Consider the following 121,896-nt stretch of genomic DNA (forward strand, 5'->3'; position numbering starts at 1 on the left):
CTCTCCTGCAAGGGGCAGGGATTTACAATGTCTGGCCAGCAGGGTGTGGATGGCCCAGCTCCTTCAGTGTTGAACACAGCTGTAAGACTCTGGGAGGATAAATCTCCTCTCTGTCCAATCAGTGTGAGCAGACACTGGCCGTATTTCACTGCCAGCGTTTCTCCTGCGTGGAGGGAGAAATTGAGAGAGAGCTGTAACTCACTGGCAGGTGCAGGGGCCCCAGACACCAAACATATTTAGACATGGAGGCAAACATACTGCACTGGACACATGTGCCGCCAAAGCACACTCCCTGTGTAGACTTACACTTGGTCTTAATGACTCCTGCCTTCCTTCTGATTGGCTGATTAAGGAATCGGTTGCTCCTCCCACTGCATGCATTCAAAGCAAGAGACATTAGTGTCAGCTGTCTATGTGCCATTCCAGCTACTCCCAGAGGTATACTAAGAGGAGTACTCCTGCTCCCCTGTAACCCATGGCCTTTTGTAGAAACCTTTCCTAGCAGGTTGAGACTCTTACTCTAGTGTATGCGTTTGTTTGTTTGTGTTTTTATTCTAGCGTGTCGGTGTGTTTTCAGCGTCCTGCCAGTCTCATCTATCCCCCTCTGTCATGAGAAGCTTGAACAGTTAAACAAAAATAATTCAGCCAAAGGAGAAAGCGAGTTGGGGGGTGGGGGGAACCAGGCACGCAGACAAAGGAAAACAGAGAGTTTGTTCTGATTGAATCTCTTCAGGCGTGTCATTAAGATAAATCATGAAATGTTAAAAAAAACACCAGTCTGTTTTTTTATTTATTTATTTTTTAATATTTTTCCCCTTCTGCTTTTGTTATTGCTGTGTTTACAGCAGCGAATGTGCTCTTTTTTTTCCGCAATGTGAAAGCTACACATTCCCCTCCCTCTCTCCGGTCTCCACATCCATCTCTGTCAGCAGGTGTGTGAGTGTGGGATCCAGGGAAGGAGAGCACTGCAGGGGCCCTGAGCTCATTGTCAAATACAACCGGAATATTCCTCCAAATTCCTCCAACACATTGACGTTGTCTATAAATACAAACTTTATCAATTTTCACAGTGAATTGATTTAATGTTATACATTCAAATGTTTTTTTTATTTTATTTTATGAACAAGAGGCCATCAATTGTATTAAGAGATGGCTTGGGAGATGTATAGATACAGATGTGGAGTGGCTGTATAATGAGAGTGAATCATACTTAAAGAGTATAATAAAATATGCAGTGAGTAAGAAGAGGAATTCCCATGGAAGCCCTGTGTAATGGAAGCCCTGTTTCTTAGGGGAATCCCTGTGGTGTGTGGGGTGAGAGTTCCTCTGTGTGTGTGTGTGTTGTGCAGCAGGGCTGGGGCAGGACAGGCACAGTGTATGTGTGTGGAGCCCTGACTAAAAAAAAAACACAAGTTTTCATGTTTCATGCCAGCCTCCCCAGGCACCCTCTGTCACACAGATCTCTCTAATCTGCTTTTTTATTTATTTATTTCCGGCACAATTATACTTTCTAATTAGCACAGATTCAACTTTGTAATGGAATAACGTGCCGTCTCCTGGTGTCTCCCCCGGGGGGCTGGAGAAGGTCACATGGTGGTCACGTAGCACCGCAGACCGGCATTGACACTGCTGGGAGCTGAACACGCGTGTTGGGGTTTGGGGGGCGGGGGCGGGGGCGGGGGCGGGGGTGGGGGGCGAGCCAGGTAGCAGGAGGGAGGAGATGTGACTGCTGTGAGGTTGTCACCGAGGCTGCTCTAGGGAGGAAGGAGAACAAACACAACAGGAAGAAGCAAGGGCCGAACGTACTAGGAAGATGCACTACAGACTGCTGGAGGTTCAGTGACTCATCCACATTGCAAACTGCAATACTTGCAATATTCTGGTTTGGTTTTATTATTATTATTATTAGGAGAGGAGTATTTCTTTATGCTTTGTATATCATGGATTCTGCCAATCAAAGGAATCCAAGTTTATTATTATTTGTTTTTTCCCTAGAAGGCTAAAACCAAAAAATCACCAATTCATGTTGAGCGCAGAGCCTATAACATCCAAAATTCAGAGAGAGAGCTATAGCTTTTGATTCAAATATTCACTGTGTTCCTAATTGAAAAATGGGAGCCCCTGTAGGAAATCGGGTGCAATGGCCTTGCTTTAGTTTACTTTAGCATATCCACCGGCACTGGAGTCTGTGGGCGGGAAGAAACACTGCTGGTCTCGCGGGGCCACAGATTGCAGGGTGAGGTTGGAATATATATGTATCTGTTAATGAAAGAAGCCTCGCTGTCGTCGCCTGGTTAGATAGGTGGGGGACTGCGCATGGAATGACCAATGCGGCGTTCGGTGGTGGAGTTCAGTAGCTCAGCCCTCTCCCCACAGCAGCACCCACAGGACATGTTCAATTACCGACTCTGCAAATGTTTACTGCTCAGATACCTGTGGGAGTTTTCCCTGCCTGGGGCTGCGTAGTTGAGTTTTTCTCTGTTGTTGTTTTTTTGTGTTTGTTCTTGTCCCACTGGCATGAAAGGGTCGTTAACTTTTACTGAAGTCTGGGTGTCATTCCAGAAAAAGGTAGTCTGGTCAACACTTGGTCGGGCTGCTCTCTCTCTCTTTTTGACTTCCTGACACTTCCCTTTTGTACTAATGCAGCAATGCGGATCTTAAATCACAAAGACTCACCTCTGTCCCCGTTGGACTCCAGAAAGTGACATTTGTAGATTGAAGATTTGATTTAGCCTTTTGAACCATTTGAAGAAATAAATAGCTGCTTAATTTAAACACCTCTGACAGTTAAACCCCATGACTCGGCCCCCGCCAGACTGATAACACAATTAACCGGAGTCAGAGACCGTTTAAAGGAAACAGTGAACTTTTAATAGGTCTTTTAAATGCTTTCAAAGTATTTTGTTACTGTCATTTTTACCACTTAAAAAAAACTGTGAAAAGAGGAGGGAGCATGTTTACATGGTCCTCTGCCCCCCCCCTCCCCCTCCACTCACTTAGGTGAATTGTCAGTGTGCAGGATCTGTGTGTATTTTATTATGATGCTATTAGCTGCCAGCTTCACCCCGTTGACAGATTTATGCCCACATCAAACAGGAAGCCCATCGCACTGCACCTTAATTTCAGAGGCTTTAATCTAAATAAATAAATAAAAGAGAGAGAGAGAGAGAGAGAGAGAGAGAGAGAGAGAGAGAGAGAGGCAGGAGTGCGGAGACACAAATAAAAGTTTTTTTGCTGCTATAGAGAGAGAGAGTCAGGGGGTGGAGGATGTGTGGATGGTGGAGGTTAAGTGTGGATTTGGTTTATGTGACTCTAACTCATTTTTTGATGAATGATGCCATATGTTTAACATCAGCCCACCCTCCCTTTCTCCCTCTCCCTCTCTCTCTCTCTCTCACTCCCTGTACATCTCTGTGAAATATAATGTGTGGGAAGAGGAAAGATGACTTTAAAGTCTGCAAAAACAGCCTGTAAATGTATTAACAGACCCAATTAATAGCAGAGCATATATCTTAAATAAAAGCACTACCAAGCTGTATTACATTCCAGTAGGAGCAGTCATCCTTTATTTTTATGTTTTCAGTGCTATGACCTGTACCTTGGTATTCTAAGATTCCTTGCTGTACAAGATTGTATAATAATAAGTATTATTTGTAGTAGTAGCTGTAGTACGTTTTTCCCTAATCCAAGATGACTTTCAAGTGTTACAGTAAAGTACAATACTGGGGGGGGCGGGGGGGAGTTAAGTAATAAGTTATGTAATAAGCAGGAAATCCGTTAACCGAGGGCACTGTGTTCGCGGTCACGGACTGCTGGAGAAGTTTTTTTTGCCCTCCAAACTTTTCAGTCATTAGGACTGAACTTGCTGACGTTCTCAATGCGGGGACTGCGCTCCACAGACTCCTGATTGGATTCCTCTCTCTCCAGCCTCGCCGTGGCTTGGGGCCGGCCCGGTGTGGCGCCCAGTCTGTGTTGCTCCCCAGAGGAAACGCACTGGGGGAGACAGGAGTGGGAGGCAGTGAGGCCCTTCTCTCTCTGATGTTCTTTGACATCTACATCTGTCTGACAAGTCCCATCACCAGCCGCTTGTATTCACATTGGGCCTTTTTGTCTCTCCCCTTCAGTCCCTCGCTTCTTCCTTTCTTTCCTTACTGATAAAGATCTGTGCTTCGGTCTGCTTTCAGGAAGGCCAGACGGATTTATTTTGGGACCCCAGTTCAGATCTTCCTTTTCACTCCCTCCACATAAGGTAGGTACATTGACCGTGGCAATAATTGTAGAGGAACGCAGTCCTAAAGTGTGGAATGTTTACCCATTCCATTGGTCAAAGAGTTAGTCAAATTTATCCAGATTAACAGTGTTAAATATTGTATGTCTTTTTCACCTCTATACCACTGCGGCGGTGAGAGTAAGTAATGTAAATCACCTATATTATTAATAATTATTATACTGTAATTATCATCTTATTACACACTGCAACATTGTTATAACATTTACCGATTGTACATAAAATACTTCATTACAATATCATACTAAAATGAATGCTGTATTGAAATGTTATAACAGCACACTTTACATGTTAAACAACAGTGTTCTGAGGGTCACAAGTCACAGGGCTGGTAATGTAAGGTTTCTTGGCCATATCTATCATCGATCAACAGTAGTTATACAGGTGTGACTCTCTCCCTCAGCAATAATGATCAGCGCCATGGTGACAGTACCCAGACTGGGGTGCCAATATGAAGTCCCACTCGACCCCCTCCCTTCCTACACACACAGACACGCACACGCACACGCACACGCACACGCACACACACACACACACACACACACAGAGACACTGACCTCCTGGGCTGGTTTCCAAAGCACTTGGACCTCCCTTCCTCAGTCCCATCCCCGTCCCTGCCTATGCTCTGATTTGTATTCAGGCTTCTTCAACCTGACAAGCACCTGCTAATTACCAGTGAAATACGGCACCGCTCTCATCCGTTTCCTAAAAAGCCCCGCCAAGTTTGTCCTCATTATGGCAACGTCCTTGAGGGACGTGGAGGGGGAGAAAAAAAAAGTCCAGTGCACCACGTTAATGGCTTCTCTTTGCGAGTGTGTGTGTGTGTGTGTGTGTGTGTTTTATTTTATTAACACAATTTATTGCGGTTGGTTGCCAAACTGAGCATTAATAGATTTACAGTACATCAGAGACAGGGTTAGAAGACTCGTTTTCTAATATGTGGTTGAGGAAGCTGCAGGAGGCAAGAGGCTAGCTTCTGGGTGAATGTGGCCTAGTGGAGTGAGCAAGAGGGCACCCCCATGAAGTGCCCCCTTTTGCACACAAATACGTTTCCTCAATCTGTATGAATGAAACGCATCCAGAAACAAATACATAAAAGGTCTTGCATTACGCTATGGACAGAAAAGTTTGGAAAATAGGACTACCGTATCCCATATTGTTGCTCTCATGTTTATAAATCATCCCAAAACTGGCCTTCAGATTGTGAAATAGAGAAAAAACATAAGAAAGTTTACAAACGAGAGGGGGCCATTCTCCCCATCATGCTCGTTTGGTGTCCATTAATAACTAACTGATCCAAGGATCTTATCCAGTCCGATTTTAAATGTTCCCAAATTGTCAGCTTCAACCACATCACTGGGGAGTTTGTTCCAGATTGTAACAACTCTCTGTGTGAAGAAGTGTCTCCTGTTTCTGTCTGGAATGGCTGACATCTTAGTGGTCAAATTTCCTGGAAAATAAGGATGCAAACTGACTTCTCTAGTGATGTTTCAGGTGGCACAGAGGAAAAGCAATCTTTTGTTTACACAGCTTTTGTTTTTGTTAAATATCTACGTCCATCTCTCCCTCCTGCCCAGTCGCCTTCCCCAAATCTTGGACGTTTTCTTCTTCCAGACCTAAGAGTTTGCTGCTGATGTGATGTTCACATCAGAGCCTGGCTGACAACCTGCTGTGTTTCATTAAAATCAATTATAACAGGGAATATGATCCCCCCTCAGTGCAGGGTCAGGAGAGGTGCGTCTATGTTTGAGACTGAGTCACAGTGCAGACAGGTTAGGATTTGAGAAGTGTGGAAAGACGAATTCTCTCTCCCCAGGTTATGGGGAAACAACCCCCTGACCCACCAACCCAGACATACGAAGCTCAGACACCCCAATCTCTCTGGGGCGACACCAGGAACTTCAAATATTTTCACAGCTGGGCTTTTTCCTTTCCCTCTGAAACAAAGCAGCGCAGAATCATGAAGGTAGACCATGTGTTTACGAGCACCAGTAGCCGGAAAAGTGGTAGTAAGTTAAAACCAGGAGGGGAGAGAGAGGAAGGAAAAAAAGGTTATTACCTTAAATTAGAAGGATATATTACATGGGTTTTTCTATACCGGGAGCAGCTTGGGGACAATGGATTGTAATTTATCTTGGAAATATCACTGGCCTGGCTTTAATTGAACCCCCGTGCAACTCCAGTCACGTCCCACACAAGAGGATAACTTCATTTTCTGTAGGGAGAAGGTATCATAGTTTCTGTCTGGTTTGAACTAGGCTGTCAATGTCAGCGGATGACATTAATAAGCACCTTCTCTCCAGCTGGGCAGCAAGAGCAAGCCAGAGCCCGGGAGTAATAAGACCCTAACACAGCAGTGAACTCTTGGATGTAATTCCTATTGGGGTAGAGGCTCAGGATTGCACACATGTCAGATTTATGAGTAGGAGGGTTATTGTATTCTACTACCTGGCCAGGAGCTGCCCAGCCTGCCTCTCGCACAGCATGCACTAGCCACTGCAATTACACAAAACTCACACGTAGCAGCCATGCAATGTGTCATACTTACATGTGTGTTTGACTAGCTGTGTGCGTGCCTATTGCTGCTGTTTGCCCACACCTCGTCTGGCAATGTGTTGTTGCTGCCCTATACACAATTGCATTATGCTTATGCTGCACCCTTCATTATTTTCAGACTGTTAGGTTTGGCATAACCTATTCATAATAACCCATGAGACTGAAATGCTTAATCACTGAATGTATAATGTAATTGTATTGAGAGCTCTACATCACCTTGAGTAAAACTTGTCAGCCCACAAAATATATAATTTTAATGATTATGATGAGAATATTATTATTTTTGTGTGTGTTTCTTGCAGTGTCCGCACAGTCCAGCAGTCTGTCATCTACAGTCCTGAACATGAAGTGGAGCTCTGAGCTTGAGGAGGTAACGCACAGTGACGGGCGTCTGAGTGCCAGTGCGGCAGCGAGAAATTAGACAATTAGTGGCGGTGCAGTGACCAAGGGGCGGGGGGGTGGGGAGTGTGATAATTACGGGGATCCCCCGAGGCAAGGCTGGACTGGTGTCAGAGATTAGAGGGGGAGAGGGGAAGATTGAATGAGGGAGAGAAAGAAAGAGAGGAGAAGGGGGGAGCTACTGTGACATTCAGGCCTCAGTGAGAACAGCTCCGGGGTCAATTATAATTCAGCTTTCAGTTACAATCGCGGCAGCTCTGTGGGCATAAATTGATTTGATATTTTGTCCAATTGCAATTACAGTTACCCTGCACTGATTAGAGTCATACTAAAGCTTATATACATCTTGCTATGAACAGGTATAACTGTAATTGAAGCTGCCATTCAGCAGAACACATACACACACTATCTCTGTGCCCATAGCCCTCGGCGTTGGCACTTTCCCTAATCAGTGGAGTCATCCCAGGACCAGGCTCCTCACTCCGATCGGTTCAAATGCCCAGCAGAAGAGCTCTGTTCATGGGGGCCATCAGCAGGGCATGTGATGTCTGTGCCCGAGTCTGATTACACGGAGACACGCAGAGACAGAGCAGCCAGACCACAAGTCCATATGCAATCAGGCACACTGAAAGTTTCAGAGAAGTACACAGAGAATATATCCATGCCGTTCTGAAAGACTAAGAATAAACTGAGGCAAGGGTGTTGGAGTGCAGCTGAGAGCCCCAAAAGAAAATAAGCTTTTTAAACAGTTGATCATCTACCTGACAGGCTCAGTCAGCTGTGAGAGGAAGGCCAATAGTATAGTAAACTATAGTCAGAGTGTGTGTTTGCACCTGTGTGTGCGTGTCCTATCAGTGGAACCGAATCTATAAACAGTGCCTCAGCCCCTGGATGCATATAGACACTGAAAGACAGACTGAGCGAGAGAGAGAGAGGTAATAGAAGAGACGGAGATTGTTGTTCGCAAACTGCTCTAGGAGCACTTATTAGAAGCGGCTGGAGTCAGAGGTAATTGTGTAAACTGCTGCTCTGCGAGACGCCTCTCCTGTCCGTGTAAGGAGAAGGTATGGTGTGGAAGGGGCTGCTTTTTCCCATACGGTGTCTTTCTGATGAAGGCAGTTGAATTGCATCTCAGCAGCAGTGTGTAACTGCAGCCTAACATCCGGGACAATCCCTGCTGCCACTGTTTCAGAGGGAGGGCCAACTGTCAATGCTCGCCATCTGGACTGGGCGGCACCAGGTTGCTTCCTCATGGGTTGTTCCAGGGTAGGGGGCAGAGCTTTCACCACAGCACACTGGGACAGTTTTCTTTAAACAGAGTACACTAAGAGCTCAGAGTGACCATGCAGAGAACTTGAAGACTCTCCTCTCCCGCTCCTCTCTCCTTTTTGTGGTTATCCCTCTCTCCTCTCATCTTCTTTATTCCGGGCTCTCCGGGTAGCTCCTCACCTCAATTATGCATCTCAAGAGTGTCTGTCAGTGCCCACTGTGGCACTCGATGGGACATGAGTTTTCGCCTGCATGCGGTTAGTGTTCACGGCCTCACATTGTTCACAAAGTCCTGACGTTGCCCTAAGCAGTAGCATGACTGCAATTTCTCCGATTTCCAGCCTGCGCAATTTGCAGCATTAACTGTGGTTGTTCACAGCAGCAGAGTTTATAGACCCATTTGCAAAGTCCAAATTTAAAACCTTATAAAAAATCACACTACAGGAGCAGGAAGCACATTTTTTAAGCTGGAAATGGTGTTATACACTCACCTAAAGGATTATTAGGAACACCTGTTCAATTTCTCATTAATGCAATTATCTAACCAACCAATCACATGGCAGTTGCTTCAATGCATTTAGGGGTGTGGTCCTGGTCAAGACAATCTCCTGAACTCCAAACTGAATGTCTGAATGGGAAAGAAAGGTGATTTAAGCAATTTTGAGCGTGGCATGGTTGTTGGTGCCAGACGGGCCGGTCTGAGTATTTCACAATCTGCTCAGTTACTGGGATTTTCACGCACAACCATTTCTAGGGTTTACAAAGAATGTTGTGAAAAGGGAAAAACATCCAGTATGCGGCAGTCCTGTGGGCGAAAATGCCTTGTTGATGCTAGAGGTCAGAGGAGAATGGGCCGACTGATTCAAGCTGATAGAAGAGCAACTTTGACTGAAATAACCACTCGTTACAACCGAGGTATGCAGCAAAGCATTTGTGAAGCCACAACACGTACAACCTTGAGGCGGATGGGCTACAACAGCAGAAGACCCCACCGGGTACCACTCATCTCCACTACAAATAGGAAAAAGAGGCTACAATTTGCACAAGCTCACCAAAATTGGACAGTTGAAGACTGGAAAAATGTTGCCTGGTCTGATGAGTCTCGATTTCTGTTGAGACATTCAGATGGTAGAGTCAGAATTTGGAGTAAACAGAATGAGAACATGGATCCATCATGCCTTGTTACCACTGTGCAGGCTGGTGGTGGTGGTGTAATGGTGTGGGGTATGTTTTCTTGGCACACTTTAGGCCCCTTAGTGCCAATTGGGCATCGTTTAAATGCCACGGCCTACCTGAGCATTGTTTCTGACCATGTCCATCCCTTTATGACCACCATGTACCCATCCTCTGATGGCTACTTCCAGCAGGATAATGCACCATGTCACAAAGGTCGAATCATTTCAAATTGGTTTCTTGAACATGACAATGAGTTCACTGTACTAAACTGGCCCCCACAGTCACCAGATCTCAACCCAATAGAGCATCTTTGGGATGTGGTGGAACGGGAGCTTCGTGCCCTGGATGTGCATCCCACAAATCTCCATCAACTGCAAGATGCTATCCTATCAATATGGGCCAACATTTCTAAAGAATGCTTTCAGCACCTTGTTGAATCAATGCCACGTAGAATTAAGGCAGTTCTGAAGGCGAAAGGGGGTCAAACACAGTATTAGTATGGTGTTCCTAATAATCCTTTAGGTGAGTGTATGGCCTTGCAGTCAGGTGGGTGTCCACAATGTATTCTCCTCATGAGATGTCATAGGAACTTTAACCCTTATGGTGTATGTAGGCCTGGGCTTAGGTTTATGTTTATATTTTGTACTAGATTCAAGGCATAATTTGGCTAAAGTGTCACTATAATTAATTTTAGGTGTCAATCCAGGTTGACATTGTGCTTTGGTCTAGAGATAAGGTTAGATACTTCAGTAAACTTACTTTTGTTGGTTAGGATTGCGTTTCTATTAAGAATTAACAAAGTCTGAGGTGCTGCTGTGTGATAGTTGTGCAGCCAGAGTTGTTCTCCTGCTCTGGGATCTCTGTGGACTCTCCCTCAGGCTGCAGTGTGGGCTGAAGGCTCTGTGGCGCCTGGGTTATCGCTCTCGTTACAAGGGCTATTAAATTGCGCTTATTTGCCAATAGCACCATTAAGTCACTAATTGTATTCATTTAATAATGATAAGAAGCAGTTAAGACAAATCACTAGCTGCCTGCTAAATGCCGCCATGGGCCTGGGGCACCAGAGGGACTGTAACTGTGGGGGAGTGAGGCTGCGAGGCGGTGACTTTAATGGATGGCTATGGCAGGGAGCAGCTGGTACAGCTGACAGCCAATCAGAAGTCTTCAGCATCTATACTGAGGTACATGGCAGAGACCAATTTTGTGTAAATTTTCTGAACTTTGTATTAATGCTACTTTAATGGTGAGTTCCTGCGAGGGGTTGATTAACTCCACTTGCTTCCCTGTATATCCTGTTGACCTTACAAAGGGTGGAGTTGTCACCTAATAAGCTTTGAGACTGCGGCCATAAACGGCACAGCAACAAAATTATCTGGTCAACCAACTCAATGCAATCTGATATGCCAGTATTCAGACATGACTGGCTCATAGCTGGAGCAGTGCCAGTGTGCATTGATACCTTCACCATCTTAGCAATCACTGCAGCCTTCATATTCAGTAAAGTCACAGGCACACACATTAGGATCCTTACACACACGTGCACATATACCTACTCAAGCACTCTTAGACACCAACAACACACACACACGCGCGCGCACACACACATACACACATGCACACACACACACACGGTAGTATTCCATTACCTGAGTCATAATCTCTTTCCCAGAACAGGCTGACCTTGGCAATCTGCATGATAACATCATACCTCTGTTCAGAGGATGATGTCACAGATCGCAAGTTCAGCCCAGTGTCCACTGAATCATGCAAGGATGAGTCTCAGGGGAGGGGTGAGGTGAGGGCCATTGCTGATTTGATGCTCCTCACTGCACCTTTTATAGTTGTTCATGTTAATCCTATATATAAAGATGGTTAGATTGCCTATTGGTTAAAGAGATGGGCTTTGATACCAATAGGTGCCCACTTCAAGACCTGACTCTTGTCACAGGTGCCTGGTGTATCAGGAGCAAATAATCATTGTGCTTTGTCCATTAGATGAGATCTATAATTGATGTTGTAAATGACTCTGCAGCAACAGTTTGTATGTCATTCGCACCCAGTCTCAGTATTTTGGATAAAAGCTGCTGACCTAACAATCGGGGGCAAACAGAAAATGCAAGAATGGTTTGAAATGTATGTACGTCAATGCCAGGAGTACAAGCAACAAGATGTTAGACCTAGAAGCCACAGTGCTGGCGTGTGACTATGATGTTGTAGGAGTGACATGGCTTACAGAAAATGATGGGGACGAATACAAGTTGAAAGGATACACACAGTTTAGGAGAGATAATATGGAGGTGGTGGGGTAGCATTATATATCAGAAATGACATTAAAGCAGAAGAACTCAAATTAGATCCTGCTCATGAAACAGAATAATTGTGGGTTAAACTTTTGAATAAAAGATCTGCAGGATTAGTGGTAGGAGTGTGTTACAGACCACCCAACTCAGATATTCAGAAAGATGTTGCATTGTACAGTGTAATCATGACTGCATGTAGCAAGGATGTGGCTGTTATAATGGGGGATTTCAATTTCCCAAACATAGACTGGGAAAGCCCAGTTGGGACTACAGAAGCAGAAATAGAAATGGTTGAGATGGTAAATGATTGCTTTCTAACTCAATTTGTCAGGGAACCAACCAGAGAGCATATATGCATTAATTTGATCTTTTCAAATGACCAAGATAGAGTCAGAGGGACACTAGTTAGAGAACCAATGGCAAACTGTGATCACAATATGGTTAGCTTTGAGGCATCCTTTCAAAAAACAAGGACCAAGTCTAAAACAATGGTCTACAATTTTAGAATAGCAAACCTTGAAGGTATGAGGCGGCACTTAGAAGAGGTTGACTGGAGCACACTGATACAGATTCAGTTGAAAATGGATGGTTATATTTCAAAAACATACTACTAGAGGCTGAGGAGGAATTTGTACCAAAACATAGCAAATCAAGGACCAAAAAACAAATTGCCAAAATGGTTTAGTAGAAGTATGCATAAAGATATCAAGAGAGAAAATGTTGTATAGCGCATACAAAAGGGATAGAGACTAAACAAAATACAAATAATATATAGAACTGCAAATAGATGTTAAAAGAGGGAACAGGAAAGGAAAGAGGGAAATAGAAAGAAACATATGAAAAGAGCTTTTTTCAATGTTCTAACCACAAGAGGTCAATAAAGAAGGAAGTGAAATGGCTAAAGGCAAAAAATTGAAGTATCTTAGAAAATGAACAAGATATGGCAAATATTCTAAATTAGTATTTTATGGAAGTGTTTACAAAAGAAAAAACAGATAACATGCCACAGGCTAATCGTCAGTCCAGTCAAACCCTAAGAGAGATCAGGATAAATGAGGAAGAGGTACTAAAGGGACTAGCAGAATTAAAAATGAACAAATCACCTGGGCCAGATGGTATATTTCCAACAGTACTTTAAGAAATTAGGGAAATTATTTATATGCCATCAACTGAAATATTCCTGGGCACCACGCTTCAAGAAAGAAATTGGTGATGGTTTAATGTGGTTAACACTGACAATTTGGCAATATTAAAAAATAGACTGGATAGTCTAAGTTATTAATGGACACCAAAGAGCACGATGGGTCGAATGGCCTCCTCTCATTTGTGAACATTCTTATGTTCTAATGAAAGATCCAGAAAAGCCACACCAAGGACTCTTGCTGATGATGCTAACTATAGCCAGTGTTGCATACACTCAAACACTCCATTGAATAAATGGTGTCAATGGTATCTTCAGCTAAGGCTCTAAGAGATGGAGTTATAGACACTGTCCACGGCGTCCAATTCATGATGGAATAGGAATCCAAAACCACTCATGAAACAGAATAATTGTTTCCAGCATCTTTCAGATTCCTGGCGACTTTGATTTTTCCAGGAGAGGGTTGCTGATGCTGCCACAGTGCTGTCATGGCTTAAGAGAAGCCAGCTCTGTCTGTGGAGCCATACCACCCTCTCCACCGGGATGAGAGATTGCATCTAGCTGGGCCCTTTGTAAGTCACTGCAATTCTCTATGGTGCACTAATCAGGTGAGGATTTTTTTTTCTTCTTACTGCTTTCCAGATTAAAAAAGAAAATAGTATTTTAATATTTAATATTTTAATGAGGAAAAGCTGTAAATAATTCCATGGAGGGTCCATTAAAATGTAGATCTTGAAAGGGTCCACAGTGTTGGGTATAATTCCATTCAGTTTTCTATAAGGTCCTCCCTGAGGTATGAACTGGCATTACTGCATAGGAGTAGGAGTTACTGTGTTTATAGGTTCGCCACACTTTCTCATAAACCGCAAAATATACTTTCTTCTGTTCTGTTACAATATTCAAGGCGTTTGCTTAATTTCTCAGATAAAACAAAAACAAAACCTGATTCAGTAATTAGGGGAGGGAGGGTTATTGAATTACAAGTAAATAAAATAAAACAAAATAGATGTGATTTATGAGTTTGGCATATGTCTCCAATCTGCATGCATCTGTGAGCCTACGTGCCGTCTCTCTAGTGTAATGTATAGGGAAAGATTTGTATGTATTGATTAATTGATTGATTGTGTTGGAGCTCTCAGAGTGGCACAGGGTGATGTTCATGGTCTGTGACGCATTCAGAATTGGCGGACTGGGACGTAATTAACCTTGGGGATCGGGGAGCTCAATTGAGACTCTCTCTCCCTCTCCCTTGCTCCCTCCCTCTCTCTCGCTCACTCTGTTCTGTGCGCTGATCCATAGTGCCAAGTTTTCATTGCACCAACAACTTACACCTGAACCCCCCCTCTTGTTTTTTTGCTTTTCCAAGCGTGTTCTCGCCATCCTTGTTTGAGGCATATTAAGCTTTTGATTCAAGTCACTCCAGCCGCTTGCATTTTATGTGCATTCCGAGTCAGGTGTGATGCCAAGTCTTTCAGAGGAAGTAAGATTTGGGCAGTTTGATCACAAAGAAGCTTGCATATCTCTGATGTGCACCACAGTTAATGCACGCCTGTGAAGTGACTTGAAAGACAGCTCGGATGAAAGCTCCCAACAATGGGTCTAAATTCGCTGTGTTGTCGCTGCTGTCTATGGGGTGGGGGTGGGAAGCAAAGGATCTGTCTGTCACTTCTTCTGCTCAACTTATCATTGGCCATCAAGCTACAGTTTAATTCCATCACAACATACACAGACAGCTGTGTCATGTGATAACATACTTTTCTCTCTCTCTCTATCTCTACTTCCCTCCTCTTTTTCCATCTGCCATTCCCTCCCTCCCCTCTCTCTCTGTTCTTCCTATCTCTGTTCTCCCTCTATGCGTCTGCCACCTTTTGGATTCCTGAAACTCCCCTTTCTACTTTCTTCCCTTCTCCCTCCCTCTCAAGTAATCCCTCTTTCCATTCCATCCCGTTATTTCCTCTCTTTCATGCACTTTTTCTGTTGCCTCCCTCTTTCTCTTCCCTTGGCCCTCTTTCCCTCTGTTCAGTCCCCACCCCTCTCTCTCTGAAGTGAGCCCTCCCATAGCCTGAGACTCGGGCTAAAAGTTCCTGCCTCACTTTACTTTTTGTTCATGTCACACTTTCCTCAGCAACAGCACTGACAGTCTACAGCTCATCATGGGCAGGTTACCACAGAGAGGAGAGAGAGAGAGAAGGATAATGCAATCTGGTTCCTGCTTTTGTGGATGTGTACAGACACACCATTCCCACTGGCAGGACTTGTTGAAGCTATCACAGTCAAGCTGGGGTCAGCCGTTTATCCCGCCCAATTACTAGCAGTACTGATGGGAAATTGTCCAATTAATCACTGTCCTGCATGGATGCAGTTGCCTGGCTGACACCGTCTCCGCCACAGCTGCGGGACAATTAGGCAGCAAGAGCTGGGAGACATTATCACCCACAGAACTGAAGACCTCACTGTGCACTTCATCCCCAGTTAGAATTGCAGGCGGGGGTGCAATCTGAAGGGCAGACATTCCCAGTCCCGATCCCGAACCAGCGTATTTTCTCTTTCCTTACAATTGGGATGCAAGTTATATCACTGAATATAGAATTGCCCTGATCAGTTAATGAATTCAGATTATTTCTAGGTCTGGAAAAGCCATAGGTGGAAAACCACTAGTGTTTGATTAATCAGTGAGAGGAAACTCCTTGTGAATTGAAGTGAGTCTGCTTGTATCCATCCATGGATGGGAATTGGACTACCATGGCAGTTTGTGCCATTCCAGCCTTTTTGTGCGTATTCTTCCTTATTTGGGGTAAAATTGCAATGTCAGACTGAGTTCAAATACCGTTCCTCATACTGAAATGTGCATTTGCAATTTCTGCTTCACGGGGGCAAGTTCTACAAGAGTCTGTATCTGTTAAAGTCAGAAATGTCTGAGAGCTTCAAAAAAATTATGACGCCAAAAAAAAACCTCTTTGATGTAAACGGTTTAACTGAAGTAGGGAAATCATTGCCGTAAATTCAGCTTCAAACTGCAACCACAGGGAGCGATGTATTTAGGTTGTTTGAAAGAAGTGACTCATTCAAATTCAATTGCCTATTGTTTTAAAATGCCCCTGAGAGTGTTTTCCCAAGTACACAGGGGTGTACAGGGAATATCCAACCTGGAACTCTAAATCAGGGGCTCAATATCTGTTCTGAGGGGCAAGAGGCCTGGTTATTGGAGACCGGGAGGAGGGAGAGTCATGGAGAAAAGGAATAGGAAATAAATGGGTTGTAGGAGCAAGTGAAATGAGAAGAGACATAGAAAGGGAGTTGCTAAGGAAGAATAAATATATGGAGAGGTAGTAAGAGAGAGATTAAATATTAAATCACAATGTATTTACCAGGGAAACGCTCCGTTTGTTATGGCTCGGTTTAGTGCTTGATCAATTTTTAATCACAGTCTCTCCGGCAGATTAAAAGCCACACCGGGGAGTGGAGGTCACAGAGCCCTGCTAAGAGAGAGTGAGGACAGGACAAGCTGCTGGTGTTGCACCGATACACGTCCCCCTCTCCACTTCCTCTTCCCCAGGCGGCAGATGTCTCTTGGGCCCTGTCTCGGAACAGTGCGGGATGGATAAACAAATCATGAATATTAACAAAACTGTAAAATAGGTAAACATTAATCTTCTTTGTTGGCGTAAATGCAGGAGTGTGAGTTTACACAGTGTTAATTAATTGACTAACGACAACCTGGCGTGTACTCATCCATCTCACGTCAAGCCAGTTTAATGACTCTCTGTTAGTGTTTTCTTCGTTTATTTTCTCTCTCTCGTGCTCCTTCATCCACATCTTCCCCCATTTAAACAAGTTACATTTACCACTCGAATTAATTTACAGTTCACACTTGAGTTGGGCTTTGTTGTTGGGCTAGAATGAGTTATGTCCCCCTCTCTCCTATCTCATTTCTTCTCTCTGTCCTTCTGCCTTTCTCTCACTTCTTCTCTCCTGTATGCTTCTATCCCTCTCGCTCCCTCCCCAGTTTTCAGCCTGTGCTAAGTCTAATCATTGCTGTCAGATGTATTTTGAAGACACCTTTTTCAATATCTAAAACAGAACATCATCCAAACAGTGTGGCCTGCTGGTAGTCCTCTTCTGGGGCAGAGACATGTGCCACTGAGCGCTAAGTAGCACTTAATGGCGCTGGTGCTGTCCGTGAGAAAGCCTTTCCATTTCCTCTAAAAGGCGAGCGCTGTATATATAAGTAGCCTCCCCTTCTTTTATTTGAGCTTGTTTTCCTGCCGGAGAGCTGAGTAACTTTGTTAGCTGAAGATCCATTATCTATTGGGGAGCAAATGATTATTTATGCACACTTAAACCCAAGGAGCTGGTCTGTGTGATTCACTGTAAGCGGGCATCATTAGCATTGCAAATGTGCGCCCCAGCCAGCGCTGAGAGTGAACAGGGCCACTTGAGCTGCAGCAGCCGGCCGTTTGTCTTCCCAGGATCCCAGCAAAGTGCCTGAGAGGAGCAGAGAGGGGCGGAGGGAGGTCAGGGTATTTTCTCTCTCTCTCTCTCTCTTTCCCCTCCTATTCTATCCTTCTCTATCAACCTCTTTTCATCTTTACTGTTTATCTGACTCCACCACTACCTCTCCCCCACCTCCCCACCCATTCCTTGTCTTGTTTTTTTTTAACCTGTTGTCCTCTTCCACTTACTCTGTACCCTCTTTTCTCTCTCCTTCATCTCCTCCTCCTCTTCCTTTATCTTTTTCCTTCTACCTCTGTCACCCTCCCCATTTCTCACGTGTTTTTTTCCTTCTTTCCATCACTGCCTCTCCCTCTGTCCCTGTCACGCTCCGTCCTTCCATTGCATTTTTCCTCCACCCTTTGCCTTTTTCTCTCTCCCTCTCTGCCTTTCCGTCCCTCTCTCCCTCTTTCTATTTCCCTCCCTCTCTCTCTCTCTCTCCCACAACCCCCCCCATCCTCATGTTGTTATGAATTTAGAGTCATGCGTGAAGGAGCTCTCCACCACAGGTTCCTTTCCAGTCTGATTTCACTCAATTTCTCTCTTTATCACGGCTCCGTACCGAGGAGCCTATCCACAGGTCACAGCCGAAATGCCAAATGAGATTTTAAGCAGAGGCATATTTGCGAAATTGCAGTCATTTAGCCAGCATGCAGGTATAAGCCTTTTAAAGTTCTAGCTGCAGCTCGAGTTGGTGAAAACATTTTGTCGGGTTTTTCTTTTTTTTTTCTCCTGTAACTTCTTTCTATGCAAGGTTATCGGATCGCAGGCTCCTAACTTAGCAGAATTCTCAATCAATCGTTAGTGTGCCAAGTCACTGGGAGTTCGTCAAGTTTGCACCTTGTCAGCATAGGCACTGTGAATCACAGCTTGGGGCCACAGCCCTGAACTCATACTCGGTACGAACTGAGGTATTTTATAATTCTATAGCCAATAAGTACTGTATTGTGCTGCCCTATAGTCAATTTCCTGAATCCAATGCATGCTGCACTGTAGTATAATGAGTTCTAACCTATGAGCCCCATTGTGAAGTAATGAGGAGCTTTTGGTATCAGGTACTGTACTGTGCTCTGCTTCCCTGTATTGTACTGTCCTGTCCTGTGATCCACCCAGCAGACACTGTACTGTAATTGGTTCCAGCCGAGCTCCAGTCCAGTGAATGCTGTAGTCTGCTCCGTGTCAGCATTGCTGTTTTTCCAGCTCACTGGGAGAGAACTAAAGGTAATTTCAAACTTCTGCCTGAGAGAGAGCCCAACACTAATACAGCATTACTCAGTCGGCCCTGAGATGCATATGTGAGAGCTGGCACACAGATCCGGGAGCCCTGGTGCTGTAGTGTCCCCTCATCCCTCAACACCTGCCTTCCACCAACACACACTGACTCCCCGTGATGCATTACCCACACTGCACTGCACCAGTATTCTGTACCATATGCATATGTTTTATTTTGCTTTTGAAGAGACCGTTTTCCAGCGTTTCAATATGCTTTACAGCCCCTCTGATGCAATGTATGATAAACTATTACAACCCTTCTGAGACGCTTTGGATAACGACATCTGCCTTTAAACAGCAACAGCAGCAATCATAATATCTTAACTATAATAATAACTGAAGTAGCGCAGTGCCAGTGGCTCGGGAGCTTTCCAGCAACACTGTGTGCCCGCTGTCCCTCCCCTCCATCACGCCAGGAGCATACAGCCAGTAGGGGGTCTGGGAATAGAGAACATGGGCCGCGCTCTGAATTGTAATAACTGTGAGCACAGTGAAGGACAAGATCGGCACTAAGAAAAGCCAAGGACTGGAAAATCCTACTCCCATTGCACAGCCATCTGAGCCACTCCAGGTCTGTGTGTGCTGGGGGTTGTGTTTATAAGCCTGCAGCAGGTGCTGTTGATTTCATGCTTGAAATCTTACTTTGAGTGGATTTATACTGACGGATGTTAATAATATTAAAGTGTGAGCATATAAATAAAAAAATAAATAAATAAATAAATAAAGTGAATATATTGAGAGCGATAGGCAGTGCTTTACACACACACACACACACACACACACACACACACACACATATATATATAATCAAACTGTATACTGTCCTGCTTCATAATTTCCATGTGTGTAAATCCGCAGCTCCTAAGACCTGAATGCTTTGGGAGTTTGCTGCTTGAAAACAACAATAAAGAAAAGTGTCTCCTATATATTAGTGTTATTAAAATAGACCGGTAAAGTTCTCAGTTTGCCCAGTGAAGGAAAAGTAAATGGGAATGGGATACGGAGGAAGAAAGGACCACGTGGTGTGCGTGGGTCGAAGTACTCTCTCCTCTGTCCTGTAAGGAAAAGGGCGGAGTGAGGGGGTGGCAGGGGCTGTGCCCGCTGTCACAGGACCCGTTGGGCACAGCGAGAGAACCATATGCTCCTGTCTGAAGGACCAGCAACAACCCAGCGTAGCCGCCGAGCTGGAGAGAGAGGGAGGGTAGTGACCAGAGGAGCAGCAGGACAGGAAGAGAGAGACAGATGGAAAGAGAGAGAGGTGGAGGGGCAGAGGCAGAGAATGGCACAAAGAGAAGGATGAGAGGGAGATGAGCAGAGAGAGGGAGGTGAAGGAGAATAATGGACAGAAAGACGGATAGTAGGAAGGAAGGGAGCGGGAGAGGTGGGCGAAGAAAGAGGTGGAAAGGCGCAGGGAGGGATGGAGGAGGAGAGAAATGGGTGGTGAGAGAGTTACGCAGTGTTAGAACGAAGAAACCACGGGAAAGTGAGGGGGCGAGAGAGAGAAAGAGAGGGTGAGAGAGAGAGAAACAAAGGAAAGTTCAGAATGACAGGAACTGATGCTGGGGTGAGAGAGAGTGAAGGAGAGGAGATTTTAAGAGAAGCCAGGCTCCGGCAGCAGCAGCTAAAAGCCATGTAATTGTGGTATTAACAGTGTGAGCCCACTGGAATAGCTATTATCAACAGGAGGGGCTTTGGTACAGGAGCTCTTGTCTGGTCGTGCAGCCGCACACTGATCCCAGCACTTCATGTAGACAAAATCACACAAACCTACTGCACCAACACAATTTACAAATGTCCTGTTCTCTTTTTTTTTTGTCCTTCTACTCTCTCTCACTGTTAGTTTCTCTTGTTCTTCCTCTCTCTCTCTCTCACCCTGAATTCCAGGTCTATTTCTTCCCCTGTTGGTAACTGTTCTTATTCTAAAATTATACACAAGGGTCAGAAGGTACCTCCTGCCACCCCCTCCTTTAAATTACAATATGTTCTTTCCATTAGCAGCTTACTCCGTCTCTTTCTCGCTGTTTGTCTCTCTCACAGAAGCCCCTTCTAAACCCTGGCCTTTTCATACACTGATGGAAATGAAACCCCACACTCTGATCCTACTTTGTGTGACGAGATAAAGACAGATCCCTGCTGCCCTGAAAGATTGCCATCCTGGTCATGTATATATGGTACAACCACAAGCAGAAAAGGGAGCAGACTCTAACCAATTAGTACCCACCAGATCAGTTGGTGGGACTGATTCAAATATTGCTCCGTAAATTAATGCATACTTACATTATACACACACATATACATATATATGAACTGAAGATAAAACCGTGTGTTCAAATTGCTTGCCCTGCTGAGCATAATGGAGAATGAGCCGTAATAATTTTGCAGCATTTTAAAGGCATTACCTGGGTAGTGCTGGAGATAATGCCCCCTTATTAGGTTATATAAGAGCTTTCAGCAGCTCTACCGAGAATGCAGAATTTGTTTTAATTTGGATATTTTTCACTTTTCCCCCTTGATTTGTTGATGTCCTCGTATGTATGGATGTATCGATGTATCCGAGATGGAGAGATTTTCCATTCCTGGTGTAAAAGATATTGCTTTTCAGAGCGAAACGGGCATTTTTGAAAAAATGTGAATTTCTTTCTCTCTTGCGTTTCTGTCTCGGATCTTTCTGACAGTGGCTTAAAAAAAAAAAAAGTCATTTTCTCAACTAATCAGCCTGTGTTTTGAAAGGCGCTCAGTCCACTGCACTGCTGTTTATTAAGTTAGTGCTGAGTGAGTGTGGGAGTGTGTGTGTGAGTGAGTGTGTGTTTGTGGGAGTGTGTGTGGGAGTGTGTCTGTGTGATTTTTTTTTCCCTTTCTCTCCTGCCCGCAGTGTGAGAGCCAGGCGCAGCAGTCTTGCTCATGTGTATAATGGGTATCTTAAAGGTTCATACTCGGCTAACCGTGAAGCCAATTCGTAGCTCTCACTAACAGAGAAATGTATGCGTTTTTTCACTTGCTGAGCCTCATCTTATTTCCATACATCTTTTCTTTTGACTCCCCCTGAACCATGCCAGAAACACACTATCTCCTCCTGTTACTACACCTGGCTGTGCTTGGAGCCTCGATAGTGTCAGCCCAGGTTCAGTGCCTGAGAGTGAAGCGGCAGTGAGAGGCACTACACGTTTCTGCCCACAGATCCTTAGGGCAACCGCAGTTTGAGTGTGCAGTGGATACGCCAGCTAGGACAGTGTTGACTCTCTGAATCTTAAGTTGGCTCCCAGTTACTAACTTCAAGTTACCAACATTGAATTACTGGAAATGTTTGCTCAGAATGGTGTAATACTAGAATGGGAAGTGGAAGTAACAGTAGTACTAGTAGCAGCAGCAGTTGTGAGACTCTTCGCAAGATTAGCTGGTCAGTGGCCCATTGTTTAGATGTTAGGTAATGGTATCCAGCGGTCCCAGGTTGGATGGGAGAGGTGGCTATGGCCAACAGCATCTGTTGGGAAGGTACAGCGGGGAGCGAGAGAGCTGTAAAAACAAACCAGCCAACCCACAGCGGAGATATCTTCAGGTGCCTGAGTGGATGATGTGCTTTTAATTAAGAACTCATTCAAGTAGATGCTTATAATTTGGTAAGTCATTCCCAGCGGTTCAACTAATGGAGTCTAAATTGACTTTGGATTAATGCTAGGGGTTATTAGCCCAGGAGCTCAACTTGTTCTCAACCTTGAAGTGCAGGCGGAACTCACTGTTGACAGGACCCTGTGTGCCGTTTCCAGGGCTTGGGGAGGCGGCCTTGCTGAGCCACTTGGCCCTGGGTGAGGTAAATAGTAGCGCACAACTCCAGGGTCTGAGTTAATGGGGGAGCTCCAACTGACATAGCTGCGCTGTATCGCTTTGAGGTTGTTTGTTTTGTTTTCTCATTTTCTTCCCCCACATTAAAATAATGAAATCTCACCAGGCTCTCGGCCGGGGTCAGGCTCAGCACTGAGATGTGTCTCTATTGTTGTGGCTGCAGCCTGAGAGCCAATCCACCATGGTCCTCTGAGAGCCGGGCGCTGCTGACATCTGCGCGTGAGTCTGCCTGTGCGCTCCTCTCGCCGTCTCTGTTGTCACCATCCCCGCGTCTTCCCGAAGCTTAGGCGGAGACCCGCTGTTCCAGTCGCCAGACTTCTAATATACAGTCCATTACCGGAGCACAATGTACAATTCTGAGAGCTTGTCAAACACTTGTGTAAAATCAACTCCAAAGCAGTTCACTCAGTTAACGTTGCCGCATTAGTCTTCTTCACTGTCTCGGCCATCCAAACATCTGTGCCGACATCAGTCGAGTTTCTTTCAGCCCAGCTTGCTTTTAAATTATTTAAAGTTAGAAAAATGTATAATTTATTGATTTTATCTGACTGACCTTTATTCAAGGCGACTCACGTTGAACAGCACAATTGCATTATACAATTACAGGGAGCTGTAAAAAGGTTACACGGTGCAAAATTTACATAGCGGAGAGGAGTTTACCCAAGAAAAAGCAGAAGAAAGCAAGATGAATACACAGTAATGCAGTTATGCAAGTTACAACATGAAGCAAAAGTAGACCCAACAAATGTGATTATGGATTACAATACAACAAGCTGAGCAGTAAAACCAAAACACACACAAAACAGACATTGCATATAGGGCAGCAGTGCTGGTGATATCAGTCCCTGAGTTAACAGCAGAGATATGGATTACACCATGAATGGGTACAGTTTGAATGTGTTATTTCTTTTATTTTTAGAAGGCCTTTGGAAGGTGGTCAGACAGGGCACAGTCAGGGCATATTCCCACCGATGTGTAGTTTAAAGTAAGACCTTAAAGAAGTCCTCCATACAAGCAGATATGTGTGTTTATCCACGTGTGTGTGTGCGTTTTCAATACAGTTTAGGGCATATTAGATGAGATCATCAGAAGAGTCTACTTCATGTTGAGCTTCAGCCAACATCTGGGCTGGTTTGATCTCTGGCCATGTGAGGAGGGTATCCGTGGTCCTCACGAGGAAGGAGCTGAAGAGGGCTGTCTGTGGATGTTGATCTCATAGTCGAAGTATCACCCCTTTCACTCTCCAATACCCAGCGCCACCCCCCTCATTTGCAGCTGTGTGCAGATTGCAGAGACGGGGTCACTGGGCCGTGATAATAACAGAGGGAGCGGGGTGACTTTTCTGACTGTGTGGGGGAGATCACATCAGGCTCTCGCTGCATCTATCCTAGTTGTGCGACTGGGAAATAATCTGAAATAGAAGACACAAACAAGGAGTTCCCATTTGTTTTACTTGTTTTGTTTTTTGTATCATGCACCTGTCTGGAGTTAAATGAAGTTAAATCTTGTAACAGCAAATTATATCTTCAAGATGTTACCTCCAGGGGAGAACAATGGAAATGTGTTCTCTCCCCTCTGTGTGTCAGTTTACAGAGCTGTCAGATGTGTCGCTTTGCCTGCAGGGCTGCCCAAGAACAGCGTTAATTTCTAAAAGCACACGCAGCTCTGGAGAGGTGGCATCCTCAGTAGCCATTCTTACATTTGGAATGTGTTTCGGCAAGAGTCTGGGTGTATAAAAATGTAATTCCTCTAAGATATGAATTATAGATTTGGCAGTATAAGGAATGGAAATTGTGAGCTATAGTTACATTTGGGGCTTAAATTCTCACAGAATATTTGCTAGAGCCCAGACACTACATTGCAATGTCTGTTTATTATCTTGTAAAGCAGGTCACCAACTACTTCATTGAGCAGAGCACTTTTTACCTTCTTAAACACTTTATTTACTTAGTTAAGCGAGACACCTTTTTTTCTCACCTCATTAAGCAGAACCGTCCATTACTCCCTCACTATCTGTTGAGCTTCTCCGTCTACACATCTGTCTTCATATTTCACACTCTCAATGAGTTGTTTTTTTAGGAAATATGAATAAGCCCCAGTATTGAGGACTTTTCCACCAATCAGCAGCCTCAGCTTGGAGGTGAGGAAATATTTTCAGGAAAATTAATTTAACCCCTCAGTCACTTATCCATGTTAGAGATGGGATCTGATCTTTCTATAGTTATTTTATCCTTCTGGTTTGTTACACTCTGATCAGAGAAACACATATTCTGGAAGAAACACAACCATGTGACACTGGGCGTGTCAAACACATTGATATTCAAAACTTTGATCAAAGGATCTGCCCTCCAGACACAGTGTGGTTTCTTTCAGTATAGCTGAGGTCTGCAGTATCGAGGTAAACAGCAGCTGGTCTTGGTGCCTGTACATCTTTTTTCTGAAGATAATTGAAAATAAATCTGGAAGGGCCATTGCGCGGCATCTCATTAATAAAAGGCAATTCAAATAGACTTTAATTAAAGTACAACAATACAATTACTGTCATTTAATTAAAGAAGTTGCATTAGTTGTCAGTAAATGCCGTTAGGGCTTTTATCAGATTTTTTATTTTATTTTATTTTTTCTTCTGTCAGAAATAGCTGAGAAGAGAAAAAATAAATGCCAAAATTGACTTCTGTATTGAGGGGAAAATTGGCAGACTGGATGCATTGCATTGGACTGTGCATGTTAGCCATGCTGTTTGTTTGGTAAATGCATGATTCTGAGTTTAATCATAAAACTGAAACTCTGGACAAAAAGCCAAAATTGCCTTCAGCAATAGATATTCCTCCCACACCCTTTGCTGATTGTCTGCGCTATCAATTCAGCTGTCTGCGAGTCACACATTGCTACAGGATTGATTACAGAGTCAGACAGGGGTTAGGACATTATCATGATAAAGAAAAGAGCCCTGGACACAGTGAAGGGAGCAGACTTGACACAGAGACTGTACAACAGGGAGAAAATGACAAGCACAACAGGGAGGAGACACAAGCCTACCAGTATCCAGAAGCTAGGCCTTGTGGGGCAAGCAGAGACTTATATGGACATGGGTGAAGGAGGTTGATATTTGTACCAGTGGTGACAGGCATTCGAAAAATACTAGACAGTCCCAGTATTTTAACGCCTGAGGTTTACACTGGAGAAAGACATTAAAGAATGCGATTATACTACCATCTTACCATCCAACCACAGCAGAATGTATAATAAAATAGTATACACACTCTTAGGAAGAGTCACACACCTGCATAGACAAAGTTACACAGACACACACAAAGAAGATACAGAAGGGCAGAAACACACACACACACATACTCTTTCTCTCTCTCTCTGCAGTAATGTAATATGGCCCTGGCCACATGTTCCATCAGGCTGATGTAATGGAAAACTGGTATTTATGTTTTTTACAAAGAAAGAAAAAACATAACAATGAAATAAATAAAGAAAACAGGGAGCTGACCCCAGACTGACCCCCTGCTGTGAGTCTTAACCATGTTGTGATTGAGAAAACCAATACTCTGGGAGACAGACAGGGAGAGAGAGAGAGAGAGGGAGGGAGGGAGCAATGGAGCGAAAGAGACAAACAAAGTGAGGTGGAGACGGTGACCGAGGGTGGGGGGGCAGGAAGGGTATGCAGATAGGCAGAAAGAGAGGGATGGGTAGAGAGAGAGAGCAGAGGGGAGCTCTAGGAGCCAACCATGGTGTTACCCAAGTATAAAGCCTCTTAGTCCTGCAGGTCTCCTCAAACCACTACTGGATCTTAACACCTGACAAAATGGGCCCCTTGTATATATCAACTATATGGTTATACATTTTAATTATATTTTATTCTGTAATCCATTATTTATTTAGGTTGAAAATATTTAGTGCAGAAATTAACCTCACCATATATGCTCAACCTATAAAATAAACATATGGACACAGATTACAACTTTTTAAACTGTTTAATATATCCTATATATTGTCAAATATACCAAAAAAGGGGCCACATGAAAAATATCAGTATCAGTAAGAGTTAAAAATATATATATTTATATTTGTTCTGTAAGGGTGCCTCAGTTCTCCATGTGCTTTGCTCTGTTGGCGTTTCAGGTGTGTGAGAGGGAGAGAGAGAGTGGCGGAGCGGGGAGTTGCGTGCGGGCTGTTAACAAGCAGCGGGGGTCTGCAGGCAGCGCCTGGCACGTGCCTCGGTCTCCTCGCACGCTCTCCACAGGGGCGTAATCGCTGGAGAGATGCTCTATCTGAGGGAACACAATCAGGGGCTGCAGAAATAATTCTGACTCCCCATCACATCCCCATCAGTATAATCTCCTGATTGAGTCTGATACAGTGTGGCAGCATGGGGCAGCCAGCAGGGGAATCAGTCCGCATTCGGTGCCTTTACGGGCAAGGGGGCAGGGCGAGGAGGGAGGGTAGAGAATCTACATCCTCACTCCTTGTCCTTTTAGATCCAAGGTTTAAAATCCCCAAAGAGTTTTATTTGTATATCAACAGCTATAATTGTATTCAGTGTATTTATTTTAACCAAAAGCATTAGGTCAAAAGACCAAATGGAAAGAAACCAGTTCTTCGCCATAACTGATTGCTAGATGGCTGGAGGAATACTGTGTTGCACTCCCAGCTGTGTGACATGTAGTCTTGTTGTGTTGGGAGATGTAAATTGAACCTTTAATTGGATTAATTTTCTTTCCATTTCTGAAAGGCTTTTGTTTACCTTTTAGCTTGCATTAAATGTCCCGTTGTTTATGAGCACAATTAAATCGGTTTGATTACATAGATTCTCAGCTAAATGAATCACGTGGCAGGTCAGATGGGAACAAAATAATAGAAGCCAGGGACCCTGGGAATAGGACTGGAATGATCAACTCTATAAACATGTAAACATTGGACTATCAATACTTAGTTTTTTCCTTTTTATGAACACTGTGGGAAAGCTCAAGTGGGTGACTTGAAGACATTCTTGAAGAATGTGAACCAAGATGTCTTGCTGACCTGCCATTCCCTCTTCTTGTCTTTCCTTCTGCTCTGCCCTGCCCATCAATCATCTCCCCATCTCTTATCGAAGCCCTGCATCTCTGCCATAACACTTTAATTATATGAATAAAAATTATGAGCTGGAACACCAAGTAGAGAGCAGGTTGCTTTTTAATTGCCTCCGCTTTAATTTCAGTCTGAGAGCTGCTGTAATAAGTCGAGCCCACCACCGACTTTCAATTGACCTCTTGTCAATGGCCAACCTGTAGTGTCAGAAGGAGGCTGGCTTTGTTTTCCTTCCTTCGGCATTTTACTATCTGCTCATCCCAGCTCCCCTTCCTAAGGACTTGCACTATCTGCGCTGACACACGCGCTCTATTAAACATGAAACAAACAGCCACACTGACACAGCAGTGCAAATAATGCCGATTTCCCGAAATATTGGGGAAAAATACTGTACACTGCTGTTCATAATATCAGAATACACACAGGCATTCACAGTACAAGTTTTAGCAGAGGGAGGCGCGTGTACCATTACTTTTCGCCATATATTACTGTATATTATTTACAAATCTGTGATGCTTGCACTATTCTTTTCATTTGTTAAACACTAGTACACAGTCCGGCTGTCTTTCCCATATGGAAATATTGACGAGGAGTCCTCTACTTATGTACATCCTCATACAAATCCGTAAAGACATTTTTCTAAAAGTTTAAATAGATCAGTGTGGCTGTCAGTACCTGTGGATTAGAAACACTGTTTAGCTGTGGAGGAGGAAGACTCAGCACTCATTTTACCATCCCAGCAGGGGCAGCACATGTATGCAATTACCCAGCACTGAGCCTGTAGCACACAGTCGAACCTTTCACTCTGCTGTTCAGAAAACAGGCTGTGTGGGCTCGGGTCCGCCATGCTGCCACTCACCCGTCCCATTGTTTCTGTACCGATCACAGCTCCAGCTGCTGGAGTCCCAAATTCCAGCCAGCAGAAGCATGCACCAGGCGCGAGAGAATCCTCTTAATTTATTATATTATTACAGCAGCCTCGGAGGCAGAGCATTAGGCAAATGCAAATCTTCCAAGTAGCCATTATTATTACCACACTGGTAAATTTGAGCAATACTACATTTTTTAATTAACTGAAAAGCCTTTCTCGTATCCAGCCCCCCCACACGTGCAAACCTCCCCCACATCCACATGACCTATTTATTTAATAAATACTGAGGGGTGTCACACCATATTTCCCATATTTATTGCCATTTTGATTTATCCCAGAGCCTTATGCGGGTCACCACAATAAACACTTAAAGATATTACATAAGCCTGATTGCATTTAAAATGCAGAGCGGACAGAGTGAATAATGGTGATGTTGGGCAGCACACTGAGGACAGAAAAATAGGGATAGGGACACACCACTCATAAACTCTCCCTGCTGTTTTTTTTTGGGTAGCGACACCTTTCCAGACAGCTGTACTGTTGTGGACCTTCATGTTTTTTGGGGGAGAGATGTTGAATTAATAAATCTGTGATCTACAGAAATGAGCCGTGGGTTGTGACATCAGAGGATGTGGCCGTGCTGTTCCTGTGAAGAGCCTCAGCAATGTGAGCTCAGAATACAGATCATACTGGCCTATATCCCCTCGTTCTTTCTCCCTATGTTCTGTCGGTATGCCTTTCTCCTCTCCTCCCTCTCTCTCAAACACCTCCTTCCTTAGCTTTGTCCTTCTCCTTGCTTTTCTATCCCACCTGTTTGGCCTGATTTCATCTCTCTCTTTCTCCTTCTCCCATTTTCACTTTCTCTGTTTTTCACTCCTGCCTCTCTCATTCCCAGCTCGCTCACTCACTTTTTCTCTCTCTCCCTCTTCCTCTAAGCCTCTCCCTCCATATTTCTCCTTTTCTCCCCCTTCCTGTCCCTGTCTCCCTCTCGCTGGCCTTCTGCCTATAGGACCCAGGCAGGAGTTAGATGGCTTGTGTCGCTGTTAATTTCAGTAATGGCACTTCATACTGACTGAGATGCAGATGAGCTGGGGAACAGTATTAGTTAGATTACTGCCAACTTTACACTGAACTGACATGGTTTGCATATATGCTGAAAATGAAAGGGAAAATTCCTCCATGAACTTGTTTGGCTCGCCTCATCCAAGTCACTCTTCTTCTCTGTTTTTATCATTTTGTTATTTTGTCTCTCGGGATCCAGGCCAGTCTTGCACTGGTCCAACAACTCTTTCTGTGTCTTCACTCTTACAATGACATCGCCTCCTCTCGTTTGCTCTCCAAGCCACTCATTTCCATTTCTGCCTCTTCTTATTATTCAGAGCATACATCTCTGCATGCTTTGTATTTAATACATATGTATGTATGTACGGCCCTTTTAAATATGTGTGGGTATACAGATGCATATTGCAGCCCTAACGCGCACACACAATGCATCCACTCCCAGCTGGAAGGCTGTCACTCCTCAGCCAAGCACCGGCAGGGATGCCAGGGAATATAAATGGCCTTTTTTCTGTCTCCATTTGTCACAGTGAGTCAGTGGGGACAGCCAAGGATTGGGGGTGTGACAGTGCAGTACAAACTCTGTCAACTTTTACAATATCCTCCTCCTCCTGGTTGCAGCTCTGCAGTCACTGGGTAATAGAGAGACACAGGGAGCCGCTTCACCGGGATTCACCAGAGAGGGAAGGGGGGTGGGGGAGTAGTTAAACTTATTAGTTGGATTTTATTGCATGAGAGTCTTTTCACGGTATATACAAACTCATAGCAGTCCGTGACAGGTAATTATAATGAATCCAGAAGGAAGACACCAAGTATATTGCACACGTGTGCTAACTTTGTGTGAATCTATTCAATTTCACTCTGGCTGACATCAGGAGAATGCATAAAATCGTGGAAAAATAAAGCAAAATTATGTATTTATTTATTTATTGGCAGACACCTTTATCCAGGATGACTCCACAGGTTACAAGAGCAATAGAATAATAGTGCAATAATACAGTGCAAATTTCAAATCAATCATAATGCAATTCAAGTTTTACAATTACAGACGTTAAAATATAAAACGGAAAACATACACCCTAGTTCTAAAATGCACTGCAGTAGTTGTGTTGTTACAGTCGCATCCTCATTAAAACAAACTCTATATTATTTTAATTAACCCGTTACCCCTGGCTGGTGCAGTTCATACAATCCATACACTTTCGTACTCGTATTGAAAGTATTGCCACAGTTGGACTTATGATAGCAGTCCTTTTTGAAAGTAATAAAAACTTTATTATGCATCGAAGTGTTAAATAATTATTAAACTTGACCATTCCATAGATACCGTTTACAATTTTCGCTCTTTTCCGGTGTATTCGGTACATTCACCGTGACTTCAGTCTGCTTTGCTCCTAACATGTACCTTTACAGTTGCATGTACTACAATTAACTAATTTTGAGGTAAACATACTACTACTACTATTACTACTTCTAAATAATAATAATAATAATAATAATAATAATAATAATAATAATAATAATATTATTATTATTATTATTATTATTATTAATTCGTTTCTGCGTTCCACTGTGTTCTAGAATTCGAGCGGCCGCCCGCGTTCTGTATCGTCGGGACGTCGGCGCCTCTCCGGTGGGAGCCCGTGTGTTAATCCCTCTAAGTGCTCCTCTCTGGAGTCGCAGCACTAACACACACACACACCGCCACTGTCCCATATAGCTACTGCAGATGACCGGTCTATTGTGTGCTATAGAATAGAATATACCCCCCTCCCGAGGGAATAGGCGTGTGTGTCTGTTTTGAGGGAAGGGGGGTAATTTAATTTCTACTCTTAAAATATTAGCATTTCCACTGCTTCAAGAGTCCACGTCGCTGTGATTTATCTAATGCATTGACCTTCCTTGCCGATCTCCCCCCAGGTCAACGAAGGGTTAATTTAACCCCCATTAGTGAGGAGACCAAATAGAGGGACCCCCCCCCCCCGACACACACACACACACACACACACACACCATCACCTCTTTTTTTTAATCCAGCGCTGTTGCCATATAAACTGAGCGCCCGCTACTTATTCCAGTAAATGGACTATGAGGTAAGATTTAATGGCACGCAATGAGCTGGCTCATTTGCATAATAATTGTATATTTAATGTTAACACACAGTGGCTGCTCGATTTGACAGGAACCCCGTGTAGATCCATCTTCGTGCTGGACATGTATTTGGTTATTTATTTACCAACTTGACGTGCAGCAGTATAGGTTTCTCAGCACCTACAGTACAGTGCGCCGCTGTATTGTGACAGGTACAGCACAGGGTTGGGGACATTGCGAGCACTACCCCGCCACTCTTCTCTCTCTCTCTCTCTCTCTCTCTCTCTCTCTCTCTCTCTCTCTCTCTCTCTCTCTCTCTCTCTCTCTCTCTCTCTCTCTCATTCATTCACTCACTCCAGCCCTGACGAGCCAATGCACTGGGATCGCTCTGCTGTCGGGACTTACACTTCAGCTGTGTGTCTTGTAACCAACCCAACGGTGAGTTGCATTGCTTAAACTTTCTATTCGTGCTGATCCAGACGGAGCTCTGGAGCTGTTCTTTTGTTTAAAGGGGGGGTGGGGGGGTACACCACGTTGATACTTGTATCTCTTTCTTAAATCGTGCATTTTTCTTTTCTTTAGTTGGATGTTCAGTTCGCTGGGGATACCTGTGCGGCATCACCCAGTTGGGCAAAGCTTGTTGTGGCACTGATTGGACTACTTTTGCGCATTTTAAAATGTGTGCGTGTGTTTAAAGATTTGAAGAAGAAAAATATCGCAGTTTCAAGCCGTAGTGGAAAAGGGTGTTAATATGCATCCTAACCTGAATGCATCTCGCTGCTTAACTGGACTCAATTTACAGAGCGAACCGCCGACACCTGCTGCACCGCAACCGGGAGAGGAAAGAGCAATAGACGCCTTCAACTTTACCAATATTGCAAATATTTTCTCATTTAACCCGAATCTCACAGCATGGAGAATCGTTTCGTGAACTCTAATAAAGTAATACTGTTATGAATTACATAGACAAAATATTCATAACACACTTAAGTTTAGATATGCAAATTATAATCATAATTATTATTATTATACAAACGCTGTCAGACTCATTGCCCTATCCATCTTCATCTTCCACAGTTCTGAGCCATGATCGATGAGTTACTGCATGCCTATTGACTTGGGATTGACGTGTTGTCCAGTGTCAGCTTGCAGGTTAATTGAATTATCCATTAAAATCTGCTTTATTGGTGACACTCTCCAGTGAAGTGTTCGTGACGCGCTTGGCTTTTCTACAGCATGTGTCTTTGACACCCAGTGCTTGGTGAGGGGCGAATGTAGTTTGTATGTCCTCCAGCCCATACTGTTAGGAGATGCGTTAACTACAGAGACAGAGAGAGACAGAAAATCATCTTTCAGGATCTGTGACAACTTTGATTAAGGGGTAATAAACCTCCTTACCAGGCGGCAAGGGAAGTGTGTCTGTGTGTCAGGGAGAGATGTGGCTTGTATTCTGGTTTTCTTTTTGCATTGCTAGATGAGTCATAAAATAAGCTGTTTTAATGAAGGTCTCTGACTGTCAGCTTGTATTCATCTATTAATAGAGGAAACCCTCCAATACATACAACAAAAAAGATTTTCTAGATCATTTTCTAACTGTAATGTAGTTTTAAATATGATATATGTGTGTGTGTGTGTGTGTAGGCAGACAACTGGAAACTAGCTTTATCTTGAGGGTGGGGCGATTGTAAATACTCTCTAGTTTAGTGCCTTTTGTCATCTTGTGTAAGTATGTGTTACACAGCTATACAGCTCCTGTAAATATGAAATCTGAGATGCATTGAGTTGTAAATACTGTAGTTGGTGCAGTTTTTATAGGGAACACAAACCAGATTCCCATTGCACAACAGATCCATTTCACATTGTGTGAGCTCCGGGAAAATAAGCCTGGATAGCACAAGCACAGAATTTAAGAAAATAAAATAAAACAAATCCTGGTTTGTGTTAACAGGAAAACCTGAAACGGATCAAACTGCTCCACACTGGCAGTGTGATTGTTTTCTTAATGTGCCGTGGATGGTAATGTGCTCGTTGTTGCCAGTTGTATTCTGGACCCACTGCAGGCGGGGGGCTGGCGATGCACACTCCGCCAGCCTGGCACTGCGGGTCAGGTGTTGAGGGGCAGTGTTTCGCTGGTGTTGCCGTATCTGCGTTGTTCTTTTTGTCCCCCCCCCCCCCCCCCCCCCCCGACGTGTTTGAGATGAAATTACGTGCGGGAGGGAACAGAACCTGATGGATAATTCTGTGGATGGAGGATGACAGGAGCCAGTAACAAAAACACATCACATCACGTCACTGTGATTGAACTCCCAATGCAATGAGCTGGTCGTCCAGGAGAGAGAGAGAGAGAGAGAGAGAGAGAGTGGCAATGGTAATCCGAAAGGTTGTGAGGGTGGAGGAGGGTGAGAATATAACTGAGTGTGTTTGTGACCTGGGGGGGGGTTATTCATTATTGCAATTCCTGCAGGTCGCTTGCTTGTTGCTGATGTCTCACTGTGATACAAATAACAGTCACAGGCAGTGGGATAGGTCTCCTGTCTGTCCTGCCCAAACACAGACGCTCTTAAAGACAGGAGCCCCGTGTGTGGCGGTGCATTGTTGTCCTCCAGAAAAACCCTGTTCTCTGATCGGCACAGTACAGGGTGTCAGAGCAACACTTGTGCCTTGAGTGAGGGCATACTGACAACCTGTTGTCCAGGCTGTGCCCATTTCAGTACACTTATTAATATGGCCACAGTAATTATTATTGATTAGGTTCTCAGTGGAGAGGGGGTGAGCTTTCAGAACCCGTTTCCTCTTTCTTTCTCTTCTTGTGAACAGATGTCGGCTGGCTATGAGAGTTGGGAGGGGGAGGGGGTTCAGTCAAAGACAAGTTCGTGGCTGTTTGCCAGAGCTAATGATTCTGATCTCTGGACCAGGGCTTCCTCCTGTAATGTAGACTGGTTTAACTTTCATGCTCACGACAGACTACAGGAAACTAGGCCCACTCGTGCTCTCGGAGGCCATGTGCCTGAGATACACAATGGTAGTTCTGTCTGGCTCCCAGACCATTAATTACACACAGACACACACACATGCACCCAAACTTAATTTTCGGAAATCTGGAAAACAGATCAGGCTTTTGCTAATTCTGTAATGTCTGCATATTGGTTTTACTGATCATTAATAGCTGGCAGTTCAGTAAGTGCAGTGCACGCCAAGAGCCACCTTTCTCTTACTAAAAAAAAAAAAAATCTGCCTGTCTGAAGGTGTAACAAAAAGTCTACACACACACACACACAGTCTGTCTGTGTTTAGCCTGAACTTGGCAGCCTCAGATTAAATAAGATCAGTTTATCTCTCCACTGTAAATGGTTCGCTGACACACTGTCAAACTCACGGGCTGCACTTTGTGAGTTGATTCACTGGAACCAACCAGGAAATGAGAAACGTGAGGTCTTGAGATCAACAAGCTTTTAATATCCAGGAAAATCAGATGGGCTGAAGAGATGCTGTCTGTAACACGTCTTGTGTAGCTATACAGAGAAGAAAAACGGTGTTCAGTGTCACCTTGAGATAAAAGTACTAGATGGAGATTATGTATCCACAATGGCTCAATTTATAAAGCCCTGCGCTTTGAGTGTAGGCCAGTCCTACAGAGACTGCTAGTCCCCAACTGGGCTATTAAATCCAATTGTAGGAAGGAATGCAAATGGTGGTTAATATTATAATTGGTCGAGCACCACCAGAATTTATTGGATTTAAAGCTGGCTTCTGATTAGCGATTGCCCATTCCAAATGTCGTGGCATAAAAAATCCGAGATTCTGATTATTCCCGTTTGTCTTTTTAAATCAGTTTATAATCGCAATGTTCAAATGAAATGTTCTAGATTAAGCATGTTTATTTAGAGAGCCCTGCCATTTTCAAATGTTCAGCTGCCAGAGATAACACCAAGCATGAAGAGAACAATACCTGGCTGTTGGGCATGGTGCTTGTGCAGGGCCTGACAAACATGTTCATGCAGAAGGTCTATGGTGCTGAAGAGTACCACTTTCAGTTGACGTCTTCAAAAAGTAGTGGAATCATCCAGAATTCCCGCACTGCAGATCAATATAGCAAATGAGTCATCGGCAGCATCCTCCTCTGTGTGATGGACGAGTGTCACAAATCAATCCAAATCATTTTAGGGTTTTCCACTGATGACAGCTGTGTGGCTGTAGCACGTTCATTTTGGGGAGTGCTATCCAATACTTTCTAACAATCCCGTTGATTAAATGAAATCCTGAATATAATGGGAAACAGTATACGGTGAATACTCTTCTGAGGCTTAGGGCAGACTCAGTTGTTTCTTAGGGGTTTTTGAAGAAGAAAAAGAAGAAGAAGAAGAAAAAAAAACAATAGAGACTCCATTTAACTGTCATTTCTACTTTGATCTCAACATTGATCTGCCTTTCCTTCTGTCCCTCCTCTAAACTTGTTTTAGGAGCAGCAGCAGCCACAGGCACACGAGAGGGAAGCTGGAGAAAAAAGAGAGAGTGGAGTTTGTTGTGCACAATCACACAGTCAGGGTTGACAAATACACTTTGATGTAGAGGCGCTTGCTGTAGTCCCAGAAATCGTGTGAATCCATCCCGTCCATAAGGCCAGACTTGCCATGCTGTGAGTGCGCCCTGGGGAAGTCAGAAGCTGGGCCTGTGGCTTCCAGGAGTTTCTTCTTTTCCTTTCTTGTCGGCTGTGCTGTCTCAACAGCAGCAAGGGAAGGGACGGGCGCCTCTCGCCAACCAACTGCCATGGAGAAGACCTACTCCCTGACGGCCCACTATGATGAGTTCCAAGAGGTCAAGTACGTCAGCAAGTACAATAGTGGCACCCTGAGCAACGGCCTGAACCTGCCCCTGCCGGGGACCAAGCAGCGCAGCGCTCGGGGGGCTGAGGCCGGGGGGCTGCCACGCTGGAGCCGGCGAGAGATCTGTCTGCTGTCGGGACTGGTGTTCGTGGCAGGGCTGTGCGTCATCCTGGGCAGCATGCTGGTGCTCAAGTACCTGTCGATGGAGGGTCACTGCCAGGAGGACTGCCAGCGCAAGAAGGCTCTGCTCAAGGCTTCCCGCTTCATCTCGGGAAACATCGACGCCACCATCGACCCCTGCACGGACTTCTACTCCTTCGCCTGCGGGGGCTGGCTGCGGCGTCACGGCATCCCTGAGGACAAGCTGAGCTATGGCATCATCACTGCCATCGGGGAGACCAATGAGGAGAAGCTGCAGCATCTTCTGCTGCAGCCTGTGAGGAGGCGGGGGCGGGACTCAGCCGAGCGCAAGGTGAAGGCCTTCTACCGCTCATGCATGGACCTGGCCGAGATCGACCGGCTGGGCGCCCGGCCTATGACCGAGGTCATCGACAGTTGCGGGGGCTGGGACCTGGCGGCGGGGGGTGGGGGTGGCGGGGCTGGCTGGGGCACCGGCCCACGCCCTGACTTCAACGAGTTGCTCTACCGCACGCAGGGCGTCTACAGCACAGCCGTCTTCTTCTCGCTCACCGTCAACGTGGACGACAAGAACTCCTCGCGCAACGCCATCCGGGTGAGTGGGAAAGGGGCACGAGTGCTGCCACACACATCATTGTAAAGTCTGCACTGTTTCCCAATTTTAGACCTAAAATCTGATAATGGTTTTGTCAGGTGGTGAACAATGAATAATTCCCACTATTGTGTTATGTGCCACAACATGTGAACATGTGAGAGTTCTGGGTGCAAGTGTAGATTGTGTAATAAGTAAATAGGAGCCGGTTGGCTGCAAAGTTAGTGGACGACCAGGACTGCAGCTGAGAAACACTTTTGTAGAATACAGGGATGGTTTCTGATTCACTTGCACATTGTGTGCGTTTGGATGCGGATATGATCCTGTGTGTGAATGTGAGAGAGACTGAGACAGAGGGGGAGCGCTGGTGGGAGCTGGTGAGTGTAGGTATATCCGTGTGTGCGTTTCAAAGTGTGTACTTCAGCGTGTGTCTGTGTGTGTTAAGGTGTCCCGGATGATTGCTCACCACCCCAGGGATGAGTGATGATAAACAGTCACACGCCAATAAAACAGATCCCTGCCAGAGTCAGGCATCATTGAGAATAATGGGGCGTGACAGCAGGCGGTGGGGGAGAAAGACAGCCTGAGAGTGCACTGAGAGATTGATGGGCTCAGCGAGGGAGAGTGTGTGTGCGTGCGTGTGTGTGTGTGTGTGTGTGTGTGTGTGTGTGTGTGTGTGTCTGTGCGCGTGTGGGGGGGGTTCCTCACCTCACAATCAATATTTTTCCCCATCTCCCGTTCCCCCATCTTCCGACTTTCAAAGTGACACCAAAGTTAGCCCACTCACCACCCACACTCACCGTTACTAGTTGCTTTTATTTTGGTTCTCACTGGTGAATTAAAAAATTCTAAGATTGTAATTGGGAATTTTGACCAGTTGAATGGATACATTTATCTGGAGGATCATTGTGGGTCTTTCTGATTATGCTAGATGGTTATATTGACCATCTTTTAAATGTTTAAAAGCATTTATTGTTCATTTAAAGGGCTCACTGAATTCAAAGGCTTGTGACTGTAACTGTGTGCTGGTGTGTGTTTTCCCAGATTGACCAGGAAGGACTGACGCTACCAGAGAGGACACTTTATCTGGGGGAGGATGAGGACAGTGTGAAGGTATTGTATCTGCTGCCCGTTTACTTGAATGCCTGAGACTGTTTTACCTTTCTTTTACTCGTTTTCCATTTATCTGTTCATCTACACAATAACTAGCCCTTCTATCTCATTTCTTGTATCTTTTTATCTGCCTCTCTATCTGAGTGCTTCTATCACACACCAGGGTCTGCAAAATTGCCACACGCTCATGTGCTTCAAAATGTATTTCAAAAATGAATTAAATCGTATTTAATAAATGTGTACAGCCAAGCCCCACAAGGGGATGTCCTTTACCTGCTGACCTGCACTGACCCCATGTTTTCTCCTCCGACCCTTTAGATCCTGGCGGCGTACAAGGCTCTGATGGAGAGGCTGCTAAGCATGCTGGGAGCACACAATGCCACGCAGAAATCCCGGGAGATCCTTCATCTGGAGACGCGGCTGGCCAACGTGAGAATCGGACACCGACCCTTCCACTTGTGTGTTGTCCTCACTGAGTAATATGTGGCAATAGGGACCTCACTTTGAAAAGCAAAAAGCAATTGTCCCAGTTTTATTAATGTTAGAAGAAGGACAAATAATTCTTACAGTAGTTGATCATCAAATTGATCTTGTTGATCCCAAATTGTTGTGAGACACTGCACTTTAAAAAATGATATCCAAGCAGGAGCCTTGTAATAAATGTAAAATTAATCCAGAAATACGATTACTGGAACAACCTTCTTCTCATTTAGTTTAATTTAAAGTTCATACATAAATCTGAACAATCAATGCAATCAAAGTTTTTTTTATATATCATTTTGACTTTTGAATGTATTGCACAACATAGAAATGGAATGGTTTGGGGCAGCAAGGAGACACAAATGCAAGACCCAAACTCAAAGTGTATGAGCAAGAACTTACATTAAATAGATTTTTAATGAATTCGAAATTAAAATGTATTTCTCTTATTGTCTTATAACGTATAACTCTGAACAATTAAGATCATTTGAGAGCATTCCAGAGAAATCAAGACATTTCTGAGGCATCACCATACATTCAAAAAGTCAAGCATGTGGTGTTAAACTTTTTTTAAGTTGGTAAAAGTACGTAATATATTTAGGCAAAGTCCGTAAAAAGTAGATGTTAAAAAAACGCTAAACATAAAGTTAATTGCAGAAGACAATAGAGTAGTTTTGAAGGAGTATTTAAATGAAGTATATAGTCAAAGAATGGAGTCTGTTTAGTGTGATATTTTACTTTATTGTGTCTGAGTTATGCATATTGTCACATTTCCATTGTTTACTATGTGATGATGCTCCCCGTTGTGCTGTTCTCGCCTACACAAAGTTTTTCGAGGAATTCAACTCTCGTGTATCTTGTTTGTGTGTTTATATGCGTGTAATGACATGCACAACAACTACGGTGCAATCTGTTACGTTATTACATTTGTTTAAAGAAAAGGCATGTTTGTTTGTGTATCTATATATGAGCAAGTGTGTTTCCGTGTGTGTGTGTGTGTGCGGGCATCGTATGTTTAATCAGATACTGGCGCTTCAGAGCACAGTGCCTGCCTGTATCCCCACCTCTCAGTCAAGGCCCCTGTCTGTTTTCCTGGTGATAACTGCCCTCTCTTCATGTGTGCTCAGATAACTGTTTCAGAGTTTGACGAACAAAGGAAAGATATCAGCACCATGTACAACAGAATCACCCTGCGGCAGTTACAGAGGATTGCGCCCAGCGTAAGTGATTGTGTTTCTCTCTCTCTCTCTCTCTCTCTCTCTCTCTGCACTCCCCCTCGGGGGCTGGCTGCTCCTGACACCACAGGGGGCTGATGGGATTGAGTGGCATTTAATAACGACATATTCTCTACAGGCAGCTCAAAAGCTCAGCACTGAGGGAGAGGTGACAGAAAATACTCCCCTACTGGAGGAATATGTAGAAATATCTTCTCACTCCTCACCTATCAGTGAAGAATATCTTCAGTTACATTCCAAAATAGTGTAGAAAAAGTAATCTGTAATGTAATCCACTACCTCTTTTTGGTATTGGAACTATAACACAACAGAAATGATACACAGACATCACAAAGTCCAGAAAAAAACGTAGTAAGATTTATTTTATGATCAATAATACAAAATATTCTGTGAAGATGCTATTAAAATACTTATTTACTTATCGTTTTAATAGTCACATATCTAATGTAACTATTTACATTACACATGGTGGATTGTTCCAAACAATACCTAATCTACAAACTTCAAATTTAAAACTGAAAATGTAAAAAAACACGATGAAAAAGCAATGATATGATTAGACACACCCACATAAAAAACGATTAAAATCATATTCATTGTTCCAATAATTATGAGCTTCTTTCTGTAGTCATTTTCCAGAAGTAAATCCAAATCTCTAATTTTAAGCTCTAAATTATTGACAGTAGCTCTAGCCAAAATCTGTGACAGTTGCTCCTGTTAACACCTCTAATCCAATCACACAGACTTTTTTTGTAATTTGATTACCGCGTTCTGCTAGTCTCTACACTAAGCTCTCTATTTGTATATTGTGTCCCTCCAGCTCCATTGGAAGAGGCTGCTGGACCGCATTTTCCATGACAACTTCTCTGAGGACGAGGAGATTGTGGTGCTGGCCACAGACTACATGCAGAAGGTGTCGGAGATCATCAAGACCACCTCGAAGAGGTGAGGGGGAACAGGGCTGCACACATGCTCACCTACTCCACCACTGCCAAGCTGCCTGGTGGAGCTGCCCTCTGTTGTTGCCTGCCCAACACTGGCTGCATGGAAAAGGTGGCGTCAGGAATGCTGGTAGAGGTGCATATACTGAACACAGGTACAGGGGCTGGAACAGCCGAGTTCCAACTCTGTAATTTTTCATAGAAGAAATCTTGGGAAACTGAAAGTGTTAGCAGTACAGGCAAAGGGTATTGCATTGCACTGTGAGACACGGTTAGCAGCTGCTGTGCTACAGAAGGCTCCTGGAGTTTTCTTGCAGTGAGAAGTCACTCATGAAAAGCGTCTGGATGCTGTGTAATCCCACCCTGCTCGCTACATCCAGCCGTGTTATTACCAGTGGGGCTGTCATTCAGAAGTAGGAGGAAAAAGGAGGCACTGGGAGTTGCAGAGGCAGGGTGCAACTCAGTGACAGGCCAGAGCTGATTGGGATGCAGGAAGATGGGCCAGAGTCTGGGCTACACTGGAGGGGGTGGTGGGTATACTGAGGATTCCAGCTAATTGCTATTGATCTCCTCCCCCCTCCCCCGCAGAGAAAGTCAATAGACATATTGGGATTCCTCCCTCGGCCGATCATGGAAGGGAGGTCTTGTTAAAATTTCCAGACAGCTCTCCGATACAGACTGGAGCCATAGTAGTCACAGCCTGGCTGGCTCTGTGGGCTCCTTAATCCTTTTTCATACCGTGTTTAGTTTATTATCCTTTTTCTTTTGTTTTTGATGTTCTCCCTCTTCATCCCTTCTTCTTTTGGTTTCCATGACTATTGTTGTCAGCAGCAGCTCTGTCCAGTGTGAGGCTGTCAATCAGGGCTCTGTGTCTGTCCCTTCTGCTCTCAATGTCACTAACAGATTTCACAGCAGAAGGTCTTCTAGGCTTCACTGCGACTGCACCGATTCTACAGAGAAGAAAAATATGGTCCCAAAAAGAAAAACAAAGGAAATGAACCCTAAACAAACAAACAAACTGGCAGGATTGTGGGGCATTGGCAAGACTTCCAATCGGGCCCTGCATTCCCTCATCCCCCCCGCTTAAAACAGCCGTGCTCTGAAAGTGATAGATTTTACTCTTTTCCTCCCTCCTGCTCTCAGCATGGCACTTAATAAGGAGCTCTGTGCCCCCCCGACCCCTCTCTCTCTCTCCCTCTCTTTCTCTCTCTCTCTTCCCTCCCTCCCTCCTGCCAGGACTGTTAGGCTCCTGCTGTATTCATTAGCTCCATTTAATCAAAGGTTACCGCCGCCGCTCTCCGCCAGAGAAAAGGGATTGTTGTCGTTTCCACTGATTGCATTTAAATTCACCCGCCTGCACCTCCACCCCATCCCCCCCCCGCCCTCATCGCACTCACACACACCAACCCAGTGGCATTCTGGGTAATTTGCTTTATTAACGACGGGTGCGTTTACATGCATCGCTGCCTTGATTTCATTCCACCCGCTTTTTTTTTGTTTTTGAGGGGTGGGGAGGTGAAGATCACCATTAAAGTAAAAAAACCAAAAAAAAAAAAAAAATTATCAAGCACAGGACACCAAGCACTGTCACGTTCTGTCTGGGGATGCTTCAGCCAAATCTGAAAGGGCACAGTGACATGCCAAGCACTGGCTTTTTTAACCGGGAACTGTCCCTGAGTGTCCATAGGTCGGGGAGTGTTTTCTTCGCAGTACTGCCCAGTCCCATCCCGTACATCTGTCTTCCCCCCGCGCTGTCTGAGCATCTCTAGCAGTGTTTAATATCTATGTGCAGTGCTTGCTAATGAGTCTGTCTCTCTCCTGCTCTCCCCCTCTCCCCGGTGTGTCCTGGCCGTGCCTGCAGGGTCCTCCACAACTACATGCTGTGGCGGGTGGTGGCGGCGCTGAGCGAACACCTGTCCACGGCGTTCCGCAGCACTATCCACGAGTTCTCACGGGAGATCGACGGCACCGAGCGGCAGGTGGATCTCGGCCGACTCTGCCTCACGCAGGCCAATAAACACTTCGGCATGGCACTGGGGGCCCTCTTCGTCCAGGAGCACTTCTCCTCGCACAGCAAGGCCAAGGTAGGGCCCGGCCCCCTGCCCACCCACAGCCAGGCCTCGCCACGGGGGCGCCACACTCCACTACCCTATAGAATAGCACCGCAAGGCTGAGGACAATCAGGCACACTTTGTACTGGAGGTCGAATTATGTTGCCCACTAAATTATAACATATATGAGTGTCCTCTGTGGGTGCAGTTTTGAAACACTATGTTCAAAATATTATCTAGATTAGTGCTTTCTGCTCTTAAATTAAGTTATTTTAGCCATATATTTATTAAAGATTAGTGAATTTGCTGTGGCTTTTTTTGCACAACAGAAAGATGCTTCAGTATGTTTAGCATCAAATCCAGTTTTACTATAGTATTTTTAACTGGGCTGTCAGTGACGTGCCCAGCTACAACCCTTGCTTTGTAGGTGACAGCAGGACCAGACAGCCAGACAGTTCTGAATCCCTACAGAACAGGAATCAAGTGTGTGTGTGTGTGTGTGTGTGTGTGTGTTGTAAGACTGCTTCAACACTGTGGCCAGTTCCCTAATATAGATGTTGAGGATTGCTGGCCCCAGACTGCAGCCCTGTCTGACTCCACGTCCCTGGGAGTTGAAAAACCCTGTTCTTTTATTGCCAATCTTCACACCACATTTATTTTCTGTGTACATCAAGTTAATAATGTCATAAACTACTCCACTGCACCGCTCTGCGGTATTCAAAGGAATAAACCTGGATGCCAGATTCAATCTATAAATCTCTTTGGTATTTCTCCTTTAGTTGTGCGGTGGATTGTGTGTTTGTTAATGAGGGTGTGTAGGGTGGATGCACCAGCAGAAGTGCATTTGTCAGAAGACTTCCTTGGTGTTCAGCCATTGATCATACTACAGACAAACTTCCTCGCAGTCCTGCTCTTAGCTCTTAGAGGTTTAGTTATCTGAGGACTAATCGGCCTGTATGTTTCTGAATTGAGGTAGTAAGACTTGGGCCCTATGTGTCTCAGGTACAGGAGCTGGTAGAGGACATTAAACACTCTCTGGATCGGCGGCTGAAGGAGCTAGACTGGATGGATGAGGAGACGAAGGAAGCAGCACGAGCCAAGGTATAGTGTGTGTCCATCGGTGTTTTTCCTGTATCCTCTTTGCTTCTCGCTCACTGACACTCTTGCCTCGCATCTCTCACCCCCATGTTTTTCTGTTTCACCTTCTCTCCAACTGCCATTCTCTGTCAGTCTCTTTCTCCCCATTTCCCTTTCACTCTCTGCTAAAACATTATCTGTCGTGTTGTTTTTGATGTTTATATTTGTCAATGAGAAGACTTGTCATGTTATTGTCAGCATTCATTTCTCTCTCTCTCTCTCTCCCTCTCTTCTGTATGTCTCATGTCTCATTCTGTATGTCTTCATTTCTTTCAGCTGCGACATATGATGGTGATGACTGGATACCCAGACTTCCTTCTCAAACCTGAGGCCATAGACCAGGAGTATGGGGTAGGACTCGGCAGGGGGGATGGGGTTTGAGTTTTTCATATGGAAAACACCCAGTGATTGTTTCATGTAATGGCAAGAAATATTTTTCCTTCCTACAGTGAGGGGAAAAAGTATTTGATCCCCTGCTGATTTTGTACATTTGCCCACTGACAAAGAAATTATCAGTCTATAATTTTAATGGTAGGTGTATTTTAACAGTGAGAGACAGAATAACAACAACAAAAATCCAGAAAAACGCATGTTAATGAGTGAAGTAAGTATTTGACCCCTTCGACTTAGTACTTGGTGGCAAAACCCTTGTTGGCAATCACAGAGGTCAGACGTTTCTTGTAGTTGGCCACCAGGTTTGCACACATCTCAGGAGGGATTTTGTCCCACTCCTCTTTGCAGATCCTCTCCAAGCCATTAAGGTTTTGAGCCTGACGTTTGGCAACTCGAACCTTCAGCTCCATCCACAGATTTTCTATGGGATTAAGGTCTGGAGACTGGCTAGGCCACTCCAGGACCTTAATGTGCTTCTTCTTGAGCCACTCCTTTGTTGCCTTGGCTGTGTGTTTTGGGTCATTGTCATGCTGGAATACCCATCCACGACCCATTTTCAATGCCCTGGCTGAGGGAAGGAGGTTCTCACCCAAGATTTGATGGTACATGGCCCCGTCCATCATCCCTTTGATGCGGTGCAGTTGTCCTGTCCCCTTAGCAGAAAAACACCCCCAAAGCATAATGTTTCCACCTCCATGTTAGACGGTGGGGATGGTGTTCTTGGGGTCATTCCTCCTCCTCCAAACACAGCGAGTTGAGTTGATGCCAAAGAGCTCGATTTTGGTCTCATCTGACCACAGCACTTTCACCCAGTTCTCCTCTGAATCATTCAGATGTTCATTGGCAAACTTCAGACGGGCCTGTACATGTGCTTTCTTGAGCAGGGGGACCTTGCGGGCACTGCAGGATTTCAGTCCTTCACGGCGTAGTGTGTTACCAATTGTTTTCTTGGTGACTATGGTCCCAGCTGCCTTGAGATCATTAACAAGATCCTCCCGTGTAGTTCTGGGCTGATTCCTCACCGTTCTCATGATCATTGAAACTCCACGAGGTGAGATCTTGCATGGAGCCCCAGACTGAGGGAGACTGACAGTTATTTTGTGTTTCTTCCATTTGCGAATAATCACACCAACTGTTGTCACCTTCTCACCAAGCTGCTTGGCGATGGTCTTGTAGCCCATTCCAGCCTTGTGTAGGTCTACAATCTTGTCCCTGACATCCTTGGACAGCTCTTTGGTCTTGGCCATGGTGGAGAGTTTGGAATCTGATTGATTGATTGCTTCTGTGGACAGGTGTCTTTTATACAGGTAACGAGCTGAGATTAGGAGCATTCCCTTTAAGAGAGTGCTCCTAATCTCAGCTCGTTACCTGTATAAAAGACACCTGGGAGCTAGAAATCTTGCTGATTGATAGGGGATCAAATACTTATGTCCCTCATTAACATGCAAATCAATTTATAACTTTTTTGAAATGCGTTTTTCTGGACTTTTTTGTTGTTATTCTGTCTCTCACTGTTAAAATACACCTACCATTAAAATTATAGACTGATCATTTCTTTGTCAGTGGGCAAACGTACAAAATCAAATACTTTTTTCCCTCACTGTATATGTTTCTTAAACACAGCATTATACTTTAGAGAAGCGAAACGTGGACGAGGTCAACAGAATGAGATTTATTTTGGTGATGTTTATGATGATATACTTTGGTATTTCTACCTATAAAAACAATGTCCTTCTGTCTCTGTCCTGGCCTCTCTCCCAGTTCGAAGTCAATGAGAAGACTTATTTTCGCAACATCCTGAACAGCATCAAGTTCAACATCAAACTCTCAGTGAAGAAGATCCACAAAGAGGTGGACAAGACAGCGTGAGTGAAAAAACAGGGTAAACGGGAAGGGAGGAGAGAGGGTGAGGACGAGAGAGGTAATAAGAGAGAGAAAGGAGGGAGGTAGAAAGGACAGGGAAGGCGATGCAAATGGAAAAAGTAATGTAAAAGGTGAGGAGTGGTGTTATTTTTCTCCCTGCACCCCCCTTCCCCCCCCCCCCCAGCTGCAGTGATATTTTCCACTCCTTTGTTCTCTGACCAGGATTATAAATTTAAAAGAAAAATATAACGCCTCTTCTGAATGATCATACGACGTTCTGCTCGTTAAGTCTCCATTATCTCCACACAGCGTGAGGCCCTCTGACGCCTCACTGAGCTTTATGAAGCCCCAGCATCTTGGCCCTTAACGAAGCCGTGAGCCAAATTAACACCCAGTGTGCCTTCAGACCTTTACTCTTCCTCTCATTCTTTCTCCTTCTCTCTCTCATTTTATAACTCTCTCTCCAATCAAATTTCAACATGCTTTATGGGCTCGGCAAGTTCCAATCCAATCCACATCCAGAACACAAACCACACAAGAAAGAGGCCATTGAGACTGTTTCTGTCCCTGTTTCTGGGTCCCCACAGTGCTTGTTTATGTTAAACAGTAATCATAGCACTCTCTAAACTGGTGGGTATAAAATCAGTTGGCACCTTCTCTCTCTTTACAGGTGGTTGCTGCCTCCCCAGGCCCTCAATGCCTACTATCTGCCCAATAAGAACCAGATGGGTGAGTGTATCGCACTGACAACGCTTTGCTAACACACCTACATGCACACACATACATATATATATATATATACACATACACATACACATACACATATACACATATATATATACACTCACCTAAAGGATTATTAGGAACACCTGTTCAATTTCTCATAAATTATCAATTATCTAACCAACCAATCACATGGCAGTTGCTGCAATGCATTTAGGGGTGTGGTCCTGGTCAAGACAATCTCCTGAACTCCAAACTGAATGTCTGAATGGGAAAGAAAGGTGATTTAAGCAATTTTGAGCGTGGCATGGTTGTTGGTGCCAGACGGGCCGGTCTGAGTCTTTCACAATCTGCTCAGTTACTGGGATTTTCACGCACAACCATTTCTAGGGTTTACAAAGAATGGTGTGAAAAGGGAAAAACATCCAGTATGCAGCAGTCCTGTGGGCGAAAATGCCTTGTTGATGCTAGAGGTCAGAGGAGAATGGGCCGACTGATTCAAGCTGATAGAAGAGCAACTTTGACTGAAATAACCACTCGTTACAACCGAGGTATGCAGCAAAGCATTCGTGAAGCCACAACACGTACAACCTTGAGGCGGATGGGCTACAACAGCAGAAGACCCCACCGGGTACCACTCATCTCCACTACAAATAGGAAAAAGAGGCTACAATTTGCACAAGCTCACCAAAATTGGACAGTTGAAGACTGGAAAAATGTTGCCTGGTCTGATGAGTCAGAATTTGGCGTAAACAGAATGAGAACATGGATCCATCATGCCTTGTTACCACTGTGCAGGCTGGTGGTGGTGGTGTAATGGTGTGGGGGATGTTTTCTTGGCACACTTTAGGTCCCTTAGTGCCAATTGGGCATCGTTTAAATGCCACGGCCTACCTGAGCATTGTTTCTGACCATGTCCATCCCTTTATGACCACCGTGTACCCATCCTCTGATGGCTACTTCCAGCAGGATAACATAGCACCATGTCACAAAGGTCGAATCATTTCAAATTGGTTTCTTGAACATGACAATGAGTTCACTGTACTAAACTGGCCCCCACAGTCACCAGATCTCAACCCAATAGAGCATCTTTGGGATGTGGTGGAACGGGAGCTTCGTGCCCTGGATGTGCATCCCACAAATTTCCATCAACTGCAAGATGCTATCCTATCAATATGGGCCAACATTTCTAAAGAATGCTTTCAGCACCTTGTTGAATCAATGCCACGTAGAATTAAGGCAGTTCTGAAGGCGAAAGGGGGTCAAACACAGTATTAGTATGGTGTTCCTAATAATCCTTTAGGTGAGTGTATATATATATATACACACACACACAATTTTCAGTTCCATATCGAATGTGGAAAATTAAAACCGCTTAGTGCTGGGGAAATTCCACTCGTGTTCAGTTCCCACATTGTTTAGAACAGGCTTTATTTTATTCATTTATTTATTTTATTAAAATGGCACAAAGCCATGCTGCACCTTCCCGATGTCTCTGTTGGACTGAGCTGTGCTCTCTCCATTCTTTCAATCTCTCATTTTCTCTGTCTCCAAATTAGATTTACATTCCAAATCAGTGCTGTATTGGCAGCAGTACAGGAGAGAGACAATGGCTACAACATAGAATATCATGAAGTGCATTGCTTTGCACTTTTCTCTCTCTCTCTCACATAACATTTTTCCTTCTGACTTTCCCCTCTTTCCATCTATAATTCCTATACATTTATATGTTTTATTTGTATACCTTTATATAAATCTCTCTCCCTTTTTCTCCAGTTTTCCCAGCTGGAATCCTGCAGCCCACCCTGTATGACCCAGAGTTCCCCCAGTGAGTATCTGTCCCTCTGTGTTGCAGTCCAAACTATCCTAGCCTGCTCTCTATCTTTTCCCTTCCTTTACTGCAGGATTGTAAAATAGGACAGTGGAGCACAAGTCATGTACACTAATGCTGCCATCGTGTGGAGGGAATGTAGCACTACACTTCTCTCTGGACTAGTCCATAGAGATTCATAGACCCCCCCCCCCACCAAGTCAATTCAGTTTGCTTTATTGACTGCCAGAAGGTGGGCCTTTAATTGGGGTATGTGACTGCACTGAGGGGCTGCTACCTGGGTGTCACATTCCTGATTCCTCTGCAGGTCTCTCAACTACGGGGGGATTGGCGCCATCATTGGCCATGAGCTGACGCATGGCTACGATGATTGGGGTGAGTGTGAACGACATCACCGGCCTCTGCCCCCACTCTCTCGATAGTCTTGCCACTCCTAGACTTCAGTCTAAATGTGTAAACTCACTGGTGGTGTTGTGTTCCCTGACCCGCAGGGGGGCAGTATGACCGCTATGGTAACCTGAAGCAGTGGTGGACCGAGGAGTCGTACCGCAAATTCCAGAAGAAGGCCGAGTGCATCGTCAAACTGTACGACAACTTCACTGTGTACAACCAGAGGGTAAATACAGACTGCGACTAACCGCCCACCAGACAACCAAACAGTCATGAACACAAAACTGTAGCGGTGGATGAAGTGTGAATAAAGCCAGTGACTGAGGAAGTCTTATTCAATTAGTAATTTAACCAGCAACGATATAATTGTATTATCTGGCTCCATACAGTGCTGTCTCTGCAGGGCTGCGGGGAGTTTTTCTCAGAGAAAAGCGGCCAGCCCGTGCTAATCTGCGGTATATTAGCTTTTCTTTGAATACCGCTGGCAAATTCTATTCGGTTCAATGCAGTAATGAATGAATGATCCATCCGACACTGTCTGCAACTGTCATGTGAACGCAGCCTGTACCTGCCCTCGGTGACCAGTGTGTGTGTGTGTGTGTACCTGCAGGTGAATGGCAGGCTGACTCTGGGGGAGAATATCGCAGACATGGGAGGCCTGAAACTCTCCTACTATGTAAGTCAGTCGGGCTGTTAAACATGGTCACTGAAACACTATCGATATCTCTGTCTTTATCACTGGCACTTTGTGTGTGTGTGTGTCACTATTAATGTGTTTTTATCGCCCTGTGTCTCTCTCCACCTCTCTGACAGGCCTATCAGAAGTGGATCAGGGAGCATGGGCCGGAACGCCCCCTCCCCGGGCTCAAGTACACCCACGAACAGCTGCTGTTTATCGCCTTCGCACAGGTACTGCACTTTTCCCCCACTCCCTACCCTCCCTTCAGTCGAGTGGGCCCTGACTGAAACTGACTCGGCTATATTTATTCACAACACAACACACACATCTCAAGGGCAGATTAGTATTTCATAATTGATTTCATTCATTCATGTATTCTTTAATTCATTATACATGTTCCGGGATCACTGCTATGTTGGTAATTGTGTGTGCTCTGTTCATGTGTCCTAGCCATTCACATCTGTCCACTCTGTGACTCAATCCCTGTGTGGTAGAGCTACAACCCCAATGTAACGCATTTGTAAACACAGTAGGGTCAGTAGTAGCAGTGACCGCTCTCTCCTCCTCTCTCCTGGCAGAACTGGTGCATGAAGAGGAGATCCCAGTCCATCTACCTGCAGCTGCTGACTGACAAACACGCTCCTGAGCATTACAGGTAGGAACAGAATCCCTCTCACACTGTGCCCCCCGAGTCCATAAACTCATAGTTCAGAATAATTTTTCTATTCTTAAATTATTTTGTAGAATGATATAAACTGTACAATATGAATAATCAAAGAAATGGTAAATGAGTACCTGTGTGTCTGTCCGCAGGGTGATTGGCAGTGTGTCGCAGTTTGACGAGTTTGGACGGGTGTTCCACTGTCCCAAGGGCTCCCCCATGCACCCCAATCACAAGTGCTCCGTGTGGTGACCTCTGACCCCTGCACCAACCTGTAACCTGACAGGAGAAGGCCACCCTCTCTCTCTCTCCGATTCCTCCTGATTGTCAATTGTTTGTAATTTCATCATTCCAGGCTGGCCTTTTAAGTCCATCTGATTGGGCTTTCTCTGCAGTGTTAAACCATTTTGGTTATTCATCATTTTAAATTAACTCCTGATTTTAATATTCGCCATCAATCTCCCGCGATTTCTACTTGCCTGCAGTGACAGTTTTTATTGAAGCTGTCTGCTGTATTCGAGTGAACTCACAGCTCAATAGACCCCCTTTTCTGTTTTAAAACATCCTTAACAGGACTGACTTGCAAATCTCAGATATTCGCAAGACGGAGCCCTGAACACATTGCCTTTTAGAGGAATACTCCTGCTTCCTTTTACTTTTATATTATTATTCCTCCTATCTTTTTTATTATTTTGATGTGGTTCCTTTTCCTAGTCAGCACCATTGTTCATTAGCATCATTAAGCTGCTTTCTGAAGGCTCCTCCTCCCATCCAGTGAGCGGTGTCTATGTGCTGGACACACTGTGGGGACAGATGGACAGGCAGGCCTCAGAGTCCTGCTAAGGTTACTGGTTCCAGAGCCCCTCAAGTCCCCGGAGAGAGGGCTCTGCTGCAGACAATCTGAGCTCCCCCCCGATGACCCAGAAATACACAGACCACAAGCTGCTACAGGCTAGAGCCGAGAGCCAGAGTGAGGAGGCAGCTGCGGAGGAGCAGGGACCGATACACCAAGAGGCAGCGAGGATTCACACCCTCATTCAGAAGCTGTGGGGTTTACCTAGACTGAGCTGGACTCATACAGGACAGAACCCTGACTTTTGAACCCCACCTGGACTGGAGTGCATTTGCCTCCTGTTGGAATGGATATTTACTGTCAATTCGGCAAAATTCAAGATTCTGGTAAGCGTTTATTATGCATGATTTATAGTAAAGAGAAGCGTAAAATAAAGTCCTTTTATATATATAATCTTTGCACTGCTTACAGTACCTGTGTATTACACACAAAGGGACCAACTGTTTCCCCAATGTATCAACAGCTATGATATGCAAATACATCATATTTGTATGAGAATTAGTACAGAATTTGCAAACTCTGAGCCTATTACACTTCTTAAGGAAAATCCACAGCTCCCTATATCACTCCAGAGTCAATTTAATGTTAAGACCTTTTTTCTGTCCATAATACATAAACACACGGATTTATGTATCCAGGGCATCAGTTAAATGGCTTATGGGTTTGTTTGAGAGATTTGTATCAAATAATGCTTTAGGCACAAACTAAGGGACTGAAGACGGGGATAGGAGTGGAGTTGCTTTGCCCTGTGATCTTACCCTGAACTGAAGCACAGAAGTCTCAGATTCAAGACAGGGAATTCAAATGACTAGTTTACTCTCTCTGCGCACGTATCCGGGTAACAGAAACCTGAATGTACTTTGTATCAATCTGAGGAGATTTTTTTTGTATGTCACAAATTCTCTCACTCCGTGTTGTTCTGAACCACTGCGTGTGTCCGTTGCTGTCATTGCCAGTGTTTCCCAGTATTAACAATTTGTTTTTCAAATGTTTAAAAAAAAAAAAAATTATGCAGTATATAATGACTGTGATGCTGTCTGAAAAAATAGGGATCATACATTTATAGAGAATTATATAAAAATATTTACTTTTGTATAAAAGGATCATTTGTTTAAAAACACAATCATTGCTTTACATTTTACAGGTGTATGTATACACACGTACAGATATATATAAATAAACACACAGACTTATACGCTGCCACAATGTAAATTAAAGACATGTACTATTCTGTGCTGAGTAGTAGATGGTCAATCTATCACATTGTGCCAGTATGACTATGTATACACACGCATAAATAAAACCAATGACAACTGTGCTGTAATTACAATGACAATGCATGCCCCCTCCGATATTATAGACCTGTCCCTAGTGAAGACAGACTCCAAACACAGTGGACTGTAATGGGAACGGACTCACCCAGTCCTGGTGAAACTGGTCGTGCTGCTGACATTTTGAGAAGTACAAAATCACTACTCCCAAGTTCTCTCACTGCGGCACTTGGGATGTAGCTAGAAGGGAAAAAGCAATGCATGGAAATACAGTAATATTTCAGGCAAATGCAGTGGACTTGTGTACTTAATAAAAACAATTGTGTTAATATTGTTGGGTAGGTTTGTTTCATGATTGTTTCTAGTCCATTCAATTGTCTTTTATGAATCATACTTCATCATTGCAGTCTTCCCTTGCATGTCCAGAGGGTGGGTTAACAGGATTTTAAATCAAACCAAACTGGCACACTGTTTGACTACACCCCTGAGCTTCTCTTCAGGACAGTGAGCTCCAGCACAGTGAGCTCCAGCACTGTGCTATCCTCAGTGTGGGTCCGGTTGTCTGTCCAGGCGGGTCTGTGCGTATCGGCGGGAGATTTGCGCTAGCTGCAGTTTGGTCTCCCAGCGCTGGAGTGTGGACAGCCAGGGCTCCCTGTCTATCTCTAGCTTCTGTCTCTCAGCCTGGGGAGCAGGGAAATAGACAAAAGGGATAATCAGACAGATGTTTCCTTTTCTTACTTTACATCAACTGATAAAGACTAATGGTCACTAACAATAGTGAGCTTTAGGACTGGTTTAAATAAAACACTGAATAGAGGTAACCGAGACAATAGACCAACACTAAATTGTTCTTTGCTGATTATAAGTACCTTTGGGCTGTACCTTGCTGTTGCGAGTGTGGCCTCTCTACTGCTCCCCTGGGGACATTGGTCATCAGATCCTAGTTCCCCCCTGGGCGGGTTTCTGTCTTGATCCTGTCTGTCAAATGTGGACCGGAACCAGCGGTGAGCTTCCTCCAGATTTTCAGAGATCTAAGGGAGGAAAGATCAAAGACAGGTGAGAAAAAGGGAAAGAGAGAGGGCAAGAAAGAAAATAAATGCTAAGAAGGAGGCTGAAAGGATGATGGAGAGAATACAAAAGCAGCAGGATGAGAAAGAGGTGATGTCAGAGAGAGGACAGGCAAATTAACTTGGAGAGAGGGAATGGGAGAAAGCTTGTTTAGTGAGAGAAAAGGGGCCTTGCCTGCTGTGACTCCAGGCTGGCATCTCTCAGCCTCTGCTCTGCTGCCTCCTTGGCCAACGTCAGCTGCCTTACTTGCTCCTGCAGCCTCTGAAATAAAGGGCCAGCACTCACTTGAATGTCCCCCTCCACAGACGCATAACCAAGGATCACACCACTTCACAAAACAGCCACCGCTGAACCATAAAGTGTACCCAACTTGTTTGTTCTCCAATGGACGCTCAACTCTTCCCCCCCACACCAGCATCAGTGTCGACCTACTCACCTCACACTGCTTCTGAAGCTCCTTTCGCTGCCCCTGCTCTCTCGTCAGCACCTCCCCCAACGTTGCTGCCTCCTGCTGGCCCGAGGACAGAGACCGCAGCTCCTCCTGCAGCAAGGCCATCTCCGCCAGGAACTGCTGGATCAGCTGACCCTGAGTGGGAGAGGAACGCATCACTTTCAGGGCGTAACTATCTGAAATGATTAGCTGGACTGAGAGTGAGAGTGTAAAAATAAAAGTTGAACCCAGAAAGGAAAGTCACCTGCTCATAATTTTTCCTCTGGTACTGCTCCTTTATGCTCTCCATCTCTCTCATCTCACACTCCACCTCCTGAGGGAAAGAGAGAGAAGGAGTGAGACAATCACGGTATAGTGAGACCATGAGAACAATGCATGATGGAGATATTGAGGAGTGAGACAGGGAGACACTATACCGTCACTCTCTGTGTGTTGCTGGCTCGGCTCTCCAGGTGCTGTTTCAGCTGCGCCCTCTGACCTTTGATCCTAACCTTGTGATTGGCCACAACCTTCTCCAGCTCGCCCACCTTTTCTCGTAGCTCCCGATTGGCCCTGGAGAGGTCTGCTGACCTGGATGATGCCTCCTCTAGGGCCTTCTTCAACTGAAGGAGGGAGGAGTGGGGTCAATGGGTAATGCCACAGTCTCAGGGTTACACACAACCTCCCTCAATAGTTACTGCTGGAATCCTTCTGTCTATTCCACATTGGGGTTCTCTTTTGCGATTGTACATTAGTTATAATTCATATTGGTTTGTACTGTTTTTAATGTCACTTTGCTTAAAAGTACTGCCAAATACATACAGAAGTAACCATAATAAAGAAAACCTTCCTTACCTCAGCAGTCTCTCTCTGTGTGGCTCTCCTACACCCCTCCTTCTCTCTCTGTTTCTTCAGCTGCTGTTTCAGGGAGTCCAGGCACTTTGTGAGACGACACACCTCCTCTCGGCACTGGTTCAGCTCTTCCTCCCTGCATAACACATTGGTACATAAAATAGTACAAACACAAGTACAAAAGAGTAACACTCATACAAACCCAAAGTTATACATTACATACAGGTACATATACAGAAGAATGTATTAATCTGCACACTCAAATAAAAATAATTACAGCTACACACTCACCTCTGTGCGAATAGCTGCTGGTGCTGCGTCCCTGTGCTGTCCAGCTGTTCCTGGAGACGACTCAGCTTGCTCTGCAGAGCGCTCTTGGCCAACAGAGTCTCCTCTAAACTCTGGGCAAGCTTCCTGTTGTCCCTCCTGGCAACTTCCAGAGCCTTCTGAAGAGGCTTGACCTGGATTTTGTATTTTTTTTTTTTTTTTTTTTTACATACAATTATGTTACAGGAATGCAGATAAGACTATTGGGAAATAATAATGTACAATTATTTTTTCTTTTCCCATATAAGATAGTTGTACAAGTGCACACACAAATTGAAAACAGCCTGCCATGTATTTCCAGCCACGAGGACATCAGAGGAGGAATATGGCTTATTGTGTTAGTTATATCAAGTCATAAATACAAAGCTAATAAAACACTGTGTTGCCCTGATTGGCTGATCAATTTGCTGCCCTGTGCCCTTTGACCCCTGACCTCAGTGCGGTGCTGTGCCTGTGCCAGGGCCAGTCTGTCCTGGAGCAGCTCTACCTCTGCCTTCATCTGCTGGAGCTCCTGCTGCCCCTGGACCCTGCAACACACAACAACACTAATAAAACTCTCTAACTTCTGATAAAGAGCACAGGAAAATAACACACAACAATGCCACAGAACCTATCAACGGGCTGGTAAGACCAGTACCTCGCAGTGCGCAGGGCATTGACCTCACTGTCCCGGCCCCCCAGCTCCGTCTGCAGAGTTTCTGTGCTGTGCTGCAGCCGGGCGTGGGAGGCCAGCACACTGTCCAGCGTCTCTGCCACCCTGCTCCCATCCTGCTGGCACGCCCCCAGCCGCCGCTCCAGCAGTGCGACCTGCAGTGCGGAACAGCAGCAAAATGGAAAGACATGAATAAATCAGATTAAATTAATAAAATCAAAGCAAATGTATTGGAGGGCCTGTGAGAAGTTAGACAACAGGCAAAAATACATCACTACACATTTGTAATTCTAATCTACTCCATTCTGACCTTGCTCCTGTGCTGCTCTTCCAGTCCCTCCAGTTGCCCCCGCAGCCCCTGGGTCTCACCCACTGCCTCGTCCCTTGCCGAGATCGCCAAGGCAAAGTCAGTCTCCTTCCTCTCAAGGGCTGCCTGGCACTGCACTCAGACACAGAGAGAGAGATAGATTTAAATAAGACACTCTGTCTGATCTACAGAACCTGAGAGTGGGAGAGTTGTGTTAAAAGTGAGGCAGTGACAGGGAGAAAGAGAGAGACCTCTATCAGCAGAGTTTAGATTCAGTGTGATATAATGTCCAGCCTGTGCTTAACACAAACAAGACAGACTGGACATTATGTCACACTGAATATAAACTCTACTGATAGAGTTCACAGGACAAATACATAAACACACATAGGCTAGCCAGAGCAGGGAAATGCCAGAGATGAAAGGAAACACACACTGAAGCTGGGGTACCTGTGTGAGCTGCGCCTCCAGCCTCTGACAGCTGGTCTTGCAGGAGTTCAGCTCAGTACAGGCCTGCCAGGGATAAACACAGTACACAGCTCAGCAGGGCCTCTCAGGCTGCAGGCTGGGCCTTGAACACTGAGAAAGCTAAAAAACTAGGGTGGCACTTCAGTTCCTCTTCCTGTATGTATCCGGAAATCATACACACACAAAAAAAGACCTGCTGGTACTTTAAGGACATTACTCTGTAAACAGAAGTATTTTATCCAGCATTTAATTCATAACAGCAAATCTGAATGCTGGATGCTCACACTGCAGTGTGTTGTATTTATGGTTTGGGGTGTGTGTGTGTTCAGCTCTGCAGCTCTGTACCTGTGTGTACTTGGTCTCCAGGGCTGTGCACAGTTTGCGTTGCTGTGCACAGTCAGCCCTGGCATCCCCTAGGGCCTGCAGCTCCGTCTGCAGCTGCTCCACCCTGGTCTGGGGCAAAGAGAGAAATACAGACTGAGTATCAGAGGCTTTTTCTGGGAGAGAGAGTCAGTAACACCAAAACAACACAGCAGCACTCTTAACAGAACATACAGACAAGGTGTAATTGACTTTACTGCACCCAAAGGTAAGTTATATTCTCACAGTCACAGACTCGATCTTAATATCTTAATAGCTAATGCAGGAGTTCTTCTGCGTTCTTTACCAATTATAAAGTGTATAAAAATCCTGAAGTGAGCTGAATGAATGCCCCTTACCTGTAGTCTGCCCTTGTCATAGGCCAGTTTGTTCTTGCTCTCCGTCAGCTCGGCTAATACCTGCTCCACCTGCTGCTGTGCATGCTGGGAAGAGAGGACATAGAGAGTGTCACCAATGCAAACCTGCACCATATGCCCTGTTCTTTTACCACAGTCTCACCTTCCCTTTCCCCTACATGACCCAAATAGTACACTACAACTGTGCATTTTGTTAGCTCTCCACAAACATGAAGTTCTGTCACTGAGGAGAAGAGTCATGACTGGTGCCAGGCTAATCTAAATTAGGCTAATCCCATACTAGTGATACCCTTTACAGTTGAGCACACTGTTGGACACTGTGGAGGACACATGGGGTACTAGATGAGTCCTCTGAGATGATGGCTGATGGACAGAGTATTTATTCAGAGATCAACATCAGCACAAGGCCCTCTGCCCTCTCACCTGCTGGTGCTCCATGGCGGCCAGCCTTCCCATGAGCCCCCGGTTCTCCTCTTCCTGTTTCTTCAGGGCGGAGCTCAGAGACCCCGCCTCCAGCTGTCAACACAAGACACACGAGAGACAGACTGTCGATGAAGAATCTGAGCTGTCAATCAAACAGCAGACCTGCACTTCTCCTGAAAATTGCTTTCGTTAGTATTCCTGGTAAATGCCATTTATAATGCATTGAGAATGGAACACTACTTAAACTGTCATTTATCACACAACAATGCACAATTTGCCTGCTCCTGCGTGTTGTTACTTTTGGCATTTTCAATCTCTAATTGCTTTGACAATGTACTAAATCATCTTGGTTGAAGGAGTCTGCCAAATCACTCATAACAAAGAAACAAATTAGAAATAAATAAATAAATCTGACAATGAACGCAATTAGCAGTGTATTGGCTGTGCTAAATGTAGCCTTCTAAGTGATCATTGAGTTATTCAGTGATGTTGTCTTTTGTCTGTTCACACATTTCTGCTGGTTGTTGGTATTGCATAAGTCAGGACTTTTTCAATGTATTATTCAGTGTGAACCCATTTCAACACTGGCATATTTCTCTCAAGTCCTAAAATGCTGCACATACAAGTTCATATCTTAATACTGTTTATACTTTAAACGTAAAGTATTTTAACTTAAGCCTTATAAACCAAAATCACTTTGAAATTGTAACCCCATTCCTTTATTGTGTGATCCCCAACTGAGGTCACGACCCCAGAGTTGGGGTGTTGGGGTGTGTGCTGCACAGAGGACCGTGACTGTGACTGGGCAGGGTGGCAGGGTGTGAGGGTGTTGGTGGTGAGGCATTACCTTAGTCTCTGTCAGCTCTGTCTCCAGGGCAGCCTTCACCTCCTGCAGCCGGCCCACCGTGCTCTGCAACTGTCACACACAGACGCACATCTCACTGCTGCACAGAGATTACACTACAGGATCCACAGAGACTGCACTAACATATCATAATAAGACCTTTTAAAACCAATCTTTAGAAAATGTAAAGAAAATTCACCACAAATTTACCAAAAAATTCTAGAATTGTGACTAGTTCAAATTAAATTAACAATTATGTATTCAAGCTGTATGAATTGCAAAATAATCAAACATGTTGATGCTAGTGCAATATATACAGTACCAATGCAATTAAAGTAATCAATGACAAGGGTTATTGTTGTTAATTAAATCAACTATTTTAATAAAGTAATTTGCATATGTATGAAATCCTAAATCATATTAAGTCAAAGACTGAAGAAAATAAAAACAGCAATCTGACCTAACTAGTAATGTTCTCTCAGTTCACTGGCAAAAAATACAACTTTCATTGTCTACATATTGGTCAAGAAATGAGGTAACCTATTGCAAGTGCTTCAATTCTGCACACTATTTTTCACACTAAATCTTTTAGCTGCAAAGACTACTCCTTTAGAAAAGTTAAGGGAGGTTACGCAGCATCTAGGTGTACTGTAGTGTACCATAATAACTGTAGGTTACTGCACTAGTGTAAACAGCAGAAAATAAAATGATTGGCAAGTCTGGAATGATTTGTACATGTATGTTTTACACACTTCCTAATTACCAAACTGAGATAAAAGGATATTCAAACTGTGTAAAAGTAATGTAATGTTCCAGTGGGATTTGAGCCCAGGTCACTTGACACAGGGTTAACAAAGTTACTGACCAGATTTCTAAACAAGCCTTCAGCATCGCTAGTATTACACAATTGTTTTTTTGATACGCAAGTTCACTCAGTGGTTCAGCAACAGTGAATCTAATTCTCTGTAATGGTTAGTTATTTATTGTATTTGTGTGCTCCCTGGGATTTATGCTACCGAGTTTGTAAAATTCCTCTTTAGCACTGTTTCCACACCGGCCAATATCCCGTACTCTGGTTAGAGAAAATACTTAATCAGAGTTTATAGCCCGGCACTGTGTAATAATACTGATATATATGTAATTAGATCAAAAGATTCCAGGCTATAAAGCAACAGAAACCCGGTGCAAACGATGCCACTACATAAAACCTACATCCCTGCATTTACTACATTTCTCTTAATTTGAATGAGTCCTTGTGTGACTAATGACTTGCGCTGATATGACGACTTCTGTGGTTCGGCACATTAATAGGTGTCAGTGATGAAAAGTGCAGTCGTGTTATAGTCAGAATCTAAGTTTTTAACATTTACTGTGCATTGTTCTTGCCTATATTTATGAGTTTGGTTGTTGTATAGTTTTCATTTATACCCACATTATCTAGCAACCATTGTTCAATAGGGTATGGGCAGTTTATTTAAATACGATATAACCTAATACTCAGATAATTTCACACACGACAGTTTTCAGAATGTGAGATCCCTGGTATGAGGTATTTTCATTTTTATATATATCTAAAAACTTTTTTTTTTTTTTTAAGTTTTTAAAGGGCATGAAAGAATCTTATATAAAGAAAGATTAGACTGCGGGGTCAATAGAGCACAGCAGTCCACTCCAGCACACAGAGCACAGACAGAGGGTCATATCCGCTCTTATTGAGAAGTTAATCAGACAAGGAAGGAACAGCTCCCTTTTTGCAAAACCAAGATGTGGAATGACACACCTGATCTGTGATTTGAATATGGTTATTAACAGTAAGACAGTAAACCATTCTGTGCTGTTAGATGTGTTCAGCACAAACAGTGGCTGCTTTCAACAAGTGTGTTAGTAGCCAAGCTGTTACAGAAACTACTGTAATGACTTCAGTTATTCAAATATGACTTAACCCTCTGATTCCCCTGCTCCATCAGCACCCAAGTCACCTGAGTCTTTGCACTCTCTCCGTCCTTCCTGGCTACATCCCTCTCCCGAAGGGCTGTCTCCAGCTCCCCCCGCAGCCTGTCGATGGTCTGCTCCAGCAGCTCTCTCTGAGTGACAGCCGTCTCCTGTGTAATGGCAGATCTCTGACGGAGTTGGGCGTGGTCCGCCCGCAGGGCCTCACTGTGTAGGACAGACATACTCCTTCACTCCCTGCTCCCTATCCCCTGACCCCACATAAAGAGAGTGGGTGCCCCAATTCACCAAGGTTCACATAAATTATAATGAGGATGGCAAAAGGCAAGGTTTGAATTGTGCTCAGTGCTGCTCCTCAATAGAAGGTGCAACACTGACTTCCTGTGGCCAATGGTTAGATCTGCACCCAGTTTACTTTGTTTAGTCCCAAAAGAGAGCAATTAAATCCAAACTAAATCTTTAGAAAGCTTCCATACTCACAGCTCCCTCTGCAGCTGCAGCCTGTCAGACAGCGCCCCCTGCAGCTCACTCTGGATGTTGTGCCGCGCGGCATCCAGTAACAGGTCCTGCTCCTGCAGCTTCTGCTCCAGGCGCTCCTTGTCTGCCTGGTGGCCACACAGTAAAAACATGTCAGCCTCCCGCGATAACGGCAACAGAGCCACTACAGCTGGGGTAGCAACAGACCGACCTCCCTGCCACTCTCCTCAGGGTGACAGGACATTCACCCTCACCTTGAGACTGGCCTGGTGTTCAGAGACGAGCCGGGCGTTGTCCACGGTGAGGGAGCGCAGGGCGGCACCGAGCTCCGCACACTGACTCTCCAACTGCTCGTTCAGAGCCTGCACAGCGAGAGGAGTAGTGGGAAGGAAACACTGTTTACACAGAAGGTACAATGGAGCGCACTGCAGGGGATCACATGATCGCATGATCACATGCTGCTGGAAAAGACAGTGCATAAGCGACACGTAAGTGCCCTCTGACCTGCACTCTATCCGCCGCGCTCCTCAGACTATCCCTCTCCTGCTGCAGACGGCCGTTCTCATCCTGCTGCTTCTGCAAGGCCAGTTGGACACTCTGGATAACACACACACTGTGTTAATAAATACAAACATTACATAAACACACTTAACTACACAATGAAACAGAAAAACAAAGAAACTCCCACACACTAATGCACACAAACTCAGACAGATGTGGAGAGTGAAGGTACAGACATGCTCAAATTTGTTGGTACCCTTACAGCTCATTGAAATAATGCTTGATTCCTCCTGAAAAGTGATGAAATTAAAAGCTATTGCATCATGTATACTTGCATGCCTTTGGTATGTCATAGAATAAAGCAAAGAAGCTGTGAAAAGACATGAATTATTGCTCATTTTACAAAGATATTCTAAAATGGCCTGGACACATTTGTTGGTACCCCTTAGAAAAGATAATAAATAATTGGATTATAGTAATATTCCAAAATAATTAGTTTCTTTAATTAGTATCACACATCTACAATCTTGTAATCAGTCATTCAGCCTATTTAAAATGGAGGAAAGTAGTCACTGTGCTGTTTGGTATCATTGTGTGCACCACACTGAACATGGACCAGAGAAAGCAAAGGAGAGAGTTGTCTGAGGAGATCAGAACTACAATAATATACAAGCATGGTAAAAGTAAAGACCATCTCCAAGCAGCTTGATGTTCCTGTGACAACAGTTGCAAATATTATTAAGAAGTTCACAGTCCATGGAACTGTAGCCAACCTCCCTGGGGGCGGCCGCATGAGGAAAATCGACCCCAGATTGAACAGAAGGATAGTGCGAACGGCAGAAAAAGAACCAAGGATCACTGCCAAAGAGATACAAGCTGAACTCCAAGGTGAAGGTACGTCAGTTTCTGATCGCTCCATCCGTCGCTTTTTGAGCGAAATTGTCCTCCATGGAAAAAGACCCAGGAGGACTCCACTTTTGAAAGAAAAACATAAAAGACCCAGACTGGAATTTGCTAAAATGCATATTGACAAGCCACAGTCCTTCTGGAAGAATGTCCTTTGGACAGATGAGTCAAAACTGGAGCTTTTTGGCAAGTCACATCAGCTCTATGTTCGCAGACGAAAAAATGAAGCTTTCAAAGAAAGAACACCATACCTACAGTGAAACATGGAGGAGGCTCGGTTATGTTTTGGGTGTGCTTTGCTGCGCCTGGCACAGGGTGCCTTGAATCTGTGCAGGGCACAATGAAATCTCAAGACTATCAAGGCATCCTGGATCGAAACGTACTGCCAAGTGTCAGAAAGCTCTGTCACAGTCGCAGGTCATGGGTCCTCCAACAGGATAATGACCCAAAACACACAGCTAAAAGCACCCAAGAATGGATAAGAACAAAACAAATGGATAAGACTGTTCTGAAGTGGCTTTCTATAAGTCCTGATCTGAATCCTATCGAAAATCTATGGAAAGAGCTGAAACTTGCAGTCTGGAGAAAGGCTCCCACCAAACCTGAGACAGCTGGAGCAGTTTGCTCAGGAAGAGTGGGCCAAACTACTTGTTAACACGTGCAGAAGTCTCACTGAGAGCTACAGAAAATGTTTGATTGAAGCGATTGCCTCTAAAGGTTGTGCAACAAAATATTAGGTTGAGGGTCCCATCATTTTTTTCCATGCCATTTTCATTTGTTTTATTATTTATAATTTATGTTGAAAAACAAAATCAAAAGCAAAGTCTGATTTCTATTAAATATGGAATAAACAATGGTGGATGCCAATTACTTTTGTCAGTTTCAAGTTATTTCAGAGGAAATTGTGCATTCTTCTTTTTTTGTAGAGGTGTACCAACAAATTTGAGCACGTCTGTATATAAAGGTAACTTAATAGTTGCTGCTATTCACTATGTAAACGCCAGGTTGGTTTTGATATGGGTTTTGAATGGGTACGTGCATGTGATATCTGAAATGTATGTATGTACCAAGTATGTATTATAACATAAATAAAGTCAAGAGTCAAAACACTTTGTCCTTACTTTAAGTTCCTTCGTCAATTCAGAAACACAGGATTCTTTGGCAGCTGTAACGTAAAATGAAATAAAAATTAAATTAAAATTAATCATTGGACATTGATTGAAAGGCATGTCAGTTCCCAACAGTGAAGAGTATTGGGAAGGAATTGTGAACTGGTCCCAGAGTGCGGTCTCTTACCTTCCTGCTCTCTGAGGCGCTGGCACTGCCCCTCCAACTCCTGTGCCCGCGCTGCCTCTCTGTGCAGCTGCTGCCTGGTGTCCTGCCCATCTGTCTGCAGGGCCTGGCAGTCCTGCTGTAACACCTGTACCTGCAGGCAGAAAGAGAGCATTTTTTTTAAATGGAGATTAAAAGGCAATAGACACAAAATGGAAGTGCACACACTACTGTGACACAAACTGTAACAAAGAGCCTGCTCTCGCTCCACCTCTTATCACAGGCACTCGTCCCCTCATTTTCCCCTCACACTTGCCTGTGATGTCTTACACTCTCTCAAACTGGACCTCTTAAGTACCAGCCCTGCCACCCTACCTCCCTGGCCCTTTAATTGTGTCTGGTACCCTTTCATTTAGTGTGAAGCATTCTGGTAAAACTCTAAATAGTCATTGTTACTATTATGATGATGGATGTTATTACCTGCCCTCTCTCCACCTCCACCACTCTCTCCATGTCCTGTACCCTCTGCAGCAGAGCACCATGGGATTCCTCTATCTCTCTACGGAGAGACACCTCCTGAGACAGCTGCTCCCTCAGCTGAGAGATATACAGGGAGAGAAGGAGGGAAAGGAAGACATAATTAGTCATGATGATGAAAATAAAGTGAGAGGGAGAGGCAAACTCAGTGACTGACAGAGACAGTCCAGTTGACACACAGAAAAGCCCAACAGTGTTGATTATTTTGTCCAGCCCTTGCCCCTTCCCCCATGCTGTGGCCCTCACCTCCTGCAGTCTATCGCTCATCTGGGCTTTAACCCCTTTCAGCTCCTCTGCAGCCAGGGCTACATCCATCTAAAGACACAACGCACACCAACATCAACATCTTCATCCCCATACCACCTACAACAACCATCACAGTTGGCTACAAATCCTGTTTTTCTTGTATTAAATCCTCAATCCCCAATTTAATTTCCTTGTTACAATGTATGGTTTAGTGGAACCAAGAAGCGTTTTAAAAAAATAATGTGAAAAGAAATAAGGAATAAGCTTAAAAAGAAAGTGAAAATTGGTATTGGAATGAAAAACAGGAACTGCCCCCAGCCCTGATACCAGACTGGGTATATAAGATGCTAACCTAAGGGTCTCTAACTACCAAGCCATCTTCTCTGTTACAATGCAGTGCCAGTCCAGTACCTTGGTGGCTGTGGCGACCTCGAGGGCATCACCCAGCCTGCGTGCCTCCTCCAGAGTAGCCTCCCTGTCCTGGGACACCTGGCGCAGCTGCTCTCGCGCCCGCATCACCTCTCGCCGCGCTGCACGCCGCTCCTCAGCCTGCTCCTGCTGCAGGGCTGCCAGCTGCTCCGCCAGGCGAGCTGCACACACACACACACACAGCTAAGTCATGATCTTCTGCTCCATATCCTGAACAATATTTCTCTTGAGCGATTAGAAGGATCTCTTGGGCTGTCAGGAAAGGTGCTTTGGAAATCTAATCTCACACCCTCATCCATCAAGTCACCACTCCAAAGGTTCCACTCAGCAGTGTTCATCTTTCATCTAGTGTTCAGATTGTGCCTGTGTTTGCCATGCGTTTACTCTGACAAATGAAAAGTGAAAAAGTTGTCCCAATAGCATTACAAATGTCCAAGTCTTGTTCTGCAAGCCAAACCGCCCCTTGCCCTTCCCCCCCTCCTCTGCTGTGTGGAAGGACACTAACCTGAGTGTGAGGGGTTGAGCTCGCGATCGGTCTCCAGCCTGAACACAGTAAGCTTGAGCGTCTGGAGGAGACTCTCCATGCGACACACACGGCTCACCAGCGCCTCATAGCTCCGCCACAGGACGCCACCGCTCCCGCTGAACGCCGTCCGGGCCTGCAAAGGGCTGAGGGGCTGGCTGGGCTGGGAAGAAGCCAGAGGGGTGGCCAGGAGCTGCTCACGGGGGACCCCCAGGGACCCCACGCCCTGAATCAGGGCCTCCGCCTGCTCCTCCGCAACCTGCAGGCGCTGCTGCAACACGGAGAGGGACTCCGGGGCCGTGGCCCCTACATGCAGCGGGGCGATCACCATACGGGACATCCCAGTACTGCCCAGTGGGAGAGAAAGGGAGAGAGTGGTGATTGACATGGTGGTCCAGCATGTGTACTGTGTCCCAACATTTCACATCAAAATGATTAGCCACTTCAGAAGGAAATGGCCTGTACTGAGTCTGGGAAATATATGGAACTATATTAAAGGATGGTGCAACATTCTGGAAGTGCAACTACAGTAAGTACAGAGTTTAGTAGCAGTAATATTACAACAGGGGGCAAAATACATTTACAGTTCAACAAGATACAATACAACTAGCTAACATAATGAAATAAGCAACGAGTTTCCTAAAACATATACACGAAGAAGTATACAGCTTTTTAATCTACTTTTTTCTACCGAAATCGACACAGATAAAACAACAGTACAATTTAATGCAACTTTAGTACTAACTCAGAACCAAAGGCTGAGATTTTCCGTTAAACCAAGACATCACAGCTGTGGTAGCTCTGCAATGTGCTATAAAATGGGCATTTTTCCTATCGAGGACATTTATTTTAAACTGATTTTGTGCCTCATTTGTATATTTTAAACAAGTGTAAGAGGGCGTTATACTTAAGAAATTGATTGTTTGTATTTCTGATCATCCTACCTTACAAATCACGGACACTTCCTGGGTACGCGGTCTCTATGGAGACATCTCTTCCAGCTTCCGCTGTTCAAAATGACCCGCCTCCACAACCGCCAGCGGTCTGCGCATGTGTCAGCTCCCAAAGGCTCATGGGAGTTGAGGTCTTTCTTTAAATATATACCCTAAAATATACGTACTGGATTGTTTATTAATGTATCCATTCATTTATTTTATCATATATGGAGATCGATGCTTACATTGAGAAGTACGCAGTTCTTCTTTAAATTAATCATACATCAATCAGTACCTAGTTGTTTAATGTTTAATGTAAGCCGTATATCTAAATACGCTTTGCAGTATAGCTTACTGAACAATACAATTTGATATTGAACGCGTTCATTTAATTGGGAACGTGATATATGTATAAAAAGAAGAAGAAGAAAACAGGATAGCGCTCTGTTTTGATTTTGTATATCCTGTTCCCTGGTTACAGTGGTCACATGATAAACTCTCCTAATAACATGTCTGGGGCATGTCCCGGGCTTTCGCTTCGTCACTCACTTTCAAGGGTGTGAGAGGGACGAGGGCGGGTTCGTGTGGCGCAGAGGTCCGCAGTTCTGCGCAGACTCTGAAGTCATGTGCTACCCGCACAGGCAGGCGTGTGAGTCAGACTGAGGGCAGCCAGTTAAATACCCCGCACTTCAGTCCCATCTCCAGAAAGCACTTCCCAACACGGCTTGAGGCTTTAACTTCAGGTAGTTAAGTTGCTGCAGTCGATCTCAGGTAAGACATAACTATTAAAGACAGTAAGATTATTGTACACTGATCTGCAAATCACTTAGTTTACTGCCGACAGACATGTCATTATCAATTGGGTTTCATTTTCGTTTCTGATTTGAAGTTGTTACACCAACTTAGGTTGTTCTTAGTATTGGGGGGGGGGGGGGGTTGACTAGATTTCATTCATCAGGCTTTTCTGGTTGTATATTTTTCGCAATTATTCTTTTAATTTGTGCAGGTGTGCTTTGTGTTAATCCCCCCCATAAGTATAAGTAAATCCGTCTTATTGGTGAACTTTTGGGATGTTGTTGAAATCTGCCTATCATTAGTGATTTCATTGCTGTCTTAGTTCATGCAAAGTATTAAAGTATTTGATTGCTGCCCGCTGCACCTGATGAGATACAAATCAGAAGACACATGATGGGGGGGGTCCTACTGGTAATATCTGCACATGGTTTGCCTTTGGGTTTCTCCTTAGTTGTGTCTCCTGTCTCGCCCTGAGGTGTGTGCTGGATGGGACAGCGTTTACATGTTGGTGTATTTAGAGAGGTTATGACGACTGAACTCAAACGCTGACATGTTTTTTTAGTCACAAGAGGAACTCCCTGAATAGGGGGACGAGCATCAACATGTTTCAGATCCTCAATACAGCTTCCTGCCTAAATAGTGAGGTAGCCCTGCCTCCCCAGGCTCACTAGGGGGCGCCTGTGTGCTGCCTTCTGCTCTAATGCAACGCAGAGTATGTGGCTGCGGCTCCTCTTTGAGTTTTCTGTATTAAGTTCATGGGTACCTTCATTGATCCAGTGAATTGCTCATTTTGAAGACCTGTTTTCAAAAGATATGCTGCAGTCGGTGATTCAACATATTGAAGCTTGGAGAGAAGTTTTCTGGATTTCATTGCAACAATTTCATGAAACTAATTACTGCCTGAAGTAGTCCAAATGACTGAGATTTCCAGGTCTTTTGCGTTCGAGTTTATTTATAGTTTCCTATAAAGCTTCAGTGTAATGGCTCCCCACAGACACTGGGATTGCTAAACTCGTTACAAATTATAGCTCCCTTATTCATTCTCAAAGCCCGAGTATGGAAATGGAGTTAAATGTGATGTCTGTCAGGATGGAGTGAGTGAGGCTCAGAGGTTATTTATAGCAGAGCACAAATGCACACTGCAGCCTTGTCACAGGCACAAGATGACAGGTATGAGCAGGGCATGTCCACACAGGACTGTAAACCATCAAGAAGTGAGAGCTGTGTGCTGCACACAGTGCCAGCAGAGCATACCAGTCGCAGCGACATCATTTAGCCTTGCTGAACTCCCAAACCCTGCCAGGAGGGATACTGCGCTTCCCTCACTTTCTCCTCATATGTAATCCCCTCATAGGCAGCACACAGTAAGTCTGTGACACTTAGCTGCTGACCCCTGATGCACACCCAACCTGTACCCACTGCCGGGCAAGTCTCAGCCTGAGGTTATCCTGCAGTAAGAGGCTCACGGAGTCGTCAGGTTCTTAAGAGATTATCCTCTCACCAGTCTGAGCAGAGCGAGAGAGTGCTACAGTGAGACCTCTGGGAATCATACTCATTTGCCATGTGTACCCAAGCAATTATTTGAGGTGGCCAAACGTTAAGTGTGTTAATTATGCTATATATATATATATATATTATCTTGATTAAACTAAAGGAAGGCATATTGTTTAAGAGGATTTATTCTTTGTATCAATACAATTTTGTGATTTTCTTCTAGAGTCGTAACTATTTGCACCAGAGGCCACTGAGGAATGGCATCTAATAAGACGAGAAGTAGCACTTCTGCCTCTGCCAGCCGAGATCCCACTGCCTCCAGGGAATTGGGAGAAGCAGGAGGACCAGCAGAGAGGCCGCAGTCAACTGCTGCCCGGACCTCTCGGGCACAGGGGAGCACCAAACCTCCAGCCAGAGGGCAATTAGCCAGGGGCACCAAGACAGCAGTATCTGACGAATGGGAAAAGAGCAAGAAATCTTCACCAAAAACAGCTGCTGAAGAGAGAGCTCAGAGTGGGCCAGCCCGGAGCAGGAAGCCTGCACAGGTCCTCGTCCAGAGTGCAAACAGGAAACCACAGCCCAGCCCTGTAGTCAACAGTGCCCCCTCCAGCTCAGTATCGGTTCTCAAAGCCAAAGGGGGGGAGTTTGGGAAGATGGACCAGAGCAAGGTAAAGGCAATAGAGCAGGAGACCCGTGGCCAGAGAGAGAACCCGCTGTGGTTCCAGCATCGTCAGAACCGCATCACCGCCTCCGTCGCCCACCGTGTGGCCCACTGCCACTTTGTGAACGGCAGCAGCCAGGAACCGCCCCGCTCCTACCTGCAGCAGGTGACAGGCTCAAGCTCTGGGATCCGGACCCGCGCCATGAGCTGGGGCATCGAGCAGGAGAGTGTGGCTGTCCAGAGTTACCAGAAGAAGAAGAGCCTGGAACGGGGCAAGGCGGTGCGAGTGCAGGAATGCGGCCTCTTCATTGACCCCCAGCACGCCTGGCTGGCAGCAAGCCCGGATGGCATCGTGCTAGATGCGGAGACGGGGGAGAAGTTGGCCTGCCTGGAGATCAAGTGTCCATACAAACACCGCGACAACAGCATCAGCCAAGCCTGCCAGGATCGAGATTTCTGTCTGGAGCCCCACGGCGATGGCTATCGACTGAAGACCAACCACAGCTACTACACCCAGGTGCAGTGCCAGATGGCCATGACTGGGCTGCAGACGACCGACTTTGTGGTGTTCACTCGCCGGGAGACTGCCATCTCTCCCGTGGATTTCAACCCCAAATTCTGGAATAACACCGTTGCCAAACTGGAGAAGTTCTACACCAGCGCTGTGATCCCGTACCTGCAAGAGAAGGGGAAGGCTGCTGCTGCCATTCCCGAGGAGTAGCCAAGCAAAGGGCTCACTGTTCGCTCACAACTGCATGTGGGGAATTGGTGAAAGGCTTCGGGGTTCGTTTTATGGTCAAGGCTCAAGACCGTGTTGGTCGCCATTCCTTGCCCAGAAGTCACAGTTAACAAGTGCCTTCAGAGACTGAGCTGGACACTCCTCTGTAGGGGAATTCGGGAGAGGGTTATTCTATGGGCTTACTGAATGTTTAGCAATTTTGCTTGCTGGCACTACCGGAAGGAGGTCTGATGCTGCCATTTGTGTTGCGTAGGAACGCATGTGAAATAGGTTCTACGGTGCGCTGATCTGTCACAAGTGTGTCTGTATTTTCTGAGAGGTTTAGGAAGAATGACACTTAAATGAACATAGAAGGGCTTAAGTGACTTGCCGTGTGACTGAAGACAGAAGTTATTGCCCACCATTGCTGTCCATTTCTTATTTTTCTATCTGCCCCATTGTGCAAGAAGATAACTACCTTCTCATCCCTGCCAGGCAGATGGGGCATCCATAACTCTACAGTAACTGTGTGCATTTGTCACTAAGTGTTGGGCAAACAGATAAACAAGTTAAGATGAGTAACATTCTTACCGTTTAAAAAAAAAAAAAAAAAGGCATTGTTGAAAGCTTTGTTAAAACATGCAGGAGAAATATTCCCCCTTTTTTTTTTTATAAATGTAATGAGGTTTGTGGTCTCGTTTTTAACATTGTTCAAAATATTAAATGGTTAATTTGTTAATGGTTACTTTGAAATGTTACTGTCCAAACTGGAAAGAAACGGAAGACCAAAGCAATCATACCAATTCAATTGTTGGGAGATTGACAGTGGCTGGCTCTGGTCTAATTGCTATTGATAACAGAAATGGAGATATAGTTGGAGCTTAATTGAACTTCACACCTGCCTTGGCAGACTTCATTAAAATAAGGTAATTAGTGTGAAAGATCCAGAACCACAGCTTACATTAAGGATGCAATGGGAGTCTGATCCCTTGACCATAGTGGCACAGTTATTGTGTAGCATCCAATGTACAGCACAGTTTAGAACCAAGATGCATAATATTGACAAACTGTAGAAAGAATATAAAATCACCCCAAATCTACATAAGGATACTATGTTAGCCAAAATTTGATCATACTTATTACTTAATGATATATTTACCAGCAGGATGACAACCTGAATGACATGAATGATGCAAAGACAGGTTTAATTTGTCCCGACTCATCCAAGAACACAGACACAGTTCAAATTCAGGTTTCTTTAATACTGAACCATATATATATATATATATATATATATATATATATATATATATAGAACCTATAAAACTGTAAAACAAAACTATTTACAGTCTCTTTGTATACTTTTTTTTTTAATATATACACAGACGGAACATTGTGATGTCAATGATGGAGGTCAGGGTGTACCAGGCAGGGCTGACTGAGGCAGACACAGTGGTTAATGTTTTTCTGGCATATTAGCTGGTTCAAACATAGCCATTAGTGCAATCTGACCAAGTTTAGACTTGTTGGTTTTATTGGTTAAATGTACCACTAGAGAACCTCCCAGCTGATTTTAGAATATGTCACCACTGCAGTAAAACAAACCTTATTGAAGCCAGGTAACAACAAAATCTAAAAAACCTCCTTGTGCTAGTCATAGACATTTAAACTGCATCTGTAGACTGTTTTAATGATGGACACACAACACTATTGGTAGTGACAAAATCCACTACCTTTAGGATATTTGCATCCCCCTCAGACACACCAGCCCTCATTAATCCACTAATTCGCATTCACACACAAAGTCTATAGTTTCACGTTAAGTGCTGCAGCACAATCGTACAAAACAAAAGCAAAACCAAAAAGAGATTTCCGAGAATCCAGACACTCGCCCTTCCCTCCAACTGTATCCCCAAGCTGCCGACACAGGTGGGTTACACAGGGCAAGGGGCCTCCTGCTCCATTCCCGGGTGCCACAAGGGAGTCAATTGTATATTCACTGAATTCAAATGTGCTTGAGATGGGATGAAAAACATTACTGCTCTTAAAGACCTGATCTCAAAACCCCTGCCTTAAATGAACGATAAAAAAAAAAAAAAAGTAGTTTCTCTCATTAATGCTTATGAAATAAAGGCTTTCAAAGTCACCCCTCTGTGCAGTGCTGTCCCTGTGTGGTCAGCGCCAGGGCTTTACAGCAGCCCTTAGGACATGTCAGGAAGACCAGTCAATGAGAGAGAGAGGTGAACGTTCAGATCAGCCCTGCAGTCTACATTGAAACAAGGAGCTTTTCCAGCACCTTCATCACTGGGTACATCCTTTATTGTCATTCCAAAAAAACAGCTGCAACTCATAACTCCCCACAGGTAAGGAAAATGGAGGTCTTGTGTTCATCTTGGCAGAAAGATGACAACAACACAAGCTGCAGTTGTAAAAGCATATATATATATATATATATATATATACACACACACACACACACACACACACACACACACTGAGCAAGTTTATGTAAATTCACAGCTGTCTTTCTGAAATAATTAGTCTTGGGGGCATTTATATATATATAAAAAAAAAAAGCACACTCCCCTACATTTTCAATGCATTTTTTTTTTTAACTGCATATGTGGACCTGCAAACTTGTGTCCATTGCTCTGCTTTGCCACCATTCTCAAAGCTTCTAAAGGGTTTGGTCCATATTGAGAGCTCTTGCAAAATTGGTTTCAATTCTTCATCATAAAAGACAGGGATGAAGTATGTCATAAATGTGAAACTTTTATAACCAAATACACACACACATACAAGGCTAAAACATTTCAAGAGCTGACCTCTAGCATCTGGGGAGTCTGTATGTCTTCTACCACTGGGATGAAACTGCAGTGCAAAGGTTGTCATTCTGACAAAGCTACTCGTGGCTGTGAAATCTTTACAATAAAAAATACATTATGTAGATATAGATCCCTATACAAGCACCACACAGCTCAGCAAAATCCCTTGTTTATTGCTGGAGAGTGATAGTGAGAGCAAGAGCAGTCCATTCCCTTCCTCTCTCAGCATCTTTCTTTTTTGATCCGATTGTCTGTTAGCAAATGATAGAATTGCTCCCCCCAAGACAGGATTGGTGTGCAGGTAGTGCATCTGTGGGCATCAGGGGGTCCCAGTGCTAGTCACAGGTGTGCAGCCCACACTCTTGAGTGCAATATACTTTAAGCCAAACTGTATCATTGAGAATGAGATACGAATATATATATATATGATACAAATAAATGTGTATAACCTGTCAGTAGTAGTAGTAGGAGGAGAAGGTTATTTTGAGAAAGATCTGGATTGAAGCTTACAAATCAATATATGAATGTCAACAAACAAAATGGTTGCTTTCACAGTTCTCTTTCGAAAACAAAAAAAGTGTTAAAAGCCATTCCTCCTTTCCCTATTTCACAACCTCTTGAAGTTCAGGCATTTCACCCAGAAGTCCCATTTCAGCTGTGGCACATATATCCAAGCTGTGCCAATCGTGAGAAGGAAAGCCTTCTGACAGATCTGAACCTGGACACTTAACCTTCCTTCTGCTCACCTCACTCAAAAACCTTGCCACGTCAGTCCTCCTGGGGGGTGGGAGGTGGGGGTTAGATGAGGGGGCTTTGGCCTTATTGATTAACCAACTGATTGATCGATTGCTTGCTTCCGAGCAAAGGCAGTGAAGTGCATAAAGCAATGTGGCTCCAGCCGCAGCTCTTGGGCCAGTGTGCAAGTCCTTACATTACGTTCTCATCCCTGGTCCTGAGGGCACACCGTCCTGCGGAGATGCCAAGCTCTCAATTACTTCACCAAATGTAAATAAGAGTCCCATTAAGTAACTGAGAACTCGGCCAGAACAAAAAGCAGCAGGAGATTTTGCCCACAGGCCCAGTCAAGACCCACTGCAATATAGTGCTAAGGCTGGTGCTGTCTGCTAGTCCATTGCAGTCCAGTCCAGGCCAGGCCAGGCTAGCCCTCTAGTCACTGAAGCGCTTGCGCGGGCCGGTGCGGGCCCGGCTGGACCGGCGGATGTCATGTTTGGAGTCTCGGCAGTGCTGGCAGGTGAACACTTCAGGCACGTTGGTCTTGCGGATCTTGGCGCAGGACAGGTGGACCCAGGTGCCACACTCACTGCACTCGATCATCGGGCGCCCCGCAAACGGCTTCATGCAGAAACATGTGATCAGATCCCAGGAGTCATCCTCTGGAAGTGAGGGGAGAGAGACAACATGAGACATACTAAGACAAAGAACAGAAGAGTGAGAAATGTGAAAAACTCAAGGAAGAAATAGACATGAAAGGGTCAAAGAGAGAGAAGGAGAGAAACCGAGAGAAAGACTAATTTGATGATGGAAAATATAATGTAATCTACAATTGCTCCTTCAGACTTGGAACAGGACAATCCCTTCAAACTGCCACACAGATGCAAGTCAAATACAAACATGCACCGAAGACCGCGACTTAACCATGCTGCAAGGGTGAGGAACACTGCACCCTAGCGGACAGAATGATAATTACCTTCCAATTTACTGTTTTCTGCCGAGGTGTCTTCTGTGCTGAAGGCTGGAATAGAAAAAAGAATAAATACAGGAGTTCCAGCTACAGATTTCCCCCAGCCATGATCATTTGCTAAATAGAGACAGTGCATTACCAGAGCTGAAGGTGGTGTTGCTGTCCCCTGGGCGGGTGTCCTGGTCTGTATCGCTGCCCGCATGGTCCAATGTGCTGCCATCCCAGTCTGTGTGGTAGCCCGTCTCCTGGTCCTCCGCCTTGCCCTCCCCTGTGCCACCTTCCATCACAAGTCGCAGGATGTCCGTGTTGCCACTGGCGACGCTGTCCCAGCTGGACTCCTCCTCCTCATCACCACCCCTGTGTGGCTCCACCCTGCAGGGGGTTAGTCCAGCCTCCCCGTCAGAGCGCAGCCTGCTCTCACCTCCGTCTTTCTCACTTCCGTCCCCTACTTCCATCGCCCCCTCCCCATCTCTGTGTCCATCTTCCTGCCCAGGGCCTTCACTGCTCCCCTGCTCTCTCCCTTTCATGTCGTTGTCCTCCTCCTCCACTGGTCTGGTCTCCTCCATGCTCTGCAGAGGCTCCGTCCGGCAAGCCACACTGAGATCCACAGGTTCATCTTCAGCACCCCCGTCCTCGCTTTGCCGCTCTGGGCTGGGTGCACGTGGCCAGTCTGTACTGTGCTGATCAGACCAGTGTGCTTGAACACAGTAGTGCCGATCCTCCAGCTCGGCCCTGGGCTCCTGCCCTGGACTCCACGCTGGTGCTCTTTCAACCACACCATGGCACGGGAAGGCAGGAGGCATCAGCATGGGGAGAGGTTTAAAATCTGCATTGTTACATGTGTTCAGCTCACAACTTGCTTCATTAAAATACAAGTTACTGCCGAGGAATGTTACACTGGCCTGCTCTGCGCCCCCACGCTCCGATGCCATTGTTTTCAGATTCAGGGGCTCCTGAACGGTTGTATTTGTAGGGGACCCCTTGCCCGGTTGGGGCCAGTTGCAGCCCCCAGTGCCCCCCTCGCTGGCCTTCCGCCCTGGCTTCCTGTCCCCTGGCGTGCCACTCTTCTCCGCCCGTCTCCTCCCCTTCCCTCTCTCCTTGTCATTCCCTTTGTCTTCCTTTCTCTCTGTGCTCCAGCTCATTGTAGACTCCCCCAGAGGAACCCCTGGCAGGAGAGGGGAGGCCCGTGGCCGCCGAGGTCCCCCCTTGGCAGGCCGGCGGGTGCAGTGCAAGTCAAAGGGGGGCGAGGACGCCCAGCTGTCACTGTCCTGGGTGCTGCCTGTGCTGTTCTGAGGGCTGACACTGCTCTGACACCGCAGCTCCTGCAGGGAGGATGTGACAAAACACCTTTTTAAACAGGTTGCCGAAATCATTCAGTAGATACAAACTGACAAATTTTCTGCTATCCTCATTTAATAGATGATAGAGTAGATAGAGTTTAGGAGGTCAAATTATAGCTGAACGTAAGGAGGTTTCATTTCATTTTTCTAGACCTCCAGACATGTATTTTCACCCACTGCAGAACATATGGACTGGTGTGTGCATCAGGGTTATAGTGTGCTTGTCTGAGCAAATGTCTACATGAGAGAATGAGTGAGTATCTGATTGTAAGTTCCAGTGTGTGTGTGTACAGTACCTCAGCGGGATAGGGGATGTAGCCAGCGTAGGCCAGGACGAAGGTGCAGAATTGGTTGAAGTCCTCCACTGTCCGCTTCCTCTTCATCGTAGGCTGAGAAACGAGCAAGAGCATGGACCGTCACTGAAGCCTCTGTCTCTCTCACACACACACACAGCACATCTTTTTCAAAGCATAAAAAATACAAATATGTGTGGCTCATGTTTAAAAAGGTCTTCCTTCCAAAATCAGACATCTTTTTGCTGGTTTCTAGATATACATATGCATGCATTCTATAGCGATTTCTTGAATGAACTTTGTGTTTCTCTTTGGAGGAGGTCACAGGTTTGGCAAATGCAAACCCAATGTCGCAGAGCAAAAATCACACGGCTCCCACACATGGGCACGCTGCGGGCTGTGCCGTCGCCATGATCCGCTTACCTTCACTGCAAACACGGGGTAAACCCGGAGTGGACGCGTCATAATACCAGCACCAATCTCCACCTCTCAGTAAATGCCAGCTTCATGGTCAGAAACAAAGACGGCACCGGTGCGCGGATTACTTTCCAAACAAGACCGCTACAGCACGGCATTCTCTGAAAGACTTGGGTGCATTTCATCTGACCAATGCGAAAGTTTGCAAATGATTGTTTCGGAGCTAGTAACTTAACGCATTCAAAAGAAATCAAGATCTCGCTGCTAATAATAGTAAGCCATGCATCTAAACTTAGTGTTGATTTATACAGCTGTAAAGCTGCCGTGCGGCTGGCAGTGCGCTTAAAATCAGCTCCACGCTGCAGCCGTAAAACGCGACACTTTGCAACACAGACCGTGAGGGAATCCGCGCAGCAAGGCGCTCCACTGCGCACGACGCCAGCCGAGCACGGAGCATGCGTAGCGCAGACGCCCGCAGTTCTGCGCTGCTCCACCAATGGGATCGGTGGGATTCTGCACATCTGCGCTACATGAAGGCGTCCATACACCGACATACAAACAACCTAAACTACGCACTCTAGTTTCGACGAACAACATATTTGAACAATAGGGGAAAAAAACTGCGAAATCCATCGGAAACCAAGCGAAACCACAGGCTAAAGCAAAGGGCCTAAAACAGACGCACGCCGCGGCGCATTCGTTATTGATCTGTTTTTAACACCAGCCGAGACTTGTCCGGCCAAGAGAAACTGTATAGGGATACTTGACATGCGGTAGCAAATCAGGTATTTTCCTCTCGTTTCTACAACGAAAGGGTCAGTTAGCAGCACATTATGGGAGAAACTGGGAGGTATGGTCGTGTTCGTGTTTGTTGGACTTGCTCAACAATAACCTGGACCGAAACGGACTGCTGACAAATCTCGAGGCGACAAAAAGATGGTCTTTGTTACTGGTTGTATTCCGTATTTATTGAAATTAAGAAAAGCACGAGTGTTTGGACAATATCATGAGCTTAAACAGACAAGTGTCCGCACCTTGTCAAACACGAACGAAACCGGTCTCAGTTCGTTCAAGGTAGACTTGTGAACAAAGCAAAACGGGGGTATTCGGCCGGGTTCTGGGGCAATTACTTTAATGCAACCGGAGACTGGTGCACCGTTTACTTCACCCACTGTACACATCGTATTGCACAAAGCACGACACAACGACACTTTTCTGAAACCTAATTCCTCTTTTTTTTTCCCTGCAAAGATGGCGACGGTGGCACTTTTAACCTGTCATTACTGGGGCGGCCACCGAAGAAACAAAAAGCAAATGAGGAAGAAATGAAATACCGGGAGCATGCGTCTAATCCCTCTCGACCAGGACCCAGTCGAGTTTCACACACTGGTGCAATTCAAATCATCCAGCTACGTGTCTCGCCTAAAAATGCACACGTAGAAAATGCGGCGTGTGCTTGTTAAATGGGAGAGATTGGGTTTGCAAAGTTACAGTAAACTTTTTTTTCCTTGTGGCAAATGCAACATTATGGCAAAACGGGCGACACGCATTGAGTGCATGCGCTTTTAAAATCGGTGATGCTGACAACCGGGGTCGTCCACATGTTGGAGGATGCGTGTCGTGTGGGTCATCGACTTGCTTGCGTAGTTTTTAATCGTGAAATGTCTTTTCTGTGGTGCAAGAGTTCATGCAGCGCAGACAATGCAGTTTCAATGGGATATACACGGTTTTAAAAAAAATATATATTATATATGCGTGTGTGTGAGTGTATATAAATCATGCACATGCTCTTACCTCCGTTATCATGCTCGTCTCGGCGCTTGAACCTTGAAAAGAAAGAAAGATTTGAAATCCTTTTCGTCTTCCTCTTGTGTTACAAGCAGGCGACTGAAACATTTTTTTTTTCTGTTGATCATTCTTAAAAATGAAGTCTCCTGCTTCAGATTGTCGACTAAACTGTTTAAACCGACGCTACTTCGGTTTTTTAAACGAATAGCCAACGCGTTCACCTTTTGAAAGGAGGTTTTGCACAAGTGTTTCCCTTAAAACAACAGAAAGCAGATGATGACACGTCTTGACAAAAGACAGCCGACCCGGGATCCTGAACACGTCTCAGTGATCTTCGGGGAGCGGCAAAGTACGGACAGATGATATTAACCGAGAAACCCAGGTAGAGATGATGGATTTACGAATCTAAAGAGACTTTCTTATGTATGGAAACAATCACACAAAACTTACCGGTGCAAATCCCCGCTCCTGTATGTGCTGACATCCCGCTACCGCCGTGTGATTTTTCCAAAGTGCAAAAGGCTCCCGTCCCGACAATCAGCATAATCCGAGATCAAGATGATCAAAACCCAGGCAGAGAGGGTCGGCGCTCTGGTACAACGGGTTACAGTCCATTTCAACTCAATCTCTCAAGATTTGCGCTGGATCTTCGTGTTGGTCTTTTCTTTTCTAACATCCCATTTGCAGAGGCACCACAGCGAGCACCTTTCTCCCGCACAGTCATAACGAAGAAGAAGAAGAAAACTCCACTTGCGCGAAAGAGAGCGATGATCACATTCTATCAGTGACATCACTCCGCCGAGCCGGACTGGGGCATCGCATTGAGTCCGTCAAAAGGGGGTGTCTAATATTTGCCTTACAATTACAATTCTCAAAACAATACGTGCCACACAATTCCTTCACAAAACAAAAATAATAATCAAGTACAACAGTCAGCATTCCCACTGGCTTCAAATGTAACTCAAACATTGGATGAGTGGATGTGCTTGTTCTCCGAGATGATCTAGTCTCCCCCCCTCTCATTTGAGACCGTCCAGTCAGCTGGCTGAACGCCACCACATTCTGCCCTTCGATTCGTCTGTCGGTGTTAGTAATTTCACTTTGTGATGCTGTGATGTTTACCTGCAGCCTTTCGAAATAAATAACAGATTCCCCCGTGGGCGCCGTGTTTTAACCGCTGTAGTGGGACAACTACATAATCCAATCAAGACCGAAAGCGGTCTTCTGCCGAGATGAGACATGCTTTAGAAAGGCACCCGGTTGCAGATGTTGTGCTATGTGGGATGTACAGTTGCTGGTGTTGTTGTTAAAATCCGTGTATTGGGGTTAAGTAGGCTGTTATTATACGGTGGCAGTGCTGTTCCTTCCTAAACAAATAGCTCTATCCGCTCTCCCACGCATCAAGCGAAGGATCCAGCGAGCTGCACAAATACCTGTCTTGAATTTCTAAAAAAGGCAGGCCGGTCATCGATCGTGGTTTTAATCTGCAGCTCCCAAGAACAAAACGTCTACAGTTGGGTGTGGTACAGGAGGAACTGAGCGTACGTCCTATTAATAATAGGCATTATCATAGTGTGTGTGTTGGTGCAACCATTATTATTTCCAGGAGCCTTACAGATGTTGGCGTGTTAAACAGCACAAGATCGTAGTTCTAGAATGATCTGCACACTCGCAGGCCTTGGTGAGATTGCGCAATGGGCAGCTGCCAGGCGTGTGGGTGTTTTGTGTTCGTGCCAGCTGTGGGTCACAAAGACTAGGTGCGATTGTAAAGTGAGGTTTTCGCATTGTCTGACCACTTTGTGAGTGGCGTTTTAACAGACCCACGTTTGCACCAGTCATGGACTAACCGACGTTATGTTAGGTAGAGTAGGTATAGACTGGTGCTAATCAAGATCTGTGAATCCCACCCTAGAGGTTGAAATTGTCATCTGCATCTTTCACTTTTTTTTGTTTTTTTGTTTTGTAAATATAAACTCTATACATAGGACATGTACTCTGGAGAGGAGTACCAGTGTGTGCTGCCACAATGTTTCCTTAGAAATGAGCACAATAACTATCAAAATAAGAAATCTAAGAAGAAACCATCAGACCCTTAAAAACACACAATAGCAGGACCTGGAATGAAGTGCAGACTACATCCAGGTTAACTCACACAGTACTGTATTGTCCCGTCCCCACTCTGCAAAGCAGGAGTAGTCATCGCTGTGGCTGGAGTTTCTCAGACAGATGGGTGGCTCTTATGTAATGGAAGCCGACCAGTAATCTTGTTGACAAACGTTACACAGATAAACAAGTCTCCTCGCTTTAGCCTCTAATCCAAAGTGCAGTTTGATTTTATTACATTATCCAGTAGCACCGCAACCATAGACGTTTGGACACACAGATGGTGCTCCTTTTGTCCTAGATAGAACTTCACAAGCAAGAACAGTGGGTCCAACTCAAAGGCCCATGGATCAAATCACAATTACAGTATAATGATTCTTATGAAAGAGGTAGCAGAGCGATAAACACATGTGCCATGAGAAAACTAAGAGCATAATTCATTTTGCTTGATGTGTATTTATTAGCATGGTATGAATATTTAAAACAGGTATTTATAAGTTAGGTACAGCATCGAAACATCAGGAACCCTTTTTCTTTTTTTAAAGTTTTCCTCTTCCCTCACCTCGATCAGTGCAACCCGGGACACTCTGTGTACTGCCGAGGCTGAAATGATCAGGGCGTCTGTGTGGACTGGGGCCTGCTCTCAGAGTGGACACTGTTTAACTGAAGGGACGTGAACATCAGACTACTGCTCTGCTAGATTTGTGTCATTACTGAGCTTTGAGCAAATTAATCTGTTCATTACACAAATTTACTGAATTTACTCATTTGCTTTTCAGTTCTTAAAACTGTAGTAGAGGTCAAACAATCATGTTTTAGGCATTACAAATGAACCAAAAAGAAAGTAACTGACCGCTGAGCTAGAAGAATAGAATAGCCAACACAGGGATAACTCCAGGACTATCTTGCCATCGACAAGGGATACAAAAACCATGCCACTGATGTTCCTGGACCCCACCAGTACTGTAAAATATTGAACTAAAGATTAGTCACCACAATGACAATGTGCAATCAAATAGGAGAGCCAAGATTGCCTACCCCTGCCTGCATTATGAAGCAGATGGTCCTAAAATGGAAATACTACGGTTACTGTCTGTGGTCAGAAGCACTGCCTGTCAGGTACAGTTACGGGCCACCAATCGCTGTCGATTAGGGGCTGGGGCTGCTCCTACAGTCTGGGAGAAATAGTGAGCAGCTTGTCAGTAAACAGGTTTAGTACCCAAGCTGCAGCCTCTGCCTGTTCATTAAGACGTTAAACACAAGCAAAACAATAAAACCGTCATCTTAATCCCTCTCCAGACATAAAAAGCCAAGTGATGCTTCAATAGTCCACGGAAAGAGAAGATTAATGGCACAGAGCAAAATTATATATATTTTTTTTTAAACATGAAAAATGACCTCCATCTGGGGTTTAGCAGAAAAGAAAAACCGTCAAAAGATTAACAATAACATGCCTGCTGTGTAATTGAAATCCTAGCTGAATAGTTTTCATTGCAAGATATACAGCGTCTTCCACAAAGCATGTACAAATACATAAGAGCCACGACTGTATATGGCACACGTTTTAAAATTGCATACAGTCAGTACTGTTTATGACTGATATTTTGGACACCAAGTGGACAAACACCTGTTAGAGCGTCTGTAAGAGAAGCTTGTGAATTAGGTTTTTCCTGTGCAGTCAGGGCTGCGGTGAGCATTTGTACACCTGCTACACACACTATCTGAGCACAGGAAGCAAACCATCTTCCCCAGTTTATATTGTTACATTCATAGATTCACTCTGTTCCATCAGATGGTTTAACTTTGCATAAACTTGATGTCTGGAGATGGGAGTGTGTTACAGTAGACATTAGGCTGTACCCCCAGCGGTCGTAGTCAGACTGACAGCTTTATGGACACCTGTGTTACAGTGAGCGCAGCAGTGAGGGCCAATACCAAATTGGCTGCAGAGACTGATACACACGTACAAAACACAGCACCTAAATACACTAAACTACTCAATTGCACAAAATATTAAATTGCACATTATGGTATCTCTCGCATCATGATCGATTGCATTATGGATGGTAGACTGGAGGCACACTCTTTAAAACTCCAAATTAAAACCACAGTGCATTCCAGTGAATGCAGCCATTCCTGTACACTTTGTCTAATTTGTGGCAAATATATGACCTTGCAACACTTTACCATACCCCAGTGTAGCACAGGGGTCTAGTCCTGCAAAGCTATAGGGATTTAATTTGTATATTTAGTCCTTTAAATTCTAAATGACTTCACTGAATCAATGATTTGCTTAATTAGTACATGTTAGTTAACATGTTTTAAAGGTCTTTGCATGATTACCTTTTAGACTGGTGGAGACCCCTGGTCTAACGCAATCGTAAAAAAGCATGACATAACAAAGACTCAAAATAAATAAGCAAAGCAGCTGATTGAGGTTGGTCTTCAATATCCCAATTTCTTTTTTTTTTTTGCAGTGTTTGTTATTGCCCAGAAGAGCGCTGTACATCCACGGTAGCAGGCAGCAGAGCAGTGAGACTATGTAGCAGACAACGGAGACACTTGTAACCGAGTTTGTGGGACAACACTGGCGGAGAAGAGAAAGCGCAATTCAGATAGCGAGGGAGTGAGGGAGAGGGCCAATGCGTTTAGCAGTGACGGGGGAGGTCTTGCGTCGTCTCCTCAGTCGGCAACAGAACCGAACAGACCATGTTCAGGATCGGGGCAATAAGGGGGCGACCTGAAGACAACGCAGCTTCCATTCACAAAACTACTGTCTATCCCAGTTCAGAGTCAATTTTACCAGTGTAGAAAGAAAGAAAGAGAAAGAGAGAGAAAGTGGAATTTGGAGTCCCAATAAGAGAGAGAGAGAATAAGAGAGAATGAGAGAGAGCGAGTGTGAGTGTGTTTGTGTTTTAGTGTGTTTACTGCAGGAGGGAAGGTTTCGATGTGCTGTCTTTGACTACTGTCTCCGTTTTCTTCATCCTTTGCGAATTCTCTCTTAATCCAGCAGCGTGTTCAGTCCGTGGGTGCGGTGCGTCTATAGAAAGCCCTCCTTGCGGAACTGCTCCTGCAGGATGTCACGGTACTCATCGAAGCCACCATCGATGCGCTGCACGCCACCGTTCTCACACACCCACAGCTCCCGGCACACCAGCCGGATCAACCGCTCGTCGTGGGACACCAACACCACCCCGCCCTACAGCAGGATGGAGATGGAGACGGGGAGAGTCAGAGAGAGCCAGACACGGAGTACTATTCTCCCATCCCGTGACTGTAGTCGTTTCTTACCCTGAACTTGTTGAGAGCCTTGGCCAATGCCTCAATGGTCTCCATGTCCAAGTGATTGGTCGGCTCGTCCAGGATGTAGAAATTGGGGCTGAGAGAGATGGAGAGTCATGAGGGATTAACTTCAGAGTCTGCCCAGTTATTAGTGACATTGATGAAGGGGGTGGATTGCCAATAATTCATACACACGTACACTTACAAAAACAGAGCGAGAGATAGGTTACCATGATGAGAGTTTGACAAATAGTTAATTTGACAAGAGAAAGAGAGAGAAGCAGAGACCAATGGACAGATGAACAATAGGACTCTTACCAGGCCATGGTCATCTGAGCAAATGCCACTCTGCTCTTCTGCCCCCCGGACAGGCTGGCGACTGGCCGCACAGCCAGCTCCCCCGAGATCCCATACCCACCCAGCTGGTGCCGGTACTCCTCCTCTGTCCGGCCTGAGAGAGCGAGAGAAATTCGTCAATCTGAGGTGGGCAGGGGATGCCAATTGACAGAATTTTGTAAAGAAATTATATTAAATGGTAATATTAACCAGGAGTAGACAATGAGAAAGAAAAACTGTGCAAAAACAAGGGGGTGGGGTGTATAGACAAGCCGTGTCTGGAACACTCCCTCCAGCCCACCACAAATCACTCACCTACTGCATTATTAAAGTCCTTCAGAAAGCAGTGTGTAACGAGCTGGCTATGGGAAAATGTAATGAACAGCGCAGGCAACCGCAATTACAGTGTGCAATTGCAGGGGGGATCAATACACTTTCCACCTGCTCTCTGTACCTGGGAATTTCTTCAGCAGCAGCTCCACAGACGAGACGTTGAGATCCAGCTGGTCCACGTGGTGCTGGCTGAAATAGCCAATCTTCAGGTTCCTGGCAGAGAGACCACAGGCTGTGAGTGTGAGTAAATTATTATACTCGGTTGAGACAGGGTGAGGCACACAAAGAGAAATGATGTCGGAAGCGTACAGACTGGCAGAAGCGCCTGTTCATTGAGCGACAGAGACAAACAGACGCAGGGTCCTGCTCACCGGTGTGCCTGTCTGATTCCGTTGACTGGGGTCAGCTCTCCCATTAGCAGCTTCAACATGGTGGATTTTCCTGCACCATTCTCCCCCACCTGAGAGAGAGAGAGAGAGGCAATAACAGGACACCATTCATTATCAGTTTACATTACAAAAAAAAGGCTGTGAGAACAGAGAAAACCGGGATCAGACAATAAAACAGAGAGAGAGACAGTACAAAAGTAAGCAGGGCAATATTTACATATAGACAGCTACTCAGACAGCCAATGAGTAAGAGGGTAAGAGAGAGAGACTTGGAAAGAACCGTACGTACAATGCAGATGCGGGACTCGAGGTCAGCAGAGACATTGAGGCAGGTGAATAGTCTGCGTTCAGGGTGGTAGTAGAACTCCACTTCATCCAGCTGCAGCACAGGGGGCGACAGCTTCTCGAAGTTATCAGGGAACCTGCGCGGCGGACAGAACACAGGGCATCAGCACAACACACGGAGGGGCAGAGCAATACACACACTAAGAGACAGGACAACACTACAGACTCACACGAAGCAAGGCACGACACGAGACAGGACAGAGAAGCATAAACACAGGGGCACAGTACACACATTCAACTCACAACCCAACTCAAAACAGTATACACGTTTTGTGCAAAACCAGCATCACCAAATGTTTCAAACAGTTGTGTGTATTTTTTTTTTCCCCCACTCACCGTAATGTAACTTCTGTTTCCTTCTCTAGGGGTTTGAGCTCAGGACTGAAACAGAGAGTTAGAATTAAAGCCATCAGTTTAGAAGCTGCACATTCAGGAATATCTGTTAAAGCGATGAATCCTTCATTTACATAATATCAGTTACATATTGTACCGAGAGAAACGGGGAAAGACAAAGACTAAGACAGAGAGAGAGAAAAATTACATTTTAATTGGCTTGCTGCTTCGCTGATTGTCCGATTACTTAAGCAACAGGCAGGTTTACTTATGAATACATTGATTTGGGGTGAAATGGATGGCTATGAAATATAGTACTGCGCTTGTTAATTGCTGCGTGTGATTGCAATCATTCTGTATTGGAAGACTCTAATTCAAGAGTGACAGAGAGAGAGAAGGGGGAGGGGAGAGCAAGGCAAGACGCAAAAGTGTGTGTGGGGTGTGGGGGGGCAGAGAAGAGGGGAAGAGCTAATGGTGGGTGAAAGAGAAGAGGGAAGACCGACTTACAGTTTCTCCAGTAGCTTCAGTTTGCTCTGCACCTGGGAGGCCCTGTTTGCATTGTACCGGAATCTGTCTATAAACACCTGAAGAGGGAAAGTAAGGACAAGACACTAAATCATGAATCGTAGTCCAGGAACAAAGCGAACTTCTCAGTTTTAAGCCATAATGTAATGCTCCTGTGAATCCTGTGCCTGGCAGTGTGCACACTCAGAGAAATGGATCAGACCCCCCTCCCACAGCAGTTTGAGCTATTTCAATATATAGATGTGTTTGTGTGTGTGTGTGTGTGTGTGTGTGTGTGTGAACGTGTGAAGGAGTGCCTGTGCAATACCTGGATGTGCTCCCTGTATTGCTGCTGAGCCTCAAACTCCCTCTGCTGATTACGCAGCCGGTCCTCCTTGGTCTTGACGAAGTTCTCATAGTCCCCGCGGTATGCCTCCAGGCGCTGCGAGTGCAGGTGGATGATGTCTGTCACCACGGCGTTGAGGAAGTTACGGTCGTGGGACACCACCAGGATAGTGGACTGCCACGTCTGCAGGGACACACAGCCAGTAAGGCGGACAGACAGACGTGGACACAAAGAGACAAAAGGTGCACAGGAAGACAGACGCATTCAAATAGACACCCGTCTTTAATACCTGAAGGTAGTTCTCCAGCCACAGGATGGCTCTGACATCCAACATGTTTGTAGGTTCTGTGAGGGACAGAGACAGAAGGGCCTGAATCTCCAACGTTCCTGGGATGTGCCTATAGGAAATGCACTCATTCCTGCAAGCCAGACCATTTGGAGGAGTAGTCTACACTGCACTGGCGTTCTTTATTCTCAAACGAGAGTCAAATCACTTCCAATAACTTGCAAATGTTTTCCGAGTGCTTTTTCAGATGAGCAATGAAAGGACACATGTAACTTGTTGTAAAATACACAACTATGCAGAAAATTTTGTGGAGGGTTTCTTAAGAATCCTTGAGGAATATAGACTTGGCTCAATTTGGCTTAGCAAGGAGGCAAGAGCTGGGTTTCAGGCTATAAATCAGGGCACACAATTTAATCAGAGAAAGGAAATGCCAGGAAACTCATCTCTGTTTTACAAACAAAAGTGTGTCTAAGAATATGTAAGGTTCTTTCACTTCTACAAACTGCTTGAACACAATAAACAAACAGATAATTACACTCACCATCAAGTAGCAGTAGGTCAGGCCTGTAATACAGAATTAAACCCAAGAACATGAGCAAGGACTCTGACATATACACACAAACAGACAACACTGCAACTCTGACAGTCAGACTGTTTTTATACAGCTGTATGTGCAGACAAACAAGTACAAGACACCCAGATTGACTACTGTTCAGTTGCAAATGATGTACCTCCCATCTATACAGTGAACTTATTCTATTCTTAAAAAAAACAAAAAAACATTGTTGCATCAGGTGTGGATGACATGACCCCAGTATTTCTGCATCTTCCTACTAATTCCCAAGTCCTACCTAAACGTCTCCATGCCAAACATTGTGCAGCAAAAAAGGGAAAAGAAGAATCTGAAAGACTGAATGGCACTTACTTGGCAAACAGGGCTCTGGCCAATGCTAGCCTCATCCTCCAGCCTCCAGAGAACTCCCTGTTCAAACACAGCAATGTTGTTGTTAAAAATATGTTAGGTGCTTGAGGGCTACCAGGTTGTTACTGTACAGAAACAGGGCAGAAAATACTATTGCGATCTCCACCAGTTTTACATTCCCATGACCGCAAACATCCACATCTGTACATACTCAGAACCACCAACAGTTTATAATGCAGACACAACACATAGAGCTGGTCTGCAGATAACATACAACTCAGACCCATAATTGATAAAGTCAAAATGTCTGCTATTCCTGCTAGTGTTGATGAGCTCGAAAACTGACAGGGGTACCTACTTGGTTGTCTGCAGTTGCATCTTGGGAGAGAAGCCAAGTCCAGCCAGAATGACAGAGGCTCTGTGAAAGAGGACGGAGAGACTGAATCACACACACAAGACAGCCACACAGCCCCAGCACTGTCTGGGCTCTTCACACTGACTGATTGATAGCTGGATGAAAATGACAGTGTCCTACTATATTAAAATAAGGAGATGTGTCATGAAAATAATCTGATTCTACATGAATTAATTAAGCTGGGTGGTTTAGATGTTACAGAGGATGGGTACTCTTAAGGGAATTAAAAAAATATGGTTAAAAGAAAACTAAGGAGGAAGATTTAGCAGAGGTAATATGGGCTATGATTTAAAATTAAAAACACTGCAAAGTTTTTACCTGGCTGGGGCTTTATCTGCTTCTATCTCCTCCAGTTTGGCATACACCTCAGACAGACGGACTGTGTCCGTCGCCTCCGCGCTGAAAAGAAAGACAGGTTATTGAATAGACTGCAGTAACCCTTCACTAAGAGGACAGGTGTACATTTGACTGGAAAGATGGGTACTCTCATCTGTAACCTTATGTTCTGACTATCATGTTTAGATATACACAAAATATTAGACAAGCTTTGATCAGATTTAAACTAGCCAATTAAAGGCCTTTTATTTGAAAAAGCAATGAAAACTCCGGAGCATCTGAACAAGCGAAAGTCAACAAAGACCAAGTTGCAAAGACAGAGGGCACCAAAAGAATTGAAAGCAACTAACTGGGTAACCTATTTTCGATCTTCCATTTTAATTCACCTCCAAGTCTGATTTTTCATGCAGAGTCTGGCTCCCTCTAGTGATCAATCAACAAGCTCAATTTCTGTGTTCAGAATCGTCTAAATACTGAAGACACCATACACAATAAAAAAAAAAAAAAAAGTCTAATCATCCTTAGTCTATGCATCTGTTCTCCTGGCGATTTAGCCAGGAGTCCGTCAATAGGCACGTGAAGTCAGAAAGCACTCACTGGCCGGCGGCAATCCTGGTGTTAATGTCCCTCTCCTCCTTGAGCAGCCCTTCCCTCACAGTGTCACTCTCCAGCACACTCTGCAATGCAGGCGTGTCGTCCCCAGCAACCTCCTGCTCCACGTGCAGGATGGAGATGTGGGCCGGCACACGCAGACTGCGGCCCGCCAACATCTTCAGCAGTGTGGTCTTGCCCAGCCCGTTGCGCCCCACCAGGCCATACCGCCGCCCATATGACAGGGAGACCTCGGCACCCTGCAGCAGGGACCTAGGGACGGATGGATGCAGGGATGAATGGGCAGGGATGGATGGGCAGGGATGGATGGGCAGGGATGGATGGGCAGAGGGAGAGCGAAAGGAAGAAGGAGGCACCAAACAAGAAAGAGAAAAAGTAGAGGACTAGCGGTTAGATTCAAGTCCATCTTTGTGCCAATAATTGCTTTTGCACAGACAAGCTTGTTAATGTATAACAATATTAAACACAGCACTTAAAACCTTATATATGGATCTAATTGCTGTGAAAATCATAGAGCTGATCCACCAATTCTGATCGGCTCTCACTCACCGCTCGCCAAATGACACGTCAAAGTTCTCGATGCGGATGTCATACGACTTGTTCTTCCCTGAGGCGTCGATGCGGTTATCTTTCTTACTGGACGCCTGGCTCGCTGAAGCCTCCTCCAACACCCTGAAAGAGAGAGAAAAAGAGAGAGAAAAGAGAAAAAGAGAGAGAAACACACAATGGTGGTTAGCAAATGATCTATGAGACCGAGAGACAGACATGGTGAGAAGAAATAAAAGGGAAGAAGGAAGAATAAACCAGAAACTGGTGATTTAAATTGTGTCCCTCTAGCAGTGTCTCAGAATGGGTGCCAGCACTCAGTAACTGGGCAGTATGGATCATGAATTGAGTGCCAGGCAGCTCCAGGCTCCAGGCTCCAAAGCTGCATGGAGATTAATAATAAAACCACCACCACCAGCATCAGTGGTGCAGTTTAACTCACAGAGGGCTGGCAACTTTCTGGGAGTCCTTTTCATTCCTCTTCTCGTGCTTCGCCTTCAGTTTAGCTTCTGCTTTCTCGAGCTTCTTAGCATTCACAGTCTGGGGCAAGACGGCAGAACATAGGGGGTTAAGGAACTTATTAGACTTCGCTCTCACTCTCTTGGCTTACTGGACATGATCCTGCTAGAAGTTTTTACACAGATCGCTATTTGCAATGATAAATTACAAAACACAGGCCTATATATGGTTTTCTGCAGGTACAATAACATTGTACAATTAATACAATCAAACACAACTTGTAAAATGGCAAACAGAAAAAAGAACACATTGAAACAACTCACCGTGTTTTGGCCTCTCTTGATCATCCAGATGCCCTGGACATCATTTGTGGTGGTGACTGTGGGCAGAGAGGGAGAGTTAGAGGGCACCTGGTTACAGGGCCTGACTGGCCACCCTGGTCATACAAGAAAAGGACTGCAGGCTCAAAAATAGGCCCTGTCCTCTCAATATACAATGGGTGACATCGCACAGCTCTAACACTTAAAGGCAGGTTTCAGTAAACACACAAGAAACAAGTTATTTGACCCATTTCAGGTTCTGTAAGCTGAAGGTTTTTGTACTTTTCAATACAACACCATGATAACAGATGTAACTTTGACATGTGAATGACTTTTTTTCCTTCAGATTCTTGAGAACAATTTGTAATGGCTAAAATGCAGGTCCATCTCAACTACACTGCAGACCAGTCCCAATTCTCCCACTATAAATGCACAACACTGCCCTCCTTCACACACTGCCATTCATGGGCATTTTAATTTGAAGTGGGGAAAAAAAATAAGCGAGAAGCACAAGTAATTTATTTCATGCATTTCCCTCGATTCAAGCATCCTATCCAAAAAATGGGGGGGAAAGGAGAATGCAAAGAAAAAAGAAACTAAATAAAGAGAAGGAACGAAACAAAAACAAAAAAATATAAAATAAGAATGCACAGACAGAATGAAACGCACTAAGATCTGAGCAGAAGTTAGGAGAAGCCCCCCATGCTGCAGTCTTACCACACTCTCCAGCAATCTGGGACAGCTGCACTGGGGCGTCCAGCAGAACCTGCTTCCGAGCCGAGTCACAGTCATTACTGGTGACAGAGTGATGCAGGGAGAGTGTATGTGGGGGGGAGAAGGAAGGGATGGGGGGAGAGAGAAAGAGGCAGTTAGATAATGAGTGTAATTTGCATGGGAAATACCAGCTACAGTAGACAGAAATCTCCAGTCTCATTTGGGTGGACATGGGAGTGTGGAGCTGAGTGTGGAGAAGCTTGCGGAGCATGACGATGGATGTTCTCACCGTTTCTTCAGTGTGGCATGTGTATGTGTGTGTGGGCGTGGACACTCACAGTTTCAGCGTGTTGAACATCTGCAGGCAGATATCCCGGATGTCCTCCTCATTCTTGCTGTCAGACGACACCTCCTGCAGCACCCCGCCGATCGCCTCAAACACCTCGTCCTCATCCTCGAAATCCGGCCCCCCACACTCCAGAACACCTGCCACACACACACAGACAAACAGATAATTAGCATCCTCAACTAACAGGCTTGTCCAAGCTTTCCACAGTACTTCCACACCAGCCTTCAGCATGACAATCTGTTCCAGGCTCTGCAAAATGCGCAAGGCAAAGCTTCCAAACCATGCTGGGGTGTTTGTGCTGCCTCCCTTTGGTGCTTGGTGTTTTGTTGAACTCATGGAGCTCATGTTGAACATCTATAAACTGAATAAAATAAAATACCTTTTCAACTTCCATTGACATTATTTGTGTATCAGATATGTAATTTGATCACAATCTTATTGTATAGCTTATATAAAACCTGTATAACCTGGGATAGCCAACACTGCTGTGCAATGGGAATTATAATAACGCACCATAAACCTGTCTATCTATAGATATCTAATAATACAAAAAAGAACTACTCGAAATATATTAATACACACAACAGACGACGAAATGTGACTCATACACGCAGCACAGTGGCGACAGTGGATGATGTTTCACAATTGAATGAATGAATGGCAGTCAGCCCTATGGAGTCCAGTTGCGACCAGTCTTGTGTGTGATGCCGGGTTCACCGCTAGTGGTTTTACAGCAGTGCAAACCCACACTGTTACCCTACAGAGCCGGGTGAGAATCTGCTTCGATCGGCCAAAAAAAGCAATAAAACATAATCGCAGCAAAGTCGGGGACTTGTCTCGGCGAAAGTCCTATAGGATACGAGTCCTGATTCAGCCTCTCTCGCTCTCTCTCCCGTTTTTCCCCGGGTTGTCTGTGTGACAGTTTCTCAAACTGTTCTCCCGTTTCCTGTACACTGCCCAACGCATGCCAATCTTATTTTGCGGCTATTTCACATCTTACGTCGCCTACCCACCACCCCCGACCTGCCTCTGAGCCTTACCAGTGATATACTCGAAGACCTCGGTGTCAATTTCGGGAAACTCGCTCCTCAGAATATCCACGTATGTCGCCATGATACACCGGCCCCGTTCGCAAGGAATACGCATGTGTTAACCGGCGACAAATCGTGTGCGTTTCGCAGAGCACCATGGGAATCGTAGTTTCATCTTGCAAAGAACCTTCCCCCAATATCAGTTATACAATCAATATTATTTTCATCTCTATTTATTTTTTTCACAAATGTTAGACATCAACCGTTAGCAATGAAGAACACAGTGGTGTTCTGTGGTATAGATTCAGCTGTAAATGTGATTCTAAATTATTAAACGACACCAACTCCCACTTCCACTTCCGCCAAAGGTGTGACGGTAAAGAATGCTGCCGTTAACACTGCTGGGATTTGTAGTGTTTACACATGACCCACAGAACTACAACTCCCAGAGCATCGGTTTTTTTTAAAGAGACAACATTTTCAAATTAAGGGCAGATTCTGTAGATTTAGATTTTATGTAGACCAAATAACTTTATTTGCTCTTGGAACTCAAATATGATCAGATATGTTGTAATTATTGTTATTATTATTATTATTATTATTATTATTATTATTATTATTATTATTAGTAGTAGTAGTAGTAGTAGTAGTAGTAGTAGTAGTAGTATTACTATATCAAGCCAGTTCGATTGACTGAGGTTTTGCTAGATAGTATGTAGATGTGTTTTCACACACAGACTAATAATAAAGTTCCTGCAAGAGAACAGTACTCCACACATTGTCACATGCAGATATATATATATATATATATATATATATATATATATATATATGCATGTGACAATGTGTGGAGTATATTGTATATTAGAATGGAATGTGTATCAGAACTATTCCAACCCTCTCCTCTCTGACCTTAGCACAAGGACAGGAGCACAGTATTAATGGGGGTGACACTTTTAACAGATTAACTGCACAGTCTCAGAAAGTAGATGGATAGAGAGACAAACACAAAGGCTACCATAGTGGGGTTATATTTTATTAAGAATGCACAGATTCTCCCTCCACAGTTCTGTTCCACAATTACCCACCAGATGGCACCATAGACAGGGTTCAGTGTCAGAGGCAGGTAAAGGCTGGAGCGTGAGTCCCTCCCTGTCTCTTTATTATTATTATTATTATTATTATTATTATTATTATTATTATTATTATTATTATTATTATTATTATTATTATTATTTATTAGAAGACGCCCTTGTACAGGGTGACATATAAAATATAAGAGCAATACAAAGTGCAATTTGCAGGACGTGTTCCCCCATAGAGAGCTCCAGGGGGTAAATCCAAGGTTTATTTTTGTGTGTGCTTCTTCAAGTATGGGACTGGGGTAAAGCCTTAAAGACTGATGCCAATATGTTCTGTGGACAGTGTGCTTGTGCCAGTTGTCTCTCTGTAGACAGTGAAGAAGGCATAATTCTGTCTCAGCACTCGGTCCCTGTCTCTCTGTAGGTGGCATGTGTGTGGTACGGGTCCCACTCTGTGTGTGTCAGTCTCTCCCAAGCCCTCAGCTGTTGCTGGGCTCTGGCTTCAGTCTAATGATCCAGGAGTTGGAGGTGATGATGGAGCCGCTGCGGTGCACTCGGCAGGTGTACTGGCCCTCGTTAAACTCGTTAGCCACGATGCGCAGGTCTCGGCTGTTCACCGTGATGTACCCGGGCACTGAGGAGGACAACAGCTCACCGTCTTTGTACCAACTGGACAGTGAGACAGAGTGGGAGAGAGAGAGTTGTTCTCCGTTAGTGTTGCATGACTACAGTACAAGAACGCCTAATCCTAGATGTCCACAGACTGCACATTGCAGCGGTTGTAATAGCTGTACCTGACTTTAGGGGGCGCTCTGTTGGTCGGTTTGCTCTGTGTGCCACAGCGGAAGCTCACCACCTTGCCCCTGGGGACCAGTTTGGTCTTGATGATGGACGGGGTGGGCTTCACTGTGGGAAGAACATCTGGGGTGTCTGCAATCAGGGATAACACACATAGAGGTATTAGTATTACTGTTATATTGAGGTTGTTGTAGAGTAATATTTTGATAATAAAAAAAATATAATAATAATAATATAGCTCATCATTTGGGGGGCTTGCTCACGGTAGGGTCCTGGCTATTGATAGGACTTATAATGTGACAGACACAACAACAACATTGAAAATGTAACCTCATCCTAATGGAAGTGCTAAACTGAACGTGAATTAGGCCAGCCAGTCGGCTCCTGATTCTGCAGGGGAGGCTGAATCTTACACCAACAACTCTGGGTTTAGCTGGGTCTGCCAGGGATGATGGGAGCAGTTGTCTATTTGGTTTCTCTACTCTTGCAATACTCCTATCAGCACGAAGCGTTTAGGCGGCATCACGACTGGCAACTGGTGCAGAAGCTGAAATGGCGACGCAGTAACCGTGGCAGAGGCCGCAGCGCCGGGGGCAGTGCTTCTGCATGAACGCCTTCCTCCGCTCGCAGAAGCCCACCCGGGCCCAGGGGTCACACAGACGCCTCTTGTCCACGCAGCCTGGACAGAGACAACACAGACACAAGGACAGGGAGACACACAAACAAAGGACAAACAAACGTATTGGGATTAAGCTGTGTTATCAGCATCACCTACTAATTTCTGCACTGACCTATAATAACCCCTCTCCCTGACCTACAGTGACCCCAGACCTGAACCCTGCTTGACCTCCAGCAGTGGCTTCAACAATCTGACCCCTACAACTGTCCATTCCACTCCCTTTAACAAACATCAAACTCATACACTCTCTTATAGTCTCTCTTCTTCTGCAGACCCTCTTTCCCCTCCTGCTACTCACTAACCAAGTTACTCCCAGCCCCCTCGTGACCACTTGACATACCATAGAGCCTCTGGATGCCCCAGACGTCGTCAAGGGAGATGGTACGCTGGCCGGTGTGAGTGGCATTGGGGTGCATGAGTGCCTGAGGGTGGCGGGAGTGCCAGAGCCCCAGAGCGTGGCCTATCTCATGAGCCGCCACCTGCACCAGGTCGTTCATCCACACACCTGCACACACACAAACACGCACATACAGGGGTCAGAGGTCAAAGGGCATGGCAGAGCAGGTAGGGTTTCATGAGTAGTTTTTTTTAGAGTTGACAGATAAGGTGGGAGGTTAGAGGTGAAAAGCGCTCGTTATTGTTGTTGCAACACAATTGATTCTCGGTGCCAGGTTTAGATTATAACAGAATCTGAATATCAATTGAAGAAGGGGAAGACAAAAGAGAGAGAGATGTTGGGAGGATGGGATAAACCGAGGCTGGTGTAGACAGTACGAGGAGGGCCAGGCAGGGGGCACTGGCATACCCTGTTTCCAGCTGAAGCGAGATCTGCCCAGCACCCAGAACTCGTGGTTGTCAAAGTGGATCTCCCCGCGGGGGGGCAGGAAGGCATGGGCCAGCTCCCCATTCAGCCCATCGAAGCAGGGGTGCAGCGGCGACCACCAGCAGTCCGTGTGGTTAAACGTGTAGAAGCCTGCAATGGGACACACACACGTGTGAGAGATCACACACGCTGTATTACAATGCCAATAAAATCTTACGCAGCGCAGATGGAAATGCTCATATATGGGCAACAGCTGCAGCTTCACACAAATCCTGCTGAGTCAAATGAAGCTGGAGGATTATTACAAATATTTGTCACACTGCACAGTGAATGGAATGAAATTCTGAACTGCAACACATAATTACACCAAGCCAGTCTCTTTATCATTTCAAGACACTCCATTTAATAACTGAGAAATAAATACAAATGTATACATATATTATATATATACACACACATATTTCCATTAACACTAAAACCCCTAAAACACTGTACAAGCCACAGCAATGACTTGTTGCACACAGAATGACTTCAATAGTGCCATTGTCATTCAGAAGCACTGCTCAAAGCTACTAGCTGTCAAACGCTAATAGTTTGCAGTAGGTTTCAAATGGAAACTGCAAATATCCGTTTTCTTACACACATTTTTCCTCACTCTCTCCCCTTGTCACTCCAACCCCATCTCTCCCTCCTCATGTTTCTCTCTCTCCCCTCCCTGCCTCACCAATGCGGATGTCGGCGGGGCTGTCTGGAGGGACCTCAGTGAAGGTGAGGGGTGACACGGCACTCCACATTTTGAAGGCGATGGCGATGGCCCGGGCTGTGTCTTCGCGGTACAGCGTGCTGGGGTACTGCGTGATCCTGACACAGCATACAGCATTAGCACAGAGACACGGACACGGACACGGACACCAACACACACACATGGACACATCAAGATGACAGATTCATGGACACACACCAAGGATTACCAGACCGACCTGGACAGACACACAGATATGGATTTTTCGATAAAGCATTCATGCCAAATCAGACATACAGGAAGGCAGCTCGGTTTTAATCTCTCTCCTTCTCTCTTTCCCCCTCTCTCTCTATTCCACTGAGAGGAAGTCGGCTCTCTGGAAGAGGCTGGCAGCCACATGGTGAGGCGTCTGGGTTTCATTTCCTCTGCCAGGGTATAATGACTCAAACAGGAGCGCAGCACCAACACAAGAACATCGAGAGAGGGGGAGACTCTCAGAGTCAGAGGCAGAGGGAGGGAGGAGAGAGGAAGTCTTGCGGTTTGTATTCAATAATCACTGCACCCCCCCATCCCCATACCCCAGTGTACTTATTAATAACCACCACCCCCTCCCTCCCTCCATCTCTCTTTCCTAGGGTCTCTGTATTCCTCTCAGTGTCTGCTAACCTCCCACTCTCGTCTCTCTACTTTCCACTCTTTGTTCCCCATTCTTGCTTTCTCCCTCTGCAGTTCCTTCTCCCTCCTTTCTTTGTATTCTGTTTTCTTCACTCCTTCCCTCCCTCACTTGTAGGTGATGTTGTAGTGCTCCCACTTTTGGCCCATAGGGTTGATGGCATAGCGTTTGGATCGGGTCACCAGAAACTGTCCCACAGAACTGGGAATAGCAAACGACTGCTTGAGAGAGGACAGTCCAGACTCCTACAGACAGCGAGAGAGAGAGAGAGAGAGGGGTTCAATCCTTTTCTCTCTACTAATAATGGTCAGAGTAGCTGAGTTAAGAGTCCAGTGTAGTATAATGCAGTACAGAACAGCAGACTACAGTACAGTGCCGTACAATCCAAAAATATATATTACAGAACATTGTAGTACTGTGCATAGCATACATTGTAATGCAATACAGTCTCTCTTTCTCCAAACCTCCAGTGAGCAGCCTGGCCTCCTTCACACAGCGCCACACAAATATCTGACACCCAGCTGTGAGGTGAATATTGCTCTCCCTGCCCCCCAACCCCCACCCCGCCCTGTGTCTTCTTCTCTCACTATCTCTCTCTGGCCTGTCTCACCTTCCCTTTCACACTCTAATGTGTTTTTAGCATGCACTGCAGAAAGGAAGTTGTATTGCAAAATGATCATTATTATATATATCTTCATATGTTCAATATATTATTGTTATCATTATTAACAACAACAGCCATTTATCTTACAGACTGTCTCAGCAGGTTACACATAATGAAACCAGCTGTTACAGATACAATCTCACCGCTTTGCCAGTGGATTTACTACCCTCAACCACACTCACCATCTCCGCCCTCCATGCCGGGAACGTCGCCACTGACTCCAGCAGCAGCAGCAGCAGCAGCAGCACGACGGCATTGTGTCGCCCGAGAAGGGGGCACAGTGACTTTGCAGGCACCCCTCCACTCCTGCCCATAGTCTCCCAGTTGCAATCTGCAAACCACAGGGAACCGTGCTATGAGAAATCTGCTTTTATGTAATGCATGCCTGCCCTCTCAAAGATTTACACAGCTGAAGTGATAATAGTAATAATCATATGACTCATAATAATAATAATGGTGAACGAACCTCATTCAAACAATAACCCATAATCACAGGAGTGCCAATACGAGCTATGTCGGGAGCGGCCCTCTCACAACTCTCTCTCTCTCTGTCATCTAGTTTAACCTCTCTCTCCGTTTCTCTGACTTACCCTTCCGTTTCTCTCTCTCTCTCTCAATCGCTGCTTTCTTCTTCTCTCTTTCTCCCCGTCTGCTTCCAATCCCTCACACTTTTACTCTCCCTCTCCTCCTGCTCCTAGCCGCCTCCTCCCTCCCCTGGGCAGCCACCGCGGCACTGGGGATTTTTTTTGTTCAGTTTCAAAGTCATTTCCACGGCCGACTGAGTCTGTCAGCCTGGCAACAGCAACGGAGCGCCGCCCCTTCACTTTGAATCACCCCCTTTATCACACACACCCTCTCCCCCTTGCTCCTGGAGATGAAAGACGAGGAGACTTCAAGGAATGCTTAAATTCATAAAAAGCTAATTATTATTTTTTAAATCGAAGAAGTTTGAACTTCTGCAGATGAGCTCATATCCTCATGTAAAAGTATTTATTGGCGTTTTATAATTTCGAGTTGAGCATCCTGCCAAAAAGAATCCAGATCTGTCCTCATAAAATCTACATCCTGTGATCACATTACCTCTTGACCTGGCTTTCTGGGATTGGCTTTGGAACTGAGTTGAGATTTCGGTTCTGAACTTGCAGGAAAGCTGAAAGGACCATCCTCTCAGATACTTCCTCTCACACAGCTTGCAGTCTTTGTCTGTGGGCGACAGGCAATGCCGAAAGACCAATGGACTCTTATCACATCTGTATCCCAGAACAAGATTCCAGATGTTCTTCTCTTTCAGCAGCAGGAGGCTCTTCCTGACATCTGTCAAAACTGTTCTCCAATTCCTTCTCCCCCACCTCAAATCCATGCTTTTATTTCTCCATTCCAGAACTGGAGGTCTGGATCTTGACACCCAGGAGGATCCTCACAATTCACCATCCCTCCCTCCCACTGTTCTTCCTTTCATTCTTCCCTTTCTGTTATCTGATTTTGCCCAGCCCTCTCTACTCTCCCTATCTTATCTCAGTCTTGTCTATCTTCCTTCACATTCAGTTCCCCACTCGGTGTGTCACACAGCTACCGTCCTCAAAAGCCAGTGTCTCCTGATTTTCTATCTACAAAGGTTTGTAATTAGGAAATCAAACTAGTTATTCACTTCACTGGTCTTCTTTAATGTTTAATTTAAAAGATTAATACCCACACAGTTCTATCTATGCTCCAAACATTTTTATTAAACCAGAGCCAGATCAAGATTTCAATCTATTCAACATCATCAGAAGCCTTGAACAGACTGAAATGTTGATCGGCCTCTGGTTTAATAACTTTTCTTGGAATGTATGTGTGTGGGTATTGCTTTGTGTTCACTTTTGACTTAAAAAAAAAAAAAATTATATAACCCATTTCATGTCTTATACAGGGAATGGTTCAAATGACCCTCAAAAAGCCTGCTGGACTGTGGCTTTTGAGGAGTGGTGTTCAGATGACTGTGGTGTTCTGTGTTCATGTTTTATACCTCCTCCTGTATGGTGTGCAAGTCAGCCAGACCACAGAACACCCCCGTTTAGCACTGACCCATCACTCTGCCAACCCGGTAAGCAGAGTCAGACTGTGGTGCCAAGGGTAACATACTGCAGATGTGCACACCGCAGGGGGACAGGTCACACATCGCCAGGGCGCCAGTGCTGCCGTCACTCACTGATCCATGATCTCGCTCACCCTCTGCTTTTTATTAATGTTTTTAGTGTGGCAGAAAGGGAAGGAAACTTTTATTTTTTTTGCTACACTCCATCTTATAACAAGCCATTCAACAATGATGCAACTTCTATCATCTGTGGGAAAGAAACAGGAAGCATTTTATCTTAAGTTAGAAAAAGCAATGCAAATTCAGAAATGCAGGAAAAAAAAAAAAATCAAAAAGTGTCTCCATTTTAACTTAACTGAATCAAATGTGTCTGGCCTGCTTGTTGAAAATTTTGATTGAATAGCACAACAACCCCCTAAGCCCTGGGTTAAAGTCAGTCTGCTTTCTGTCCCTCGGTGGGGGCCAGGGGGGGCACCGCCACCACAGAAATGTCTGGCTGAACTGCTGCTGACCGAGGCTCACCGCCAGAATATGCTACCTGGACCAACAGCACAGTTCTTGCTTTCCTTTTATTGTATACAGAACAATATATATGCAAAATGTGAAGTGTCGCTCCCCATGTTTCACAAGTTTAAATGAAAGATCCCGGAAATGTTCCACAAACAAAAATCTGAAATCTTAATTTGAGCACAAATAGGTTTTCACCTGTCAGGGAGCTCTTCTCCTTTACCAAGATAATCCATCCACCTGACAGGTGTGGCATATTAAGAAGCTGATTAAACAATGATTATTACACAGGTGCACCTTGTGCTGGGGACAATAAAAGGCCACTCTAAAGCGTGCAGTTGACACAACACAATGCCACAGATGCATCATTTTGAGGGAGTGCAAATGGCATGCTGACTGCAGGAATGTCCTCCAGAGCTGTTGCCAGAAAATTGAATGCTAATTTCTCTACCATAAGCTGCCTCCAATGTCATTTTAGAGAATTTGGGAGTATGTCCAACCCACCTCACAACCACAGACCAGGTGTAACCACACCAGCCCAGGACTCCACATCTGGCTTCTTCACCTGCAGGATCGTCCGAGACACGCCACCGGACAGCTGATGAAACTGTGGGTTTGCACAGCCGAATAATTTCTGCACAAAGAGTCAGAAAGCATCTTGAGGAAGCTCATCTGCGCCTCGTCATCCTCACCAGGGTGTTGGCTCTGACTGCAGCTCTGGTTGACATCCCTACAGTCAGCATGCCATTGCACGCTGCCTCACAACTTGAGACTTTAAATCAAAGTTAATTTTCCATCGACTGATTTCCTTATATGAACTTCAGAAAGTCTGTGAAAATGTTGCAATTCTATTTTTATTCAGTGTAGTTTGAGACCAGTGGATTCTCAGCCAGATGCGAAACAAGAACACTGAATTTTGCAAGAATCCAGCGAGCTAAAGCAGAGAGACACTGATCAAATATAGCTTGTACATTCATCTGCAGACAAATCAATATAGCTTTTATTCTTTACCACCCTCACAGAATCTAAAATAAAGTAGTCTGGCAACAGCAAAGTCGGAAGATAGACTTCCCCACAACTGAACTCCTCGGGCCCCGTGTCACACGTCAAACTCTTTAGCAACCTCCATTCGGAAGAAACATTCAGGAGACCCTGTTCACCCAGTCTCAAAATCCTTTCCCCAATTCAGCACAAATCAGTTTTGACAAACTGGACAAAAGGACATGAAAGTAAAGAAACAGACGGGCAGTCTTGACTGGTTCTATAATGTTTTTATTAGGATTAACTGGACGATCACAAAGTTACCAAATGGAGATCAAACATTGAAGCCAAGGAAGCTGGTGCAGGTGGCACTCCAACCATCTCTCAGAGGGGGGGTGGGGTGTACTGCGGGCAAGGGGGAGGAAGTGCACTAAAGTAGTATTGAAGAGCAGGGGCAGCAGTGCAGGAGGTGCGTGTGCACGTGCGGTCAGTGGCAGTAGTGTGTGTATGACGAGAGAAAGCACATTTCTGCAGTGAGTCAAACTGAGGCGGACATTGAGCAGGACGGACTGTAGTGTTGAAAAGCAGTGCAGCCAAAACAATGGGTAACTACCCCTCTCACAGGGGGCGAGGTTAACCAATTCACTGCTGGCTAGAAACTCAATTTGTTACTATATATATTTATTTTTAGTAGTGATTTTTTAAAATTCAAAATGTGTTCCCACTGAACAATTACAGAATTTCTAACTAGAGCAATATAAACCCCACATCTGCCCCAACACAATTTATCGGAATTGCTTGCACCAGCAGCACATGACGAAGCAAGGAAACTGCACTACTGGCCAGACTGACAGGACAACGCACTGAGGAATGTTTGTGAGATTGGCAGCGCTGCCTGAATGTCAGAATCTAAGGCTGCATTTTAAAGCACTGCACAATTTCGGCGATACCAGTGCCAACAATGCTCGAGAACTCAAGGTGCTCCGAGATTGTCTTCAGGAAATGGCTATACTTCATGTTCCCACAGCAGGAGACTAAAGGAGGTTGCAACTTAGTTGGTCAAATTGGTGGTTGAGAATATTAAAAAAAAAAGTGTTGCAATTGATACATACATAGTGGTAACGGGACTTAACGCAGGCTTGAAAACATGGGTGAGAGACTGTCCACGCTCTGCTGAGAGACCTTCACAGTGCCACCACAGCAGCAAACACACGCGCACACACACACACCAGCTCGACTGAAACCGATACAGAGACATTAAAACGCCGACCATAGGATTTGTTGTTTTTTTTTTTTGTCCAGTTTCTTTTTTTTAAATATAGATATATATACTTTATGCCTTTTTAATTTTCCTTTAACTTTCCGAGAATTTGGTCACGAGAAAAACACTGCAGCACTGAAAACCGAAACCACAGTAGAATTAATAGTCAATAATACAGAGGGGAGGGCTAGAGAGGAGATAAAATGGATGAGAAGGAGTGGGGGGTTGAGAAAGAAAGGAAAAACAAAAAGATGGAATGAGGATTTCTGGGAGAGGAAATATCCTCTCTGATGCACAAAAAAACAAACTGCCATTGCACTCTTGATGATCCCTAACTATCACACTAGTAGAGGGAGAAAAACGAACTTTAAAAAAAAACAAAAAACTCCATATTGATACGTCCAGTTGCTGGCTAAACACTAGAATCTACGATACGGTTACATAGCGATCAGGGTGGGGGGGTGGGGGAGGCAGAGACAGAGCTGAGAAGCAATGGTACACAGATTAAGAGAAAGCTATACTTCATTAAGACACACAGGCTGAGAGAGGGAGCACAGGTAGGGAGGGGGTTCGTCTGTCGAACCAGAGCAGAGGGATAACTAACTAGTAAAGAGAAGGGGGGGATTTAAAGAAAATTAACTTTATAATGCAAGAGTGGGGGAGGACTCTGGTGTGTGTTGGGGGCTATTAGCGATGTCACTAAGCCCCAATAACCTGTCTGAAGCAGGGCGGGGAGGAGGGGAGGGCAGGACACAAGGGGGAGGAGGGGGTGGTGCATCTCTCCCAGTACACCCCCCCCTGGCATAGAGAGTCCCGACCTTTTATGTAAACTATTTTTTTCCCCCTTCCCCCTTCTTTGTTCTTGGTATTACACTTTTACATTTTGCATTATTTATATATATAATTTTGCGCTTTCATTTTTTTCTCCCCACCTTTAAAACCTGTTGCCAGCACTTAAAGTAGGATGAGGAGGGAGGCAAAGTGAGGGTGGGGGCAGCAGAGAAGGGGACTGAGGAACGATGGAGAAGTGAAAGGTCCCTCCCCATCTCTCGCCTTTTCTCTCTCTCTCTCTCACAATCTCGCTCGCGCTCTCCCCCTCCGCTCCCTCCCTCCCTCTTTCTCTGTCGCTGCCCGTTAGCAGCGAGTCTCATAGATGCCGCTGCGCCCAATGTAGCGCACCCATTTGATAACATCGTGGTCGCTGTAGTTCAGCTTTGGCTCGAAGACCTTCAGGTATCGCACCTTGAGCCCCGACGGAGCGAAGGGGACCTGGGTGAAAAGGAGACAGAGAGGGCACAGTTCATAAAAGCTCAAATCGTGACAGGATAATACTATAAGACAGAATAGAGACAGATATAAATCACACCTCAAAGTTCATGGAGATGGGGGGACGGGCCCACTTTTTCTTGTCATTAGTGGGCAGCAGCTCGATCTCGGCGCTGATCTGGGACTCCTTCATCCCTGCCATCCGCTTAATCCTGGAGGGATGCGAGACACCATTAATTTTGACAGAGGAGCGCGTACATTTCATAGAGGTGGACAGCAATGTTAAATTAACACCATACTCTAGTAATAAGGCAGCAGAGGGGACAACTTACTTCCAGACAATGGCATTCTCGCTGGCCTTGTACTTGGCTTTACCCTTCATACAAATCACCTGCACCCCACTGGTGTTCAGGGGGGTGGGGATACGCACCTGGGGGAAAGAGAGGGAGGGTCAGGTCAGTTCCAATGCATCACTCAAACAGCTTCTGTTGTGACATGGCTATTCCACTGCTAATATTTCACCTTATTACAAACATGGCTCTGCTACCACGCATCCCAAAGGTAGCCTAACCATATAGCTTTCAACCCCCGGTTAAAAACATGAATATGCTACTTCTACTATTAAACCTCTAGTAGTAAAATAACTACGTTCTCACCTCGATCTTCTGGGCCAGCAGAGAGGGCTTGAAGTTGGACTTGATAACAACCTTGACTTCCAGCTTGGTGCGGCCGACTTCCCTGACCAGCGGGATGACTCGGAAGGGCAAGATGATGTCCTTTGTCGTGCGGTACCTGTCCAACCACAAGAACAGAGTGAGAAACTGAACAGGAATAAAACCGCAGTGCTGCCAATCCAGATGTATTGTATTACATTTGGAATGCAATTCTAGAACCCGTTGTAAGCTCCAGGAAAAAAGCTGCAGAGGGAACAATGCAGGGGGGAAAAAAACACAAGGAAGCTATTACTAATGCTTGCGCTTTTGAACATTTTATAACAGGGTGAATGATCAAAAACACAGCTATCAATTCAGTAAACTTTAATGACAGTAAGAGCTATACAAGGCAGTAGCAGGGCAGTCAACTCATACAATGAATGGCGTTTATAAAAAAAAAAAAAAAACTCAGGAGGAGACCGACCTCATGAGCTCAAACTCGCCATCGGGAGGGATGAAGCTGATGCTCCTTTCAGAGTCGAACTTGCTGAGACGCACACACTGGTGAAAGGTACAGTCATCAATTGCAATAGACTGCTTCCCACTGCATGGGGAGAGGGGGAGAAATGACCAAAATGGAGGGATTTGTTAACGGAGAGGAAGAATAGAGGGCAACAAAGGTATAATGTGCAAAGCAGGAAGACCAGATGGGATTGAAGGGATATGGGGTTGATTAAGGGAAGTAGGGGACAGACAGGACAGGAGGAGAGCAGGTAAGGACATTTAAAAACTGCCCCAGTCCCGTCTCCAGAACCTCACAAGATTAACATTGTTTGACCAGTGTGATGTTTCACCAGTGTCCTCTTTGGTGTTTAAAACCAATAAATGCAAAGACGTCAAAGTAGTGAAGTGAGTTAGAACAACCACCTCAGGCAGAAGCTCAGAAATCACTATAGCATCAAAAAGCAATGCTTGCTTATTTGATGAACTGGATCCCCTGGCACAAGACTTAGCTATTGGGTCCTTGGTGTCTGCTAAAAAGACTAGTGTACCAGACAGTCTTTTCAGGATTTGGTGTACCATAGGGCAGTCTCTTTATAAGTACAGACTCAGGATAGAATGTAAGCCCTATCCATTGCAAGATTCATGCCAGATTATAGACATTTGTTTACATCTATGAAAAATTGTTTCCTTTTCTTGTTGACCATATCCTTGCATCATTGATGACAAAGTCTGTAAACCTTTACAAATGTGTAATTACAAATGCAGCCACAACATTTACATGCTTTTTATCATCCGTAACCTATTGATGCACTGCATTGCACTGAATCGTAATATTACATCCAGTATATGAAGCTGTATTAACATTACTGACCAATATCAGTGCAGTATTATCGCATTTAATTTGTTAATTTGTTAAACTGGCTGGCTAAACCTTCTTGCTCTGTGAGAAAATAAATACTCTACAGTTTGAATCTGCCTGCCTCTAGTCTTCGGACAGTGGTTCCTAAACTGTGATGCAGTTTAATTTAGCCAGAACCTACCTCACTGCTGAAGGCTCCTGCCCTTTATTACAATTTATATTTCCATTTAGATTGATTAAATAGGTCAGTAAACATCAGTGAATGTTAAAGAATATCCACCTGCATTGCACACCATTAAAATTTCACTGTGACACTCTCATAGATGAGCCTTTAACTCAAATTATTCCCCAGTAAGTCCCCTTACAGTTGAGGTGCTATTATGGAAACACGCTAGAAGAATTACAGGAGTGTACAAATAGGGGTATGACCCGAGTTCACAAAGATCAAAGAGGGGAAAGAAATGGCAACATTTGATAAACCACCCATTCCACTACCGTAACGCACACAATTCTAGGGCAAAGCTCGGCACATCTCACTCCCCTCCCTTCAGCCTCAACTTAAAATGAGCAGCCTCAACATAAGAGATACAATGCACAGAACACTCAAGTGCATTGGGGACAATTGAGTAACCCTGTTGTGTTTGGTGGTGATGGGGTGGGAGTGCTCATTTTAAAAAGGAAGGCCTTGGTACAAAAGGGAAAACCTTACTCATGAGCATTTCAGGTCCCTCCCTCTACCCAGCCATTTGAAACATCAAGTTACCATGCTCAGCGTATGATATGTGCTGCCATTATAAAATTCCAGCTCACAGACTGTAAGCACTAAGACATTCCTTATTATAGCAGCTTGAGGAGTGACTTAATGCAGCAATAACACTCAATTAAGTAAAGCACAATATTACTGAAAATAATTCTGGTGTGTAAATATGAACATGCAATTTCTATAAAAAAAAAAAAAGATATATATACAAGAGCAGTGAATAGATGCCATTGAGCTGTGTAGAGGAAACACGCATGTACACAAATACGCAACCTCACTCACACACACACACACACACACACACACACACACACAGAGGTACACTACCTTCCCCCCAACTCACTGCGGTCCGGCACACAGAGAGAGAGGGGAAAAATAAATACAAAATAAATAACTGAAGACCAGAATCATCAAAATAACCTTAATACTCTACACAACACACAAGAACAACTGAAAATAAAACACAGCCTTGTCAGTTCTCACGACAAACTGATGCATGAAGCATTCCGACTGATGAGCACAACGTTCTGAAGAAGGCTTTTGGAAAACAACAGAACTGTGTGGGTGTGATGGCTAATGGATGTGTGAAAGGCAAAGCATTGGGAGAGCTGTTAAGAGCTTCATCTTTGTTGGCCAACGACAGATTCGCTGCCGGGGGAATCAGTGTAAGACCACCCCACCCAAAACACACATTACTTAGTCTATAACAAAGGCTATTACAAAAAAATACATTGAAATAAGTGACGTTTGATGCATCCCATGCATTAAAATATTTAGCAGAAGTAATGCATGCATGTGTACATATATACATGTGCAACAATAATAACCCAAATCCTATGCTTGCCATTGCTCCAGTTACAGTCCCACCCCAATGACTCCACTCCCCACTCTGGCACTCACCTCTTGCCCGTCTCGTCGGCAGTGCCCTTGCCCTGCTTGTCGATAACGATCTTATCATTCATGCCAAACTTACACTCCGGCATCCCACTCAGGTAGCTCTTCATCACCACCCTGCCTGACACATGAGCGCTCAGCACCTGACCTGTGAGGAGGAGGAAGAGAATCAGAGGCGAACTGCAGAGCTGGGAGGACATGCTACAGATCACACCGAGCACCTGTAGATGCTGAGAAGGCACAATGCTGTTTTACCTTGTGGTGACATGAGGAGGTTGACACTCTCTAGGACATCTAGGAAGAGTTCGTTGCGGCGATACTTGATGCCCTCACGACGCCAACCAATCTGCCCGGTCACCTGACTTGTGATCTGAGACTGCTCCTCCTTCGTCTGAGGGGAAAAAGGATGCTGCTTAAACATTTTGGAAAATTCGCAAAATCAATAAATTCTAGTTGTTCCAAGCAGTGCAGACTGAGATATGGGCTAAAACAACACTTCTCTGACTGACTTTGTGGAGTCTCAACTGCAAAGGCATGCATATATGTTGGTGTGTGTTTGGGTGTGTCTGATCTCCATCAGCCATTGCCTGAAGGGGGAACTTACCTGATGCTGGAGGACAGTCCATCCCAAAAGGCAGAGGGAATACACACATCCAGGGGGGAGTAAGAGAAAAAAAGAAAGGAGAAGAAGAACGAGAAAAAGATAGATAGAGAGAGAAAGAGAAACTTAATTTAATGTTTAATCTAATGTCTGGACTATCTACAATTGGCTTAATTAATGTCAGTGTATAAAGCACGAGGAGAACAACAGAATGAAACATCCTTAAACGGACACCAGTGGCCCCTGGTCCATCCGCACAAAACTTGTTACTGAACTGCTGAATGAGCAGAAGGGATGTCAGTCTTTCCTGAGAGGCCAGTGCTACAAGCTAAAGCTCTTTATTCTGTCCATGTGAGGGGAGCAGTGTGCAAAGTCAGGGAAAGCATGGGGGTGGGGGATCACTCCAAGACACAGGAAGAGCATCTGAGCACTGGAGGGAACGAGTTAGAAAAAAAATGCAATGAAGGGGAAAAGCAAGGAGGGAGGGATGAATAAGTATCAAAAGAGGAAGATAAAAGAAGAAAGGTGAAAAATAGAGTAAGAAAGAAGATCCAGACAATGATATGGTACAGTGAAATTATGTAGAGAAATTATGTTGTCAGGGAGACTCTGGAGCTCCACCCTGAGGGGAGGTGCTCGGATATTACTACTGCATTACTAGGGCTGTACTGACACTACTCCAGTAGCACACATTAAAGCATGATATTAGCAATTCCGGATTTGAAGGCATACACTGGTTTCTCTTTTGATTTCATCCATCCAACCATCCCTCACCTCAATCCCCTTCTCCATCCATCTTCTCTTGCACCCTCAAAGCCTCCTACTCATCCCCACTCTTACCTGGCTCTTGATGCCCTGCTGTGTGATGAAGGTTTTCAAGGCCCCAGTCTCGGAGTTCTGGGGGTATCCGAAGTCGAGGATTTCTGGCGAGAGAGAGAGCGGTTAGACCGACTGCGTGGGCCGAGGCCCTGCTTCCAAGCCAGCACCCTCCACACAAGCTAGCACTAATCAAAACCTAGCCCCTATTAATTCCTTCCTTTCTTCTCTTCCCACCAACACAAAGTGGACAACCTTGCTTGACCCAGAGCTCTCACATGCCACTTCAAGGTCAATAATGAAATTCAATTAAGTCAACTCCACTGTCTAGTTCACGTGTGTAAAGTGTCCACTCTTCCCAGTCGGGTGCACAATTGGAGGCAGAGCATTAGAATGCCTTCGGATACTACTCCCTAGTTCTGGGAGCAGGACACGATTATAGAAAGGGAGGTAACCGTCAGTCTTGAAATGCCAGGACAAGATAACTGGAACACCACTGGGCCAGGGGGGGAACTTAAGGAAGCCATATGTACACAATCTGAAAGACGTAGACACACTAGATTGCACAAACAAGATACTTTCACAAATAGGCTGCCACAGAGCCCACATACATTGCACCGATGGTCACAAACCCACTGGCAGATATTCACTGCACTACTTGAAAATGCTCACTACGGAAGATAAGAAGCACCCCATGATAAACTCTTGGTTATGCCACACGCTCAGGGTACTGAATTCAATTCCCCAACCTATTTCCTGTAGCTGCACTGTGTTCCTACTTTGATTTGTAACGCAAATGATCACAACAGACATAAGACAGACAAAACGATTAAGACCTGGACACTCACAAATTCAGTCTGCCAACACATCGACATCACCAAACATCCACACTCACCAACTGACTGCCCACAAGACAAGATTGCCAAACCTTTCCTGTTGATGTTAGTCACAGGCACAGGTTGAGGGGCCTTACATTTGAACTGCATGCACACTGAAAGAGTAGTGTCATTGAAAAGTATTCTACAAAACTAAACGAGTGAAACTGTTACTATGAAGTATGGGCAAAAGAGGCTGCAGAAATATTAGAAAAACATACACCCACAAGAGGGCACTATCCTCATAACTACAATGCATTCAATCAATGTGCCTAACTCACACACAATACAATTGGGGAAAAATCTTAAAGGTCTTCGCTACAACTTTGAACCTGACTGCCACTCCCTTCTCCCCTGGCTCTTTGGCAGTTTCTCTGTCCAAACCCTGAAATCTATTTCGATACAAACACCTCTTCTCTCCGGCTCAAACCCTGTCTTCCTGATCCACACTATAAAATCCTGGAATTCCAACAGTATGGAGATTGAGTACTGACTGTTGGGCTAATCCCTACCAGAACATGCCTACTACAGTAGGGTACATACAGGGTACTAGAAGAGCCCCTGGGGTTTCCTGCTTAAACTTTGGTAAAAAAACACTAACACAGGATGGCTGGATTAGGGCACTCCTGAGTGGAAGGGGCTGATGAGAGCGAGCGAGCCTAGGAATCAAAAAATCAAGACAAAAAAAACACCAATAAATGTTAAAATAAATTAAATTTAAAAGTCTCCTTCAGATGGCCAGTGATGAACAGTCTAGCTGTGCAATATTTTCTTTAGGTTTTGATTTTCTCACCGAATTCAATAAAAATCAAAACCTAAAAAAACTACAGCAAAGCAGAAATACTTGACGCATCCCAGAATATAAAGTTTGAAAGAAAATTATGTATTACTCCAGAGCAAAACCGGACCCATACTGCTTCAAAAGGTTTCAGATTTCAAGTTAAATTGAGAGTAAGCAACAGAATAACAAGTCAGGCACAGGCTCCAGGCAACAAACACCAAACTCTGGATATCAACCACCATTGACGCAGCCCAAACAGACTCCGAAAACACAGGGAAAGAAAGATTCAAAATGAGATTTAGAGAATGAAAAACACACAACGCAATAGGACAATGACTGAGGACAAGAACACTCAGAGACAGAAGACTAAACGCAGACGGACAAACGCAACGCTGTGTTACCGTCCAGCAGCTCATAGATGAGGACGAAGTTGTTCTTGATGTTCTCCTCGCTGATCTTGCCGAAGTAGGCCGTCATGACGTCGCACATCTTGTAGAGGAACTCGAACACCATGGCAGCGTTGACATTCTGCTTAGTGACGGCCGCCAGCCAGATGTTGGAGCGCTTGACATGGAAGAAGCTGGTGCGTGCAATGTTGGTGACAGGGGAGCGCACCTGCTGCCGCGCATGGATCACATTGACACGGAACGCATCCACCGCATTTCGCCTGAGAGAAGGGGACAGGCCGGTGGAAGTTGGGAAAATGAGAAGGAAAAAGTTGAATGCAGGACGAACAACAGATTGGAAGCCAAAAGAGCCAGGAAGAGGGATGGAGCCGGGAAAGAAAAGGAAGTCGAGAGGGGATGAAAAAAATGGGGACAAAAAGACAGGATGTTAGAGAGAAAAAGACAAGTTATTTCTATCCATTTAGTCCCCCCCTGCAATGCACAAGCACACACCAGCTTTGACTTCATGTGGGGGGCAAGGGAGTTTGAGAGCTTAGATTCATGCAAAGTCTTCATTAAAACAGGCAAAAGGAACCAGAGGACTCTACTTCGCAATTCCAAACATATTAGAGATGGTGGGAACTCCCAGCATGTTAGATCACATGCCCACAGAGCTGCACTGACACAGTCTACAGCACTCTGTTACACCTGCACTGTGATTCACACAGGGCTCTCACACCACCACAGATAGAGAGGCGTTTCAGTGGCCAAATCAAACCTTTGAACAGTCCAGCAGCCTAATAATGCTTAGCTTACTGGTTTAAAGTATTCCTCTACCCCTCACTCACTCATTATTTTACAAGATGCATTCTCCTGATTAGGAGTGCACACAAACATACGTCTCAGTACACATCTGCTCCAATATAACACTTGGACTTACAGCTCTGAATCTTGGGTAATAACATGAAAAGCTTTGAATGAAACCAATAACCTCATTGTCAGGTTTGTATGTGTCCCATTTCGAAGTCGACACTGAATTTATCAAGGGCACAAAATTACAAATCTAAAAGTTTAAATAAGGTAATGTGTTAAAACAAAAACAAAGCATTGGATTTCCATTTTGACAAAATATCACTGGAACATGGAGTTTATTCTACTCTTCAGAAACTGCACACCTCTCCTAACGATGCTTTCGTCTGCTCCAAAAATGCTATAAACATGTCAGTTATCCAAAGGAAACGGCAACAGCACAATGTTTTCAACACCCATTCTACTTCCAAGTCTCAGTTTTCAGCAACATGGAATTGCATGGCAAAATATGCACTGTGAAGCACAACATACGCCACAAAATGGTGGCTTTGACTACAATTATGTACTTTCAAGTTTGATTAACTCAAGTCTGTTAAAAGGCCCATGCAACTGGGAAAATAGTACAACACAAACTGTATGATCCATTTCTGGTGCTATACATTTCAAGGTTGATATGCACCAGTTACAAGGACTGAGGTTTTGGTCAAAATATTCAATTCACCCGCTTCCTTCATACCATTTGTTCAAGAAGCTACAGTTCAAAAAACTTGACTGATCACAATACTAATGAAAGTGCATTCTTGCTTGATTCACTGTATGAATAAAAGATGCGATGCACATTGCTGCTCAACCGGGCTTCTCGGAGCCAAAGCAATGCGCCGACTCACTAAATGACACCTGCAGTGAGCGTGTGTGTGTGGGGAGGGGGGCGTGACTCATTCATTCAGCATGGAACTGCTGCTGAATTACTGAGGACTAAGCACAGTCTCTGACTAAGAGGACAAGGATGTTTTTTATTCAACATTTATTTTATGCATCTAATGCCTTTATTCTTACTATTTGTCAACAAAAAAGGTTGTTGCTTGTTACCCGATTCTGACTTCAGGCAGGACAGTGGTGGTCTCAAGTTGTTAAATGTCTCAGTGGTTGTGTGTCAATACATACTGTAAATCCGGACACCAGAAAGCCTCTTACTCAGCAACATGTATATATAACTTAAAAAGCATTGTTGGACAGTTGACACTGTTACATTATGAATCCTACCAAATTTGTGAGTGTTTCTATCATTTCCTTAGTTGACAAAATGAGCTGCTGCAGAGAGCATGCAGATGTGAAACTGGGCGAGTGTGTGGGATGGGGGGGATGGGTTCCTCCTGTGACACAAAAAAAAACAAAAAACTTAAAACTGGGTTGTTCTCTGCCATAGAAAGATGACAATACATTCCATTTGGGCTACACCCTGCAACAAATATATGGGGGAAAAAGCCTATTGTGTGTGTCCAAGCCAACAAATTCCAGTTTTGGCCAGACACTCAGGTTAGAGTTAGGGGCAATGAAAATGTTGGGCTGACAGCACCTCATCAAAGGACAGGTGCAAGAGGTTTATTAGAGAACACTAGATGCCTCATCCCCTCACAACACACCCTTCCCACCTTTTGGGGGAGCAAGAGAAAAGTTTTCCAGACTTGACTAATTATTTTGGCTTTGTGCTGTGCTATTAAACAGCTGGGGGTCCTGCATGTGCTCAAGACCTAAATATTTGAAAACAAAACAAAACAAAACTACTGAACTGATAACTTTCCCCATCAGATTTAAAGCAACAGCAACATCAGCAACATCAGCAGCAGCTTTAAGATCAACAGTAACCAGGGATGGAAAAAAGACACCCTTTGGACAGCAGTTTGGGCCATTTCAGGTTTCACAGGCTACATGGTCATGTTTACTTGTCTGACCACATCCTTGGTATGCTCTACTTGTGTTCTTAGATTGCAATAGCAGACATGGAGATCAACAATTGTAGCTTTTTTTTGCTTGAACAGTACAAGTTGTACAAGCTGGTTAAAATGCAAAGAACATCTCCAGAATAGAAGTCTTGCGTCCATCTCTATGTCACCATTTTCAAGTTATGAAAACTTTACAATCACTACATGGCACCATGCCATGACACACAAGTGTGTCCTGCTTGCCTAAAGCTGTGCCAAGGGAAGGGAATGGAGAGGACAAGGGAGAGGGTTGGGGGAGCACTGCAGTTGGCATGCTGTGGGTAATCGGTTGCCGAGTGGCTCTTACCTATTCCTAGAGCAGCCAATGGAGAGATGGAGATGGACAGAAATGGCACCAGCAAAGGGAGGGAGGGAAGGAAGGAAGGAAAGAAGGAAAGAAGGAAGGAGTGACAGATCGAGAGAGAGGGTTAGAGATAAATACACGCTCACAAGCACACATACGCAAGCATGCGTATGCTTATGCACGGCACGAGCACACAGACACTTATGCTCACACGAAGCACAGTGACTCTAACCTTGGAAATGAAACAAAAACCACCCCCTGGGAATGGAAAAGGATAAAAGGATCAACAAAACTGAAGAAACAGACTGCCAATAAGGTGCAAACTCATGAATGGAAAATCCTTTGAGGAGGAATGAAACAAGAAGGTGTGCAGAGCTGCAATAGAGTACAGCTGGAATGAAGATGGATTATGGAGTTCAGGGAGTAGTGAAGGACTGCCCAGAACAGAGGACAATGTCCATCTAACTGCAGTTTCAAACACTCTGATTGAAAGAATGGTCAGAATGGTCAGAATTGCCACAAGACATTGCACACTGAAAGGCATACACCTAGAATGCTCTAGGTAGCGAGAAACTTTCCAAACTTTAACGTTCCTATACAAAAACTGAATTAGCATGTCTCAGTAAGTAACAAATCTGATCGTCTACAACTGGTTTACTGTAGTAAACCAAGTGGTAGAGGGAACACAGTGCTGTCACTCAGTGATACAGTGGAGTATGACACTATTGCCAGGACTGTTCTGAATCCTTTAATCAACGTCTCCCCACGACATCTCCTCCTCTCACACATGCAAACCGTCTCGCACCGCATTGCCAGAGGCACGTTCAACCAGTTCAGGCAGGGCACAAATGACAAGAGGAAGGCTGTAGAACTGTATCAGGACCTAGTCCAACAGTCTTCAACCTATGTTCAATTAAGTGAAGTCTATGCCCTGAGGGCTAATTAGTTTTTAGGCATATGCTAGTGCACAGCATCACTGTGAGTAGAGAACCATTCAATGACAAGGAAGACAGGTTTTACTGACCCATTATCATTTACACAATTAGAAGACAATTAACATGAAGAATTTTCTAACAATCATAGATAAGGGGAATCAATACTTCACTGCAGGCCCTGTTAGTCGCATCCCCAATAATTATTTTCTATCATAAATATTGTATTCATGTGGTTTATAATTACAACTTAAGGAATGTAAAGTCACATTATTTTATTTTTCATTTTAGGTCTACAAAAATAACAGCAGAAAAAAAATCCTGATTGTGACCCCATTTCTTTATTCTGTGACTCCAAATGGGGTCATGATCCCAGGGTTGAGAACCACTGCCCTAACAACTACCAAGGTCAATAAGTACTCTTCAAAGCAGAAGTACTACCGTTATGCCCAATCTGGACCAGATGTGTATAGCTGTGGTGTAGCCATTCATTGAGCTAAAAACAGGCAATGGAGTTAAGCAGATGGTGACTTTTAGTAAACTCTTGCAATGCTTAAATGTGCATATCCAGATAACCTATAATTACAGCTTTAAACCACTAACTTGACCATTATATGCATCTGCTTGTGTGAACCACTGGTTGTCTGCTTTTCACAACTTGTGTGCCTTCACCCCTCTGGTGCCAGAAGCACACACTAACAACTCCAATGGGTTAGAACTAAGAATGTGTCAATCATCATATGCCTTTGGCCAAATTAGTTTTACAAATGAGAAATATTCAATATGCTGCCATAAGTCTGTCTCATGTGGGGAAGTGAAGCATAAAGAAAAGCTAAGTGGCTAGATACCACATTCATTTTCATTCAAAATTTGATATGAAGTACAAAGTGTTGCATTTCATCCCCACACCCCAGTTCAGACCCCACCATCAACAGCCGGGGATGTTACACAGAAAGCAAAGCTTGGCCTGTACAGAAAGCACACCACACTCAACCCAGCGCACTCACCCAATGTCATCACGGTAGACCCGTGAGATCAGCACCTCCCCCTTATGGTTGTAGATGAACAGTCCTCCAATCATGGTGAGACCGCCTCAGTCGTCACTGCCCATGGTGAACACAACAGCCCTGGAGAGAGAAAGACGGGTAAGATGGGTAAGAAAAGGAGGGGGAAATAGATGGGTAGGAGCAAGTGGTGAGGGGGTGAAGATAGTGGGGAAGAGCAGAAAATTAGTATTCACTTTCACCTCATTATAAGTTAAGATTTCCGAGAGGAGATAATGCACAGGGTGCCTGAGAATGAGATTCTCTCCCTAGCTACGAGTATCAGATTACACACATCTGTTAGATCTTAGCAATAGGACTTGATCAGCCCAGTTGTTAAACCACTGGAAAATTTGGGAGTCTCAGCTCAGATGTTGTGCAATTAATTGTGGCCAGATCCTTAAGTGACCTGCTTCTTTCACCCATTAATTATCATTGGCTACCCTAAGGGAAAGGTATTGTGGGTACAAGGGAAGTGCTCTGTGTTTAGTGTTCTGGGTGCTGTTGCCCAAGAAAGAAATCGAGAACGCATTTTTTTTTTATATTAGGTATCCTGGTAAACATACTTTGTAGTTATTTCCATGGTCATGCACAATTACTATGCGTGTATTTAATCTGAGCCATCAATTCAGATCTATGGTCAATTTATAATAAAGGGAATTATCCTCCAAACCCCCAGCTGAAAAATCTTGAGTAACACATTGGTAAGGGTAAATTTCCAGCATCTTGGAAAGATTCTCAGGAGACTGCATGGACTAAAATTATTTACCCATATTGGATTGTCATTTCAGTGAATGGTTTCAAGTTTAAAACCTTGTAAATCCCTGCATGTGTGTTCCAGAGGACTCCATAGGAAAACCCAAGATTATCTCCGTCTGATCTCCTAATCCAAATCATGATAAATACAGGACATAAATACAACTTGCTATAAATACACCTTGGTACAATTACAACACCCAGGGGGGCTGATAGAAAAGTGTGATAATTTAAAATTGAAGGGAGAAAAGAAGTGGGGAAAGGGCGTGAGGTTGGGTGAGGTACAGGAAGATAACTATTTGGAGCTCCAGTCTTTTTGAGCTTGAAAGATGGTAGGAGGGGAGTGAGAGCAATAGGTAGTAGAGAGCGGAGGGAAAGGAAAATTGAGAGGGGGGGTGGGGATAGGGAGTAGTGGTTGAAAACTAAGTCAGAGAATGAGACGAGAAGGCGAGAGAAATGGGGCGTGATAGCTGCTATCTCCAGTGTCAGTTCCCAGAAAAACAGAGGAGTATTGACTGTGTGCTCTGATCTTACAGCACAGACAGTCAGGACACACATAACACTTCCATAAGAATACCAGGACAGAGAGAAAGGGAACCAGAGAGAAGAGAGACGCAGACAGACAGAGAGAGAGAGCACGCTATAAAGTAAGATAAGATCAAGTCCAACAAAAACACACAGACAGACTACATCCTCCCACCTGCCTAAGGACAGTTAAGTGCAGAACAATAGGAGACTGCTGGCAGCCCAAATCTATAGCACACCCACATGCCTGACTACACTGCTGTCTGTACGGATACCACCTATGAGAGAAAGACACACAAGCCCTTTTACTTATGAGATTATCTTGTTTTTCCATAGTTGTTTCAGTAGCTATTCATTTTATAATGTTAGAGACTCTTAATCATTAGTCATTCAGTGGTGTTCTATATTTTTAATATTTATGGTACTTAGACACATTGGAAGGAGAACAGACTGTGACAGATGGGGACAGGATGGTTATACTTTTATGTGTAAACCAAATGCTTCCGTACTGTAGATTTGGGTTTTCAGGTACTAAACAGTTGATTCCTATCTAGCCATAACCTTTTACAGCCATTTAAAAGGATTGGTGTAGCAAATATGAATTTAATTTAAGATTAACTAGTATGGCCCAACAGAAACTGGTTGCCAATAACTTTAAATGAAGCAAACCAAGGTAAGTGTGCTCTGTGTATATATATATGTAGCGGGGCTGGCCAATGCCGATACTGGACATGCACTATATCTTGTTTTTTTTATATGCAAACCGGTTACTGTTAAACCAATTCAAGAAGAGAGGACAGCCCTAACCTTTACCTCCCTGTGAGTCAGCGGAGCTGCCAGGAGCAAGCACAGAGACAGGCAGCCACAGCTGCTCCTGCACAAGGCCCAGATCCGAGTTTTGTGCATTGGGCTGTTACACAGCTGTCATAAGCCACAGTCCTGGCAAATGCCTTCTTGAACTTTCACTGTTTGGTGTGGGTATTCAGGACCCCAGCGTCTGTTTGCTGTTTATTCCAGTCGAGTTTAGTTTAGTTTAAACAGATGTCATGTTATTAACTACTTTTATAGTTTAAGTGTTTAAAGATTGTTTTCAGAATTTAAAATTTGAAACTCCTGCTATCAGTCAATCCAGGTCAGGGACAGCTGGAGAGTGCATTTATTTTACCCCAGGTCCAGTTACTTGATTTAATAAATTCTGATATGGTTAAAAACTACCATTCACTTAGTTTAAATAAAAACTGGTGGTTTTCTTGAGGATTTCTCTCTGCTTTCATGCCAAGCAATTTCAAGTCAATGGAGATCAGCAGATCCTTTCTAGAAAACGTAGGCCACATGCACAGACGCAGCACCAGGCCGAGCAGAAATTAAGGTCATTTTCCACATATGCAGTCCAATATAAGTTTGTTTTTGGTCATATATATCGCAATATTCACATTCTGAATTATGCGTTTACAATAATTGTCGGTAAACTATCGGAATTCACGCACTGAGTTTCCAGGTGTTCTAGGATGCGTATAAATTAGACAATCCAGACTGGATCTTCCATTGACTGGGCTGATAATGGGTACTTTATGTCTAGGTTAATCTCCACGGTCTATACTGAGGAGCAAGGTGCACCTTTGGAAAAAACACACTATGTAGATAAAATATATGCTTAAACGTGTAATGGGTGTTCCTTGCTGCGCCTTGCCCCCAGCTGGGCAGTAGGACACTTACGCAACATAAATACATGCAGGATTTAGTAAGGGGTGTTGCAGGAAATGGAGAATGGATATTTAATTTTGTATTCTGGGACGTTACAAAATGCATTAACGTACAAAAACAGATATCAAAAGCACCGCTTTTAAATAATGTTAAGCTTTGTATTTAAGACCAAATTCCTCACCTGTTAACAACACCGCAAGTTCAACCGCATGAGACAGTATTTAAAATGAATCGATATTATGGCTACAAGGTAATGAACACCTTGGACACGCAGACACACACATATATCCTTCAAGACTGCAGTAATTTAAAACCAATCGGAATCAGAATTATGATGCAATGTATTCAGATATTAGTGTACATTATATACAGGCGATACTACGAAGGAATGTATACAATGTACATTACATCAATATTCCCACCGACACCTCGTATTGCAATAAATGACAGAAATACAACTCCAAAATGTCTGCCACTACACTGCCCCTGGACTCGAAGCACGAACCGTTAGTTTAGAGCATTCAGTTACTACAGGTTTACGCCTCAGGAATGACTACACAAAAGCATAAGTAAGCAGACTCGGCAATGCCCTAGATATAGAGATATACGGGCCGTTAGCAGGGACATGGGGCAGTGCTGCTGGTGTGATTATAGGGTGTGTGTGCTGAAGGAGATGAGACGACGGGTAGCACTGTCAAGTGTGGCGTGCTGACAGGCTATTCATTAGGGACTATACACACACACATACACATATACATATATATATATATATATATATAAATAAACAAACAAAACCATTAGACTGGCCACCCACACTTCACACAAAATACAGTAAATATGCTCTGGCTAGATTACAATTAAAATCGGTTTGGTTGCGACGTTTTTAGGTCTGCTTTAGGTTCATGGAAGGGTGAAAAACATCCCTCCGGGAGAGAGAGGGAAAATAGAAGGAATGAGAATGAAACTAATTTATTTCTTCAACAGATCCTCTACCAACATGTCCGCCCATCCCCTACAGAAATAAGACAGCCGCCCGAAACCTCTCACCGCCCAGAAGAGCAGCCCAGCCCGCAGCGACAGCGGGGGGAGTTCAAGTCGCCACATTTGCACGACAAAACAATGAAAAATAATAGGAAGACTATCAACTACCACAATAACGACAACGACGAGTGAACGCGAACCTTGACGAGGCGAGGGTCCCGATTTCGGTTAGCGGCAGAATGACAGACCAAGATGTCTGCCCGCCGGAAAAGACCGTGTATATGTACCGTATTATGTGCTTTTACTACATCCGTTTCTCAGGGCTCTTCACTACAGCGCCAAAAGATAAGTACATGTACATCTATCCACCCAATTCCGCTACTTCCGCGGCTGAGATGAGTTCATGGTTTTAACAGCCTATATATATATATTTTTTTTAAATATATATATTTTTTAATATATCCGTTATTGGCGGTTTAGACTGTTACTGCATTGGCATCTTCATTCTTACCTGGCTCTTTCTGTTTCTCTCCCTCCCTGAGCACTGTGCTGTCGCCCCTTCCACTCAAACTGCGGTAGGATTCTCCTTGCGCTTGGTCTTTCACTCTCCCTCCCTCTCTCCCTCTCTCTCTCTCTCTCTCACACACACACACTTGCTCACTAGCACACTCCCTCTCTCTCTTTCTACAATCCAATATGTCTGCCTCTCCTTCCTTCTTCAGAGAGGCGCTCCGTCAGCTGACCGGCGTCACGACGTCGTGACGTCGCACACAGAGAAAAAGGGCAGCCAAGGTCTGTAGACTCCTCCCACTGAGCGTGGCCTTCATATGTAAATAGCGAAAGTATCGAAAAGTCAAAGATCCTCCATCTGTTTAGATAGTTGATTTTTACTGGTAAAGTCCCATTTTATTGAATATATAACGCCCCTAAAAACACGGCCAATACAAATTAAATCTTAAAGGGCAACCTTTTCTTTGGTCTCATTTCACAGCAGGGTAATTTCTCCCTTTCTTGAGGCAGAATTGGAGGAGAGGTGGAGTTGATTGGAAAATGCACAAAATCCCAGAAGGATGCACTAATCATGGGTTGAAAAGTTGTATTTTTTCTGTGCTTTTATTTAAATTTAAAACACTGTAGATGCAACTACTGCCTTTTATTGTCTGGTCTCTCGTTCTGATTAACTGTGCTCACCTGACTGTAAACACTGGTACTTCCCTCACAGAGCACTTCAGAAATATACAGTTTATCCACCAGATGACCCAGGTCCTGCTCCCCTTCATTGCCTTCAGTATGAAA

At 44.7% G+C, this 121,896-nt stretch overlaps 7 protein-coding genes across 10 annotated transcripts; 2 read left to right on the forward strand and 5 right to left on the reverse strand.

Annotated features, from left to right (window-relative positions):
• Nucleotides 1-32,177: 32,177 nt before the first annotated feature.
• Nucleotides 32,178-52,747, forward strand: ecel1 (endothelin converting enzyme-like 1). Its single transcript, XM_066709058.1, has 18 exons — nt 32,178-32,270; nt 36,293-37,388; nt 38,430-38,498; nt 38,817-38,927; nt 40,106-40,198; nt 41,034-41,158; nt 43,016-43,238; nt 44,208-44,306; nt 44,619-44,693; nt 46,497-46,600; nt 47,269-47,327; nt 49,098-49,149; nt 49,460-49,527; nt 49,644-49,768; nt 50,153-50,218; nt 50,356-50,451; nt 50,800-50,876; nt 51,035-52,747. Exons 2-18 carry the CDS (start codon nt 36,600-36,602, stop codon nt 51,132-51,134), a joined length of 2,331 nt encoding a protein of 776 aa, XP_066565155.1. The 5' UTR covers nt 32,178-32,270; nt 36,293-36,599; the 3' UTR covers nt 51,135-52,747.
• Nucleotides 52,748-54,072: 1,325 nt separating this feature from the next.
• Nucleotides 54,073-66,297, reverse strand: ccdc150 (coiled-coil domain containing 150). Its single transcript, XM_066709057.1, has 24 exons — nt 65,938-66,297; nt 65,415-65,593; nt 65,004-65,072; nt 64,701-64,817; nt 64,245-64,374; nt 64,070-64,113; nt 62,046-62,138; nt 61,796-61,903; nt 61,545-61,669; nt 61,094-61,271; nt 59,118-59,186; nt 58,271-58,363; nt 57,830-57,913; nt 57,456-57,563; nt 57,093-57,155; nt 56,646-56,774; nt 56,321-56,490; nt 56,117-56,210; nt 55,648-55,817; nt 55,360-55,492; nt 54,942-55,127; nt 54,770-54,838; nt 54,511-54,660; nt 54,073-54,335 (listed from the first exon to the last, which is right to left on the reverse strand). The coding sequence occupies exons 1-24, from the start codon at nt 66,293-66,295 to the stop codon at nt 54,225-54,227; spliced, it is 3,030 nt and encodes a 1,009-aa protein (XP_066565154.1). The 5' UTR covers nt 66,296-66,297; the 3' UTR covers nt 54,073-54,224.
• Nucleotides 66,298-67,493: 1,196 nt separating this feature from the next.
• Nucleotides 67,494-71,303, forward strand: LOC136753175 (uncharacterized). Its single transcript, XM_066709063.1, has 2 exons — nt 67,494-67,661; nt 69,403-71,303. The coding sequence occupies exon 2, from the start codon at nt 69,437-69,439 to the stop codon at nt 70,559-70,561; it is 1,125 nt and encodes a 374-aa protein (XP_066565160.1). The 5' UTR covers nt 67,494-67,661; nt 69,403-69,436; the 3' UTR covers nt 70,562-71,303.
• A 531-nt stretch (nt 71,304-71,834) lies between these two features.
• Nucleotides 71,835-80,199, reverse strand: LOC136753174 (PHD finger protein 13). 3 transcript variants are annotated; one of them, XM_066709060.1, is made up of 6 exons: nt 79,374-80,198; nt 78,930-78,961; nt 76,722-76,814; nt 75,225-76,407; nt 75,092-75,136; nt 71,835-74,777 (listed from the first exon to the last, which is right to left on the reverse strand). In XM_066709060.1, exons 1-6 carry the CDS (start codon nt 79,465-79,467, stop codon nt 74,551-74,553), a joined length of 1,674 nt encoding a protein of 557 aa, XP_066565157.1. In that variant the 5' UTR covers nt 79,468-80,198; the 3' UTR covers nt 71,835-74,550. The 3 variants fall into 3 exon arrangements, with proteins under 3 accessions (XP_066565157.1, XP_066565159.1, XP_066565158.1); XM_066709062.1 differs by lacking the exon at nt 78,930-78,961 and having other exon boundaries at nt 79,374-80,199; XM_066709061.1 differs by lacking the exons at nt 78,930-78,961; nt 79,374-80,198 and adding an exon at nt 77,142-78,879.
• A 1,041-nt stretch (nt 80,200-81,240) lies between these two features.
• Nucleotides 81,241-93,027, reverse strand: abcf3 (ATP-binding cassette, sub-family F (GCN20), member 3). The gene is made up of 21 exons (XM_066709064.1): nt 92,894-93,027; nt 91,843-91,990; nt 91,508-91,584; nt 90,794-90,849; nt 90,454-90,551; nt 90,015-90,137; nt 89,451-89,717; nt 88,836-88,916; nt 88,461-88,520; nt 88,106-88,162; nt 87,722-87,744; nt 87,184-87,239; nt 86,877-87,077; nt 86,552-86,628; nt 86,048-86,092; nt 85,656-85,788; nt 85,349-85,437; nt 85,099-85,190; nt 84,627-84,759; nt 84,318-84,405; nt 81,241-84,225 (listed from the first exon to the last, which is right to left on the reverse strand). The coding sequence occupies exons 1-21, from the start codon at nt 92,997-92,999 to the stop codon at nt 84,067-84,069; spliced, it is 2,169 nt and encodes a 722-aa protein (XP_066565161.1). The 5' UTR covers nt 93,000-93,027; the 3' UTR covers nt 81,241-84,066.
• Nucleotides 93,028-93,899: 872 nt separating this feature from the next.
• mmp23bb (matrix metallopeptidase 23bb) lies at nt 93,900-99,107 on the reverse strand. Its single transcript, XM_066709065.1, has 9 exons — nt 98,936-99,107; nt 98,528-98,676; nt 97,793-97,926; nt 96,991-97,127; nt 96,249-96,416; nt 95,784-95,948; nt 95,333-95,443; nt 94,761-94,896; nt 93,900-94,635 (listed from the first exon to the last, which is right to left on the reverse strand). Exons 2-9 carry the CDS (start codon nt 98,657-98,659, stop codon nt 94,446-94,448), a joined length of 1,173 nt encoding a protein of 390 aa, XP_066565162.1. The 5' UTR covers nt 98,660-98,676; nt 98,936-99,107; the 3' UTR covers nt 93,900-94,445.
• A 3,075-nt stretch (nt 99,108-102,182) lies between these two features.
• ap2m1b (adaptor related protein complex 2 subunit mu 1b) lies at nt 102,183-121,328 on the reverse strand. 2 transcript variants are annotated; one of them, XM_066709066.1, is made up of 11 exons: nt 121,112-121,328; nt 116,599-116,718; nt 111,579-111,844; nt 109,546-109,628; nt 108,360-108,495; nt 108,111-108,252; nt 105,572-105,691; nt 105,091-105,226; nt 104,767-104,864; nt 104,535-104,646; nt 102,183-104,437 (listed from the first exon to the last, which is right to left on the reverse strand). In XM_066709066.1, exons 2-11 carry the CDS (start codon nt 116,670-116,672, stop codon nt 104,303-104,305), a joined length of 1,302 nt encoding a protein of 433 aa, XP_066565163.1. In that variant the 5' UTR covers nt 116,673-116,718; nt 121,112-121,328; the 3' UTR covers nt 102,183-104,302. The 2 variants fall into 2 exon arrangements, with proteins under 2 accessions (XP_066565163.1, XP_066565164.1); XM_066709067.1 differs by lacking the exon at nt 121,112-121,328 and adding an exon at nt 120,801-120,871.
• Nucleotides 121,329-121,896: the final 568 nt, after the last annotated feature.

This window comes from Amia ocellicauda, chromosome 7 (genome assembly GCF_036373705.1).
Source record: "Amia ocellicauda isolate fAmiCal2 chromosome 7, fAmiCal2.hap1, whole genome shotgun sequence".
NCBI lineage: Eukaryota > Metazoa > Chordata > Actinopteri > Amiiformes > Amiidae > Amia > Amia ocellicauda.

Excerpts from the sequence above, each read along its gene's own strand:
- ecel1 (XM_066709058.1), top strand. The coding sequence starts at position 36,600 with ATGGAGAAGACCTACTCCCTGACGGCCCACTATGATGAGTTCCAAGAG. Across the intron at positions 38,499-38,816 it reads AGGATGAGGACAGTGTGAAG|ATCCTGGCGGCGTACAAGGC; the intron begins GTATTGTATCTG and ends CCGACCCTTTAG. Across the intron at positions 44,694-46,496 it reads CCATAGACCAGGAGTATGGG|TTCGAAGTCAATGAGAAGAC; the intron begins GTAGGACTCGGC and ends CCTCTCTCCCAG.
- mmp23bb (XM_066709065.1), bottom strand. The coding sequence starts at position 98,659 with ATGGGCAGGAGTGGAGGGGTGCCTGCAAAGTCACTGTGCCCCCTTCTC. Across the intron at positions 95,444-95,783 it reads GGGCATCCAGAGGCTCTATG|GCTGCGTGGACAAGAGGCGT; the intron begins GTATGTCAAGTG and ends GTCTCTGTCCAG. Across the intron at positions 94,636-94,760 it reads AGAGCGCCCCCTAAAGTCAG|TTGGTACAAAGACGGTGAGC; the intron begins GTACAGCTATTA and ends CTCACTGTCCAG.
- ap2m1b (XM_066709066.1), bottom strand. The coding sequence starts at position 116,672 with ATGATTGGAGGACTGTTCATCTACAACCATAAGGGGGAGGTGCTGATC. Across the intron at positions 111,845-116,598 it reads GTCTACCGTGATGACATTGG|GCGAAATGCGGTGGATGCGT; the intron begins GTGAGTGCGCTG and ends CCCTTCTCTCAG. Across the intron at positions 104,647-104,766 it reads GAGAATGCCATTGTCTGGAA|GATTAAGCGGATGGCAGGGA; the intron begins GTAAGTTGTCCC and ends GCATCCCTCCAG.
- LOC136753174 (XM_066709060.1), bottom strand. The coding sequence starts at position 79,467 with ATGCTGATTGTCGGGACGGGAGCCTTTTGCACTTTGGAAAAATCACAC. Across the intron at positions 76,815-78,929 it reads AGACGAGCATGATAACGGAG|CCTACGATGAAGAGGAAGCG; the intron begins GTAAGAGCATGT and ends CTCGTTTCTCAG. Across the intron at positions 75,137-75,224 it reads CAACACCACCTTCAGCTCTG|CCTTCAGCACAGAAGACACC; the intron begins GTAATGCACTGT and ends TTTCTATTCCAG.
- LOC136753175 (XM_066709063.1), top strand. The coding sequence starts at position 69,437 with ATGGCATCTAATAAGACGAGAAGTAGCACTTCTGCCTCTGCCAGCCGA.
- abcf3 (XM_066709064.1), bottom strand. The coding sequence starts at position 92,999 with ATGCGTATTCCTTGCGAACGGGGCCGGTGTATCATGGCGACATACGTG. Across the intron at positions 88,163-88,460 it reads ATGCAACTGCAGACAACCAA|GGAGTTCTCTGGAGGCTGGA; the intron begins GTAGGTACCCCT and ends GTGTTTGAACAG. Across the intron at positions 85,191-85,348 it reads GGAATCAGACAGGCACACCG|GAACCTGAAGATTGGCTATT; the intron begins GTGAGCAGGACC and ends TCTCTCTGCCAG.
- ccdc150 (XM_066709057.1), bottom strand. The coding sequence starts at position 66,295 with ATGTCCCGTATGGTGATCGCCCCGCTGCATGTAGGGGCCACGGCCCCG. Across the intron at positions 62,139-64,069 it reads AATTGACGAAGGAACTTAAA|AGTGTCCAACTGGCCTTGCA; the intron begins GTAAGGACAAAG and ends TGTGTTATCCAG. Across the intron at positions 56,775-57,092 it reads TGGAGGCGCAGCTCACACAG|TGCCAGGCAGCCCTTGAGAG; the intron begins GTACCCCAGCTT and ends GTCTGAGTGCAG.